The 144,179-nt window shown below is 42.8% G+C and overlaps 2 protein-coding genes across 3 annotated transcripts; one reads left to right on the top strand and one right to left on the bottom strand.

The window, feature by feature from the left end:
- Nucleotides 1–26,473: 26,473 nt before the first annotated feature.
- On the top strand, nucleotides 26,474–134,280 carry WDR33 (WD repeat domain 33). 2 transcript variants are annotated; one of them, XM_003278142.4, is made up of 22 exons: nucleotides 26,474–26,647; nucleotides 65,082–65,308; nucleotides 67,035–67,103; nucleotides 67,724–67,828; nucleotides 70,719–70,814; nucleotides 71,007–71,158; nucleotides 72,833–72,930; nucleotides 108,685–108,811; nucleotides 110,240–110,394; nucleotides 110,490–110,568; nucleotides 111,013–111,123; nucleotides 112,091–112,185; nucleotides 112,394–112,480; nucleotides 112,708–112,847; nucleotides 113,448–113,600; nucleotides 115,113–116,201; nucleotides 118,187–118,295; nucleotides 121,444–121,882; nucleotides 125,505–125,668; nucleotides 125,779–125,871; nucleotides 126,470–126,685; nucleotides 128,799–134,280. In XM_003278142.4, the coding sequence occupies exons 2-22, from the start codon at nucleotides 65,105–65,107 to the stop codon at nucleotides 129,026–129,028; spliced, it is 4,011 nt and encodes a 1,336-aa protein (XP_003278190.1). In that variant the 5' UTR covers nucleotides 26,474–26,647; nucleotides 65,082–65,104; the 3' UTR covers nucleotides 129,029–134,280. The 2 variants fall into 2 exon arrangements, with proteins under 2 accessions (XP_003278190.1, XP_030656775.1); XM_030800915.1 differs by lacking the exon at nucleotides 121,444–121,882 and having other exon boundaries at nucleotides 128,799–130,074.
- Nucleotides 131,497–133,792, bottom strand: SFT2D3 (SFT2 domain containing 3). Its single transcript, XM_004092949.3, has one exon. It carries the CDS (start codon nucleotides 133,765–133,767, stop codon nucleotides 133,120–133,122), a length of 648 nt encoding a protein of 215 aa, XP_004092997.2. The 5' UTR covers nucleotides 133,768–133,792; the 3' UTR covers nucleotides 131,497–133,119.
- Nucleotides 134,281–144,179: the final 9,899 nt, after the last annotated feature.

Here is a 144,179-nt window from a genome sequence, read left to right as displayed (position 1 = left end):
GTGGAAGTTGCAGTGAGCCGAGATTGTGCTATTGTACTCCAGCCTGGGCAACAGAGCGAGACTCCATCTCCAACAAAAAAAAAGATGTGGGCCGGGTGCAGTGGCTCACGCCTGTAATCCCAGCACTTTGGGAGGCCAAGGTGGGAGGATCACGATGTCAGGAGTTTGAGATCAGCCTGGCCAACGTAGTGAAACCCCGTCTGTACTAAAAATACAAAAAATTAGCCCTGCATGGTGGCCATGCCTGTAATCCCAGCTACTCGGGAGGCTGAGGCATGAAGGCAGAGGTTGCAGTGAGCCAAGATCACGCCATTGCACTCCAGCCCGGGCAACAGTGCCAAACTCCGTCTTAAAAAAAAAAAGAAAAAAAAGAAAGATGTGTGTATCAAGACCTTGGCTGGGTACAGTCGCTTATGCCTGTAATCCCAGCACTTCAGGAGGCCAAGGCCAGAGGATTGCTTGTGGCCAGGAGTTCAAGACCAGCCTGAGCAACATAGTAAGACCCCATCTCTACACACACACACACACACACACACACACACACAAAGAAAACTTAGCCAGGCATAGTGGTGCATGCTTTTGGTCCCAGCTACTTGGGAGGCTGAGGTGGGAGGATTTCTTGAGCCCAGAAAGTCAATGCTGCAGTGAGCTATGATTGCACCACTGCATTCCACATTGCAGCCTGGGTGACAGAGCAAGACCCTGTCTCAAAAACAAAAACAAAAAAAAAAAGGTCAATTTTTTTTTTGAGATGGAGTCTTGCTCTGTCACCAGGCTGGAGTGCAGCGGCACGATCTTGGCTCACTGCAATCTCTGACTCCCGGGTTCAAGCGATTCTCCTGCCTCAGCCTCCCAAGTAGCTGAGACCACAGGCGCCCGCCACCATGCCCAGCTAATTTTTGTATTTTTAGTAGAGATGGGGTTTCACCATGTTGGGCAGGCTGGTCTTGAACTCCGGGGCTCAAATGGTCTGTTCCACTCAGCCTCCCAAAGTGCTGGGATTACAAGCATGAGCCATGGTGGCCGGCATTTTTTTTTTTTTTTTTTTTTTTTTTTTTGAGATGGAGTCTGGGGTGGAGTGCAGTGGCACGATCTTGGCTCACTACAACCTCTGCCTCCCGTGTTCAAGTGATTCTCCTGCCTCAGCATCCCGATTAGGTGGGATTACAGGTGCGAGCCACCATGCCTGGCTAATTTTTTTGCATTTTTTGTAGATACAGGGTTTCACCATGTTGGCCTGGCTGGTCTCGAACTCCTGACCTCAAGTGATTCGCCCACCTCGGCCTCCCAAAATGCTGGGATTACAGGTGTGAGCCTCTGTGCCAGGCATGACCTCAATTTTTATTTATATTCTTTTTTTTTTTAAGCTGTATCTGCTGGAATGGGATTTTATTTTATTTTTTTGAGACAGGGTCTTGAAAGTTGCATTATAGAGAAAAATAGAACTCAGTAATATATAGAAAGTGACATACATGTTTAGATACCAGAATTTGGGGGGACAAAATTTTTTTTGACTCCAGTGTCTCCAGCTCAGGCTGGAGGGTAGTGTGTGATTGTTGCTCACTGCAGCCTCGAAGTCTTGGGCTCAGGTGATCTTTCCACCTCAGCTTCCCAGGTAGCTGTGACTACAGGCACGCGCCACCATGCCTGCTATTTTTTGTTTTTGTTTTTTTGTAAAGACAGAGTTTCCCCGTTACCCAGACTGGTCTCAAACTCCTTGGCTCAAGTGATCTTCCTGCCTCAGCCTCCCAAAGTGCTGGGATAACAGCCATGAGCCACTGCACTCGGCTAATGAGCAACTTCTTTGTATCAGGTGCTGTTGTATACACATGGGGATATAACAAGACAGGATGCCAGCTCTCAGAGTCTACAGCCTCAGTGTTGCAAGATACATATATATGTGTGTGTGTATATATATATATATATACACACACACACATATGTATGTATATATATACATACACATATATGTATGTGTATATATATTATATACACACACACATATGTATGTATATATATATTATATACACACACACATATGTATGTATATATATATATATACACATATATATGTATATAAAGAAAATGTGCTGTTTCCATGGTTTCCTGTGTTAACTGTTTTCCTTTTCCAATTTCCAGTAGAGTGTTATTTATTCCCTTGTCATTGAGACAGAGTCTGTCTCTGTCACTCAGGCTGGAGTGCAGTGGCAGGATCTCTGCTCATTGCAACCTCTGCCTCCCAGGTTCAAGTGATTCTCCTGCCTCAGCTTCCCAAGTAGCTGGGATTACAGGTGCCCACCACCATGCCCAGCTAATTTTTGTACTTTTAGTAGAGACAAGGTTTCACCATGTTGGCCATGCTGGTCTTGAACTCCTGACCTCAGGTGATCTGCCCGCCTCGGCTTCCCAAAGTGCTGGGATTACAGGCGTGAGCCACTGCGCCTGGCCATTTTCTTTCTTGTACCATTTTGGAAGTTTTATGCCTTCTATATATTTTTTTACCAGCTGTTGTTAAATTTTTAACACTCATTTTTTTTAATTTTGAGACAGGGTCTTACTCTGTTGCCCAGGCTGGAGTGCAGTGGCAAGATCTCGGCTCCTTGCAACTTCTGCCCCTGGGGCTAAGGCGATCCTCCTGCCTCAGCCTCCTGAGTAGCTGGGACCACAGGTGCACACAACCATACCTGGCTAATTTTTTTGTATTTTTTTGTAGAAATGGGGTTTTGCCATCTTGCCCGGGCTCGTCTCTAACTCCTAACCTCAGGTGATCCACCCGCCTCAGCCTCTCAAAGTCTTGGGATTATAGGTGTGAGCCTCAGCTCCTGGCCACCATTGTCTTTTGACCTCTATTGTTGCTGATAAATCTAACAGTCTAGGGCCGGGTGTGGTGGCTCACACCTGTAATCCCAGCACTTAGGGAGGCGAGGCGGGCGGATCACGAGGTCAGGAGTTGGAGACCAGCCTGACTAACATGGTGAAACTCTGTCTCTACTGAAAATACAAAAATTAGCTGGGCGTGGTGGTGGACGCCTGTAATTCCAGCTACTCAGGAGGCTGAGGCAGGAGAATCGCTTGAACCCATGAGGTGGAGGTTGCAGTGAGCCGAGATCGTGCCACTGCACTCCAGCCTGGGCGACAGAGTGAGATTACTTCTCAAAAAAAAAGAAAAAGAAATCTGACAGTCTCAGTATTATTCCTTCATAGATAATCTGTTGTTTCTAGTTGCTTTTATGGTTTTGTCCTTTTTTTGTGTGTTTTACAACCTCACTACAAGATGTCTGGGTATGGCTTTATTTTTGTTTCTCCTATTTGAGTGTTACTGTGCTTCTTCCATCTGTGGATTCATGGCTTATACTTTAGGACAGTTCTTAGCATTGTCATATTAACTGCAGCAATTTTTTCATTCTCCCTCTTCTCTCCTTTTTTTTTCTTTGAGACGAAGTCTGTCTCTGTCACCCAGGCTGGAGTGCAGTGGCATGATCTGGGCTCACTGCAATCCCTGCCTCCTGGGTTCAAGCGATTCTCCTGCCTCAGCCTCCTGAGTAGCTGGGATTACAGGTGGGCGCCACCATGCCCGGTTACGTTTTGCATTTTTAGTAGAGATGGGGTTTCACCATGTTGGCCAGGCTGGTCTCAAACTCCTGACCTCAGGTGATATGCCTGCCTCAGCCTCCAAAAGTTCTGGGGTTTCAGGTGTAAGCCACTATGCCTGGCCTCCCTCTTCTTTCCTTCTTGACTTTTATTCTATCTATACTGTATTTAACTTTCTTATTCTCTCTATATCTCAGCCTCTCTTACATATTTCGTATTTTTAAAAATCTCTTGGTGCTATATTTTGAGTGATTTCCCTGAATCTATCTTTTAAACCACTAAGTCTTTATTCAGCTATGACTAATCTCCTCTTTAATGTATCCACTGAGGGTTTTTATTTTTATTTTTAAAAATTTTTTTATTTTTTTTTGAGACAGAGTCTCCCTCTGTCGCCCAGGCTGGAGTGCAGTGGTGCAATCTCGACTCACCACAACCTCCGCCTCCCAGGTTCAAGTAATTCTCCTGCCTCAGCCTCCTGAGTAGCTGGGATTACAGGTGTGCACCACCATGCCAGGCTAATTTTTTTTTTTTTTTGTATTTTTAGTAGAGACAGGGTTTCACCATCTTGGCCAGGCTGGTCTCGAACTCTTGACCTTGTGATCGGCCCGTCTCAGCCTCCCATAGTGCTGGGATTACAGGTGTAAGCCACTGTGCTTGGCCTTTATTTTTATTTTTTAAACAGCTTTGATAGGAAACGGTGGCTCACACCTGTAATCTCAGCACTTTGGGAGGCTGAGGCAGGTGGATTACCTGAAGTCAGGAGTTTGAGACCAGCCTGGGCAACATGGTGAAATACTCTACTAAAAATGCAAAAATTAGCGGGGTGTGGTGGTGGGCGCCTGTAATCCTAGCTACATGAGGGGCTGAGGTGGAGGCTGCAGTGAGCCGAGATTGTGCCAATACACTCCAGCCTGGGCAACAGAGTGAGACTCTATCTCAAAAATAAATAAACAAAATAAACAGTTTTGTTGAAATATAATTTACATACCACAAAGTTCATTCATTTAAGGTACACTAATGATCTGTAGCATATTGACAGAGTTGTGCAACCATGATAAGTTACTATTTGTTCATTTTTATTTTTATTTTTTGAGACAAGAGTCTCACTCTGTTGCCCAGGCTGGTGTGTAGTGGCGTAATCTTGGCTCACTGCAACCTCTGCCTCCAAGGTTCAAGCAATTCTCTAATTTTTGTATTTTTAGTATAGGTGAGGTTTCACCATGTTGGCCAGGCTGGTCTTGAACTCCTGACCTCAGGTGATCCGCCCACCTCAGTGGGAACTCCAAAGTGCTGCAGTCCCAAATCTCAGCACTCCCAAAGTGCTGGGATTACAGGCGTGAGCCACTGCACCCAGCCACGTTTTTATATTTTGCTGTAGAAATGGGGATCTCACTTTTTTGCCCAGACTGGTCTCAAACTCCTGGGCCCAAGCAATCCTCCTGCTTTGGTCTCCCAGGTATGGCATTCCCCATACCTAGTCGGAGGAGGTCATCTTTCCTCCTGTAGGTCTTGCCACATGGCTTGGCCTTACATGGGCCGGTGACCAACTGGCCACTTCTGTAACTTCTAGGTGGTTAACCACAAGGTTAAGCCTCAATAAACTGCCCAGCTGTTGGTGCAGATTATCATAGGTGTCACCTCTTTGGTGTTCACCATCCACATGGCTTTGAGTTCAGCCCATTGGCTACTTTGTCCACACCTGATATCAAACCATATGGTGTCAGTACTAGGGTGGACTGTGACAGCAGCCCAGAGAGCAGTAGCACCCCAGCTAGACCCATCTGTATACCATGCCTCATCACCTTCCTTAAATGGTGAAGGCTCAGGGTCTGGGGGTGCCTCAGGCCCCATGGCCTTATCTTGCATTAGGACTACAGGTCCCAAGACCTCTTGCAACTCTGCTGCTAAGGCGCTTGTCCCCAGCATATTCCGCTGCTCTAAGTAGGCGCCCCCCTTTGCCAAAGTGGATGTCTGCGCTGTCCCAGTCCACGAGTTGTTACCCGTGAACGTATCCATCCCACTGCTGAGTAAATCATCTGCATGATGACTGTAGCCCGTCCTGCATGCTTTCATGAGCCTGAAGAACGACATATATGGCTGCTAGCTGTTTCTCTATCAAAGAATACTGGAGCTCAGCTCCCTTCCATAGTGGGACCAAAAGCCTCCTGGCATTCTCCAACGCTCCATGTGCTGCCACAGGCTCCAGCCGAAACCATCTGTGGTCACATGCACATCCAGCTCAAATGGGTGCCCATGGTCAACTACCTGTAGAGCTTGTGCCTGCTAAATAGCCTGCTTGGCTGCTAGGAAGGCGGTCTCAGCCACACCATACCAATCTCAGGCAAGAGGGGCATTGATGCCTCTAAATCTGCAAGTGAATCAGAGGTTAACATAATATTATCAACGAGACCATGACATATGGTGGGGCTACGCATATAGCCCTGAGCAACACTGAAATTTCATGGTCACCGTCCCATGAAGTCAAATGTTCTTGGCTCTCTGGAAAAGAATGGATTAGCCAAGTCCACCACATAGTGCTACTGTCCCAATTCTGTTGTCAGGTGATCCATCAAGTTTGTGATAGATGGCACAGCTGCCAAGCCAGGTAAAATATCCACCCCTAGAATGTACATAAGCGGCCAATGCTAAGGTGCAAAGATACAGGTTTCACTTTCATTGATCAGTTTTTCATAGCTGTCTATGAAGCCTTGCCTGGAAACTTATCCAGGTTCCCATAGAAAAGGGTACAACCTGCACTGGTACCTACCAGCGCAAGCACCCACTGTACAAATTAAACAGAAAAGGCTCTATACCCCTGCCTGGCTGCAGCATGTAGTCTTTGAGCTGAAGTGCCTGGGTGGGACTGGGTCACATATCAATGTCCTTCTCCCACTTGGGCATTTTCTGGAATTGCTGCTCCGGAGACAACTGTTCCCACAAAGTTAAGAGTACTTCATAGGGCTGCTTATAGATTGTTTTCTCGGTCAACACTGGCCAAAATCAAATCCACCCACACCTGTGAGCATGTCACTCTTTGGGTTCCCCTTTCTCCCATGGGGATGCCCCTTGTGCGTGGGGCATCTTCCCCTTCTTTACAGTGTGGACCCCTGGGTCCTGCTGACAGCCTTCTGATGGACCACTGGGCCGCTCCACAGCGGGGGTTCTTCCTCAGTATCACACCAAGTGGGGGTCTCTGGCCAAGACGATGGACCCAGGCCTGCATTCACAGCAGCTTCTAACTCATTTTCTGAGCTGTGTAGCTCGGCCTGCAGGTGCCCTGCCTGTACCTGGAGGGCCCTCACCTGCACTGCATCCCTCAGGGACTGAGTGTGTGCTTCTCCTAGCACAGTAAAAATGCCCACCAACTCTGCTGGCAGGAGCTTGCTCTTTCTCAGTACTCCGTGCTTCCAGCTGCCCCAGTGCCTTCTCCATGCTGGTGGGGGACCCATCCACTGCTGCTCAGTTTACTACTGGATCCCACTGGAGCAGCACAGCTGCCACCAGTTACCACAACCCATGTTGCAGCCACATGGCAGACCCAGAATCAGCGGAGACCAAAGGGTCATTTACCCCAGGATCCTGTTTGTGATGCCAATTGTCAGGTTTTAGCCCAAACTGAGGTCTGAAGGGAGTTGGTGAGGTGGTGAGTAGCTGGAAAAACACGCAAGGAAGCAGTTTGACATGGCTTTACTCTTCAAGTGTGAGCGAGCCTGAGCATGAGCCATATGTACAGTGTCAGCAGGGTAGTTATACCTTTCACAGACAATAGTAGCTCCAAGCCAAGCACGAGCCCACGTGGGTGATCACATAATGCGCCTCACGTGGCGTGGTTACATAATGAGCGGAGTTGTGCGCCTGTGCTCCAAACTCACTGAGTCATCCTGGACTGGATGTCTGCCTTGGCCTCTTCTTGACCACAGCACATCCTTTTTCCTTACACCACTGCACTCCAGCCTCAGCCTGGGCAACATACGAAGGCTTCATCTCAAAAAAAAAAAACAAAGGGAGCTAGTATAAATAATAATAGGTTGCCACCCTATATAAGATCCTACAGTTGGGCATGGTGGCTCACACCTGTATTCCTAGCACTTTGGAAGGCCAAGGTGGGTGGATCATTTGAGGCTGGGAGTTCGAGACCAGCCTGGCCAACATGGTGAAACTCCGTCTCTACTAAAAATATAAAAATTAGCTGGGCATGGTGGCATGTGCCTGTAATCCCAGCTACTCTGGAGGCTGAGGTGGAAGTTGCAGTGAGCTGAGATTGCACCACTGTACTCCAGCCTGGGTGACAGAGTGAGACTCCATCTCAAATAAATAAATAAATAAATAAATCCTATGGAGCAGCTGTTGGCAAAACTTGAGTTCTTCAGGGTCTAGTTCAAACTGACCTTTTCCGAAACTTGCTTCTGCCAGTAAACAAATTCTCAGAAAACAGAGGTGGTTTTCAAAATATTTAACAACCTAGGGGCTGCTGGCCTTAGTGAGGTCAGGCATTAGCCCTCCAATTGCTGGATGTGAGATCCTGAGATGGGGTGGTCAGAGGTTACTTATGGAAAGTTACAATAATTTTATGACTTTCATAGCCTCCGGGGAACTCCCTGGCTGAATCTCTCACAAAGACACAGAAGCCTTGTAACTCCCAGCTTCATTTGCATTGGAAATAGAGCAGGAGTAGGGCCCACGGCCATTGAGCCCAGGTGTTTGTGGTTAGCCACTGTTAAGTGTTTCATGTATCTGATTGAAACATCACTTGCAACCCTTGGGGAATTTTAAAAAAACCACTCTAAGACAGGCCTTCCTGCTCTTATGATCTAGTGCTCTTATAACCTTCTCATTATTTGATATTTCATGAATTAAACATAGTTTATTGTGTACCCACCATATAGACTGGGACAAAAATGGAGAACAAGGCTAGGCCAAGTGCAGTGGTGTTTACAACTGGTTGATTGATTATAACCACTTACAGATTTCTTTGTTCCTTCTCCATTCCCATTGCTTCACTTGACTAGCCTACAAAAAGGGAGAACAAGATGACAAGCTTCCAGATCTCCCACAGCCTATATTCTGGTGGGGAGAGACAGACCTAAAAAAAAAGCAGCTAATTAGAGTAGCCTGGGAATATGTATTACATTAGATATGGTGTGTATTAGCCTGTTTCGACGCTGCTGATACAGACATTCCCGAGACTCGGCAATTTACAAAATAAAGAGCTTTATTTGTTTTTTTTTGTTTTTTTTTTGAGACAGAGTCTCGCTCTGTCGCCGAGGCTGGAGTGCAGTGGCGCGATCTCGGCTCACTGCAAGCTCCGCCTCCCGGGTTCACGCCATTCTCCTGCCCCAGCCTCTCCGAGTAGCTGGGACTACAGGCGCCCGCCACCACGCCCGGCTAATTTTTTTTGTATTTTTAGTAGAGACGGGGTTTCACCGTGGTCTCGATCTCCTGACCTCGTGATCCACCCGCCTTGGCCTCCCAAAGTGCTGGGATTACAAGCGTGAGCCACCGGGCCCGGCCATAAAGAGCTTTATTTGACTTGCAGTTCCACATGGCTGGGGAGGCCTCACAAACATGGCAGAAGGTAAGGAGGATCAAGTCACATCTCACATGGATGGTGGCAGGCAAACAGAGATTATGCAGGGAAACTCCCATTTTTAAAACCATCAGATCTCGTGAGACTCATTCACTATCATGAGAACAGCACAAGAAAGACCCGCCCCCATAATTCAATCACCTCCCACCTGGTTTTGTTGTACCCAAGCGAGTTAAGTAAAAGACGCCACACTTTGAGACTAATTAAGAGTCCTTTATTAAGCCGGCAGCCAAAGAGATGGCTAACGCTCAAAATTCTCTCGGCCACGAGGAAGGGGCTCAATTAACTTTTATACCTAGGTTTAGGAAGGGGAGGGTGACTCAAAAGTAATAATTCTACAGAAGTAAAAACATGCAAGAATCAAAAGAATCAAAATGGTTACATAGTGATAAACAACTTAAAAGACAATGGTTACGAGAAGAGCAATGGTACCAGGTGCAAGGTTTTAAATCTTTCATTATACTTAGATATAGGGTCTATACCGGACACGAACTCAAGGTTTTATGTTGTTATCTCTTGGAGAAAATTCCTGGGAAACTTCATACATGGTTGGTGTTGGTACCTTATCAGTTAATTGGGCTCCTTTGAAATGCTGAGGATCTGTTTACCCAGGCCAACTCCTCACTAAAGGGGGTTGGGTGAGGAGCCCTAGTGTCTTGTCAATTAAGGGGTCAGTTGGAGTTTGTCCCGCTTTCTTAGCTAGAGAGAGTCTTATTTACATGAGAAGCAAGGCTAGGTGATTTAAAGAGACAAGCAGGACAAAATTCAAAGTAACAGGTCAAAGTAAAAGCACGGTTAGGCATTTCAGTTTCTCTTAAGACGTGAGAATTGTGGGAGTTATAATTCAAGATGAGAGTTGGGTGGGGACACAGGCAAACCATAACAATCCACCCTGACCCCTCCCAAATCTCATGTCCTCACATTTCAAAACCAATCATGCCTTCCCAAAAGCCCCTCTAAGTCTTCTCACAGCTCCTCTAGGTGGAGCCCAGTAGGAATTCTGTGTGGGGGCTCCAACCCCGTATTTCTCTCCCACACTGCCATAGCAGAGGTTCTCCACGAAGGCCCTGCCCCTGCAGCAAACTTCTGCCTGGGCATCCAGGCATTTCCATACATCCTCTGAAATCTAGACGGAGGTTCCCAAACCTCAATTTGTGACTTCTGTGCACCCGCAGGCTCAACACCACATGGCAGCTGCTAAGGCCTGAGGCTTCTGCCCTCTGAAACAACAGCTTGAACTGTACCTTAGCCCCTTTTAGTCATGAATGCAGTGGCTGGGATGCAGGGCACCAAGTCCCTAGACTACACACAGCAGAGGGACCCTGGGCCCAGTCCATGAAACCATTTTTTCCTCTTAAACCTCCGGGCCTGTGATGGAAGGGGCTGTAGCAGGGGTCTCTGATATGCCCTGGAGACATTTTCCTCGTTGTTTTGGTGATTAACATTTGGCTCCTCATTACTTGTGGATATTTCTGTAGCTGGCTTGAATTTCTCCTCAGAAAATGGGATTTTCTTTTCTATCACATGGTCAGTCTGCAAATTTTCCAAACCTTTATACTCTGTTTCCCTTTTAAAACTGAATGCTGCCAGGCGCGGTGGCTCACACCTGTAATCCCAGGACTTTGGGAGGCCGAGGCAGGCAGATCATCTGAGGTCGGGAGTTTGAGACCAGCCTGACCAACATGGAGAAACCCCATTTCTACTAAAAATACAAAAATTAACTGGGCATAGTGGTGCATGCCTGTAATCCCAGCTACTCTGGAAGGCTGAGGCAGGAGAATTGCTTGAACCTGGGGGGCAGAGGTTGCTGTGAGCTGAGATCACGCCATTGCACTCCAGCCTGGGCAACAAGAGTGAAACTCTGTCTCAAAAAACAAAAAAACAAAAAAAAAAACTGAATGCTTTTGGCCAGGCATGGTGGCTCACGCCTGTAATCCCAGCACTTTGGGAGGCTGAGGTGGGCGATCACCGGAGATCAGGAGTTCGAGACCAGCCTGGCCAACATGGTGAAACCCCATCTCTAGTAAAAATACAAAAATTAGCCAGGCATGGTGGTATGTGCCTGTAATCCCAGCTACCTAGGAGGCTGAGGCAGGAGAATCACTGGAACCCGGGAGGCAGAGGCTGCAGTGAGCTGAGATCGCACCATTGCACTCAAGCCTGGCTTGACAGAGACTGTCACAAAAACAAAAACAAAACAAAAACAAAACAAAAAAAACTGAATGCTTTTAACAGCATCTAAGTCACCTCTTGAATGCTTTGCTTCTTAGAAATTTCTTCTGCCAGATAATCTAAATAATTTTTCTCAAGTTAAAGTTCCATAAAACTCTAGGGCGGGGCCAAAATGCAACCAGTCTCTTTGCTAATGCAAAACGAGAGTCACCTTTGCTCCAGTTTCCAAGAAGCTCCACATCTCCAACTGAGACCACCACAGCCTGGATTTCATTGTCCATGTCATTATCAGCATTTTGCTCAAAGCTATTCAACAAGTCTCTAGGGAGTTCCAAACTTTCCCACATTTTCCTGTCTTCTTCCGAGCCCTCCAAACTGTTGCAACCTCTGCCTGTTCTCCATTTCCAAAGTGGCTTCCACATTTTGGGTATCTTTTCAGCAATGTCCCACGCTACTGGTATCAATTTACTGTATTAGTCTGTTTTCATGCTGTTGATAAAGTCATACCAGAGACTGGGTAACTTACAAAATAAAGAGGTTTATTGGACTTACAGTTCCACATGGCTGAAGAGGCCTCACAATCATGGCAGTAGGTAAGGAGGAGCAAGTCACATCTTATATAGATGGTGACAGGCAGAGAGAGCTTGTGCAGGGAAACTCCCGGGTTTTTTGTTTCTTTGTTTATTGTTGTTTTTCTTTGAGACAGAGTTTCACTCTGTTGCCGACGCTGGAGTGCAGTTGTGCAATCTTGGCTCACTGCAACCTCTGCCTCCCAGGTTCAAGCAATTCTCCTGCCTCAGCCTCCCAGTAGCTGGGATTACAGGTGTCCACCACCATGCCTGGCAGATTTTTCTGTATTTTTAGTAGAGACGGGGTTTCACCACGTTGGCCAGGTTGGTTTCGAACTCCTGACCTCAAGTTATCCACCTGCCTCGGCCTCCCAAAGTGCTAGGATTACAGGCATGAGCCACTGCACCCGGCCTGAAACTCCCATTTTTAAAACCATCAGATCTCATGAGACTTATTCACTATCATGAGAACAGTGCGGGAAAGACCCACCCCATAATTCAATAACCTCCCACTAGGTTCCTCCTATGACATGTGGGAATTGCGGGAGTTACAATTCAAGATGAGATTTGAGTGGGAACACAGCCAAACCATATCATGGCACTTGAGATTGCTCTCCTTACAGAGATGCTATCTGAGTTACCGGTGAAACAATATCATTGCCTTGGGTAAATACTCAAGGTTCCTCGTCTCAAGCCACAGAACACTAGGACACGGACATACAAAGAGTGAGGTTCAGAGCGGAAGTTTAATAGGTGAAAGAGAAGAGCTCTCTGCACAGAGAGAGGTCCTGGAGAAAATGGATTGGTGGCGAGGCGCAGTGGCTCACACCTGTAATCCCAGCACTTTCAGAAGCAGATGAGGGCAGATTACTTGAGGTAAGGAGTTCAAGACAAGCCTGGCCAACATGATGAAACCCTGTCTCTACTAAAAATACAAAAATTAGCTGGGCATGGTGGCACATGCCTGTAGTCCCAGCTACCTGTGAGGCCAAGGCAGGAGAATTACTTGAACTCAGGAGGTGGAGGTTGCAGTGAGCTGAGATCATGCCACTTCACTCCAGCATGGGTGACAAAGTGAGACTTCATCTAAAAAAAAAAAAAATGGGTTGCTGCCTCCACAGTGAAGTGCAGAAGGTTTTACAGGTGATCTTAAGGAGGTGGTGTTTGATTTACATAGGACACGAAAGACTGGTTGGAACAGGTGTGCCATTTGCATAGCATGCAGAGAAGCTGGCCACCTTCACCCTAATCTTTTATTATGAAAATAGGTGCTCTACCTGGCCGGCACCATGTTGCCTGTTCCTTTACTGTACATGTGGTGACAAAGAAAAGCAAGACGGAGCTTCCACGTTGAACATACCTGGCTTCCAGGTAGCGCTGTTCTATTGGCACAATTGCCGGCATTCACCTGTGCAAGCTTCTAGCTTGCTTATCAATGTCTGCAACTCGCTTTTTCAGGCTGCTCTTTGTTAGAAAAGAAATGATTTGGGGGGTGCTTTTTGTTAAAAGGAAAGCCTTTCCAAGGATTCCTTTCCCCTCACTATCTGCCTAAATAATTTCTTTCTAGATCCTGTATCATATCTCCCCACTCAGGAGTGGTGACCCTAACTGTTGTTAGGGATGACAACCTTTTTTTTTTTTTGGCTACTTTCTGCTGAAGAGGGGCATCTTATGGGGAACAGCATCTAGGGCTTTTCCTGGGGTTGATTTAAGGGTCCTCAGAAGAAGGGTGTGTCCATATGTGGTTCCATCTGCAGCACCATTTGGAGTTTAATTGCTTCTAGGCAATAAGAGAGAAATTTTACACTAAGGTTTAGAATATAGCATTTATTGTGGCTGGGCGCAGTGGCTCACGCCTGTAATCCCAGCACTTTGGGAGACTGAAGCAGGCAGATCAGGGGGTCGGGAGATCGAGACAATCCTGGCTAACACAGTGAAACCCCGTCTCTACTAAAAAATGCAAAAAAAATTAGCCGGGTGCGGTGGCAGGCACCTGTAGTCCCAGGTACTCAGGAGGCTGAGGCAGGAGAATGGCGTGAACCCGGGAGGCAGAGCTTGCAGTGAGCTGAGATCACACCACTGCACTCCAGCCTGGGTGACAGAGCGAGACTCTGTCAAAAAAAAAAAAAAAAAAAAGAATATAGCATTTATTTATTTTTATTTTTCATGTTTTTTTTTCTGTGTGTGTTTTGTTTTTTTTTCCAGGCAGAATCTTGCTCTGTCGCCCAGGCTGGAGTGCAGTGGCGCAATCTCGGCTCGCTGCAACCTCTGCCTCCCGGGTTCAAGCAATTCTCTGCCTCAGCCTCCTGAGTAGCTGGGATTACAGGCACCCACCACCATGCCCAGCTAATTTTTGTATTTTTAGTAGAGATGAGCTTTCACCATCTTGGCCAGTCTGGTCTTGAACTCGTGACCTCGTGATCTCCTTGCCTTGGCCTCCCCAAATGCTGGGATTACAGGCATGAACCACCGTGCCTGGCCCAGAATATAGCATTTAAATATGAGTATTGAAATTTCCACTATTCACCAGGTATGGTGGCTGACACCTGTAATCTCAGCACTTCAGGAGGTCGAGGTGGGTGGATCACCTGAGGTCAGGAGTTTGAGACCAGCCTGGCCAACATGGTGATAACCCGTCTCTACTAAAAATAAAAAAATTGGCTGGGCATGGTGGCGTGCACCTTTAATCCCAGCTACCCGGGAAGCTGAGGAAGGAGAATCGCTGGAACTCAGGAGGCAGAGTTTGCAGTGAGCCAAGATCACGCCAATGCACTCCAGCCTGGGTGACAGAGCAAGACTCCATCAAATTAAAAAAAAAAGTTACCACTATTATTGGGAGTATATAGACTATAACCATGACAGTCGAGTTTGTTTGATACCTGCTAGCCATTCTGATGGGTTATACTGCTGGTTTGCCTTCAGCAGGTGTTAACTGTACTTTATCAGAAGCATTAATATAAAAGTAACTTTTTTTTTTTTGAGACGGAGTCTTTCTCTGTCACCCAGGCTGGGGTGCAGTGGCATGATCTCAGCTCACAGCAACCTCTGCCTCCTGGGTTCAAGTGCCTCCCAAGTAGCTGGGACTACAGGCATGCACCACCATGCCCAGTTAATTTTTGTATTTTTAGTGGAGATGGAGTTTTACCATGTTGGCCAGGCTGATCTTGAACTCCTGACCTTGTGATCCACCCACGTCGGCCTCCCAAAGTGCTGGGATTACAGGCGTGAGCCACCGCGCCCGGCCTAAAAGTAACATTTTTTTAAATGGATAAGTGGCATTGGATTGGGTGGCTAGAGTAACTTTATTTTTATATTTTATTATTTTATTTTTATTATTATTCTTTGAGAGAGAGTCTTACTCTGTTGCGCAGACTGGAGTGCAGTGGCGTGATCTCAGTTCACTGCAACCTCCACCTCCCAGGTTCAATCTATTCTCCCGCCTCAGCCTCCTGAATAACTGGGATTACAGGTGTGTGCCACCATGCCTGGCTAATTTTTGTACTTTCAGTAGAGATGGTGTTTCACCATATAGACCAGGCTGGTCTCAAACTCCTGACCTCAGGTGATCCACCTGCCTTGGCCTCCCAAAGTGTTGGGATTGCACGTATGAGCCACTGTGCCTGGCCAAGGGGATTATTTTTAAGACAGACTTCACAAGCATTAACAACCTGTTTGACTGTTTTTATTAAGTTCTCTCTTGAAAAAAAAAAAATTCTGAGCACACTGGTAAGTTTTATCCTTTCCCAAGTGAAAAGCTTGGTGAAGGATTTTAAGGACTTTCCACCGGCTGGAGGCTGGCAAGTGGAGCTTGCTATCCTCTGACTGTAGCCATCCTGAGGGCTGAAAAGTTTACCCTGGAGAGATGGCCTATTCTATTTCTGCAGGGCAGTACTGAGGCTTAATTTCTCTTATGGAGCCTTCCCAGATGAGAGGGGCTTCAAGTGTGTTGATGCTCTGAGGCTTCCTTGCTGCTGACTTGGCTGCCTGATGAGCTAACTTGTTTCCTTTGGCTATTTAATTTGTTCCCTTCTGGTGTCCCTTACAACACATCACTGCTACCTCTCATGGAAGGAAAGCTGAGGATAATAACCTGTTAATTTCCTGGCAGTATTTTATAGGGGATCCATTAGCAGTAAGAAAGTGTCTTTCCTTCCAAATGGCAGCATGAGCATGAAGAACTAAGAAAGCATACTTGGAGTCTGTAAATGTTAGCTAGCATTCCCTTGCTTAATTCAAGTACTCTTGTAAGAGCTATCAGTTTCGCTAGTCGAGTGCTTGTACCTGGAGAGAGGGGTACACTTTTAATAACATCATTCAGAGTAACTACTGCATATCCTGCCTTCTGGACTCCCTGCTTCAGAACAGAACTTCCATCCGTGAAGAGGGTACAGTCTGGATGAATTGGGACTACAGCCTCATTAATGAGGTGGGGGTCATGAACTAACCTCCATTCCCCACTGGGTTTTTGCACTCCTAATATTGGGGTGCAGGACCTTAACAGTGCAGGACCTGTTACAGGGTTTCAAGGAGGTCCTGCATCTTTAGGTTCATAATGGCTTCTAGCACTTTCCTAGCTTCTGGCTTTAGGGGATCTTGTTTCTGGTTAGGAAAAGAAGTAGGATCCTTATGATGGATCCGGACTGGCCTAGTAGTTATAGCTCGACCTATTCTTCCTTGAGTTGCCCACACTTCTGGATTAATATTAGCTTCCACCAGGGGGAAGAGTTTGTCCGGGGCTGTAAGGATGCTGGCCCCCATGCAAGCTAAAATGTCTTTACCTGATAAAGGAGTGGGATTTTTCAGGCATGATTAAAAAGGCATGTGTAAATAATAGGTCCCCCCAACTACAACTAAGGGGTTGAGAAAAATATCAGGTTAGAACCTTGGCCGGGCGCGGTGGCTCACGCTTGTAATCCCAGCACTTTGGGAGGCCAAAGCGGGCAGATCACGAGGTCAGGAGATCGAGACCACGGTGAAACCCCGTCTCTACTAAAAATACGAAAAATTAGCCGGGCTGGGTGCAGTGGCTCATGCTTGTAATCCCAGCACTTTGGGAGGCCGAGGCGGGCGGATCACGAGGTCAGGAGATCGAGACCACTGTGAAACCCCGTCTCTACTAAAAATACAAACAATTAGCCGGGTGTGGTGGCGGGCGCCTGTAGTCCCAGCTACTCAGAGAGGCTGAGGCAGGAGAATGGCGTGAACCCGGGAGGCGGAGCTTGCAGTGAGCCGAGATCACGCCACTGCACTCCAGTCTGGGCGATAGAGCGAGACTCCGTCTCAAAAGAAAAAAAAAAAAAGAGTCCCAGTGCTTCAGTATGCACTCCGGAGCAGTGCAGGCCAAAGATGGTCTGTTACCCATTGAAAAAGAGAAGTAAGAAAAAGGTGTTCCTTTGTTCTCCTTCCTTTCCTTTGGAATGGCCCAGGGTGGATGAGAAGACAGTGGGGTTGTTCCCCCAACTGTTTTTCTTCCTTGGTTCCTGAGCCCCGGCATCCATTAAAGGTGCTGCCCGTGGATGCAGACGTGACCCTCAGCCATGGAACCGGAGGAACTAAGCGATTAATATTAGTCATGCTCACCCAGTCCTCCGGAGACTTGTGATTTTCCTTTGACTTCTTAGACTTGTGTGATCCATGTGATTCTCTGATAAATGGATCTTGGGAAAGACTATGTAACAGTTGCATTTGGGCAAGGCCCCTTAATAGAGGGAGTGTGCTGGTTTGAGCTCTATAAATAGCTATTATGTCCTGGACTAAAGTATTTATTCTTGCCGGGCATGGTGGCCCACGCCTGTAATCCCAGCACTTTGGGAGGCTGAGGTGGGTGGATCACCTGAGGTCAGGAGTTCGAGACCAGCCTGACCAATATGGTGAAACCCGTCTCTACTAAAAATACAAAAATTAGCCGAGTGTGGTGGTGGGTGCCTGTAGTCCCAGCTACTTGGGAGGTTGAGGCAGGAGAAACGCTTGAACCCAGGAGGTGGAGGTTACAGTGAGCCAAGATCGTGCCACTGCACTCCAGCCTGGGTGACAGAGTGAGACTCCATCTCAAAAAAAAAAAAAAAAGGTATTTATTCTTAGGCAGTGACTGTGGTTAACTTCTGGACATAAAATTCCCTTAATATTGAAGTACCATTTTGATTGGAGGCAGAGTAGGTGCTTTAAAAGAATGTAGGGACCAAATGGCAGTTTTTCTGCTGATAGGACAGTATCAAGATTAAAATTTGGTTTTGGAGGACATTTTTCTCCTTACTGTTGAAGGCAGAGTTTTCCTGTTCAGAGAAGGGGACATAAAGTCTGGTCTCTAGTAGAGGAGCACAAAAAGGGAAGAGAATTGGGAAGCTAGTGTTTTGGCAAAGGACACGCAATGTGCTTCATGGAGAGGATTCCTATTCCACTAGGTAGCTCTGTTGACCTTGAAATGCCATGTGCTCTCTGGGCCAAGGGTAAAGAAAGACACATTCAATGGGGGTGGGAGGGAACACTCTGTTCCTATAAAATCACAAAAATGGCAATCCCTTGATCTATATTCCCAGTTACTATGGCATTTGCTGATCTTGCGTAACAGAATTACTTCCCTGAACTGTAAAAGTTCCTGCAGCACTGCATACAGAGAGGGCTTAGGAGACCTGGCTGTCAAAAATAGGAAGGGAGGAAAATTGTTATAGAAAAAGCTGGAGATCCTGTTGCTGACACCCAACAGGCAGTCAGTGGCTGAAGTTAGTCCAGAAGCCTTTGGGTAACACCAGGGTGTTGCCCTGGACAGGAACTATGAGTTGCCTCTAGACCTCTTCCAGCCCCACATGATGGCTAGGCTCTCCTTGAAAGGAAACCAGTTTGAAACAAAGCCAACATTCACAGCACCCTGAGGGCACTGAAGGATTCATTAAATTCTCCCCAGAAAGCTTCCTGCCTGAGTCTTGAGATTGGTGGCATGCCCTAAAGGCATATAGATGGCCATCAGATGCCCAGCATTTTGTTTAATTTTAAAATAGAGAATGAGAGGCCTCGAAATAAAAGGAAAGGGTTGGGGTCTGCTCTTATACTCACCCTTCCAATGAATCTACCTTGGATCTTGGATGAGCCTCCACAATGAATGGCGTCGTTGGCTAGGGTAAATACCTGAGATTCATTGTCTCACAGCCACAGAACACTAGGACACGGACACACAATGAGTGAGGTTCAGAGCAGAAATTTAATAGGTGAAAGAAAGAAGAGCTGTCTTCACAGAGAGTTGTCCTGGAGAAAATGGGTTGCTGCTTCCGCAGTGAAGTGCAGGAGGTTTTATAGATGAACTTGAAGGGGTGGTGTTTGATTTACATAGGATATGAAAGATTGGTTGGACCAGGTGTGCCATTTGCATAGTGTGCAAAGAGGCTGGCCGCCCCACCCTAATCTTCTATTATGCAGATGGGTTCTCTATCTGGCTGGCACCATGTTGTCTGGTTCTTTACTGTACACATGGTGACAAAGAAAAGGGAGGGTGGAAAAAAAAAAAAAGAAAAGGGAGGATGGAGCTTCCATGTTGAACATACCTGGCTTCCAGGTAGCGCTTTTCTATTGGCACAGTTGCCGGCATTCACCTGTGCGAGCTTCTAGCTTGCTTATCAATGTCTGCAACTTCATTTTTCAGTCTGCTCTTTGTTAGAAAAGAAACTATTTTGGGGCTGCTTTTTGTTAAAAGAAAAGCCTTGCCAAAGACTCCTCTACCCTATCTGCCTAAATAAATTCTTTCTAGCTCCTGTATCACAAGGATCCAGTTATGAGAAAAGCTACTGGGGGGTAGAGTCGATGAGGGGGTAGAAGTATGAGTGCAGAAGAAACAAGCTGGAGTGGCTGGAGCTTCTTAAGTCAGGGAAAAATGAAAACACCTGTTTCAGGTGTAAACAGACCTGGATTATGGCTCATGAGGTTTGGATTTCACACCCAGCATATTGGTACATTGTTTGGAGGTCCTAAGCAAGGAGGAGAATGAGATCTGATTTTTCTTTTTTTTAGATTGAATCTCGCTCTGTCACCCAGGCTGGAGTGCAGTGGCATGATCTCGGCTCACTGCAACCTCCACCTCCCAGGTTGAAGCGATTCTCCTGCCTCAGCCTCCTGAATAGCTGGGATTACAGGCATGTGCCATGATGGCCGGCTAATTTTTGCATTTTTAGTAGAGATGGGTTTTTGCCATGTTGGCCAGCTGGTCTCAAACTCCTGACCTGAAGTGATCTACCTGCCTTGGCCTCCCAAAGTGTTAGGATTACAGGCATGAGCCACCACACCTGACCTGATTTTGTTTTAAACAGGTCATTCTGGCTGCAATATAGAAAGTGCATGCAGGAGGGGAAACAGATGAAAACGGAATCAGGGAGGATAGGTGACCATTACAGCAGTAAGCAAGAATGGATTGGATTAGAGCAGGGCTCAACATCCCTTTCTTTTGTAAAGGGTCAGAGAACATTTCAGGCTTTGTGGGCTACTTAGGGTTTCTGTCATATGCGCTTAGTCTTTTTTTTCTTTTCATTTACTTATTTTTAGGGATGGAGGTCTTTCTATGTCGCCCAGGCTGGCGTCAAACTTTTGGACCGAAGGGATCCCTGTGCCTCAAGTCTCTTGAGTAGCTAGGACTACAGGTGCAGATCACCGTGGCCACCTTCTTCTTCTTCTTTTTTTTTCTTTAAACAACCCTTCAAAAATGTAAAAGCCATTCTTAACTAGACTTCAGGCATAGTCTGTTGATATCCAGACCAGAATGATAGCAGTGTAGGTGAAATGTGGTCAGATTAACAATTTACTTTCTATTTTTTTTCTTTTGAGATGCCCAGGCTGGAGTGCAGTGGTGCAATCTCAGCTCACTGCAACCTCTGCCTCCTGGGTTCAAGCAATTCTCCTGCCTCAGTGTCCCGAGTAGCTGGGACTACAGGAGCGCATCACCACACTCGGCTAATTTTTGTATTTTTGTAGAGATAGGGTTTTGCCATGTTGGCCAGGCTGGTCTTGAACTCCTGACCTCAGGGGATCTGCCCACCTTGGCCTCCCAAAGTGCTGGGATTACAGGTGTGAGCCACTGTGCCTGGCCTTACTTTCAAGACTGAACCATGTTATTCAATTTTACCAAGGAGCAAGATAAAACTCAGAAAAATCAGTATTATGCAATCAGCAAGTTAGAGGTAAGATGAAAATTCCAGAAAAGATTTGAACTCAGGACTATAGGACTAATGGAATTCCTAGAGATAGAAAAGTATTTAACACATGAGGATGAGGCTTTACTGGCAGCATTCAAGTATTCCCAAAGCCTAGGGCAAACTCTGGGCTGGGTATTGGAATTTGCCAAGTGTTCTAGAATTTCTGTAACAGCATTGTAACGGAGTAAACAGAGGCCAACCTCAGTTTATTGGTGGCAAAACCAGGACTCTGACCTGAGCCTACTGACATGGGTCCAGTGTTCTTTTTCCCCCCTCATGCTTTGCAGTCTAGACATGCAGTTGTGTACGCAGTATTCTAATAGGCATTTTTTGTTTTCTTGAAGTATCTCTTCAAGAACAATGCATGTTTAAATAAACTCTATGTAATGTCTTCTTTGGTCTTTCATTCAGACTCTAGTTGATTTAGTTTGTTCTTTTTTTTTTTTTTTTTGAGACGGCGTCTCACTCTGTTGCCCAGGCTGGAGCGCAGTGGCACGATCTCTGCTCACTGCAAGCTCCACCTCCCGGGTTCATGCCATTCTCTTAAGAGCCTCAGCCTCCTGAGTAGCTGGGACTACAGGCGCCCACCACCACGCCTGGCTAATTTTTTGTATTTTCAGTAGAGATGGGGCTTCACTGTGTTAGCCAGGATGGTCTTGATCTCCTGACCTCATGATCTACCTGCCTTGGCCTCCCAAAGTGCTGGGATTACAGGCGTGAGCCACTGCGCCCGGCCTCTTTTTATTTTTTTTTAGGGACAGAGTCTTGCTCTGTTGCTCAGGCTGGAGTGCAGTGGTACGATCTCGGCTCACTGCAACCTCTGCCTTCCGGGTTCAAGCGATTCTTCTGCCTCAGCTTCCCAAGTAACTGGGACTACAGGCGTTCACCACCATGCCCAGCTAATTTTTGTATTTTTTAGTAGAGATAGGGTTTCACCACATGCTAGCCAGGCTGGTCTCGAACTCCTGATCTCAGTTGATCCGCCCGCTTCGGCCTTCCAAAGTGGTAGGATTACAGGCATGAGCCACCACACCTGGCCTAGTTTGTTTCTGATTTTTTTGTTAGCAGGCTTGCTTTCTCTGCTTCTAGAAAGGGGGGAGAAAGCTGTATTATGCAGAGATGATGAGAACAGGATTTGTAGAAATAGTCTATGCTAATCCAGCGGGAGGTGGCATATTCAGCTGTATTTACATATAAAGAATGCACAGGGATGGTGATTGCAGCATTATTTGTATTAGCTGGTTTTGATTTCCCGAGCTCAAGTGATCCTCCCACCTAGGCCTCCCAAAGTTCTGGGATTACAGACGTGAGCCACTGCTTCGGGCCTGAGAAGCTGTTACAAAGAACAAAGATATGTCTACATGTGAACTGAGAAGGAAAGGCACCAAGATATATTGCCAAAAGAGTACAGTTTGGATAGTATCCTGTTTGTGTAGGAAAAATGTACTTGTATACAATATTTTCATGTATGTGTAAAGACAATAGTGGCTGGGTGCTATGGCTAATGCCAGTAATACTAGTGTTTTGAGAGGCTGAGGTGGGAGGATTACTTAAGGATAGGAGTTCAAGATCAGCATAGGCGACATAGTGAGACCTCATCTCTACAAAAAATTGAGAAAATTAACCAGGTGTGGTGGTGCACCCCTATAGTCCCAGCTGTTTGAAAGGCTCAAATGGGAGGATCACTTGAGGCCAGGAGTTCAAAGTCAGCCTGAGTAACATAGGGGGACGCTATGTCCCTAAAAAAAGAAGTAAATAAATAAATCAGGATAGTGAACTGTCATTTACCTATCACCTAGCCAATCTTGTGTCTATGCCCCTCTCTCCTCCCTTATAACTTAGTGGAGATTTCACCACTTTTTTTTCTTGAATAAACAATCCTTATCTTGTTGAAAGACCTTGGTTAATTTCCAGCACTCTGAACACTGAAAAAATTGATTTTTGACAAAATTTTGCCAGTGTTTTGTGGCTTTTATGAAGGAGAAGATTTTAGATGTTCTTACTCAACCATTTCTGCTGATGTGCTTGGCTGGATTCATTTAAAGCCAATTCCAGACATCATATCATTTAACTTATACATACTTCAGGACATAACAGGTAAAGATTTTATTTATTTATTTTTGAGTCTTGCTTTGTTGCCCAGGCTGGAATGAAGTGACACAATCTTGGCTCACTGCAACTTCTGCCTCCGGGGTTCAAGCGATTCTCCTGCCTCAGCCTCCTGAGTAGCTGGGATTACAGGCGCCCACCACCATGCCCAGCAATTTTTTTTTTTTTTTGTATTTTTAGTAGAGATGGGGTTTCACCACATTGACCAGGTTGGTCTCGAAATCCTGACTTCATGTGATCCACCCACGTCACCCTCCCAAAGTGCTGGGATTACAGGTGTGAGCCACCGTGTCCAGCCAACAGGTAAAGATTTTAAAAAATTAATGAAAAGGCCGGGCGCAGTGGCTCACGCCTGTAATCCCAGCACTTTGGGAGGCCAAGGCGGGTGGATCACAAGGTGAGGAATTCAAGACCAGCCTGGCCAAGATAGTGAAACCCCGTCTCTACTAAAAATACAAAAATTAGCCGGGTGTGGTGGTGCAAGCCTGTAATTCCAACTACTTGAGAGGTTGAGGCAGAAGAATTGCTTGAACCTGGGAGGCGGAGGTTGCAGTGAGCTGAGATCGCGCCACTGCACTCCAGCCTGGGCGACAGATCAAGACTCCGTCTCAAAAAAAAAAAAAAAAAAAATTAATGAAAACACAGTTGTTACATATAACAAATTGAAAAATTCTTTAAAATGTCTTTTCCCCCTAGTTTGTTCAATTGGGACCCAAACAGGGAGTACACACTGCATTTGGTTGATAAGCCTGTTAAGTCTCTAACCTATAACAGATAATCTCTAACAGTTTCTTTCCTCGGTTTTTAAATTTTTATTGGAAGAAAATGTATCACATGTAACATTTTATAAAATATATAATATGGCTGACAGCATCCTTGCAGTATACTTAACAGATTCATTTGTCTCCTGGTCAATTTAAAAAACAATTTTCCAGGAAGGGGCCTGTGAGGTTACAGGTGTGAAGAATTTTTGCCCTTGATTATACTGCTCCTCCAATTTGGCACATTTAAAAAATTTTCAGGGATCAGAACACTGCCTGAATGCCTCCTCTACCACTCCCAGTATAATTTCTAGGAACTAACCTCTTGCTTGTCTTTTCTGCCTAACTTCAAAACCCAATCGACGAGTGGACTTCTTAGGGTTACCTTCCTGATCCCATTCCCTACCTTCAGCCCTTGAGAATCCTGCCTTCTATCCTGGCTTTCCTGCCTTGCACTCGGGGTGTCTATGGCTTCCTTCCAACCTATCCTAAACTCATCACACAGAACTGGAATTGTCTGGCTTCCTTACATATTTCTAGACACATATCAAAATAAGATTATAGGGGCTGGGCATGGTGGCGCATGGCCCGTAATCCCAGCACTTTGGGAGGCTGAGGCAGGAGGATTGCTTGAACCCAGGAGTTTGAGACCACCCTGGGCAACATAATCAGATCTTGTCTCTGTCTCACGTGTCCGTGTGAAGAGACCACCAAACAGGCTTTGTGTGAGCAACAAGGCTATTTATTTCACCTGGGTGCAGGTGGGCTGAGTCCGAAAAGAGAGTCAGCAAAGGGTGGTGGGATTATCATTAGTTCTTATAGGTTTTGGGATAGGCAGTGGAGTTTGGACCAATGTTTTGCAGGCAGGGGGTGGATCTCACCAAGTACATTCTCAAGGGGCAGAAACAAATTACAATGGTGGAATGTCATCAGTTAACACTGTTTTCACTTGTGGATCTTCAGTTGCTTCAGGCCATCTAGATGTATACGTGCAAGTCACTGGGGATATGATGGCTTAGCTTGGGCTCAGAGGCCTGACAGTCTCTACTAAAATTAGCTGGGTATGGGTGTCCTGGTACAGGCCATTAGTCTGAGCTACTAGGGAGGCTGAGGTGAGAGGATCACTTGAGCCTGGGAGGTTGAGGCTGCAGTGAGTTATGATCACCCTGGGTGACAGAGAGACCTTGTCTCTCAAAAAAGAAAAAATATAGAAGTTTATAAACATTTCTGATGTTATCATAAAAACTTTAGATACTGTGTAATGTCTGCATGATAGTCTATGTATGGATGTGCCATAATTTAATCATTGCCTGCTAGTTTTCTTTTTTTTTTTTTTTGCTATCATTAATACCTCAAAGATTAGTACACAAATCTTATTCACATTTCTGAGGCTATCCTTAGAATAGATTTTTGGAAGGGGATTATGGAGTCAAAAGTAAGACTTCTTTGAGACAGGGTCTTACTGTGTTGCCAAGACTGAAGTGCACTGGCGCGATCTTGGCTCACTGCACCCTCCAACTCCTGGGCTCAAGTGATCCTTCCACCTCAGTCTCCCAAGTACCCATCACAGAAAAGATCACAGGAACGCGGTCACAGGAACGCACCCCGACGCGTAAAGATGGGGTCTCGCCATGTTCCCCAGGCTGGTACGATTCTTGATTCATATTGGAGAACAACTTGCTGTGCAGTTATATTTTGATCCTCATCAAAATGGAATCATACGGCGTCCTCTTCTTTGTGCCTAAGTTAACAGTAGCTGCTATTCGTTCAGGCTGTTGCTTTTATCCATAACTTCCTATTTCTCTATAGAAATCCACTGTATGATATACCACAATTTAGCCACTCAACTGCTGATGGACATTTGGGTTACCAGTTTTTTATTGCTACGAATATACGTGCTATGGACATTCTTGCACATGCCTTTGGTGGACGTATGCACTCATTCCTTTTGAAGTGAAATTTCTGGGTCACAAGGTAAGCGTACACTTAGCTTTAGCAGAAACTGCAGCGGTTTTCCAAAGTGGTGGCACCGTAGCGCTGTTTTTCTATCTTGGTCGCTCGACTTTAAGCGAGGAGTAATCTAGAGGCACAACTGGCTCGGGTAAGGCGTGGAGCCTGACTGTGTGCCGGGATCTGCCAGGGCTGCCACCAGCTGCACGGGTGAACAGACTCAGCAAGGTGCCACGGTGGCTTCCCACAGATCCAGTCTCAGTGGACTCGGTCCAACGAACCGCTATCTCTGCCGTACCGGCCCCGTACAAATATACTCATTCACATACTGGAAAACGGGGTGTTTTTCAGAGCATCCAAGTTAGCTCACACTGTAAAAAAAGTCAGCACTGCGAAACGCAGTCGCTTCCTTCATCCAGGAGGCAGCGCGTCCTACTCGCTCCGCAACAAAGGAAGCGCTCCGCAGCGTCTCGCGGCCCGGCCCCTCACCTACGCACATGCGCAGATCGAGCCTCACGGAGGCCCGCGGTCCAGGCGCGCGTGACGTAGCGCCGTCCGCCGGTGCGTGATGACCCCAGAGCGTGCGTTCGGTGGCTCATAGGGGAAGATGGCGGCTGCTCCTTTGGAGCAGCGGGATTGAGAGAATCGGAGTAGGGAGACCAAACAGGAGAGACATTCCTGGCTCTGAAGACGAACGCTTTGCTGGCCGTTAGGAGCTCTGCTCAAAGCCAGACGGTGAGTGCGGCGGCGACACGGGACTGCTCGCCTGCAGCAGGCAGCGGCACTCTCCGCCATTTTCGGGCTCGGCCGTTGCGTGCTTTGAGGGCCTGGATGGGCGCCTGGGCACAGGTTGGAGGAACTGGGAGGATCGACCTCGGGGCGGCTCGTCGAGGCAGGTTCGAGCCTTATGGGAGGGGGCTGGAGGCTGGAGGCCAACCGGGAAAAGAGGCCATGGTAGAACTAAGGCCCTGACTGGGAGCGGTGGCGACGGGAAGACGTAAGTCAGGCCACAGTTAAGACGTGAAGTTTGGAGGGAAATGCATTTTAACTGAGGTTTGGGGCGGGAGTGGAAGGAGGTGGGCCGAGTTGAAGTGGTTGGTTGAAAGGGTCATGGGAAGTTAAGGTGAAATCTGCCAAACAGCTGAAGACTTAGCCGTGATGTTATCGTGGCTTGAAATCGGTGCTTATAATAAGGATGAGGCTACAGCTTGACAGGCAAAGCCCTGCTTTTTTGGAATAGTTGTATTAATATTTGGTTTGTGCTAGATCCCTGTTTCTAATTTTAAGTTGTCTTCTTGCAACTAAGTAGTGAGGATCTCAGCATGCCTTCTTAAAAGAAATGACAATGAATGTTTGTACTTGGTTGTAATAACCCTTGGGATTAGTGGCCCCTTCCGGAGTGAGGAGGCGGCGGTGGCGGCAGGTCGGTAGGGAATTCCGTAATTGGATCTATTTAAATCAAATCAGAAAAATACGGGCTACTCGTAGAAAGCCTGTCGAGAATGTTTTGAAGTAGTTTCTACACACATGATCTTAAGTTGACTGTTCAGGAATTTTGGAAGACATTAGAATATGAACAAAAAGCCTGCACTGAAAGGAACAACTCTGGGGAGCATAGAGTTTACTTTTTAAGTACACTCTGGAGAGCTAATGCATGCTATATATACATATATATGTGTATATATATGTGTGTACATATATAGCCTGTGAACGTGGTGCAGTGGTAAACCTACTTAATTCAAACCTTTTAGTGACAGTCATGCTAGTTGTACCTCTTGTGGCATTTTTCTTTTCTTCGCCGTAATTGCATTTGACCCATTTTTTATTACTGTAAGATACTTTTGCACTTTTTGTCTCCTTGACCAGAAGAAGATAAAATATTGTATAGATTTGAGTTTTTGCTGAGACTTGAAGTTCCATATTTAGACTATCTTCTTGAAGCTTGCGGAGAAATTTTAACTTGTCTTTCCTGTACTCCTGGGAAGAATTTTAGTAGAAAGTTGGCTTATGGCCGAGCGCGGTGGCTCACGCCTGTAATCCCAGCACTTTGGGAGGCCAAGGTGGGCAGATCACCCGAGGTCAGGAGTTCGAGACCAGCCTGACCAACATGGCGGAAGGGAACCCCGTCTCTACTAAAAATACAAAAATAAGCTGGGCGTGGTGGTGGGCGCCTGTAATCCCAGCTACTCGGGAGGCTGAGGCAAGAGAATCGCTTGAACCCCGGAGGCAGAAGTTGCAGTGAGCCAAGATGGCGCCATTGCACTCCAGCCTGGGCGACAGAGCGAGACTCCGTCTCAAAAAAAAAAAAAAAAAAGGAATTTGGCTTATATATATTACAATGCTTTAGACAAAAATAAATCTTTATCTGTGAAGCTGATGGCTTAACTTGGATAATTTTCTTTGGTTGGTGAAAAATACTAAACAGATTTTGCCATTACGGTTTTATATTGATGTAAGGCTTTAATTATATTTTTACTAAGCACTTAAGGTATTTATTCAGAGCTCTCTTTGCTAAGTTATAAGTTCATATACTTTTCCCATTACTTTGCGGGGGAATATTATTTGATTATGGCTGAAGTTTGAACTGCTTCATATTTCAGAATAGGATAGTAAGGTTACAGTAAAGCTTTATGATTACGACGTGAAAAATTTTCACTTAGAAATGTGTTTTTGTAATTCTTTTTTTTTTTTTTTTTGAGACAAGAGATTCACTCTGTGGCCCAGGTTGGAGTGCAGTGGCGCGATCTTTGGCTCACTGCAAGCTCCGCCTCCCGGGTTCACGCCGTTCTCCTGCCTCAGCCTCCCGACTAGCTGGGACTATAGGCGCCCGCCACCGCGTCTGGCTAATTTTTTGTATTTTTAGTAGAGACGGGGTTTCACCGTGTTAGCTAGGATGGTCTCCATCTCCTGACCTCGTGATCCGCCCACCTTGGCCTCCCAAAGTGCTGGGATTACAGGCGTGAGCCACCACCCCCGGCCGTGTTTCTGTAATTCTTTTGAGCTTGTTTAGCAAAAAGTTTGGAATTTTACAAGTGTTTTTAGGTAAAGTATTTAGTTGGAGCCTGTAAATTATCAAATTATGTTTAATTGTCATAAACTGGTAAGTTGTTAAGCATGGATTTCAGATTTCTACAGGTTTCTACAAAACATTATTCCAAAAATTTTATTTCTGTTGAAACTTGTTGGTAAGAGATGTTAACTGTTTTGTTGGGATGATGAAAGTTTCTCCGTTGCTACAATGTGTGACAAGCTAGCTGCCTGCCCCTAGGTTTTTTTGTTTGTTTTGCTTTTGAGGAAGGTCTAGCTCCATCACTCTTGCTGGAGAGCTATGACGCGATCTCGGCTCACTGACATCCCGACTTCCGGAGCTCAAGCAATTCTCCCGCCTCAGTCTCCTAGCGGCTGGGACTACCAGGCACGGACAACATGCCCGGCTAATATGGTATTTTTTTGTGGGGACTGGTCTCGAGCCCGAACTTTTGGGCTCAAGTGATCTGCCCACCTCTGCCTACCAAAAAGTATTGGGACTACAGGAGTGAGCCATCACGCCCGACCAACTGACCACAATTTTAATACTTAAAAATATTTTGTCTCTAGCAGTGATTTAGATTCAAAGCTTTTCTGTGTGAAAATGATCTTCTTTTTTTTTTTTTGAGACTGAGTCTCTCCTTCGTCCAGACTGGATACCGTGGTGCGATCTTGGCTCACAGCAACCTGCTTCAGGGGATTCGCCTGTCTCAGCCTCCCTAGTAGCTGGGACTACCGGCATGCGCAACCATGCCCGGATAATTTTTTTTGTTTTTGTTTTTTGAGACGGAGTCTTGCTCTGTCGCTAGGCTGGAGTGCAGTGGCGCGATCTCAGCTCACTGCAACCTCTGTCTCCCGGGTTCCAGCGATTCTCCTGCCCTAGCCTCCCGAATAGCTGGGACTACAGGCGCGGACCACCATGCCCAGCTGATTTTTTGTATTTTTAGTAGAGACGGGGTTTCACCATGTTGGCCCGGATGGTCTCGATCTCCTGACCTCGTGATCCGCCCTCCTCAGCCTCCCAAAGTGCTGGGATTACAGGCGTGAGCCACTGCACCTGGCCAATTTTTGTATTTTTTAGTAGAGACAGGGTTTCACCATGTTGGCTAGCTGGTCTCAAACTCCTGACCCCAAGTGATCCACCTGCCTGGGCCTCCCAAAGTGCTGGGATTACAGGCGTGAGCCACCACGCTCTGCTGAAAATGATTTTTCTTTGGTAACATTTATCTCCCCATTTCAAACCATTTACATTAGTCCTAGAGATTGAAGCTCTTCAGTGTATTGGAAAATCTGAGCGGTGCTACTCTCATCCTGTCTGGCCCTTAAACATTTTACTAATTTTCTGGTAGTGACTGACTTTCTAAAGTTGTGTTGTACCTTGTACTCATGATTTGCGTGCTTATAAATTCCCAGAGCTAGGTAGTATTGGAAAGGGCATGTATGGGTTTCAGCAGCAAACAGACCTAGGTTTGAATGCCAGGCTCACCATTAACTACCTTTTTTAAATTGGGTCAGTTAATTAAACTCTCTAAGCTTCAGTTTATTTGTATATAAGAATGTTAACTATAAAACCTAAAGGTAAAAAAGTGCCTCATATATAGTAGGCATTCCTTAAATGTTAACATTTTTTTTTTCTGTGATGAATTTAATTGGTGGGATCATTTTCAGTTTTAAACATTAACTCAAATATCTTTGTTGAAATTTACTGACAATCTCATTCCTCTGATAAATTAATTACTCCTTTCTCTGCTATTAAAGCATTTTGTATATATCTTTAATGTATTTTGACTATACCTTCTCCACTACTTTGTGAGTACTTTGGTTTTTAGTTTGTTTGTTTATTTTCTGAGACAGGGTCTCACTTTGTCACTCAGGCTGGAATACAGTGGCATGATCACAGCTCACTGTAGCCTCTAATTCCTAGACTCAAGCCATCCTCCCGCTTCAGCCTTTCAAAGTCTTGGGAGTCATGAGCCACTGCTGCCAGCTCTTTGTGAGCACGTTGAAGACGTGCTGTAGTACCTTATATTTTTGTATTCCTAAAACCTAGGCATTATACAAATTGAAGAATGAATTTTCTACAAAAATTCCCCTCATGACTCTACTGGGATCCGTATTTCAACACAGACTTGGTTTATTTCTGATCTTTGGCTGTTGCTTATTAACTCTTTAAAGGCCTGGATTGTATTCTCCTTCCTTTCACACTATTCCTATTCTGTTCAGTCCTCAAAATCCAGCTAAATCCAATTAATGAGGTCTTCAGTGACTCTCATTTATTCATAACTTGTTTAGTTAGTCTAGTGTCTGTATGACTGCCTTCTGTTACTTTGTATCCCATTAGTACCTGCCTCTATGCCTTATCATTTTGAGCAGATCCTTGAGTGGGATGATACATGCAAAACTGTGCTTTAGGCAGTTTGTTGTTATAGGCACCTGCTCTCTACTCTGTATTGCTCAACTTAGTAGGTGGAGGAGCAATTTTCCTTTTTTGGTATATGGAATATTCTGGTAACTTTTTTGCAACTTTAAGAAATTTCAAGCCAGGCGCAGTGGCTCACGTCTGTAATCCCAACACTTTGGGAGGCCGAGGCAGGTGGATCACCTGAGGTCAGGAGTTCAAGACCAGCCTGGCCAACATGGTGAAACCCCATCCCTACTAAATACAAAAAAATTAGCCGGGCGTGGGGGCACATGCCTGTAATCCCAGCTACTTGGAAGGCTGAGAGGCAAGAGAATCGCTTCAACCTTGGAGGTGGAGGTTGCAGTGAGCTGAGATTGCGCATTGCACTTCAGCCTGGGCAACAAGAGTGAAAACAACTAAAGAGAGGCTGGGTGCAGTGGTTCACGCCTATAATCCCAGCACTTGGGAGGCTGAGGCGGGCAGATCACCTGAGGTCAGGAGTTTGAGACCATCCTGGCCAACATTGTGTAACCTCGTCTCTACTAAAAATACAAAAATTAGCCGGGTGTGGTTGCGCATGCCTGTAGTCCCAGCTACTCGGGAGACTGAGGTATGAGAATCGCTTGAACCCAGGAGGTGGAGGTTGTAGTGAGCTGAAACTGCGCCACTGCACTGCAGCCTGGGCAACAGAGCGAGACTGTCTCAAAAAAAAAAAAAAAAAAAAAAAAGAAAAACAACTAAAGAGATGATGAGCCACTGTAAGCATTTTAATTTATTTTATTAATATTTTTTATTTAAAATTTTAAAATTTTGTTTATTTTGAGACAGGGTCTTACTCTGTCATCAGGTTGGAGTGCAGTGGCACAATCACAGCTCACTGTAGCCTCAACCTCCCAGCTCAAGCAATCTGCCCACCTTGGCCTCCCAAAGTGCTAGGGTTACAGGGATGAGCCACCATACCTGCCTTTTTAAAAAAAAAAAAAAAAAAGTTTATTCTTAAATGTGCAATAGACTCCAGCTTCAAGACGACACTTCATTCCAGCTATAGGTGGCAAAAGATATCATGGCAGGGAATACAGATGTTTAAATATGAATGAAATCAAGGGTCACCATCACTTCAGGCACAGGGCACAGCTTACTTTCAGCCAGATTTTTAAATTCCAGCTGTGGCCAGAGCCCCTTCCTGGAGGCTTTCGCTTTTAGCTCCTTGTGTTTCTTTTGTTCCTTTTCTTGTTTCTGCTTGAAAGCCTTATTCATCTTCTTGGCCTGCTTTTTGGGCAGTTTCAAGGGGTTCTTCTTGCCACCTTTGAGGCCGGACCTGGCACCTGCTGTCCCTTCCTGACTCTGTCACCACAAACAGCTAGCCTCATCTTTTTAAAGAATGTTCCATATTTTGGAATTTCTTGTTGTATGCTTAAAATGTCATGTATTTTGTTTCTCAATTCCCATTGTTTCTCTATTCCTTTTATTTCCTGTAAACTGGAAGTTATATCTAGAGAGGTTTGACTAAATTTGGGTCAAATATTTTTGGCAAAAATACTTCATAGAGGCCAGGTGCAGTGGCTCACGCCTGTAATCCCGGCACTTTGAGAGGCTGAGGCAGATGGATTGCTAGAGCCCAGGAGTTCAAGACCAGCCCAGACAATTTGGCAAAACCGTCTCTACTTTAAAAAAAAGAAAAAAATAACGCCGGGTTTGGTGACCTGCGCCTGTAGTCCCAGCTACTTGGGAGGTTGAGACAGGAGGATGGCTTGAGCCAGAGAGGTGGAGGTTGCAGTGAGCCAACATCCTGCTGCTGTACTCCAGCCTAGACGACAAGAGAACCCTGTCTCAAAAAAAAAAGAAAAAAAAAACTTCACAGGTGATGATATGTGATTTCTATTATGAGGATATACGTCTAGCTATGAGCCCTCAATAAGCTGGTAGGGACTGCCAGATGTTAGCTTGCGTTATTTACAATGCCAAATTTACTTGGTTAATGTGTCCATTGGATTTCTTCATCAAAGAGGTATATTTTTCCCTTTGCAGTTATACTTGATCTATGGGGCGATAACTTTAGCATCATGTGGGTACCTCACTTCTCAAAATATTTTTCACTTAATGATTGATGATTATTAGCTGAGTCATTTATTGGGGGTTTTCTAATTTTGTTATTTGTTTACATTCATTAACTTTTCTGTAATAAAGAGCTTTTGCTTTCCCCTTTCGTGTTTAAATGTTTAAATTTTGAAATAAATATGAACTAACAGAAGAGTTGGAAAAATAGTTCAAAGAACTCCTATGTACTTTTTATTCTGATTCACCCATTTTTAATATTTTGTCACATTTGCTTTATTCCTCCCTCCCTGCCTCCCAGCCCCTCATGTATTATTTTCTGAGCCATTTAGTGTTATTCACAGATACGCACTTCCCCGCCCAAGAACAAGTTTGTTAAGTACCCGCAGTATTAACTAATTCTGGACATTGAACATTTATATAGTATCAAAAATTCATACTCCAGTTTCTCTAGTTGTCTCAGTAACATCTCACAGAATTTTTCTTTCTCTAATCCAGTATCCAATCTAGATATTTCTTTTCTTTTTTTTTGAGACAGAGTCTCGCTCTGTCGTCCAGGCTAGGGTGCAGTGGCGCGATCTCGGCTCACTGCAAGCTCCACCTCCGGGGTTCACGCCATTCTCCTGCCTCAGCCTCCCGAGTAGCTGGGACTACAGGCGCCCGCCAACATGCCTGGCTAATTTTTTGTATTTTTAGTAGAGACGGGGTTTCACCGTGTTAGCCAGGATGGTCTCGATCTCCTGACCTTGTGATCCGCCCTCCTCGGCCTCCCAAAGTGCTGGGATTACAGGCGTGAGCCACCACACCCAGCCCCGATCTAGATATTTCATATCTCTTTAGTCTTTAAGCAGGAGCAGGTTTTTGGCCCTTTTTGCTTTTGGTCTTTTTTTTTTTTTTTTTGAGACAGGGTCTCACTTGGTTGCCCAGGCTGGAGTGCAGTGGCAAGATCATAGCTGCCTGCAGCCTGGAACTCCTGGGCTCAAGTGATTCTCCTTCCTCAGTCTCCCAAGCACCTGGGGCTAACCCCAGTTAATTTGAGGGCTCCTTTGCTTTTTTGGCAAAACAATAACCCAAGTCCTTCTTGTCTTTTCCTTTCCTTTTGTATCTTCCCATTTCTCCAAGGAGCCCCACTTCTTTTGGTAGAAAATATTATTTATAAACCAGGATTTGGATGCTTGGTGGTATATGCATTTGCTTGTAGGCCCTTTTCAGTGGACAGAGCTAGAAAACATGATTTTAAAAATCATCAGCTTACACTGGTATTTTATTTTATCTTATTTATTTTTTGAGACAGTCTCCCTCTGTCACCCAGGCTGGAGTGCAGTTGTGCAGTCTCGGCTCACTGCAACCTCTGCCTCCTGGGTTGAAGCGATTCTTGTGCCTCAGCCTCCCGAGCAGCTAGGATTACAGGCGTCTGACTAACTTTCATATTTTTAGTAGAGATGGGGTTTTACCATGTTGGCCAGACTGGTCTCGAACTCCTGGCCTTAAGTGATCCACTCACTTTGGCCTCTCAAAGTGTTGGGATTACAGACGTGAGCCACTGTGCCTGGCCTACATTGGTATTTTAAATTCCTAATCGAAGTTAACATTAGTGGCATTTCCTACACAGAAAACAGATTCAGATTTATAATGCCAATATTTTACTAACAATAACCCTACCAAGTGCAGTTTTTTTTCCAGTCCTCTTTTTTCTTAGCGTATACTGCATTAAAGATGAACTTTGTTCAAAAGTTACTTGAAATAACATTTTTCTGCTTGTTTGTTGAATTTGATTATCAAATTTAACAGTTTTTGTTTGTATTCATTATTAGGGTTTGCTTTTTCTCCCTCTTAATTTAGTTGTTTTGTTTGTTTGTTTTTGAGACAAGATCTCAATCTGTTACCTAGGCTGGAGTGGAGTGGTGCAGTTTTGGCTCCCTGTAGCCTCAACCTCCCGGGTTTAGGTGATCCTCCCACCTCAGCCTCCCAAGTAGCTGGAACTACAAGTGCGCATCACCATGCCTGGCTAATTTTTTGTATTTTTTGATATAGTCTGGGTTTTGCCATGTTGCCCAGTCTAGGCTCGAACTCCTGGGGTCATCGGATCCTCCCTCCTCAGGCTCCCAAAATACTAGGATTACAAGGCATGAGCCACTGCACCCAGCCATAATTTAGTTTTTTTAATACGTTATTTACATGGTTTAAAATTTACTGAAAAAAATTTCTTAAGTACCTGTGACCCAGAAGGAATAAAATTAAATACTATGTTGAAAAAGTACTGGCTGGGCATGGTGGCTCATGTCTGTAATCCCAGCACTTTGGGAAGCCGAAGGGGGGGCGGGGGGGCAGATCACCTGGGGTCAGGAGTTTGAGACCAGCCTGGCCAACATGGTGAAAACCCATCTCTACTAAAAATACAAAAACTAGCCAGGCATGGTGGCACATGCCTGTAATCTCAGCTACTTTGAAGGATGAGGCAGGAGAATTGCTTGCACCCGGGAGACGGAGGCTGAAGAAAAAATAGTTAAGTCTTGCTTCTGTCTCTGAGCTCTGGAGTTTATTCCAGTTTTTACTGTGTGTATTCTTATTTTCACATTCTTAGAAGAAAGTTGGCATGCTGTATATGCTTGTGACACTTGATTTTTTTTTTCTATAAATTGTGATAAATGCATAGCAAAATTTTAGTCTTAATTTTTTTTTTTTTTTTTTTTTTTTTGAGTTGGAGTCTTGCTCTCTCCCCCAGGCTGGAGTGCAGTGGCGTGATCTCAGCTCACTCCTGGGTTCAAGTGATTCTCTTGCCTCAGCCTCCTGAGTAGCTGGGACTACAGGTGCATGCCACCACACCTGGCTAATTTTTGTATTTTTAGTAGAGATGGGGTTTCACCATGTTGGTCAGGGTGGTCTGGAATTCCTGACCTCAAGTGATCTGCCTGCCTCAGCCTCCCAAAGTGCTGGGATTACAGGCAGGAGCCACTGTGCCTGGCCTTAACCATTTTTTTGAGATGGAGTTTCACTGTGTCGCCCAGGAAGGAGTGCGGTGGCACGATCTCGGCTCACTGCAGCGTCCGCCTCCTGGGTTCAAGCAGTTATCCTGCCTCAGCCTCCCGAGTAGCTGGCACTACAGGTGTGCATCACCACGCCCGGTTAATTTTTTGTATTTTTAGTAGAGATGGGATTTCACCGTCTTGGCTAGGCTGGTCTTGAACTCCTGACCTCAAGTGATCCACATGCCTCTGCCCCACAAAGTGCTGAGATAGGCATGAACCATTGCACCTGGCTCATAATGTAATTCTGTTTTTAACATTTTTGAAGAACCTCTATACTGTTTTTCATAGTGATTGTACTATTTTTGTTGTTGTTGTTGTTTTGTTTGTTTGTTTTTTAGAGACAGGGTCTCACTGTGTTGCTCAGGCTGGTCTTCGCCTCAAAGTGATCCTCCCACCATGGCCTCCCAAAGTGCTAGGATTACAGGTGTGAGCCACTGTGCCCAGCCTCATTGTACCATTTTACAGTCAGTACACAATGGTTCCAATTTCTTCATATTCTCACCAACAGTTATTATTTTCTGTGTGTGTGTGTGTTTTTCCTCTGAGAAAAGGTCTCCTGTTACCCCTGCTGGAGTACAGTGGTATAATCATAGCTCACTGTGCCTCAACCTCACGGGCTCAAGCAAACCTCCTGCCTTAGCCTCCCGAGCAGCTGGGACAACAGGTGTGTGTCACCATGCCTGGCTAATTTTGTTTTTCTTCTCTCTTTTTTTTTTTCCTAGAGACAGGGTCTCACTATGTTGTCTGTCCTGGCTGGTCTCAAACTCCTGGGCTCAATCTTCCCACTTTGGCCTCCTGAAGTGCTGAGATTACAATAGGCATGAGCCACCATGCCCATCCTAAAGTTTTACAACCCAATAATAGTAATATTCCATCACTACAGCTATCATTGAGTTTCAGAAGTTAGACTATTAAAAGTTTCAGTAAAGAGCTTTAACCAGTTTATTGTGGAAATACTGTGTACACAATTATTTTTTGTAAAAGGAAGGAGATTTCTGTCTTAGATAGCTTTAACAAAGTTTCAGTTTCATATACAGGAATAGATTTAAATTAAAACTCAGGGCCAAGTACAGTTTACAGAAATAGGCTTTGTAAGGTCTGTGGTTTTATTATTATTTTTTTCCCTCTGCAGTTCCTTCATAACATCTGAATTTTTTTGCTTGTTGGTTTTTTTTTTTTTTTTTTTTGAGACGGAGTCTCACTCTGTTGCCCAGGCTGGAGTGCAGTGGTGCTATCTCTGCTCACTGCAAGCTCCGCCTCCCGGGTTCATACCATTCTCCTGCCTCAGCTTCCTGAGTATATTTGGGACTACAGGTGCCCTCCACCACGCCCAGCTAATTTTTTTGAATTTTTTTTAGTAGAGACGGGGTTTCACCATGTTAGCCAGGATGGTCTCCATCTCCTGACCTCGTGATCGGCCTGCCTCAGCCTCCCAAAGTGCTGGGATTACAGGCGTGAGCCACCGCGCCCAGGCTTGCTTCTTGTTTTTAAGGAAAAAGATTATTGTTAAGTGTTGACTGTGATTTCGGATCAGAAGCTGTAATTTTTATGATTCCCATCTCAGTTGATGGGCATTAGGATTGTTTTCACTTTTTGATTAGGAATAACGCTTCTGTAAACATTCGTGTACAAATATTTGTGTGGACATAATGCTTTCAGTTCTCTTGGGAATTTACCTAGGAGTAGAATTGCTGGGTCACATGGTATTTCGACATTTAACATTTGAGGAAATTCTTGACTATTTTCCCACCTAACTTTCAGTTTATTTTATGCCTAACAACCACTATTCTTTTGTAATCCAGATAGACTTGTCATGAGGGTTACTGTTTCTCCACATTCTCACTAACACTTCTTATTTTCCCTCTTTTTGACCATCGCCATCCCAGTGGATGTGAAGTGTTATCTCATTGTGGTATTCATTTATTTACATATTTTAGAGATGGGGTCTCACTGTGTTGCCCAGGCAGGAGTGCAGGTGTGATCACAGTGCACTGCAGCCTCGAACTCTTGGGCTCAAGCAATCCTCCTGCCTGACCTCCAGCAGGAGGTGGTTCGAGTAGCTGGAACCACTGTTCCTGGTGCTCATTGTGGTTTTGTTTTGCATTTTTTTATCGATGCTGGAATCTTTTCCTGTGCTTATTGTCATTTGTATATCTTCCTTTTTTTTTTTTTTTTTTTTTTTTTGAGATAGAGTCTCACTCTGTTGCCCAGGCTGGAGTGCAGTGGTGCGATCTCACTGCAACCTCTGCCTCCCGGGTTCAAGCGATTCTCCTGCCTCAGCCTCCTGAGTAGCTGGGGTTACAGGTGCCTGCCACCATGCCCGGCTGATTTTTGTATTTTTAGTAGATACGGGGTTTCGCCATGTTGGCCAGGCTGGTCTTAAACTCCTGACACCAAGTGATCCACCTGCCTTGGCCTCCCAAAGTGCTGGGATTACAGGCGTGAGCCACCGTATCCAGCTTGTATATCTTCTTTGGAGAAATAACTATTCACATTCTTTGCCCATTTAAGAAATTGGGTTATTTCTTGTTATTATTGAGTTTTAAGAGTTCTTTGTATATTCTGGATGCAAGTCTCATCAGATACATGATTTGCAGAAATTTCCCCCCTTTTTATGGATTTGTTTTCCTTTTTTTAACTTTTTTTCCCAAGTCGTGTAGGAAGACAATGTTTTGATTTTTTTGTGGTGTCATTGAAGCAAAGAAGTTTCCAATTTTGATTATGTCCAATTTACCTACTTTTTCTTTTGTTTATTGTGCATTGGTGTCACATCTAAGGCAGCTTCGCCTAACCCAAGGTCCTGAATGTATTCTCTGTATTTAATGCAGTTGGCAATTGGTTAAGCAATTTATTTTTCTCATTGGAGAATGTAGATTCTCCTCCATTGGTATGAATGTGAATATGAGTTTGACTTTTTTATTAGAAAGCAGCTATAGTGAGTTTGACCTTGTGGTTAGAAAGCTATAAGCTTTTGGCTGGTCCGATGGTAGTGGGTTATCAGAACTTATTAACATTAGTGTCACTAAAGTTGATATACAACCCCCAACTGCTAAATTTGACTGGCTTAAAAAAAAAAAGAAAGCTGTAAGCTTTAGTTTTGGCTCTAATAAAAGCAGTTTTCAATAACCGTTAAATTTTACTTAGTAAAGGGAGGTTCAAGTACAAATTAACGAAGGACAGGTTTCACTGGTGAATTTTTTTTTCACGACTTTTTTAGATATTTGTTGAACTTTCAGTTCATCGTATCTCTAATAACACTGGTTTTTCTGAAATCCAAACTGACTTGTTTGGAGGGAAATATCAAACTGTTAAGATGGTATGTGTCATAAGGTAATTAAAAGGCATCATAAATTCCAAATATACTGAGGAACTAGTTAACTGGTTAGGCTTTTAGGTCTGTGTAGATGGTAGAACTAGAACCTGAGAACCACAGTTCTGAAATCAAGAGGCTCATAAAAGCTTAAGCTTATCATTTTATCTTGCTATTGACAGATTTGAAATATTCAGGGCCAGCCAGCTTTTTAGGATTGTTCCTTTGGGAATGATTGTGTTTTCCTATTTTGTTAAATGCTTTTAAATTCTTTTTTTTTTTTTTTTTTTTTTTTTTTTGTGACGGTGTTTCGCCCTGTTGCCTAGGCTGGAGTGCAGTGGCACGATCTTGGCTCACTGCAACCTCTGTTTCCCTGGTTCAAGTGATCCTCCTGCCTCAGCCCCCCAGTAGCTGGGATTACAGGCACGTGCCACCATGCCCGGCTAAATTTTGTATTTTTAGTAGAGATGGAGTTTCACCATGTTGGCCAGGCTGGTCTCGAACTCCTGATCTCAGGTGATCCACCCGCCTCTGCCTCCCAAAGTGCTGGGATTACAGGCATGAGCCACTGCGCCCGGCTTAAATTCATTTGTTAAGCCAGGTTTAAGAAAGGAATTTTGGAAATTTCTTACCTGCTTTCTATGTAATCTTTTGAGATGGTGTCTCACTCTGTCACCCAGGTTGAAGTGCAGTGGTGTCATCTTGGCTTACTGGAATCTCGACTTCCTGGGCTCAAGCAATCCTCCTGCTTCAGTCCCCTGAGTAGCTGGGACGCACAGTTGTGTACCACCATGCCTGGCTAAGTTTTTGTGTTTTTTGGTAGAGACAGGGTTTTGCCATGTTGCCCAGATTGGTCTCGAACTTCTGAGCTCGGGTGATCCACCTGCCTCAGCCTCCCGAAGTGTTGGGATTACAGGCTTGAGCCACTGTGCCTGGCCTGTTGGCCTGTAATCTTAAAATTATGAAATTATTTTGCCTCTAGAGATCATCAAATCTAGACCCTTTCATTTGAAGATAAGCAAACAACACTGGAGAGATTAAATTTGTTCATAGTTACATAGTGGCAGAATTCAGGTCACCTGAATGCCAGTTTAGTGTTCCCACTTTTACAAAAAAAGCCACTAAAACATTTCATAATATAGCTTGGAAGGGTTTTTTGGCTTAATGTCTTTTTTTGTGTGTGAAGTAGTCCTGTTCTGTTGCCCAGGGTGGAGTGCAGTGGTGTGATCTTGGCTGACTGCAACCTCCGCCTCCCAGGTTCAAGTGATTCTCCTGCCTCAGCCTCCTGAGTAGCTGGAATTACAGGTGTGCGCCACCACACCCAGCTAATTTTTGTATTTTTAGTAGAGACAGGGTTTCACCATGTTGGCCAGGCAAGTATCGAACTTCTGACCTCATGATCTGCCTACCTCAGCCTCCCAAAGTGCTGGGATTACAGACACGAGCCACCGCGCCGGGCTTGGTTTAATGTCTTTGAGAGAGAGCTAACATTTATCAGTTATATTGTGTAGCTAAAAGGGCTAAAATAGGAAAATCATCCATCAGGAATCAACTGGTTACATTAATTATTTTGTGATTTGCAAGAGTTGTCATATCTAACTTTGTTCAAAATTGATTTACCAACTAGGGCCTTATTCTGCTTTAATTCTAGTAACAGTTTTTAGCCTTTAAATCTGCCAGATAATCATGGGAATTGACAGAACTTTTCTTGGCAGATTTTAAATGTGTGTTCATATACATGTGTATATAATGTAATTGTATATACCAAGTGGGTAGCTCAGTGCCTCCCTCATATGTATCAGGCACTCAAATTGCAGTCAATATTATTAGGGGCTGGAATACAGTGGTGTGATCACGGCTCACTGCACATCAGCCTTCTTGCACTTGGGAATACTAGCCAGCACTTTAGCACTACCTGGGGGACCAGTTGAAATAGTGAAATCGCCAACAAAAAGTACAAATGTGAAAAATGCAACACTAGGTAGAGGGGAAAAAGACATTTGTTTACAGTATGAGAGCTGATGTAAGAAGGTAGAGTGTTGCCTTTTTTGACCTGAGGTGGTAACTTATGCTCTGAGCAGATGAAAATTTTCCCTGCCATGGTGATCATTCATGGACATTTCATGTGCTTTGTGTGGTGGAATGACTGGCGGTGCACTGTGAGTATTGATTTTGGGGCTACAGGTCAATTTTAGCAAGTAGGTAAATTCGCAAATGCAGAATCTGGGACTAATGAGGATTGATTATAGTTTGATCTTAGGGAAACAAACAGTTTTTCTGGTTAAATTATTTTTTGTTGTTAACTCCAAGGATATAAGTATGCTTTTTAATTCAAAATTCAAACAACCAAAATGTGTACTGAAACTTTTTCCCTGAACCTAGTCGTTTAGGAGACAAAAATACAAAGACATTAATGTAGATTGTTTTCCCTGAAGGCAGTATACAAAGGACATGAAGATAGTGTACATAAAAGGTGGGAATAAAACTGGTTAATAAAATGGAATAAAAAAGCATGTAATGAAGAAAACTAAAATTGAAACAGGAAAGAGGAAATGAGAGAGAGTATGTGTATGTATGCTGGGAAAGAGCCCAAGAAGTGATTTTTTTGTAGAGACAGGATCTCATTTTGTTGCTCAGGCTGGGCTTGAACTTGAACTCCTGAGCTCAAGCGATGGGATCTACCTTGGTATCCCAAAGTGCTAGGATTACAGGCGTGAGCCACTGTGCTCGCTGCAATAGAGATTTTCCTTAACCACAATAGTGCTATCTCTCACATACGAGAAAATTAACAGCCAGGTGTGGTGGTTTATACCCATAATCCCAGCACTTTGGGAGGCTGAGTCGGGCACATCCCTTGAGGCCAGGAGATTGAGACCAGCCTGGGCAACATGTTGAAACCCTGTCTCTAAAAAAATATACAAAAATTAGCCAGATGTGGTGGCACATGCTGTATAGTCCCAGCTACTCAGGAGGCTGAGGTGGGAGGATCACTTGAGCCCAGGAGGTCAAGGTTGCAGTGAGCTATGATGGTGCCACTGCACTCCAGTCTAGGTGACAGAGCAAGACTGTCTCAAAAAAAAAAAAAAAAAAAAAAAAAAAAAAAAAAAACATTTAACGTAATCACTTGTTCTATTTACGTAATTTACCTAGGTAAATCTATTCTGTATACCAAGTTTACCTAATTGCCCCAAAATATCTTAGGCAACTTTTTTTTTTTTTAAAATAACCAACATTCCATCAAGGTTGCTTTTATCTTTTAGTCCCATCTAGAATAGCTCTGCCCTCCCTATTTCTCCTTCTTGCATTAACTTCTGGAGGTTTCAAGACAGCTTTTTTTTTTTGGAGACAAAGCCTTGCTGTGTTGCCCAGGCTAGAGTGCCGTGGCTCCATCTCAGCTCACTGCAGCCTGGACCTCCTGTGCACAAGCGATCCTCTCCATCTCAGCCTCCTGAGTAGCTGTGACCACAGGCGCATGCCACCGCGCCTGGCTAACTTTTTTTTTTTTTTTATAGAGAGGAGGTTTTGCCATGTTGCTTATTAGGCTGTTATCTTTTAGAATTTCTTGTATGTTTGTGTATCCTATGGTTTGGTAACTTTTTTCCTCTGTATTTAAACTGGAGTATATAATTCTACAAATCTAACTAATTTGTCCACTGTTATGGACTAAAGAAATGTAATTCTGCCTGCCTGACAGGTGTAGCTGTGTTCTAGAGATTGGGACCCATCAGGGTATTAGGGCCTTCAGCATTAAAAGTTATTGTTTCAGGCAGGGCACGATGGCTTACACCTGTAATCCCAGCACTTTGGGAGGCCGAGGTGGGCAGATCACAAGGTCAGGAGTCCTAGACCATCCTGGCCAACATAGGGAAACCCTGTCTCTACTAAAAATACAAAAATTAGCCGGGCGTGGTGGCACACGCCTATAGTCCCAGCTACTCAGGAGGTTGAGGCAGGAGAATCGCTTGAACCCGAGAGGCAGAGGTTGCAGTGAGCCAAGATCGCACCATTGCACTCCAGCCTGGGCAACAGAGTGAGACTCCCTCTCAAAAAAAAAAAAAAAAAAAGTTATTGCTTCATAACTTACTTCCCTTGTACTGATTCCATGTTCACCATCAACCTACAGATTAGTAGCATGCAGCTTAAGAATAGAAAGTATTTTATTTTTATGTTTTGACACCAGGGTCTTATCATGTTGCTCAGGACTTGAACTACTGGGCTCAAGTGATCCTCCCGCCTCAGCCTCCCGGTAGCTAGGATTACAGGTGCGCACCATAACACCCAGCTTGAAAGTATTTTTCTTTTTTTTTTTTTTTGAGATGGAATCTCGCTCTGTTGCCCAGGCCAGAGTGCAGTGGCATGATCTTGGCTCACTGCGACCTCTGCCTCCTGGGTTCAAGCGACTCTCCTGCCTTAGCCTCCTGAGTAGCTGGAACTACAGGTGCCCGCCACTACACCTGGCAAATTTTTGTATTTTTAGTAGAAACAGGGTTTCACCATATTGGCCAGGTTAGTCTTGAACTCCTGATCTCAAGTGATATGCCCTCCTTGGCCTCCCAAAGTGCTGGGATTACAGGCATGAGCTACTGTGCTTGGCCTCTTTCGTCTTGTCTTTGTCTCTTTTCTTTTCCTATCCTTTCCTTTGACGAAGTCTCGCTCTTGTCCCCCAGGCTGGAGTGCGATGGTGCAATCTTGGCTCACTGCAACCTCTGCCCCCCGAGTTCAAGCGATTCTCCTGCCTCAGCCCCCCGAGTAGCTGGGATTACAGGTGCCTGCCACCACGCCCAGCTAATTTTTGTATTTTTAGTAGAGACGGGGTTTTACCATGTTGGCCAGGCTGGTCTAGAACTCCTGACCTCAGGTGATCCACCTGCCTCCGCCTCCCAAAGTGCTGGGATTACAGGCATGAGCCACTGTGCCTGGCCGGCTTTCTTTCTGGCTTGCCTGCTTTCTTTCTTGTCTCTGTCTGTCTGTCTGTCTTTCTTGACAAGATCTCACTCTGTCATCCAGGCTGGAGTGCAGTGGCACGATCTTGGCTCACTGCAGCCTCGACCACTGCAGCCTTGACCTCCTGGGCTCAAATGATTCTCCTGCCTCAGCCACCCGAGTAGCTGGGGCCACAGGGGTGCGTCACCACTCCTGGCTAATTTTTTGTATTTTGGTAGAGACAGGGTTTCACCATGTTGCCCGGGCTGGTCTCGAACTTCTGAGCTCAATCTTTCCTCCTGCCTTGGCCTCCCAAAGTTCAGGGATTACAGGCATGAGCCACTGTGCCTGCCTGAAAAATATAGTTTCTTAAAATGGAATTCTGGTTTCTATTTCCCAAGTTGAGTAAGATGGTGAAATTTCATGCCGTTTTACATTGAGTCTTTTTGTTTGTTTTCATTTTTTTGAGACAGGGTCTTGCTCTGTCACCCAGGCTGGAATATAATGGCATGATCATAACTCACTGCAGCCTCAAACACCTGGATTCAGGTGATTCTACTTCCTCAGCCTTCCAAATAGCTAGGACCACAAGTGCCTGCCACCATGCCCAGCTAATTTATTTTATTTTTGTAGAGATGGGGTCTCAGTATGTTGCTCAGGGTGGTCTTGAACTCCTGGCCTCAAGTGATCCTCCTGCCTTGGGCCTCCCAAAGTGCTGGGATTACAGGCTTGACCCACCTTGCCTGGACTAAATTGAGCTTTTTGTTTTTTTGCCTTGAGACAGAGTCTTGCTCTGTTGCCTAGGCTGGAGTGCCGTGGTATGATCTCAGCTCACTGCAACCTCCTCCTCCTGGGTTGAAGTGATTCTCCTGCCTCAGCCTCCCGAGTAGGTGGGATTACAGGCACCCGCCATCATGCTCGGCTAATTTTTATATTTTTAGTGGAGACGGGGTTTCACCATGTTGGCCAGGCTGGTCTCGAACTTCTGACCTCAGATGATCCACTCGCCTCGGCCTCCCAAAGTGCTGGGATTACAGGCATAAGCCACCGTGCCAGGCCCTAAATTGAGTTTTTGATGTACCAAATCATTAGATATTACCTGTGAAATAAATTTTAATTTATCTTGGGGGATAGTGGATACACATACATGTATGAAATTCAAAAGGTACACCTGAAATTTCTCCTCACATTTATGCTGACTCATCTAATTTTTTTTCCCCAGAGGCAATCAGTGGTAATGTTCCTTTTTTTTTTTTTTTTTTTTTTTGAGACGGTATCTTGCTCTGTCGCCCAGGCTGGAGTGCAGCGGTGCGATCTCGGCTCACTGCAAGCTCCACCTCCCAGGTTTACGCCATTCTCCTGCCTCAGCCTCCCAAGTAGCTGGGACTACAGGCGCCCACCACCACGTCCGGCTAATTTTTTGTGTTTTTAGTAGAGACGGGGTTTCACTGTGTTAGCCAGGATGGTCTCGATCTCGTGACTTTGTGATCCGCCCGCCTCGGCCTCCCGAAGTGCTGGGATTACAGGCGTGAACCACTGCGCCTGGCCTGTTTCTGATGTATCTCTCGATGAGTGTGTTTATAGTATACCACTGGCCTGCTTTGTTTGTTTCATCACAACCCAGGTACTCTAATCAAGGTAGTTTTAATTTTTTTCCTTTTTAGACCCCATGGAACTTTATATTTTCTCCTAAGATAATGGAGTCATCAAGTGAAAAGTATAACTTGATCATTTACCTAATTTGCTAATTTACCTAATAATCAAATTTGGAAAGTTTATGAATCGATCAAGTTTTACTATCTCTCATGATATATTTGTAATAATACCTTTTTTTTTCTTTTTGAGATGGGGTCTCACTCTTTTTTGCCCAGTCTGGAGTGCAGTGGCACAATCTTGGCTCACTGCAGCCTCTGCTTCCACCTCCCAGGTTCAAGCAATTCTCCTGCCTCAGCCTCCCGAGTAGCTGGGATTACAGGCGCACACTGCACACTACCACGCCCATCTAATTTTTGTATTTTTAGTAGAGACGGGGTTTCACCATGTTGGCCAAGCTGGTCTCGAACTTCTGACCTCAAGTGATCTGCCCACCTCAGCCTCCCAAAGTGCTGGGATTATAGGCGTGAGCCACCTGCCCTGCCAAGAATAGCTTAAATTGCGAATAAACATCTCAGTTTGGAAATTTTTTTTCCTTTGTTAGTTGAACTTAATTCTGTAAGGCAGTGGTGAGTTCTCAAAGTGAGGTCAGAACTGTTTTCATACCACTACTAAGATACTAAGACGGCTGGGTGCGGTGGCTCATGCTTGTAATCCCAGCACTTTGGGAGGCTGAGGCGGGTGGATCACCTGAGGTCAGGAGTTCGAGACCAGCCTGACCAACGTGGTGAAACCCTGTCTCTACTACAAATACAAAAATTAGCCGTGCGTGGTGGTGCACGCCTATAATCCCAGCTACTCAGGAGGCTGAGGCAGGAGAATCGCTTGAACTCGGGAGGCAGAGGTTGCAGTGAGCTGAGATCACACCACTGCACTCTAGCCTGGGTGACAGCATGAGACTCTGTCTCAAAAAAAAAAAAAAAAAAGATATTGAGACATTTTAAGGCCTTTTTACTGTTGATGTGTGCAATTATGTTATAAAAGCAGTAATGGATAAAACTGCTAGCTCCTTAGCATCATTCAAGGCAGTGCTACCAAACTGTAGTAGGTGTGTTACTTTTACCTCATGCTGGTAGTTGAAAAGAAAAAAGACAATTTCACTTAAGAATGCCATTGATGAAGTGGTCAATATAATTTTATTAAATGTCACCTCTTGAGCATATGATTTCTAATATAGGATGCTTTGGATTGAGTTGTATTCCCTTATATTTATATGCTGAAGTAGTAACCCCCAGTGTGATGACATCTGGAGATGGGGCCTCTGGGACATCACTAGGTTTAGCTGAGGTCATGAGGTTGGGGCCCTCATGATGGGAATAGTACCTTTAATAGCAGAAACACCAGAGAGTTTGCTGTTTCTCTTTCCGTCAAGCCAGAAAGAGAGCCCTCACTTGGACCTGGCTATGCTGGCACCTTGATCTTGGACTTCCAGCTTCTAGAACTGTGAAAAACTAAATTTCTGTGGTTTAAGCCACCCAGTCTATGGTATTTTTATGGCAGCCAAGCAGACTAATACATAGCACATGATGAAATGGGAAGTGTGGGCTGGCTGTGGTGGCTCATGTCTGTAATCACAGTACTTTGGGAGGCCGAGGGGGGAGGATTGCTTGAGCCCAGGAGTTTGAGGCTGCAGTGAGGTATGATTGTGCCACTGCCTTATAGCCTGGGTGACAGAGTGAGACCCAGTTGCTTGCGATGGGGAGAAGTTTTGATAAAGCATTTTTGTATTTATAGAAGTAGGGCAATTTTCTTGAGAGAAAGCACTTACATAATTGTACTATGTCCTTTTTCCATGGAGCCCAATTTTGACTTGAAAGAATGACATACTGTTGAGAGAGATGGGGAGAGGTTAAGGAGGGGGCCCAAGTGAACAATATCAGGAATGAAAGAGGGGGAATATTACTACAGATCTTACAGACATTAAAATGATAAGGGAATATCATGAACAATTCCATGCCCCCAAATTTGATGACTTAGGAGAAATTGATCAACTCCTTCAAAGACACAAACTACTAAAACTCACTCAAGAAGAAATATATAACTTGAATAGTCCCATATCTATTAAAGAAATCGAATTCAAGCCGGGTGTGGGTCATGTGTTTATTGTCCCAGCTACTTGGGAGGCTGAGGCAGGAGGATCGCTTGAGCCCAGGAGTTCGAGGCTGCAGTGAACTGTGGTCCTGTGGCCATGTGCTGTAGCCTGGGCAGTGGAGTGAGACCTGGTTTCAAAAATAAAATAAAATTGAATTAATAGTTAAATGAATTGAATTTATAGTTAAAAATCTTCCAAAGGAAAGTTGAGGTTGAGATGGTTTCACTGGCCACTTCTACCAAATATTTAAGAATAATATCAATTCTACATACTCTCATCCAGAAAGTATTAGAAGGCATACATACCTCTCAAATCATTTCACGAGACTTGATATAAAACCAGATACAGATATTACAAGAAAAGAAAACTACACCAGTATCCTTCATGAACATAGATTCAGAAGTCACAACAAAATATTAGTAACTCAAATCCAGCAATGTATAGTATAAAAAGGATAATACATTGTGATCAATGAGGTTTATTCTGGGAATACAAGGCTGGTTCAAAATTTGAAAATCAATCAGGATAATTTAGTCTATTAGTAGACTAAGGAAAACCATCTGATCATCTCTTTAGATGGAGAATAAGTATTTGACAAACTCCAGTATACTTTCATGATAATTTTTACAGGCCAAGCGTGGTGGCTCATGCCTATAATCCCATCACTTTAGGAGGCTGAGGCAGGAGTATCTCTTGAGCCTAGGAGATGGAGACCAGCCAGGGCAACATGTCGAAACCCTGTCTCTACTAAAAATACAAAAAATTAGCCAGGCGTGGTGGCATGCACCTGTAGTCTGAGCTATTCTGGAAGCTGAGGTGAAAGAATTGCTTGAGCCTGGGAGGCGGAGGCTGCAGTGAGCCAAGATCACACCACTGCACTCCAGCCTGGGTGACAGAGTGAGACCCTCTCTCAAAAAAATGTTTTTTTAACAAACCAGTAATAGAAAGGATTTACTTCAGTCTGATAAAGGGCATCTACAAAAAATCTGTAGTTATGTCATACTTAATAGTAAAGGAGAAATGCCTCCTCCCTAAAGTTTGGAACAGTACAATAAGGCAAGAAAAAGAAATGAAAAGGCTTTTAGAACAGAAAGGAAGAAATAAAATTATACCTCTTTGTAGATGATGTATTGTCTATGTAGAAAATCCCAAGAAATCTACAAGAAAGCTTCTAGAATAAGTTGAGTTTATCAAGGTTATAGGATATATGGACAACATATTTTTAAAAAATACATATGTATATTTTGAGACAGAGTCTTGCCCTCTTGCCCAGGCTGGAGTGCAGTGATGCAATCTTGGCTCGCTGAAATCTCTGACTTCCCAGGTTCAAGCAATTCTCATGCTGTAGCCTCCTGTGTAGCTGGGATCACAGGCGTGCACCACCATGCCCACCTAAAGTTTGTATTTTTAGTAGAGACAAGGTTTTGCCATGTTGACTGAGCTGGTCTTGAACTCCTGGCCTCAAGTGATCCTTCTGCCTCAGCCTCCGAAAGTGTTGAGAATACAGGCGTGAGTCACCGCATCCTACCAAAATACTGTATTTCTATATTGTAATAGTGAACATCTGGATATGGAAATAAGAGAAAAACAGTATTGGCTGGGCACTGTGGCTCATGCCTGTCATCACAGCACTTTGGAAAGCCAAAGCAGGAGGATCAATTGAGCCTAGGAGTTCCAGACTAGCCTGGACAACACAGTGAGACCCTGTCTCTACAAAAAAAAGAACAATTTAACCACTCATGGTGGCACATGCCTGTGGTCTTAGCTACTCAGGAGGCTGAGGTGAGAGGATTGTTTGAGCCTAGGAGGTTTAATCTGCAGTGAGCTGTTATTGTGCTACTGCACTTCAGGCTAGGTGACAGAGGGAGACTCTCTCAAAAAATAGAATAAAATAAATGAGATAATACCACAGACCTTTTAGAATGGCAAAAATTCAAAGCAGCTGCCACACCAAATGCTGTCAACGATACGGAGCAGCAAGAACTCTCACTTTGCCAGTTGGAATGCAGAATGGTACACCTACTTTGGAATATAGTTAGGCAGTTTCTTACAAAACCAAGCATACCCTTATCATGTGATCTAGCAACCTGGCTCCTTGATATTTACCCACATGAGTTGAAAATAACATCTACCCAAAAACTTGCACACAAATGTTTATAGTAGTTTTGTTCATAATTGCCAAAACTTGGAGGCAACCCAGATGTCTTTCAGTAGGGGAGTGGATAAACAAAGTTTGGTACATCCATAGAGTAATGAAAAGTAATAGTAGTAAAAACAAAAAAAAGCTATCAAGACCTGAAAAGACATGCGGGAACCTTAAATGCATATTGCTAAGTAAAAGAAGCCAGTCTCAAAATGCTCCACATGACATTCTGGAAAGGGCAAAACTGTGGAGACAGTAAAAAGATGAGTAAGTAGCCAGGAGTGTGGGGGAGGGAAGGATGAATAGGTAGAGCAGAGGATTTTTGGGGCAGCAGAAACTATTCTGTGTAGATACATGTCATTATACATTTGTCACAACTCAAGAGAATGCACAGCAAGAGTGAACCTATGTATACTAATACATACATATGTATACTATGGACTTTGGGTGATAATGATGCATCGGTGTTGGTTCATTGATTCTAACAAATGTTCCCTACTGATGTGGGATGTTAGGGGTGGGGAGGGCTGTGTGTGTTGAGAGAGAATGTATGGGAACTTTGTACTTTCTGTTCAATTTTGCTGTGAACCTAAAACTACTCTAAATAACAAAGACCATAGAAAAAAAATTAAAAGAATGACAAACTATGGCATTCATACCTGGGTACACGACAAATATTTTTCTTGAAAATGAATGGAGGCAACCTGTTGATTCAAGGAAAACAGTATTTGTTGCCAGTGATAAAAATCTGAGCTTTCAAGATAAGAAGTTTGGAAAGCTTGTATCTGCCATTGTGAAGTTGAAGTTCCCAATTATTAATACATTTTAAGATGAGAACAATGGTGATTTTAAGGAAAGTTATATTTTATAAGGAATGTGATAAAAATTAGATGATATTCGTAATTCTCTGGAACCAGTATTTTCCAGATGGTCAGTGCATGATGTTATAAAATCATGCATGAGTAAAAGTTCCATTCAAATTGCAGGACAAATCAATGGATTTTAATGTAACAGAGTTTAAAAAGCTTGTTGATACAATTTCAGGGCTAGGCACAGTGGCTCACACCTGTAGCCTCTGTACTTTGGGAGGTCAAGGTGAGTAGATAGATTGAGCCCAGGAGTTCGAGACCAGCTGGGGCAACATGGTGAAACCTCTTCTCTACAAAATACAAAAATTGGCCAGGCAAGGTGTCACGTACCTGTAGTCCCCACTACTCTGGAGGCTGAGGTGGAAGATGACCTGAGCCTATGTGGTCAAAGCTGCAGGGCGCCGTGATTGCACCACTGCACTCCAGCCTGGGTGACAGAGTGAGACTCTGTCTCGAAAAACAAAAAAATAAAAAATATGATTTCAGATGACACATTGCAGTTAGTATTTCATAAATTGGTGCTTGTTTTTGGGAAGGAGTATCATAGAATATCTACAGTTGTCTGAGAAGGCTACGAAAATACTCTTTGCTAGATGTATAAATGTGTGAATCCAGATTTTTTTTCATAATGTATTTCATATATGCCTGGCTATTTTTCATATACTTTAAATAACATATTGCAGCAGACTGAATGCAGAAGCAAACATGAGAAAGCAGCTATTTTCAATTAAGATAGATACTAAAAAGATAACCAGAAATGTGAAAAACAATGCTACTTTTCTCACTAATTGCTTTTGGGAAGGGAAAGGTAATGAGTTTATCATTATTTAAAAATGAGTTAATATTTTAAAAACATTTTGTTTTCATTTCTAATGTGGCCAGTATCCAATACCACAGTAAACAAAAATTTTGGGGACTCTTCAGTGTTTAAAAGAATAAGGAAGTGCTGGCCAGGTGCGGTGGCTCATACCTGTAATCCCAGCACTTTGGGAGACCGAGGCCGGAGGGTCATTTGAGGTCAGGAGTTCAAGACCAGCCTGACCAACATGCTGAAACCTTGTCTCTACTAAAAATACAAAAAATTAGCTGGGGGCGGTGGTGCACGCCCGTAATCTCATCTACTCGGGAGGGTGCACGCCCGTAATCTCATCTACTCGGGAGACTGAGGCAGGAGAATCACTTGAACCTGGGAGGCGGAGGTTACAATGGGCCGAGATCACACCACTGTACTCCAGCCTGGGCACTAGAGCAAGACTCTGTCTCCAGGAAAAAAAAAAAAAAAAAAGTCCTGAAATAAAATAGCTGAAGAACTTGCTTTTGTAAGGAAGCTGTCTCAGAAGTAGACTGTCCAAATTACTTAATCCAGTTGTTCCCAAATTTTGTTGCACTTTGAAATCACCTGGGTAGGAAAACCCCTTTGCTTTGTGTGCTGATGAAAGGCAGAAAACCACATCCAGTAACCCCTGGCATTAGTCTCCACTAAAAACTTGACAAAAAAGTGCTGGTTTCTCTATCCTAGTATCACACTTTTGAAATACTGAGTTATTACTTCTGATGAGGAAGACAGCCATGTTTGTGGTCATGTGCTTTATATGTTAAAGTTAGCTTTTGAAATGGCACAGAAAACTGAATGTAAATGCCCAGTATAGTATCAGGTAACATGGATTAAACATGTCTAAAGCAGTATTCACTAAAATACTTCAGTAATTTTATAGCTTAGTAGTCCCTTAGTATCCATGGGAGAATAGTACTAGGAATCCCCAACGATAACAAAATCCACAGAAGCTCAAGTCCTTTAAATAAAATGGTGTAGCACTTGCATATAACATACATGTATCCTGCTGTATACTTTACTTTATTATTATTAGTTTTTGAGACAGAGTCTCATTCTGTTGCCCAGGCTGGAGTGCAGTGGCATGATCTCAGCTCGCTGCAAGCTCTGTCTCCCGGGTTCCCGCCATTCTCCTGCCTCAGTCTCCCAAGTAGCTGGGACTACAGGCGCCTGCCACCATGCCCGGCTAATTTTTTGTATTTTTGGTAGAGACGGGTTTCACCATGTTAGCCAGGATGGTCTCGATATCCTGACCTCGTGATCCGCCTGTCTCAGCCTCCCAAAGTGTCGGGATTACAGACATGAGCCAATGCTCCCGGCTCCTGCTGTATACTTTAAATTTTCTTTAGATTGCTTATAATACCTAATACTGTGTGAATGCTGTGTAAATAGTTGTTATACTGTATTGTTTAGTACAGATGCAACCATCCGTTTATTCCCCTCTAATATTTTTCTTCCTCGGTTGAATCCATGGATGCAGAACGGATAGATATAGAGAGCCTACTGTACACAGTGGAAGCTGCTTCCCCCAAGTTATGAAAAATAACACAAGTTATGAAAAATTATGCAACTAAGGCCGTACCTGAAAGCTAGAAATCTAGAAAACTGCCACATTTGGTTAATGAGAATTGATCTTTTTTTTGAGACAGAGTCTTTTTTTTTTTTTTTTTTTTTTGAGACGGAGTCTCGCTCTGTTGCCCAGGCTGGAGTGCAGTGACGCAACCTCGACTCGCTGCAAGCTCCGCCTCCCGGGTTCACGCCATTCTCCTGCCTCAGCCTCTCCGAGTAGCTGGGACTACAGGCGCCCGCCGCCACGCCCGGCTAATTTTTTGTATTTTTAGTAGAGACGGGGTTTCACCGTGTTAGCCGGGATGGTCTCAATCTCCTGACCTCGTGATCCACCCGTCTCGGCCTCCCAAAGTGCTGGGATTACAGGCGTGAGCCACCGTGACCGGCGAGACAGAGTCTTGCTCTAGTGCCCAGGCTGGAGTGCAGTGGTGCAATCTTGGCTCACTGCAACCCCTGCCTCCCAGGTTCACGCGATTCTCCTGCCTCAGCCTCTCGAGTAGCTGAGATTACAGAAGTGCGCCACTATCCCTGACTAATTTTTTGTATTTTTAGTAGAGACAGGGTGTCACCATGTTGGTCAGGCTGGTCTTGAATTGCTGACCTCAAATGACCCTCCTGTCTTGGTCTCCCAAAGTGCTGGGATGACAGGCATGAGCCACTGTGCCTGGCTGAAAATTGATTTTTAATGTCAAGTTTAGTTAGTGATCAACAGATTTATAGCAGCAGTTGTAAAACACTTGACTTTGAATATTCCATATGTGTGTTCTCAGCACTGCTTTTTTTTTTTTTGAGAAAAAGAGTTTCGCGCTTGTTGCCCAGGCTGGAGTGCAATGGCGCAATCTTGGCTCACCGCAACCTCTGCCTCCCGGGTTCAAGCAATTCTCCTGCCTCAGCCTCCCGAGTAGTGAGATTACAGGCGTGTGCCACCACGCCTGGTTAATTTTGTGTTTTTAGTAGAGACGAGGTTTCTCCATGTTGGTCAGGCTAGTCTCGAACTCCTGACCTCAGGTGATCCGCCCACCTCGGCCTCCCGAAGTGCTGGGATTATAGGCATGAGCCACTGCATCCGGCCTCAGCATGGATTTTTTTTTTAACCAGCTAGTGAATTGCTCATGTTAACTTTTAAGGTAGAAATTTTTATTGAGATGATTGTAGATACACATGCATTTTTAAGAAATAATACAGAGAGATCCTTAATACAGAGATTCTATGTATGTTACCCATTTTCTCCGAATGATAACAAATTGTGAAACTGTAGTACATTGTCACAAGCAGAGCATTGATAGTGATATGGTCTGCAGATCTTACTTAGATTTCCTCCAGTATTACTGTACTTATTTGTGTGTATCTGTAGTTTTCTGCAATCTTATTATATGTTTATGTTCCTGTGTTCACCACCGTAATCAAGATATTAACAGTTTATCACTACAAGAGTTACCTTTTTTATAACCACGCCCATCCACCCTCTCCCACCCCCCTAACTCTTGGCAGTCATTTCTATTGTTTCGGCATTTTAAGAATGTCATATAAATGAAGTGTACAATATGTAATCTCTTGGATACGTTCGTGTATCTATTACCACAGTCAAGATAATAGAATCTCGAACTTTAAAAAGCTATTATTAATTGGGCCGGGCCTGGTGGCTCACACCTAAAATCCCAGTACTTTGGGAGGCTGAGGCAGGTGGATCACTTGAGGTTAGGAGTTTGCGACCAGCCTGGCCAACATGGTGAAACCCCGTCTCTATTAGAGATATGAAAAAAATTAGCCGGGTGTGGTGGGGCATGCTCGTAGTCCCAGCTACATGGGAGGCTGAGGTGGGAGAATTGCTTGAACCTGTGAGATGGAGGTTGTAGTGAGCTGAGATGGTGCCACTGCACTCCGGCCTGGGTAACAGAGTGAGACTGTCTCTCAAAAAGTAAAAAATAGAAAGCTATTAATAAATTAATTATTTTGAGATGGGGTCTCATTCTGCTGCCCAGGCTGGAGTGCAGTGGTGAGATCATGGCTCACTGCAGTCTCAAACTCCTGGGCTCAAGGGATCCTCCTGCTTCAGCCTTTTGAGTAGACGGGACTGCAGGTGAAAGTTTACTTTTGAAGGAGGAGGGTCTCACTGTGTTGGCTGGTCTCCAAATCCTGGCCTCAAGTGATCCTGCCACCTTGGCCACCCAAAGTGCTGGGGTTATAGGCATGAGCCTCTGTGCCTCGCCAAAACCTACTTGTTTAAACAGCTTCATTGATTATTCTTTAACAGATTGAATGGTCTCCATGTAATTTCTCCTGATTTTTCAGGATTCATATTAATTAAAGTTGGACAGTGAAGAGAAAGAGCATGTTGATCATTTTGTTACTGGTCTAGCCTACCGCTCATGAAGATCCCCTCAAAGTTCAATGACAGATTGGGTATCAAATTTCTTTTAGAGTAGATTGATTATCTTAGAACCTATTGGACTATACATAAATAATCTAGAACAGAGGTTTCCAGGCTGAGGTTTTGACCCTGGGGTCAGGAGTGTTAATGGAGGTGGGAATCTTAAAACTTTTCATTATTTTTAAAAGTCCTATATTAATTGCTGGCTAGTTAATGCATCAGTAATTTGCTTTTGGTTAGAATTCTGTTATCTCAGTTTGGGAAAACAAGCTTTCTTGTTCTGATCGGAAGCTCTGATTAGTGGCTGACATGGTAGGAATTGTTGGATTTGATAGTTGGATCAAATTCTGGTACCATAGCTACTGTGATCAGCCACAGTATTCATACTGGACAGATGCTATATGTGGTCTTCTTTGGCTATGGATATGCAGTGGCAGCAGACATTAGGTGATAATAAACAGAAAATACATGGGAAGGGAACACCTCATGGTGTTGTTAACAGCAAGCCCTTGACTTTCAATTGACAGATTCCTAGGAAGAAAATACCTTGTAAATTGTGATCCTGTATGCATGCATACACACAAACAATAGAAACAGAAGTTGCACAAAAACAGTTCTTTCAAATGTGCAGTTCTATCATATGTTCTATTTTTTTTAACTTTTTTTTGAAATGGAGTCTCGCTGTGTTGCCCAGGCTAGAGTGCAGTGTCGTGATCTTGGCTCACTGCAACCTCTGCCTCTGAGTTTCAAGCGATTCTCCTGCCCCAGCCTCCCAAGTAGCCGGGACTACAGGTGTGTGCCACCATACCTAACTAATTTTTGTATTTTTAGTAGAGATGGGGTTTCACCATATTAGGCAGGCTCGTCTCGAACTCCTGACCTCAAGTGATCCATCTGCCTTGGCCTCCCAGAGTGCTAGGATTACAGGCATGAGCCACCACCCTGGCCCTATTTTTTTTTTTTTTTTTTAATCATTAAAATAATGCTGCTTGTCAGCCACATTGATTTCAGGAACCATCAATAGGATGTGATTTATGGTTTAAAGAAAAAGCACTGCTTTAGGCTCATTCATGATATTTCATGTCAGCGTTTTTTTGATGCCAGAGCCTCACTCTACCCCCAGGAATCTTAGTTTAAAACTCTTTTTACTCATTTGTACGAAGCATTCAGTAAATTCATTTTGTATTGAAGCTGAGGAATTAGTTGAGTGCTAGTTAGGTCATTTTCCTGTGTGTTTTAGTTGGAGATCTATTATGGTAACATAATTCAAATGGTAGTCAGAAATTTGGTTGGTGAAAAGATTATTTTGGATTATGTTTGGTTGTGGAAAAATTATGCTGGCCTTGGTATGCTGAGTGAATTAGAGAGCTTTATTTACTTTTTTTTCTCAAGTGTCTCTCCCCTGACGCCCCCTGCCCCTGCCTCCCTCACTTCACTCAGAATTTAAGCTTCTTAAGGCTGATGGGTGCTGTAAGTTTCCTGTGCTATATCCCTTGTAATAGTGCCTGGCACACAGCATAGTAGTGTCTCAGTGTAGTAGTAACTTCTCACATTGTTCTTTTTGAGCTCTTCTGTACTGATAAACGGTCAGACTCTTGAGAACTCTGTGTGTGTGTGTGTGTGTGTGTGTGTGTGTGTGTGTGTTCATTTGTCTGGCAGGTAGTCAGGGCTCATCAGTTTTTTGTTTTTGTTTCTTCTTTTTTTTTTTTTTTTGAGATGGAGTCTTGCTCTGTTGCCCAGGCTAGAGTGCAGTGGCACGGTCTTGGCTCACTGCGGTCTCTGCCTCTTGGGGTCAAGCGATTTTCCTGCCTCAGCCCCCGAGTAGCTGGGATTACAGGCGCCAGCCACCATGCCCAGCTAATTTTTGTATTTTTAGTAGAGATGGGGTTTTGCCATGTTGGCCAGGCTGGTCTTGAACTCCTGACCTCAGGTGATCCCACCCACCTCGGCCTCCCAAAGTGCTGGGATTACAGGTGTGAGCCACTGCACCCAGCCAATAATTTTTTAATTTTTTTTTGCAGAGATGGGGGTCTTGCTATTTTGCCTAGGTTTGTCTCCAACTCCTGACCTCAAGAGATCCTCCTGCCTTGGCCTCTCAAAGTTTTGGGATTACAAGCATGAGCCACCACACCTGGCTCATTTTTAACTTTTATCTTCAAGTATAATTTCAGTATCATCACATGACTAAGATTATACAAGAAGTTATCTTGTGAGCATTTGGAACAAAAAGCAGAACTGACCAGGTGCAGCGGCTTATGCCTATAATCCCACCACTTTGAGAGGCTGAGATGGGAGGATCGCTTGAGCTCAGGAGTTCTGGACCAGCCTGGGCAACAAAGCAAGATCTGTCTCTACAAAAAATGAAAAAAATTAGCTGAGCCCAGGTGGCACACGTCTGTGGTCCCACCTACTTGGGAGGCTGAGATGGGAGAATCACTTGAGCTGCAGTGAGCTGTGGTAGTGCCACTGTATTCCATCCTGAGCAACACAGCAAGACCCTGTCGCAAAAAAAGCAGAATTATAACATTGGTATAGGCTTGTGCATACAAACATTGACACAGTAAGTCTGAGTGTTCCATTCTGTTCAATAGTATAGTCACCACATTGTTAAAAGATACAAATTTAATGCAAAATAATATTTTTGAGGCATGGAACTCATTTTACAGGTTGAGAAAATATGGAGAAATTGACTGGCCTTCCCAATTTTCTTGAGCCGATGAAAGCCTAAAGGCTAAGGATGCGATGCAAACTTTTGTGTACTCAGGATCTTTGTATTTGCTAAAAATAGAGAGGGGGACCAGGCACCACAAAGTCTGAAAACTACTGTTCTGTGAAATTAGGAGTGATATTTAGTGAATCAGAATTGTGTGCTGTACCTGAGGCAGTGTATGTATGTAAAGCAGGCTCTTGATAAAACTGTGCTGATTGCTTGAAACATTGAAGGTTTGTGTATAGGAGAAAGGCATGATGAATTCAGTGTTACAGATAGGTTCTTGTCCTTAGCAATTTGGTTGTATTGTTAGTATATATTGAATAACAGTAAGCAAATTATTTGTCTTTTCTTTACCTCAGTTCCTCTCTCTTGCACCCTCCTTTCCCAAACTCTTTGTCTCTCCTCCCTCTCCACCCTGGATGTAAGATGAATATGTTTTGGGGACTAAGTACTTTAAATTGTGTTGTCCTGTTAGCATACCTCAATTCAATACTGCAGTGAGTACAAATCACATTAATTACTTTTATAAAGGACAAAGCTCTTCTTTCTTTGCATTTGGTCATAAATCTAGATCTTTGGAGTATAATCCCAAGTAAAGCGTAGAGGATAGTTGTAATGACTTGTTTGAGGATTCGTTCTTTCTGTCGTGGTCAATAACTTTCAGTCTCACATGTCAAGTTTTCTGCTCTCAGAGAAAGCTATTGTATCATTTTTGCTCAAATATTTTTTCTTTTTTTGAGATGGGGTCTCACTGTGACACCCAGGCTGGAGTGCAGTGGTGCAACATTGGTTCACTGCAGCCTTGACCTCCCAGGCTGCCATCTCAGCCTCCTGAGTAGCTGGGACTACAGGTGTGCACCACCAGGCCCGGCTAATTTTTGTGTTTTTTGTAGACACAGGGTCTTACTGGGTGGTCTTGAACTCCTGGGCTCAAGCAATCCACCTGTATTGGCCTCCCAGAGTGCTAGGATTACAGGTGTGATTGCTCAATGTTTTTGGCAACCTCTGTTGAAGGAGAGTCAGGAGGTATTTTGCCTTGACTGCCACTCTCTTAGCTAGGGCTGCCATAACAAAGTACCATAGACTGGGGTGGGTGGGGGGGTTAAACAGTAGAAATGTATCTTCTCACAGTTCTGGAGGCTGAAAGTCTGAGATCAGGTTGTGAGCAGGGCTGGTTCCTGGAGAGCCTCTCCTCTTGGCTTGTAGATGGCTGTCTTCTCTCTCTGTCCTCACATGGTCATTCTTTTGTCTGTGTCCTAATCTTCATTTAAAAGGATACCAGTTAGATTGGATTAGGGCCCTAAATCTAAATAGAATCACATTGTGATGTACTGGAGGTTAGGACTTACACTTATGAATTTTTGAGGGGACACATTTCAGCCCATAACAGCCGCCAAGAGACTGTTGTGATTTTGGCCAAGTAACTTTATAGTTTGCAGGATCTGAAGCTGGAGTGTATAAGGTATAGATGAAGCCTGGTCACTGTATTGTGAAGAGATTTTTTGTTTTAATTTTATTTTAGGCTGGATGTTTGTTTCAAATATAATTGTACTTTTTTTTTTCTCGTTTTCTTCATTCTTGACCTTTATTTCTGAAACACCATTAGTACTTGACCATTCAAGGAAAAGTTAAAAGCCCCTTTTCAGAACCAGTTTTACTCAACAAATTTGTAAATGGAAAGATTATTTCCCCATCCTCTATGAGGTCTTAAATGAAGGATTGATATTTTTCTGTAGCTTTAACATATGAATTATTCCGAAGAATGTAAGTAACAATACTTTTTTTGCATTTGACTTCAGTCATTTTCCTCATATTTGTGGAGTAAATATCCTTGATGTGGCTCTTGATTAGTGCTTTGTATCCAGGTACTCTCCACCCAGCTTCAACAGTCATCAACTTTCTGTTGTTTCATCTGCTGTCCCTTACAAATTTTTTTGCAGTGGGCCAGGCACGATGGTTCACGCCTGTAATCCCAGCACCTTGGGAGGCCAAGGCCGGTGGATCACCTGAGGTCAGGAGTTTGAGACTAGCCTGACCAACATGGCAAAACCCCGGTTCTACTAAAAAGACAAAAATTAGCTGGATGTGGTGGAGTGCGCTTACAGTCCCAGCTACTTGGGAGGTTACAGTGAGCTGAGATTGCACCACTGCACTCCTGCCTGGGCAATACAGTGAGACTCTGTCTCAAAAAAAAAATTTTTTTTAAATAGATTAAGCCCATTATTCCTTTTTTTTTTTTTTTTTTTTTTTTTGAGACAGAGTCTCACTCTGTCGCCCAGGCTGGAGTGCAGTGGTGCGATCTTGGCTCACTGCAAACTCCGCCTCCTGGGTTCACGCCATTCTCCTGCCTCAGCCTCCCGAGTAGCCGGGACTACAGGCGCCCACCACCACACCCGGCTAATTTTTTTGTATTTTTAGTAGAGACGGGTTTCACCATGTTAGCTGGGATGGTCTCGATCTCCTGACCTTGTGATCCGCCAGCCTGGGCCTCGCAAAGTGCTGGGATTACAGGCGTGAGCCACTGCGCCTGGCAGCATAATGTTTTTGATATTCATGTTGTATTTATATCAACTTAATTTCTTTCTTGCAGCTGAATATTTAAATCCCTTTTGACTTGTGAAAAAATATTCTCATTTTATAGTAATAGAAACTATACTGTTAGAATAATTTTATTCTAATATAATTAGGTATTTGATTTGGAAGTCATAATTTTAAAATATGCTTTTGGGCCAGCATCTGTGAGTCACGCCTGTAATCCCAGCACTTTGGGAAACTGAGGCGGGCAGATCATCCGAGGCCAGAAGTTTGAGACCAGCCTGGCCAACATGGTGAAACCCCGTCTCTACTGAAAATACAAAAATTAGCCAGGCATGGTGGCAGATGCCTGTAATCCCACCTACTCGGGAGGCTGAGGCAGCAGAATTGCCTGGACCCGGGAGGCAGAGGTTGTGGTGAGCCAAGATCATGCCATTGCACTTTAGCCAGGGCAACAGAGTGAGACTCAGTCTCAAAAAAAAAAAAAAAAAAAAAAGCTTTTGGGCTGGGCGTGGTGGCTCATGCCTATAATCTCAGCACTTTTGGAGACCCAAGCAGGTGGATTGCTTGGGCTCAGGAGTTCAAGACCAGCCTACTAAAATACAAAATAATTACCTGGGCATGGTGGCATGCACCTAATGGTCCCAGCTACTCAGGAGGCTGAGGTGGGAGGGTTGCTTAAGCCTGAGAGGCAGAGATTGCAGTGAGCCGAGATTGCACCACTGCACTCCAGCCTGGGCAACAGAGCGAGACCCCATCTCAAATAAAAAAATGCTTTCCAAAACTGCTTTATTTTAGAATTACTGGCCCAGACATCTGAATTAAAGCTGGTAATTGAAATTGGGGTGCTGAAACTTAATTGGATTCTTGTAATAACTGAGTAAACAGAGTCTTCCACCAGCCTTATTGAATCAACTGCTTAGTGCTTTTCTGCTGTTTAATTCACACACAGCTCTAAGACATAGAATACTTTTCATCTTATTTCAAGTTAATGTTTGCCAGGGACCTTCTGGGATTGCTTCAGAGTTGGTGGAAATAACACAGGTTAAATGCATATTTTATTGCACTATTTATTTTTGGTGTCCAAAGTCAGGATTTCTTTTCCCTCTACCCCTCCTCCTCCTTGTTGTTATTATTATTCAAATTTAATGGTCTTAGGAGGGACCAACGTGACAAGGCTGAATGAAGTACTACTAAGAATATTTCATCAAAAGCAAATCATAAATTTTTTCAGTCTCATTATTTAGTGTCTAGAGAGTGAGATAAGGCAGTTTTAAGAATACAGACAAATAATAGTGACCACAATCTTTTCTGCTTTTGAAACAAAAGCAATTGTGGAAATGTTTCTAACTTCTCTCCTTTATTGTATTTGTAATAGTTTTTAATTTTATTCTTTAATTTTATTTTTAGAGACAGGGTCTTGTTCTGTCACCCAGGTTGGAGTGCAGTGGTGCTATCATGGTTCACTGCATCTTTGACTTCCCAGGCTCAAGTGATCCTCCCACCTCAGCCTCCTGAGTAGCTGAGACTACAGGTGCGCACCAGCACACTGGGCTAATTAAAACAATTTTTTTTTTTTTGGTAGAGATGGAGTCTCACTATGTGCACAGGCTGGTGTTGAACTTTTGGCCTCAAGTGCAATCCTCCTGCTTGGCCCCCCAAAGTGCTGGGATGACAGATGTGAGCCACCATGCCTGGCCTGCTTTTAAAATGTGCTTAAAATTTATTTTAAAATCATGCATATTTGTATTATTGGCATGTAAGTTTAAATGTAGAGCATTGAAGCTGAAAAACTATAAGGTCTTAACGTTTTCCTCTTCAGGTATAAACTTAGTGTTACCTTTGTAAATATGTAAATAACACATACTGAGAAAATAAGTTTCTGTGGTACTTTGCTCCTGAAATTTGGGCATACGTACTTTTTTTGTTCATTATAGTTATGAAATAAGGTAGTTTATTCCTCTTTCTACACTATTCCTGGGAAATTTAAAAGAACAAAAGTCAAATTTTAAAGAGCATTTAATGACTTGTATAAAATAGTCTTAATAAACATAAAAATAATTAGTTTTATCATCAAACATCTAAGTGGAATTTTTTTTTTTTTTTTTAGACAAAGTCTTGCCCTGTTGCCCAGGCTGGAGTGCAGTGAGGTGATTTTGGATCACTGCAGCCTCTCTCTCCCGGGTTCAAACGATTCTCCTGCCTCAGCCTCCCGAGTAGCTGGGATTACAGGAGCCCACCACCGCGCCCAGCTAATTTTTTTGTATTTTTAGTAGAGACGGGGTTTCACCATGTTGGCCAGGCTGGTCTCGAACTCCTGACCTCCGGTGGTCCGCCCACCTCGGCCTCCCAAAGTGTTGGGATTACAGGCATGAGCCACCGCGCCCGGCTGTGAAATTTTAATTTTAAAAATGTAAGGCCAGGCTTGGTGGCTCATGCCTGTAATCCCAGCACTTTAGGAGGCCAAAGTATGAGGATCTCTTGAGCCCAGGAGTCTGAGACCAGCCTGGGCAACACAGATCTTATCTCTAGGGGAAAAAAAAGAAAAAGTGAACAATTCCCAGTGATTCTACCTTCTTTTATTCCCTAAACATAAACACGTACCCATCCACTGACTCACACATACACACCCTGCCTCAAGCTGTTATGAATTGTGCTTTTTTTCTTCACAAGGCTGAATTTTACAACAAATGCCTATTAGCACTTACTCTGTGAATTAGTCTTCCCCTGCCCCCTCCCTCCCTCCCTCCCTCCTTCCTTCTTTCCAACAGGGTCTCTCCCTGTCAGGCTGGAGTGCGGTGGCACGATCATGGCTCACTGCAACCTCAAAAGTCTGGACTCAAGCGATCCTCCTGTCTCAGCCTCCAGAATAGCTAGAACTACAGGTGCATGCCATCATGCCCAGCTAATGTTTTTATTTTTTGTAGAGATGGGAATCTCAGTATGTTCCCCAGCCCAATCTTAAACTCCTGGCCTCAAGCGATCCTTCCACCTTGACCGTAGCCTTTTTCAGATGTGTAACTGGTCTCTGTCATTGATCTAATATAGTCATGCACCATAAAATGACATTGTGGTCAATGTTGGACCACATATATGATGGTGGTCTCAGATTATAATATAGTATTTTTATCATACTTTTCTATGGTGTCTTTTCTATGTTTAGACACATGAATATTTATTGTGTTATGGTTGCCACCAGCATTCAGTAAAGTAACATGCTGTGCAGGTTTGTAACCTAGGATTCTCCTGCCTCAGCCTCCCGAGTAGCTGGGATTACAGGAGCCCACCACCGCGCCCAGCTAATTTTTTTGTATTTTTAGTAGAGACGGGGTTTCACCATGTTGGCCTACGTGTGTAGGAGCATTAGGCTGTACCATGTAGCCTACATGTGTAGTAGGCTATATATACCATCTAGGTTTGTGTAAGTACAACTCTGTGAAGTCTGTACAATGATGAAATGCCTAAGGATGCATCTCTGAGAACATATGCCCGTTGTTAAGTGACTCATGACTGTAGTTCATTGTGTAAGTGGAAATGATGCACGTTAGATAAGGGAAAAGAATTGTAAAAAGTGTTCATTTAAAAATGTTTTCAGGCAGTGTTGTAGTGCTGATATTTTTAGTGAAAGTACTTTTTCCTTATCCTAGTATCCTAGAAGGAAAACATCACCATGGCTACAGAAATTGGTTCTCCTCCTCGTTTTTTCCATATGCCAAGGTTCCAGCACCAGGCACCTCGACAGCTGTTTTATAAGCGACCTGATTTTGCACAACAGCAAGCAATGCAACAGCTTACGTTTGATGGAAAACGAATGAGAAAAGCTGTGAACCGAAAAACCATAGACTACAATCCATCTGTAATTAAGTATTTGGAGGTAAGCCTAATTTATATGCTTCAGATGACCAAACTTTGGTTATTTATTTATTTATTTATTTATTTTGAGATGGAGTTTCTTTCTTGTTGCCCAGGCCAGAGTGCAATGGTGTGGTTTTGGCTCACTGCAACCTCTGCCTCCCAGGTTCAAGTGATTCTCTTGCCTCAGCTTCCCAAGTAGCTGGGATTATAGGCACCTGCCACCATGCCCCGCTAATTTTTGTAGTTTTAGTAGAGACGGAATTTCAACCATGTTGGCCAGGCTGGTCTTGAACTTCTAACCTCAGGTGATCCACCTGCCTCAGCCTCCCAAAGTGTTGGGATTACAGGCGTGAGCCACTGCGCCCGGCCTGGTTATTTAAAAGAAGATGATTTTCTAGATGTAGTGTAGTAAGTATGTATACCTGTGTTAGTTGAATTAGACAAGGTGAAATTTCAAATTGGCTAATTTAGAAAGAACCTCAAACCACTAATACTTTCTAAAATTCTGTGCCTGTATCATCTTCTAAAAAATTATTAAAGTTAGACTCCATTTTAGAAATAGGATTTGCTCTAAAAGTGCACAAATTAGAAGGGAGTACTTTAATCGCTAGGCCAGTCTTAAAACACTTGTTAAACCTGCAGTGTATATGAAATCATAAAAGACTACCAACACAGGAATATTTTTGTGAGACACTGGCTTGGAGAACATGGATTCTCCCACTTCCAAGCCCTGGTGGTAGGTATTTCTTAGAGTCAGGAAAAGGGCTTTACGTTCTTGAGGATTGAACGCCTACTGCAGTCCTACAGGGTAAAAGCAAGTTAGATAGTTAAGGCAAGGCAGGGTCTACCTACAGTTTCCCGTTAGAGTTCTTTATTTACTTGTGTTAATGTAGGAATTAGCCTTATTACTAATATTACCCTATTAGGTTCATTGGGTTTAGGTCTGGCTTCCTATGAAAATTTGTCTGTTTTTCATTACCTTAGACCTGTGGTTAAAGACCTATTTGCATATTGGGCCTAGTTAGTATATTGCAGGCATACAGGAGAAAGAGATTCAGAGATGAAGACAGATTTTGATTTTTCTGGGAATTTCAATTGGGAAAGTAGGCTAGGAGAGAGTTTGAGAGGAATTAAGACCAAGGGCAAGATACGAGGAATTGTTTTGTGCTGAGGGCTTTGAAGGAATTGGGGATGTCTTTCTACCCTGTCTGCTGTTTCCTTTTCTTAAGGTAGCATCAGGGAGACTGTGTTGGAGTCGACAGTATCTTGGATGAGTGGGTAGGGGCTAATATGATACAGTGAGGAGGGAAGGTTTTTTTTGTTTGTTTTTTTGAGATGGAATCTCGCTCTGTTGCGCAGGCTGGAGTTTAGTGGCACCATCTCAGCTCACTGCAACCTCCGCCTCCCTGGTTCAAGTGATTTCCGGCTTGCAGTTTTAGTAGAGACAGGATTTCACCATGTTGGCCAGGCTGGTCTTGAACTACTGACCTCAAGTGATCTGCCTGCCTCGGCCTTCCAAAGTGCTAGGATTACAGGCATGAGGCACAGCGAGGAGGGAAGTTCTAAGCAATGTTAGTAGGATCGGAAGGGAAAGCTCTCTAAGGCACCCACTATTTGTTTTAGAAAATAATATTTTTTAATTCTGTTTATCTATTTTTAGTATAGCTTACATTTTGTTAATTTCAAATTGAGTATAATCAGACCATATAGTCATTAATTGATCTATTTATTTATTTATTTAACAGAACAGAATATGGCAAAGAGACCAGAGAGATATGCGGGCAATTCAGCCTGATGCAGGTTATTACAATGATGTAAGTATATGATGTGTCATACTAGCTTAATAAACACTTCCTTGCTTGAATATTTTAGCCTTAACTGTGTGACTACAAGTCCAAAATGGTCTTTTCTTTTTACATTTTTATAATTAAAATATTCCCAAAGGGGTAATATAACACATCTGTGTAAACCGTGGATTATGTGTTGGTCTCAATTTAGATTTTCCTTTTAATCTAATGATGGGTGAATTTTTGATTTGGGGCTTAAAGCAATGTCCAAAAAGAAGTTGAGTAATCTAAAGTCTTGTAATTGGAAAGTTAATTTTAAATTTCTTAAAACTTAAATTTGAACTTAATTAGCTTTATGTGAATATGTTTAAATGTGTTGACTTTAGGTACTAACTTGTACTGGGTTAGTACTGGTACTTGATTTTCTTGTTTGTTTAGTAATAATGGCTATTTAACTTTCCTGTATTTCACTTGTTTCACTTAATTAATAGACTAATTGTAATAATCCTTTATAATAGTTTTTATGGGAAAGTTTTATATGGTCCCAAATTTGTCTTTAAATGTTGAAATAATTACCTTGCCGTGTTTCTGGTTTCTGCCTTGTATGTAATCAGGAGCTCTAAGAACCCAATTTTCCTTTTTTGTAGCTGGTCCCACCTATAGGAATGTTGAATAATCCTATGAATGCAGTAACAACAAAGTTTGTTCGGACATCAACAAATAAAGTAAAGTGTCCTGTATTTGTTGTTAGGGTAAGTAATCTGTTGGATATTTTGGGGGAAAATTAATCCTGAGTTATATAGCGAATGTATTTGACAGGGCAAAGAAAATTAAACAGTATTTTAAAAGTATATCTGGGCTTATAATTGGTTTATTGCTAGTAGTTTTATTTTGGAATATCCAGTTGTTTATCTACTTTATCACCATTGAGTGAGATATCACTTTTGGATTGTTTTTCTTCATGTGGCAATTTCTGTAGAATTCTCTCTGAATAGATGGATACATGTTGTAGCAGGCCTCAGAGTTGCGTTTGAGTAGGAATGCTTTTGTTACTATTTAGAAAGCAGCATCCCAAGGTAAATGAAAAATATTTAGGAGTTACTAGATGGGAAAACATCTGAGAGCTGAAGAACTGTGGTGTACCATAATTTTTAGCTCTATGAAGGTACCTAGTAGGCACTTAATACATTTAAACTGAAATTTTATTTTTATTTTTTTTAGACAGAGTCTCACTCTGTCACCCAGGCTGGAGTGCAGTGGCGCCATCTTGGCTCACTGCAAGCTCCGCCCACCAGGTTCACACCATTCTCCTGCCTCAGCCTCCCGAGTAGCTGGAACTACAGGCGCCCGCCACCACGCCCGGCTGCTTTTTTTTGTATTTTTAGTAGAGACGGGGTTTCACTGTGTTAGCCAGGATGGTCTCAATCTCTTGACCTTGTGATCCGCCCACCTCGGCCTCCGAAAGTGCTGGGATTACAGGCGTGAGCCACCGTGCGCAGCCTTAAACTGAAATTTAAAAAATATAATTTTTAGTTATAACCCTGATTTTCATAGATGATAATGTAATCATTTTCTTCTTTGTGTTTCGATTATTCCATTTCCTAGCTAATGCACTTGTTGGTTAACAGTCTTAAGTTGAGCAAATAACAGTTGAAAAAAAATGAGACCGGGAAAAGACGATTGTGGCAAACATTAGTGGCAGATGAGGAAAATAAGCAGATCTTCTGATATCAGAGGAGTATGATAGACAGCAGGGAGAACCAAGAGGTCCTGGGAGAGAGAGGTCAGTCTGAACTCCATAGAAATAGCTGCATTTAGTCTTAGGCCTCTTATTTGCCTGAGAGGCCTTAGGCAGTAGACACATCACTCATGCCCTGTAATCCCAGCACTTTGAGAGGCTGAGGTGGGTGGATCACCTGCCGTCGGGAGTTTGAGACCAGCGTGACCAATATGATGAAACCTCGTCTTTACTAAAAATACAAAAATTAGCCAGGCGTGGTGGCACGTGCCTGTAATCCCAGCTGAGAGAGGAGGCTGAGACAGGGGAATCACTTGAACCCAGGAGGTGGAGATTGCAGTGAGCCTAGATTGCGCCACTGCACTCCAGCCTGGGCGACAAAAGCAAAACACTGTTTCAAAAAAAAAAAAAGAAACATTGTTATGTGAGTAGAAGCAACCAGTGTATAGTATAATTTTTTTTTAATCAGGGAATTTGGTCAAAGGGATATGATGTGCAGCTAATTTTAATATCCTCTTAGCGTAACATGGAAAACCTTTTTGAAAAGAATAAAATCCAAGCACGCCATATCTTTCAAGGTGGGTAAATGTTCTCATTTGGGGATTATGCTAGAAGGTTTGAGGAAGAATTTGCACATAGTAGAGGCACAGTCAAAATCAAAAGGTATTAAGGTAGACTGTGGGCTCTGTGTCTACAGTTTGGTTGTCTGTAGTTTTGACTGGGTTAGGATCCATCCCAGATAACAGAAACTAGGAAGAGAGGAGGCTTTTAATCTGATAATCAAAACTGTGACTTACAGGTAAGCAATAAAAAGCCAAATTGTCACATATATTTGTGTAATTTAAGAAATAACCTTCATTTTATATATCCTTACTGTTTCTATAAGCACATATGTATTTGTATTTTTCAACTTTGTCAGAGTTTTTGGAAAATAGGATTGTTGTATTGACATTTTGTATATTTACATCTTTTAAGGAAAATGAGCGTGTGATCCATCATAGAAACTTGAAAATAAAAAGTAAAAACAAAAAGTTTGAGTGTTTCAAATTAACCAGCACAAATGCCACAGATTTCCTTTAGTATGCAAATTGTGACATTAAAATATTGATGTAAAAATATTTAAAGGGCCTTAAGTGCAAAAAGTAATAAAGGGCTTTAGGTTTAATTTAAAAGGAGAAAAGGTGCACTTAAAAGTGCAAAAAAATTATTGGCATAGTCATTCCCTGAAAATACATACATCTATGTGTATCCATAAAAATTAAAAATATTGGTGTAGTGTTAATTAGTCATGGCACTGTTATGGTTTTTTTTTGAGAGTAGATCAGCATAAGAGTTATCACTGCTTGGTACTTTGAATGGAGGAGAGCTTACAATTTTTTTTTTTTTAAAATATGTTTAGCTGCAGGAAGAGTTTGAAAGCCTCAGTGTCCTTAAATCAATACTTATTATTATCTTGTTTTTTTAATTAAACACTGGTAACTTTTCTTTCTGTATTTGTCCTCTCGTACTTGTAAGCACCAAATCCTTTATTCAGTCTTTGAGTTGTTCTGGTGACTGATCACCTTATTTATGTTAGTCTATCATATAGCCTAGGGAAATGAGGTCTTTGCATATTCTGTTTTGAAATGGTCTTTAGCATGCATAGGTGTGTGTAATTTAGTGAGTAGGTGCGTATACTCATAATGTACTTAGTATCTTTAATTTAGCTAATAAGCCAAAGGACTAGAGCTTTCCTTGCACTGTGTTGTTTTCTGACAAAGTACTGATAAAGCTGAGCTACATTTAAGTGAAAGTCAGTATCATTATTTAATGTCAGTTATTGCATGTTTTACAAATACCTTTAAAATGTTTTTCAAAATTAGTGAAGTTGGGGGTTGTATAACCTGTCTTTTTTTCTCCCTTAGTGGACTCCAGAAGGAAGACGCTTGGTCACTGGAGCTTCTAGTGGAGAGTTTACCTTGTGGAATGGACTCACTTTCAATTTTGAAACAATATTACAGGTAATAGTAATCACCAGATGGTATCATTATCCTGTGGTACTGCAAAGAACTTGAGATATAGCCACTTCATTGGCATTGTTAAACTTAGAATTGGACGAATTATTACCTCGAGTCAGTATTTGCTCTTGTAAGCCTTTAGTCATACATTCTTTGAAGCAGCACCTTACTAATTAATGTTTTCTGTTTTCACAGGCTCACGACAGCCCGGTGAGGGCCATGACGTGGTCACATAATGACATGTGGATGTTGACAGCAGACCACGGAGGATATGTGAAATACTGGCAGTCGAACATGAACAACGTCAAGATGTTCCAGGCACATAAGGAGGCGATTAGAGAGGCCAGGTTTATACACAATATACCATTTTCTGTAGTCCCTATTGTCATGGTTAAATTATTCTCTAAGTGTATTCTGGGTGCAGAGATGCATGGGCTCTGTCAGTTTCTGGGAAACTTTCTGCACCCTATAAACACAATATTTTTCTTTGTTTTCACACATTCACCATTTTGCTGGCACCTTTCTGAAGTAGTGTTGTCCCGGTATCAGCCTTTGCAATATGTTAGAGATGTACTGTCTGCCGCATTTTGCACTGGTTTTCTCCTTTCATTTATGATTAATAATGTGTATACGTTATTCCTTTTTATTATCTACTGTGTAAGACAAGAATATTTCATTCCAAATAAAGAATTCAGTCTTTAATTATGCAACTGAATAAAATCTAAAGCCTGCAGAAAACAACTTCAGAATTCACACAAAGTGGAAAAAGGCTTAAGTGAAGACCTGGTTGGCTTGGTTATGCCACGACTTCCAAAGGAAAGTATAGGACTAAAACCCTCACAGATAACTGGATGTGGCAAACGTTAACGGAGTAATGAATGGGTTCTTCAAGCTTTGCGGCTGTAAGCAGATCATTGTCAAGAAGACTCTAGGACTTTTCTTCTGATTCTCTGTTGATAACATCACTTATGCAAATGTATACAATAAGTGGAGTTTAAAATATTTTCAGTGAGTTGTATATTTTTACACATCAGTGAGGTATGAATAGTAAAACTGGGGGAAAAAGTTCCAAATACAAGCCTGAAGAATTGCTGCAGCCTCAGAATAAAGCTAAGCAGCATTCTTTAAGGTTGTGCCACCCATGTGTGGGAGGAGGTTGACATCTTTATAGAAACATCATCCACTGTAGTCGTTTGTTTATACTTGCAGAATCTTAACAGAAATTGTTGGATGAACATGCTTCTGCTTTGTAGATTTTGCCTTAGTGTCATGCCCATACATTGAGTTTACACAGCTGGTCCTTAGTCATAGGATTCCAAAGTTCAAGGGAGTTTTTAGAGTTCGTTGAGAAACTTGATGATCTTTCACTGCTGGGAAAAACTGACTCCTTCTTGCAGCAGATTCTTTGGCTTTAAACACAGGTCTGAATGTCCTTATTTTAAAGTTTTCCTCAAAAGGTGCAACATTCATGGAATAGCTTGCCAGGAAGATGTGAAACTTTTCTACAGACCTTTGGAATGGATGAGAAACATCGTATGTAGGGATGTTTAGCAATCAGTCTTTTAATAGACAGCCCACATTGTTTCAGCTTATTTCATGAAGTGTCTGAGGCAGAAGCTGATGATGATTTTGGGAGCAGTATTCGTGTGCAATTTAAAAGACTGCAGGAATACTGCAAAAATAGAATCCATTTAGTTTCACCACTTAAGGCAGCTTCATGTGATTTCCTGGTGTCATAGAAGATAGAGGAGGAACATGGATAGCATTAGCACTAATAATACACACTTGAAGTTCTCAGAATACTGATGATTGAAAACTCAGAAACAACTGCTCTGTTGAAGTCTTCTTTTGATGAGATGCCTATGTTAGCTGATGACATTCGCTTTAAGGGCTTCTTCACTGGATTCTTCCCTCTCCTGTTTATAATGCAGCACAGTGTTTTTATTTTTCCCTGTCTGAGAAGCACAGATTATCTGTTAAATGCTGACTTCTTTCCCCTGCTGTGTGTCTTCATGTAACAGTTTCTCACCCACGGATAATAAATTTGCTACATGCTCTGATGACGGCACTGTTAGAATCTGGGACTTTCTTCGTTGCCATGAGGAAAGAATTCTCCGAGGTACGTGTACTAACAGTACTGATTGGAATATTTAAATAGGGAAGACATTTGTGGTTAAATCATCACAAAACCACAATACTGGCTTACATCTCCATTCAATTTTTTTTACATATACACACCGTCTCAGGCTCTTCAAAAAAACCCAGCACTTTCTCTGACTCACAGTCGTTTTGTAGGTTTTTACTACCAGTGTTATCTTTGAATTTTTCAGCTATAAATTAAATACAAGAGTGCTCCCCCCTTACTTGCTTATCTGTATGCATCTTAGGGCTGTATTCCTTTTCCTTTCTTGTAGCCAGGGTACTTGTTCCCAACATATTGACACTGTGGTTTGATTTAGATAGCTGTCATTCTCCTGGTGGTCCTTTTACAATATGAATTAACCGAGAAGATAGAGGTATCAAAGCTACACTTCTTAGTGTTACTATTTCTGAAAGCAGTTGGTTTTTCAGTACACCACATTAGTACTGTGTGGCCGGCTTGTTAACTAATTTCGGGTGGCATTGCTACTTGTTTACTTTTGTTGATTTTATAATTAATAAACCTCTATGAATTACTTCATTCCGTAACTGAAGTCCATATTCTCACTTCTATTATTTTAGATTATGCATTAGAATATTGGACTCTATAAAGTGGGACTGTTGAAATATTAACAGTACATCAACGTGAGTTACGTGAATTCAGTGGTGGTAGAGTTAAGGAATTTGTTGTATATATGCAATACAAACATCACAACAAAGGCACTTCTAACTGGATCCTGTTAGTTTATTAAGTAGGAAGGTAGTTTTCTCAAGTGCTTAATTTGAACCTGTTGAATGTACTGTTTAACAAACAGTACCTTCTACTCCATACCCTTGATTCCAGGATGCCACAAAAGTACCATCTTTCTCTGACACATAAATATGGGGTGGGAGGATGGGTGCTACAGGTGTTGGGTGTCAAATTATTATTCAGAGCTTTTCCCTTATGTTCAAGAGTCAGCAGAGAGAGTTGTCTTGGTTGAATCGTTAAGTTTCTCACAATTTTTCAGAGCTTTAGCTGTAGCATATAATGTTGATGTTTTGTAGACAGGAAAGAGTCCTGAGATACTTTAACCTGTATTTCAGCCCATATTTCAAGCCAGTATCTTCCATCACATTTGCTTCAACACTCCTGACTTGGCACACTTTGTTTGGGTTTATCCACAGTACTGTATGACTGTAGCTTTCATAAGGATAGGGAACCTGTCACATTGAGGGAGTTTACTCACTGTAAAGGTCATAATGTTGTATAACTTCAGAATGAGACAGAGACTTTGAGATGATCATGTCTGAGTTATTTTATGGATGAGCTCCATGATCCCAAGGGTGGAACTGACATGTTAAAAGCAAAATAGGTTCAGAGCCAGGATTAGAATCTTATCATTTGACTCCCAGCCTAATGCCACACTTATGTTGAATCTTTCCTCACTATTAGTCTTAGCTGTTAAACAGAAATAAGTTAAACATTTTCTAAGTTTTTAAAATCCTGGAAACTTAGAGAAAATGAAATAATTTTATTTATTAAAAGTAATTCTAGAGTAGCCGGGCACGGTGGCTTACACCTGTAATCCCAGCACACTGGGAGGCCGAGGTGGGTGGATCATGAGGTCAGGAGATCGAGACCATCCTGGCTAACACCATGAAACTCCGTCTCTACTGAAAATACAAAAAATTAGCCGGGTGTCCTGGTGGGCGCCTGTAGTCCCAGTTACTTGGGAGGCTGAGGCAGGAGAGTGGTGTGAATCCAGGTGGCGGAGCTTGCAGTGAGTGGAGTTTGCGCCACTGCACTCCAGCCTGGGCGACAGAGCAAGACTCTGCCTCAAAAAAAAAAAAAAAAAGTAATTCTAGAGTATTAAAACAACTAATTTTACAGTGGACTGTACTAACTGAAGTCTGATCTAAAACCACTTTGCAGCTTGGATTTTAAAAAGAAGGAAATCTATGTGATAATGTTTTTGAGTCCCATGATCCAGTGAAGCATTATTCAATTTTGGTAATGAAAGTGTTTCATTGAGAACTTTCCTCTGAAATTTAGAGTGTGCAGGGGATATTAACTAGCAGTTAAATATTTTCAGATAAGTCCAGGTAAATTTAGATGAAGTTAAGTAGATGGTGAATCATAAATGAGAGTTGAGATTTTTGTATGAGGGCTCTTTATTTTAGGTTTCTACTATGGAAATTTCAAAAATGTACAACGGTATAATGAGCCTTCATGTACTTTTAGGGTTTACATTCTAGCTTTTTAATATCTTTTGATTCTTTTAAAAAAATTCTACTTACTTTAACAATATTTTTAGTACCCCAAGACACTTCAGTATATGAGGCAGATACGAATATATTGAATTAAGTTGATTATACCACCCAAGCAGTAATTCTGATAGCAAGTCTGCTGTAGGAGAAGAGTTACTAGATTCCAGTTGTCCGTTTTCTGTCATTTCTCACTTTTCCAAATTTTATGCATCTAAGAGCTTCCCATCCTCCCCTTAGTGAGTTGTAGGGTCAGAGGGATGGTGGATCGGCAGTTGTTTGAAGGGATGATGAGAGTTCTTTAAATAAAATGTGAAGTGAACTTACTTAGCTCTACTCAGAGAAAATTGGATCACAAAGTCAAACAATTAGGGACAGGATATTCTAACCTCTAAAATATCAGTTGCCCTTTATTAAGGATGATGTTCATGTAATGCACATAGACTCTATGGCATCAGGTAGATAAGCATACTCCTTTGCATTGTTAGTGTTGTGTATCAAGTCATTACTTTTGGAGTTAAGTATTCAGAAATCCAAAATAATTCTATTTAAGGGGAGTTTGTGATCATACAGTCAAACTATCAAATACTTTTCTACAACATTCCTAAAAACTAGCCTTCTACTCACATTCTCAGTGATGTAATATTCTGTACTTCACATGAATTCCTTTCTTAATTTTAGACAGCTCTAATTTTCAGGGAATTCTTTATATCAGAAACCTGCTTCCTTACAACTTGTCTTGCCTACGGGAATACCAAAAATTAAGTCTGCACTTAATTCACATGGCAGGCCATTAGGTATGAAGAGACAGCTGTAGGGTCTTCTTCACTGAGTTTTTCAGCTTTAAGCATACAGTGTGTCTGTGCATAACAGAAGTCATGATACTATACTTTTTAATTTTTAATTTTTTTAAAAAATAGAGACAGGCTCTCCCTGTGTTGCCCAGGTGGTCTCAAACTCCTGGGCTCAAGGGATCCTCCTGCCTCGGCCTCCCAAAGTGCTAGGATTATACTGTGAGCCACCACACTGGACTTGTACTTTCGAATGCAGAATTTATAGTTGCTTTTTATTTTTATTTTCTTACTATTTTAAAAATATTTTTGAGACCAAGTCTTCCTCTGTTGCCCAGGCTGGAGTGCAGTGGTGTGATCTTGGCTCACTGCAACCTCCGCCTCTCGGGTTCAAGTGATTCTCCTGCCTCAGCCTCCTGAGTAACTGGGATTACAGGCGTGTGTCACCATGCCCGGCTAATTTTTGTATTTTTAATAGAGACAGGGTTTCACCATGTTGGCCAGGCTGGTCTTGAGCTCCTGACCTCACGTGATCCACGCTCCTCGGCCTCCCAAAGTGCTGTTATTACAGGTGTGAGCCACTGTGCCTAGCCTGTAGTTGCTTTTTATAATAGTATTTCTGAGATTGTTCTTATGCTTAGAAAAGGATGAAGTTACAGAAGAGAAAAATAATCAGTATTTTCTAAGGTGTAAAATGAGCATAGATCTGTTGGCGGTGGATTTGTTATACAAAAGTCCTTGTTGGTACTTAAGTTGAAAAAACAGACATTTATGAAATAGAATATACTGCAGCATTGAAAAGCACTATGTATATGTCCACCATGACAAAGGATGTGTAAGTCACCGTAGTTCCATTTCTCCTTTTTTTCTAGTATTAATTATGGCAATTTATGGACTTGGATTAAAGTAACATTTTTTAAAGTTTTTATTAAAAATTAAAAAGAAATCTCCTCTAGCTTCCCAAGCTTATGATAAAATAACATTGTACACACCAGAAATATGTGACACTAAATGAGCCTATAGGTTATGTTTACACATTTGACTCCAACTGAAATAGTACCATTAAAATCTATTTAATAAACAATGAGTATCCTATATGGAAGTTACCTAGGAGACTGTTTTATAAGGTATAACCCCTATCCTCATGTTTAATAGGGAAGGTGAGAATTTTCACAATCGCTAAAGACGTTTGATAATAAGGGAGGAGAGCCGTGTGAGTGCTAGAAGTGTAGTTTTATGGGCATATGGAAGCAGATCACTTAACTACTGGCAGGTTGAAAATACGGAATCAGTAAGGATATGGAAATAAATTTTACTGAGAGGCATCATATTATTTTATTTTTAATTTTCTCCCACAGCCTTACCCCTCCCCATTATACTCATAAAGAGAATCGGTTAACAAGTTTCAGCATGCTTTAATTTTGTTTTACCTTCTTGATTTTAACAATAATAACAGCTGACACATTATACTTACTGTGTATCAGGCATGTTGTAAGTACTTTATTTAATCTTCCCAGTAGCCCTACCAGAACAGTACTGATTGTTTCCCATTTTACAAATGAGTAAACCAAGGCACCAAAAAGTTAAACCTGTCAAAGGTCATATAATTTATACTCTTAGGCTAGGATTTGAAGCCTGTTTGTTTGGCTCCAATATTCATGCTTTTAACTACTATGTTAAACTGCCTCTTTTATGTTTTAAAAGGAATGTCAGCAACAGTACCTTCCTAAGCTGTAATTGACAGAATTGTGAAGTAAAGATTTGTAAGGGGGAGAAGGGTGTGGGTAGAGGAAACTAGGTATTCAAGTTCATTTTAACATTCTTTAAAACTGTAGAGGTTATAGTGAATGTATAATATATTTAACAAAAATATTAAACCACAGCTATTGGTTCACACTACACATGGGTTATAAGGTGTATTAAATAGAACATGGACATAAGCAGTCATATTGAGACTTACACAGGAGTTTTTAGTTTTCACATATAATACTAATGGAATGGAAATGAACATTTATGTACTCACCACACAGATTAAGAAAAGCAATATTATTACTAATACTTTTGTTAAGTCTCTGTGTGCTCCTTCATGATTGCATTTGTGGTTTATACTACATGAGATGACTCCTGTCTACACAAAGATCTTTTCGTTTGGCAGTGTGTTTTTGAGGTGTGTGAAAACACGTTTACAGAGTTTGAGTGTTCCAAAAAATGGGTGCTTTTTATTGGAAATAACTTTATTACTAAAGTAAAATTGGTAAACCATGTAGTTTATGATAATGAATCTAATTTATTTCTATAAGGTTTTACAAAACACTCCCCAGAATTCTGTTTTCCCCCAAGACAAAAAACCCAGCTTCCTTTAAAGTAGTCCATAGCAGAATAATTCCTTACATTGACTTAGCATGCTTTTAGTATTAAAAGCACTTCAAGCATATATCCAGACAACCACCTGGACCCATTTTACATACAGCTGCCTGTATTCTGTATCCAGTTTCTTACTTTGAGGAAGTGTTTCTTTAAGGCTCTGTGCTATCCTGAAAAGACTATATCATGGTAGGTTCTCTTATTATGTAAATAATTATTTCATAAGAGAGAAAAAGACTTCATATTTAACATCTAAAGCACATTATTTTAAAAAGTTTGTGTAGTAGGGTCCTGAAATACTCATTTTACGTGATGTGTTCATATTTTTACAGGAACTGTTTAAAATTTTTATGATGGGCTTTGTTCTTTTAATCGCTATGCTTATTTAAAATATTGTACATAATACGACCAAAACTTATTGAATATAAATCTGTACCTTTCTTGGGGTGCAGAGTTGCATGCTGCTGCTATTATACTTAGTGTCTTAAGAGTCAAGAGCCACTCCCAGGCACTCTTTTGTATATGAAGATTCGATTTTTTTTTTTTTGGAGACAGGGTCTCGGTCTGTCACCCAGGCTGGAGCGCAGTGGTGCAATACTGGCCCACTGCAACCTCCACCTTCCAGGTTCAAGCAATTCTCCCACCTCAACCTCCCCGGTAGCTGGGACTACAGGCGTGCACCACCACATCTGGCTAATTTTTTTATTTTTTGGTAGAGATGGGCTTTCACCATGTTGGACAGGCTGGTCTCTTGATCTCAGGTGATCTGCCCACCTGGGCCTCCCAAAGTGCTGGGATTACAGGCATAAGCCACCATGCCTGGCCGAAGATTCAGATTTCTTAGCAGTGACAAATCCCTATGATTAATAATTTAGGCAGTCAGTTTTCAGAAAGAACCTTTATATCTTTACATTTATTAAAGATATAAATTTTATTCTGTAGTTGTCTGTTCTATAATTGTATGCTTCAGTTCGAGTGAGGTTTAAATTTTTGTTCTGATGAATTAGTTACCCTGGTTACCCTGTTCTTTTATAAATCTCAGCTTATCAGGTCTTTGATAGTTTTTGAAGTTAAAATTCTGAGCTTTGGAAAGGTTGATACAGTTAGATAAATGTATAATATGTCTTGGCTTTTTCATTTTCGGTGAGTAGATTCTTTGATAAAGTATATGATTAAAATGTGATATAGTAAGTTTTGTCAACGAGGGAAGTATCAGAACAAATACTGGGTTTTGTTTTGTTTTTTTTTTCATAGTAATTTTTTTCCCCTTTAATTACTTTTTTTTTTTTTTGAGTTGGAGTCTTGCTCTGTTGCCCAGGCTGGAGTGCAGTGGCATGATCTCAGCTCATTGCAACCTCTGCCTCCCGGGTTCGAGCAAGTCTTGTGTCTCAGCCTCCTGAGTAGCTGGGACTACAGGCATGCACCACAAGACACAGCTAATTTTTGTATTTTTAGTGGAGACAGGGTTTCACCATGTCGGCCAGGCTGGTCTCGAACTCATGACCTCAAGTGATCCGCTCATCTTGGCCTCCCAAAGTGGTGTCATTATGGGTGTGAGCCACTGTGCCTGACCACTTTTTTATGGTATACCAGAAAACTGTATCTCAGCAATTTCTGAGAAGCACCTATAGTGCTGTGATCTCTTTAGTTGTAAAGAGACCAGAGTGAGGATTTCTGTTTAAAGGAATAAATGGTAGTTTCTGGGTCAGTTAATTCTTTTTTACAGGTTGTTTCATAAAATAAGACTAATTTCTCCACATGCACATTAAAACCCTCACAGCTAATCTGCCAAGGCCTCTGTTTTTTGCCTTTGAATGTATTTTGATATTTAGTAGAGCTCTCTTTGAGAGAACAGAGTTAATATTGAGGATAGCCTCCTTAGTCTGGCCATCTCCCTATGCTTGTTGAAGACTGTGAGAGTCTTCTCAGTGTCCATGTTTGTTTTGTCACAAATGGAAATTATAAGTATTCTACCATATTGAAACATTAGAAAATACTGAAGGAAGTCAGCATGAATACAGAAACAAGGAGTAAAAGGGTGGGTTCTAGGAACTCCTTGTCAGGAAGCTGAATATTTTATCTCCAACAGACATTTTTAATGTTATTAAACAAAAGTAGTTTGTGATGCCATGAGTCATCAAAGGTTAGATTAGTACTTAATCCCATCAGGCCAGATAACTGCTTTTTCGAATAAATAATTTGTAGTCTGTACACTTCTGAAGTGAACTTCATTGATTACTGCCACACGTAAATTTCTAAAAAAGGCACCACCAGAGCTACGCACACATGCATGCATGCGCAGGCTTGGAGAAAGAAAGCCTTACTGCTTCCATTGAGAAATAGTGGTCTGGAATAAATCATGCTAAAATAATCCGATTTTTTAATAGGATTGCTGGAGGGGTCAAGGACATTGTAGCCAGAACAACATAGGCAATCTTTTGAGCTAATTTGTGGATCATGGTAGAGGAATGTGGCTTTTTAGCTGCATGAGTGAAAGATCATTCCTAAAGTAAATTTTGCCTGGATGTTTGTTACCTGTGAGACAGGTATGCAGAGAGTGCTGTAAGATTCTTTACTTGGCCCCTGTCCTACTTAACATTTTATATTAATGTAGATGGTCTTGCTTTGTAATTTATAGCTGATTCAAAACTACAAGTAGAGGTTCACTAGATTTCAGGATTTGAGAAGATATTGTGATGTTAAACTTAACAGAAACTTAAACTGTAAAAGTTAAATAAAGATAAATAGGAAGTTCTGTACGTTGCTTACCAACCTCAATTCCAGGGTTTGTTAGATTGGTTAATTAGAGCTCATCAACAATCCTGTGTTTTAGATGATTGGTGTGAACTCTTGAGGTGTCATGTTCTTCCCCACGTAATAGAATACTTAATAGATGTTTAGAGTGGTGGAGCTTCATTTTTGAGGGGAGTTTACTAGAAGGGAGAACGGTCTGGAAATCATGAAGAACAGTAAAGGGAAGATTAGTATTTAGCTGGGTTAAAAGAGACTTGCGATTATAGTTATTTTCAGATATTTAAAGAATATTTTTTGGAAGTAGGATTTGATTTATTTTATATAGGCCTAGAATATAGGGGATGAGAAGGATATAGGACATCATATTTGGATTTCATTGTGGAAATTTTTTTCCTGTGGAAAGATAAGAGAATGTGGCCAGGCACAATAGCTCACACCTGTAATCTCAGCTCTTTGGGAGGCTAAGGTGGGAAGGTTGCTTAAAGCCAGGAGTTTGAGACCAGCCTGGGCAACAAAGTGAGACCCTGTTTCTATAAAAAAATGAAAAACGTGGTGGCATGCACACGTAGTCCCAGCTACTCAGAAGGCTGAGGCAGGAGGATTGCTCGAGTCTAGGAATCCGAGGCTGCAGTGAGCCGAGATTGCGCCACTGCACTCCATCCTGGACGACAGAGGGAGACCCTGTGTTTTTCCCCCATGAAAGAAAAGAGAACGGACTGTTGTGTGAGCTATTGGACTTCCCTTTCATGAAATTTTGCCACATTTAGCTTGCCACCTACCTATCAGGGAAGTTACAGAAAGCATTTCCTTTTCAGACAGATGGTCAGATTTGATAATATTAACGTTAGTGTTATGTTTCAGGGCAGACCTAAAGTCTGAAAGTCAAGCATTGCAAAGAGTTAAGTGACTAGGTTGTATCCCATAAGGAGATGTTGGCAACCTCTGTTGAGACTTTGGATAATGTCATTAACACTGTTGTTTGAAGTAGTGAATGGAGTCTCAAAATTCACCTAATCTTCCAAAAATTGTTTGAAGTATTTATACTTTTTAATTGTATATATACAGTAAATGCACAAATCTTAAATGTACAGTATAATGGATTTTTCGTATTTATACACTTGCCTGACTACCTCTAGATAAGACAGAATAATTTTAGGAGTCAAAGATTTCTTCATGCCCCTTTCCCACCTTAGCTTTTTACTAGGTAGGTTAGGCTTTGAAAGATATTTTCATTAAGTTATTTTTCTTTTTCTTTACTGTTCTTTACGTTTTGTGATTTTTGTGGTTTTTATCTCACCTGCCACTGTGTAGAGTTGTCTTAATTACCTTTCATTGATTTGAGTCTATATTCTTTTTTAAAAAATAGATGCAGTCCTGAATCTAGATGCCTCCATATTCTTTTAAAAATGCTGTTTTATTACTTTTTCTGATCAGCTTCATCTGCTAGTCTCCTGCTACTAAAACCAATTCATCGGAAGTATATAAAGAGACACTATTGCATATGATTACAATCACAAGCTCTAGAAGCTGAATGTTAGTCACAGTTTCAGCTCTTAGCAGCCATGTGACACTGGGGCAAGTTACAATATTTTGTGTCCTCATCTGTAAAGTGAGGTATTGACCTCAGTGATATGTCATTGCCAAAGTGAATTTCAGAGCCTGCTTCCAAATGTCTGGACTATTTTAGGATAAAAGTGGTTATTTCAGAACTTTTTTCATTTGAATATTTTTCAGCCATTGTTATGACAGTAGTATATATAGGCTTTTATATTTACAAGCAGTCTATAAATATGACTACTTGTTTAAACAAAGCTGTCATAATTTTTTAGTGTTTTTAGATGTAAAAAATTCAACAGATATGAACTTAGAATTGGTCTTTTTGAAGTCCTTTAAAAGGGCTGTGCGTGGTGGCTCATGCCTGTAATCCCAGCACTTTGGGAGGCCAAGGCAGGTGGATCACTTGAGGTCAGGCACTTGAGACCAGCCTGGCCAACATGGTGAAACCCCGTCTCTACTAAAAATACAAAAATTAGCTGGGCATGGTGGCACGTGCCTGTAATCCCAGCTTCTCGGGAGGCTGAGGCAAGAGAATTGCTTGAACCCGGGAGGCAGAGGAGGTTGCAATGAACCGACAGTGTGCCATTGCACTCCAGCCTGGGCAACAAGAGCAAAACTCCATCTCATAAATAAATAAATAAATAAATAAATAAATAAATAAATAAAGTCTTATAAAAGTATTTAAATAGTTTATCTTATTTGTTAGATGTATCAGATAATTAATGATGACACGCTGTGGCCAATGTGCTATCATTGTTTCTTTTGCTGATAAAAATTTAGAAGACATGGCCTCTTCCCTTTAGCACCATGTCCAACATTTTCCTAGTTATCTTATTTCTTCAAAAATGTTTTGTGGATTGATGAAGTACCTTATCAAGCAGGAATGCTGTTTTACATTGACAGTGAGGAGTCTTCACAGCTCATAGCAGCAGGCTGCTGTCATTGGTGCCCAGACTGTTTCATCAGGACAGCATTTAGTTTTTTAGGGGGTAAGAACAGGTTTTTTCCTGCTGACCAACCTTAAGCACAAGAATTAATCCCTAACTCCATTTAGTGATAAGGAAGTTGGATGAACAAGTGATAGCTCTGCTAAAATGTTATTTCTTTTTGCCATCTTGGATGAGTAATGTGTCAGCAGTAAGGTGGGAGTCTTGGGGAAAATGTACTATACATATATTTTTGTTGGAGTAGACAAGATTCAAATATAGAAATCTAAGGTCTTGTTTGGACTCTCCTTGTTACCCTCTGCGTCCACCCCGTGAAACTTGTCAGTTTGACCAAACGGACTAGCTGACTTTGGGGACTTGACTTTGGGGACTTAGTCTGTCCTCAGAGTCTTCAGTATAGTTTGTTGCAGGGTAGGAGCTGAAACCTTACCTGTGACATAGCAGATGTGGGTCTGATTCAGTGACTCTAAGATCAGAGAGGTGACATCTGGAATAAAAAGAGCATTTTAAGTTTAGTGATTTCTGAACTAAAATCCTGCTCCTTTCTTGAGGTCATATAGTACAGCACTCAGTTTTAATGTTCTTTCTGTAGAACCTGAATATTAAATACCTCAAAAATTTGGTGGTGGTAATATTAAAAAAATTTTTTTGCAATAGTTAAATCAGATAATTTTGTTTCCTGAAATCTATGCACATTATTCCATTTGTATCTTTTTTAAGTGTATTCTGATTTTAAAATTTATTATTATTTTTCAGAGACAGGATTTTGCTCTGTTGCCCAGGTTGGAGTACACTGGCATGATCATAGCTCACCATAACCTCAAACTCCTGGCCTTAAGCCATCCTCCTGCCCAACTTCTTTTTTTTTTTATAGATATATATTTTTTATTTTATTGATAATATCAATATTATTATTATTATTATTATTTTGAGATAAGGTCTTGCTCTGTCACTCAGGCTGGAGTGCAGTGGCATGATCTTGGCTTACCACAGCCTCCACCTGCCAGGCTCAAGTGATCCTCCCACCTCAGCCTCCTGAGAAGCTGGGGCTATAGGTGCGTGCCACCATGTGTGGCTAACTTTTGTATTTTTAGTAGAGACAGGGTTTCACCATGTTGCCTAGGCTGGTCTTGAACTCCTGGGCTCAAGTGATCCGCCCCCTCTGCCTTCCAAAGTACTGAGATTACAGGCATGAGCACCGTGCCTTTCCATCAATCTGATTTTTTAGAACATTTTTAGTTTTACAGTTTTTAGGTTTTAATGTGCCATGCAAATGTAAGTTCCCAAGGGTCTTCTGGGTGGAAATGTTTATTAAAACAAAAATTTGTCAAGGGTATTCACTAGACATTTTGTTTAGTTTTTTAAATGCTAGCAGGTAAATCATTAAAGCAATTACTGTAAAATACCTTCAGTTTTTGAATTAGCTGTTTTACTTATTTTTACATTTTAACCTCTGAAAGAAATATAATTAGCTGTTTTAAAGATAGTTTTTTCCATATATATATATAAAGATGGAGATTCACTCTTGTTGCCCAGGCTGGAGTGCAATGATACAATCTCGACTCACTGCAACTTCCGCCTCTTGGGTTCAAACAATTCTCGTGCCTCAGTCTCTTGGGTAGCTGGGATTATAGGCACATGCCACCATGCCTGGCTAATTTTTGTATTTTAAGTAGAGATGGGGTTTCACCATGTTGTCCAGGCTGGTCTCGAACTCCTGACCTCAAGTGATTCATCTGCCTCAGTCTCCCAAAGTGCTGGGATTACAGGCATGAGCTACTGCGCCCGGCCTTCCCTTATATTTTTGACTCAAAAAAAGTCTGTTCTCAGCTGGGTGCGGTGGCTCATACCAGCAATCCCAGCACTTTGGGAGGCTAAGGCAGGCAGATCACTTGAGCCCAGGAGTTTGAGACCAGCCTTGGCAACATGGCAAAACCCCATTTGTACAAATCAAATACAAAAAGTTAACTGGATGTGGTGGCGTGTGCCTGTGGTTCCTGCTACCAGGGAGACTGAGGTAGGAGGACCTCTTGAACCTGGGAAATCCGAGGCTGCAGTGAGCCAAGATTTCGCCACTGTACTCAAGCCTGGGTGACAGAATGAGACCCTGTCCCTCCCTCCCCCCAAACGCCTGTTCTCCTACGATGAGAAATAAGCTGATACATTTTTGACTTAAGAAGAAGCAGATATTAGAAATTACAGCCTGTGAGAGAATGGTGTGAACCCGAGAGGCGGAGCTTGCAGTGAGCTGAGATTGGGCCACTGTAGTCCAGCCTGGGTGGCAGAGTGAGACTCCATCTCAAAAAAAAAAAAACCAAAACAAAACTGTGAAATGAAAGGTATTTGAAAGACTCAGTATGATGGAGAGTTTCAGTTCTTGCTGAGGAGAAACACTGAGGACTATGATAATTGTAAAGGTTAAGGTTTGGCACAGTTGCTGAGGGCTTGTCTTGAAAGAGAAAGTAGTCAACACTATGGCGTTTCTTTTTTTTGAGGTGGAGTCCTGCTCTTTTGCCCAGGCTGGAGTACAGTGGCACAATCTCAGCTCACTGCAATCTCCGCCTCCCTGGCTCAAGTGATTCTCCTGCCTCACCCTCCCGAATAGCTAGGAATACAGGCGTCCGCCACCATGCCCGGTTAATTTTTTGTATTTTTAGTAGAAATGGGGTTTCACCACGTTGTCCAGGCTGGTCTCAAACCCCTGACCTCGGGTGATCCACCTGCCTCGGCCTCCCAAAGTGCTGGGATTAGAGGCATGAGCCACCATGCCTGCCCTTACAATGTTTCTTCATCATCATTTTATTTATTTTGTTTTGTTTTATTGAGACCGTTTCACTCGGTCACCCAGGTTGGAGTGCAGTGGCACGATCACAACTCACTGGAGCCTCAACTGCCTGGGCTTACGCGGTCCACCTGAGCTTTCTGAGTAGCTGGGACTGCAGGTGCATGCCACTATGCCTGTCTAACTTTATTTTATTGTTAATAGATACAAGATGTCACTATGTTGCTTAAGCTGGTCTCAAACTCCTGGGCTAAGAGATTTTCCCATCTTGGCCTCCCAAAGTACTGGGATTACAGGCGTGAGCCACTAAGCCCAGCCACATTTTTGGTTTTGTGCTTGTAGATATGATTAATACTTATAGAAACTTAAAAAATCTTTCATCAAAAGAGTGCATATGAAAATCTTGCTTTATTTTCTTCTCACAGCTAACATACTATCCAGATAATTCCAGTAGTTAAGGTGAGCACTTTTTTTTTTTTTTTTTTTTTTTTTTTTTAAGTTTCAGCTACCTAGGAGGCCCTGTTAGGAGGATCACTTGAGCCCGGAAGATCAAGACAGCAATGAGCCATGCACCACTGCACCCAGGCCTGGGTGACACAATGAGACCCTGTCTCAGGAAAAAATATTACTCACTTTCATGTTTTCCTTATAGCTTAAGCTTTATTATTGATGAGGATTTTCCTGCATCCCTTGTTTTAAAGTACCTCTAAACCTAGACATAACCCAGATACTTGGACGTGCTGCCACCAATTGAAATGATCCTTGATTAACTCCTGCTTATTCTCTTGATCAACTTGGCTGTAAAAGCTTCTCCTCTGCTTTAACAGTTTTTAATGCTTTTTACTTTACCTGAGCCATTTAAAACATTTTACCATGGTCTTGACATTAAAAGCAAAACTGAAGAAATCTTATACCAGCATCATCCAAAGCTGTCCTCCCTGTGAATTATAGTTTTAGAGTCATTTTCTAAGCCTAGAACATTTAGTCTATTTTCGTTTCACTGTTAGTATTCACAAATGTGAATACCTTTCAGCTAAGGACCACTAGGAGTACACCTGTCATAGAGCAAGTTGGGTTTATTGCTTATTGCAACAAAGAACACAGACCACAGGGAACCATGGGGGTGTCGTAGTAACAGGGTGTTATAATGTATTATAGGATTTGGGCTTCAGATAATTTTGGAGGGAAGGTCTAAGGACGTGAGGTCTTACTCTATATAGGGTGCTGTTGGAAAAAAGGCAATTCTATGATTGGGTATCAACAGATCTTATAGAGGGGGTCAAGTAGATTGAGGATAAAGCTGTAATTGGTGAAGAAATAGCTGTCACTCATTCGGCAAGAAAGATAATTTTGTATTTTGTGGATTGTACAGTGACCTAGTTTTTTCTCACTTTGCCACGGTCTTGGAGTGACTACTTTTGATATTGACGTTCAGGGAGATTGTCCAACAGGAGCATGGAATGTTTAAGCTGTAAATGTCAGAACAGTTTGTAGTAACACCAAGGCTTAGCTTGAACATCAGATTAGTTCTCAGAGGTCAGGGGCTGCTGCTTTTTACTTTCTCAAAAATATTCAAATCCAGACAGACTTGAGGTCAGGATTTAGTAGCAGTGACATGCTCGGCAGGCACAGGTTGGAACAAGCTGAAATGATGCCAGCAGTATGTTTTTACAAAACGGAGCAATTGGGGAGAATTTGGTGGCATGTTAACCAGTTAGACAAGCAGGATACATTATAGGCAAAAGCAGCCTCTTCAGATAGTACCACTAGTTTTGCCACTGGCGTATAGAATTTTCCCATAGAAATAAAGAATGTCATCATGTATCATCATTGAAATCTTCATAGCTGCTTTTATGCTAACATGGAGTGCTCATGGGAACCTCAAAATCTTTAAATAAAGGTTTTAGATTGTAAAAGCTTTTACTTGTTTTTTTTTTTTTCAGTAGAGCAGCAGTAGCCCTAAAATATTGTTGACTTGGACCAAACTGAGGATAAAATGTTTTCAGAATAAGATTTTTCTCCTAAAGACTTTTTCACACAGAAATATTTGTTCATTTTAGGTTTTAAACACTGTATGTTAAACTATTGTTTATATTTTATTAGGTACACCACATAATTTCATATGGAAAAAACAGCATATTCCAGCGTTACCACAGATTTCAGGATTGGTAGATAAATACCATTTGTGCCTGTGTCTAAATTGTGTAGATGCCAGAATTAATTTTCATATAATTTAGACACATAGATTTGTGGTGTATTCTCTTGGTTAAAGTGCCCTGATAATAAGGCTTTGTATTTTGAAACTAAATCTGTTTGGGCAGAAACCCACTTTGGTGATCTCCACAAAATTCACTGGTTTTAATCATCTTCTATAATCATATATTTACATTTTTTTATAACATCCGTTTACCAGGATTGATGCTGAATAGTACCAGTTACTGTGTCTTTTCATAGGCAATGATGAGTGCAAGTCTATTTGTAGTAAGTATTTTTTCTATAAAAAGAGAAGGGTAACTTTTGTGTATTGTTAACTTTAAAATGTAATGATAGAAGAATATAGTGTAATTACTGTTTACAGTGGTTAAGTGACAAAGAAGAAATTATTAATGTTGTTAAACCTCCTCCTTAACTGCTCCAAAATTCTAGGTACAATGGTAGTTTCTACTTGGCACAATCTCTGTATTTCCTCTGGGGAACGTTAAACATCACTCAGCTGAGAGTCAGCAAGTTTGGCTTTGAATCCCTGCTTTGCCGCTGGGCAAGTCAAGTCTTTCTCAGCTTGCTTCTCCTTGTCTGTAAAGGAGAGCTAATGATACCTACCTCACAGGGCTGTTGTGAGGACCACAGACGTACTCTACACAGTGCAGGATGAAGCAAATGTTTGTTGCTGACGTCATAAATGTCAAGGAAAGATGCTAAAAGACAAGATAGGAGTAAAGAAAATATCATATTTTACTTAATTTGATTTAAGAGGAGATTGGAATTGATTAGGAAAGGTATTAAAAGAGATATTAAAGGTATTAAGGAAAGGTATTTATGGGAGGAGATTATTGGATCAAAAATTAGTATTGGAATATGATTGTCTTATTTTCAGTAGTGATTTTCAGGTTTGGAAGTGTCATTGATAAAATTGTAAACCACATTTAAATAGATAACATTATATTGAAATAGAACTATGACTTCTTTTTAAAGCTTTATTTATGTAAGTCCTCATATTTTATTTCCACTATCATCTCAGAACCACAGGAGTGCCAGAAGGCAATCCTTCACACCCTGCATTCCCCTTGCACTGGCCCCAGAGTTGTTCTCTTCGTTGCCTTTGCTTGCTTACCTTTTTTTTTTTTTTTAAATTATTTTATGTTTTAGAGACAGGGTCTTGCTCTGTCTCCCAGGCTGGTGTGCAATGGCATGATCATAGTTCACTGCAACCTTGAACTCCAGGGCTCAAGTAATTCTCCTGCCTCAGCCTCCTGAGTAGCTGGGACTACAGGAGCTTGCCACCATGCCCAGCTGCAGATTGTTTTTTGAATAGATAATATATTTGAATCTTTCTGGAGAACGACATGCTGTTTTTTGAGTTCTAGTTAGGTAAATTCATGTTGGATGAGTGTAAGACATACCGAGTTACTCTATAGATTTGGAGCATTCTTTCCACTGGTACTTTTTGGTAGGTTTACAATATCTTGAAAAAATATGAAGCCCATAAAGTGGTATGTCTGTGGTATGAGCTGTTTATTTGGACATTTTTAATAGTCATTTTAAGTTGGATCAAAATCAGATACTTCATTGTTAGAAATATTTATATAACCAGCACTTTGGTTGCTTCACAAGTCCTCATTTAATCTGTTTTTCTTCAGTCTTTGATTTTCTTCGTTGCTGTTTCTATAAAGGAATCATGAAAGAAAAACCATTCTTTAAGTACAGTTAAGGGTGAGAAACCTTCACTCCGCCATATTTCTTTGATTTTGTGTTCAGTATGTTGGTTGAAGATGAGCAGTATGGACCAGACACTGGGAACTTCGTGGTCCCATGTATTCCATCATCACACTGGTCCCAAAGAGCACAGAGGCAGCAATGCTGCTGCAGATATCTGATTAACCAGAATTCTCTCTGGGAAGGATCGATAGCACAGTTATGTGATTTTTGTATGCTTGACTGGGTTGAACAAATAAACTCTGGGTCATACATTTACACAAATGTGTTCTTCAGAATACAACAACTATGCCACTGAAGCCTGCTCTCAGTATGTATTTTAAAGAAGTGTTTCCACTAGTTAAAATGGATTTACTTTGATCCTTCTATATCTGGTCCTGTGATCAGGAAGATGATAAGTACAAAGGCAAGCTGACTGCATAACAATAACTGATGTATATGGGGATCTCGCAACCTGGCTTCGTTAGCAGTGCCATTCTCTAACCAATCAAGCCGAAGACCAAATGCAACACTGAGATGCATTTTTTTCATCAGTCATGCATGGTGAAAGGTATATTCTATGAATTGCATGGAAGTAAGAATTGGAGACAGTTTTAAGGTGGATTCACACCTACACAATATGCCATATGGAAGGCTGAGATCTGTGGTGAAAGAGTACTGGGGGAATGGAAGGGTGGAAAGGTAAGGAAAGAATTGGGTGGGATTAAGAGTTTTTCTTGAGAATTCTGCCTTTTACAAAGGTAATAAACATTCATAAAAGGTTCAATTAGAAGTAAAAAGTCAACGTCTTTCCCCTCTTATTTCCCAATTTCACATCCAGAGGTAAGCACTGTTCTGTTAAAGCTTGGTATATATCTTTTTAGAACTCCTATACATATACAGAAAGATACTTTTAAAAATCACTACATGAAAGGAGATTATACTACATATATTCTTTTGCTATTTGCTTTTCTCACTACACTGTATATTAAGGTCATTCTTCTGTATCACTACTACCCCAGTCTTTTTGACTGCATGTATCTACTGTAATTTATTTAACTGTTCCTCACTAATAGGCCATTGGGATTTGCAAGAAGCTTTTGCCAAGACACAGTTGTGCACTAAGCTTCCTAATACCTTTATATTTGTGTCACTTACGTAAATTTTCCATTAGGGTAGACTCCTAAGAATAAACTCAATGGAGCAAAGGATATGAACATTTAAACTTTTGGAAGATGAGTTGTTTTCACTGTCCAGGAAGTCATTAACGATGAAGTTTAAGAAAGTTGTTGCCATCTAGCCAAACTGAAAATAACACAGGATTAACATTTTAGGAAATTGTCACCACCTAAATATTTAACCTTATTTTTAAAAATTACTAATAATAAGCACACATGGTAAAAAGTCTTTCCTCCCATAGAGGGATGGAATATGAAATTTAAAAATCTGCCAATCCTTTACCTCTCCCCAGGGGTAGTTTCTTAAAACTAATTGTTTCTATTCTTGTGGTCATCAGAATTTCACATAATATGTATTTTGGTATATCTGTCTGACGCAGTGTCTCTGTCATCAAAGGTGAGGAATTGAGTGTTATTCACACCACCAACCATGCCTCCTACCTCCTCGTTTTTGTCATAATGAACTGTAGTTTCAGTGGTTTCCTTTATAGCTTTAAATGTTCTTAAACCTTTATTTTTAAGGGGACTACTAATTTTAGCCAATATTCCTTGGCTCACCACTAGGTTACAGAAGGAAATCTGTGCCTCTCAATGTGTTTCCACTTCTGCCGTTTGTCTTCCTTTACTTCTGAATTGTCAAGGATTTCAAGCCAATTTTATTCTGTTCTTGAATTACGGCTACTTTTGTTTTCTTCATATTTTAAAATTCTAAACAATGAGAACAAAAAAGATAGCATTTTTGCTATGAATGATACTATTGATAACAGAACCAAGCAGTATAATGGGGCCTTGCAGAAAGAGTGATAATCTTGTGGGAGTTAATGAAAAGTAGTTCTGCTTGGACAGTGTCAAGATCAAGTATGCTGCTTTTGTATTAAGTCTGTCATGCTGTCAACTGTTGAAAATAATGCCATAGTTTAATTCACTTTTGTCTTGCAATTTCTTAATTACCTTTCCTGTTTTTAAAAATTAATGTCACTAAAACCTTTATCATAGCAAATTTTTAGGTTTTTAATTTTTCTATTTGAGTAAATGGTTTTTGTTTTCGAAGGCATTCTTTTAAGTCCACTCTTTTTTTTTTTTTTTCCCAGTTCAGTTGAAAATCCTCAAACATTTTTCTCAGAAACAGCACTTAGGAGGTAAATCAAAATTATTGAGTCTGGAAAGGTATTTAATTACCATCATACTTGACTCATAGTTTGGGTTTGAAATACTTTGCCCTCTGAATTTTTACATCCTTCATTATCTTCCATCAGTTTTACTGATAAATATAATCCTGAGTCTCATTATTTTATATATATCTTGACTTTCTGCATGTTTTCTGAATGATCTCTTTTCTCTGAGGGGTGTTTTTTGTTTTTTTTTTTTTTAACTGTGAGTATAGGTATAAATATTTTAAACTTCATCTTTCTTGGCATACTGTCATCTGCAGTCTTATCTTTTTTCCATTTAAAGGATTTTTCTTTCTTTGATGATTGTTTCCGTTGCCTTTGCTTGTCTTAGGAATTCTTAGGAGATGACTGTTGGGCTGTTTGGAGCTGTCTATCTAGTATTATTTTTTCTTACATGTTTTGTGTTCCTGCCCTTTCTCTAAGTATTGGGAGATTTCTCTTTGTCTCCCGGAATACTAATTTACTTTTCAGTCATGCCCAGTCTGGTTTTCAGCCCTTCTGGTGATTTTTTTCTTCCTTTTTTTTTTTTGAGACAGGGTCTCTGTCTCCTGGGCTGGAGTGCAGCGGTGCAATCATGGCTCACTGTAGCCATGACCTCCTGGGCTGAAGTGATCCTCCCACCTCAGTTTCCTTGGTAGCTGCAACTACAGGCGTGAGCCACCATGCATAGCTAATTTTATTTTTATTTTTATTTAGTTTTAATTTTTTGTTGCCTAGGCTGTTCTCAAACTCCTGAGCTCAAGCAATCCACCTACCTTGGCCTCCCAAAGTCCTGGGATTACAGGCTTGAGCCACTGTGCCCAGCCGAAATTTTTATTTTTATTTATTTTTATTTATTGAGACGGAGTTTCGCTCTTGTTGCCCAGGCTGGAGTGCAATGGCACGATGTCAGCTCACTGCAACCTCTGCCTCCCGAGTTCATCCTGGGTTCAAGTGTTTCTCCTGCCTCAGCCTCTGGAGTAGCTGGGATTACAGGTGTGAGCCACCGCGCCCAGCCCGAAAGTTTTATTTTTATCAACTGCATGTTTACTTTTCAAGAATTTCTAGTGGTTCTCTAATCTTTTCATTTTTCAAGGAAGCCTGTTTTGTAGTTGGTTTGTTTTTAAGTAATATACCCCTTAAAACCTTTAACATAGTAATTGGGGTGTTTGTGTGGATGTCTGGTTTGATCTGTTGTTCCTGTTTGTTTTCCCTAAAGTCATATAATCTGTATTTTTCTCTTTCCTGGTACTTGCTTTTTCTCAAATAACCCAGTGACCCTTGGTTGTCCAGAGATTTGAATGGTGGTTTGTATTGGTTAGTATAAGTAGCTATCTTGCAATTTTTTGCAGTTAAGTTCGCTTACCTACAAAGGTCCTCTCTTGGATGAAGATCTCACTGTGGATTCATGTGTCTGTGTGTGTGCTTGTACATGTGTACACACGTGCATGTTTGTGTGTGTTTAATGAAGTGAATGGAGAAGCACAGGCCATTGCCACATTTATCAAGTAAGTGGGTTGTGGGTTGTACTCTGAGGTGGAGTGCTTAAGTTTGTTCCACTCTGAAGTGGAACTGCCCTCTTTCTCTCCTCCCTCCCTTCTCTTTTCTCTTTTTCTCCTCCTCTCCCATTCTCTCTTTGCCCTCTACTTCTTTCCATTTTCAGTGTCATCCGTGGCATTTCTGCACACTTTGTGCTGCTTTACTCTTCAGCCTCAAATCCTGCTCTAGGGTTTCTTCCCAGACTGAAATGTGCTTTGTGTAACAAATGTGCTTTGTATAATTTGCTTTGTCTGACTGAGAGCATCTGTTCTACAGAAACAGGAAGTCAGGAGGGACAACCTGGACAAGTCTCCCTATAATTACCCTCATTACTTCATCACAGCCCTTGTCACTGAGCCTTTGCCACAACCTTTGTCACTGACAACTACAGTCATCTATGTATTTTGGGTTTCATTTTTCTCTACTCTGGTTTATTCATAGGTAGGGCCCATCTGTTTTTAGAGAATGGCCACGTTTTGGTTGAAGTTTTTTCAAAATTTCCTAAAATTTGTGGCCAACATATATCAGTCTTGGGAAATAAGTTCATCCTCTGCAAACCTTTGAAAGTAATTTAGGAAGAGGCTTGCATATTTCATTTTACGTAGTATTAAATCATGATTTCATTCCAAAGCACAATTCCCTTTTCACATTAGTGACCTTGAAATAATCTTCCTTACCTCTTTCCTGATATTCTCCCAACTTCGATCATTTTTCCATTTCTTAAGATATCTCTCATAGTTAAATTTTAGTTGTATACTTGAAGCTTAAGGTAATCCATGGCATTGGGGGATTTAGAGATGAGTAATCAATTAAAATAATTGAAAGATTGTGTTGAACCCAGCTCTTTTCTTTTTTAGAGACAGGGTCTCACTCTGTCACCCAGGCTGGAAGTGCGGTGGTGTGATCTCAGCTCACTGCAGCCTTGACCTCCCGGGCTCAAGCCCATCTCAGCCACTGCCCATGTCCCCCTGGGCACTATGACACCCAGCTAATTTGTGTGTGTGTGTGTGTGTGTGTGTGTGTGTGTGTGTGTGTGTGTGTGTGTGTAGAGAAATACACATCCCTCCCAAAGTGCTGGGATTATAGGTGTGTGCCAACGCCACTGGCCCAGCATTTTTCCTGTAGATTTTTTGTCCTCCTAGAAATGAGTTAGCATTCTTTAACAGTAGAGAAAATGTAGACGGAACCATCAGACATTCACACCACAAGTAAAAAGGAAGTGATTGGTGTCATCTTCTCAGTGTTGGAGGTGGCATTGTAGTCTAGTGGAATCAATAGTTACATTAAAAGTATTTCTTAAGTACTCAGGACTTAAATGCTAAGTTTTTCTTGGTAGTATCTGTCTTTCTTAAAAAAACATAATCAACATAGTGAATGTCATGCTGGTCTCTCATTTTGGGTTTTCTAGTTCTGAGAGGTAAATGGCATTACATCAAGTGTATTACTTGGGGTGAATGTTCATAATCAGAATTCAGTGTTATTTTTTTCTTTAGTCATTTGAAAACTGAAATTTAGCAGTCTTACAAAAGTTGCACTTTGGGAACATGCTGTCACATCGAGCCATTTTCTGCTTCCCCATACTCTGTTCATAGTAGTAACAGCTCTTGCTGGATAACTAAGTCTATATGGAAGTAGCTGTCCCCATGGTGAACTTTTTCAGGGCAGAGATTGGATCACAATGAAAGCTTTTATTCATTGAGTGTTCAAAATATATGCTAGGCATGGTGCTAAGTGCTTCATGTATTTAATTCCTGAAACAACCCAATAATTGGGTAATAATCTCCATTTTGTACAGGTAAATATTAAGGCTAGGCAAAGGTTAGGTAGATTACTTAAGAACATTAAGTAGTAAGTGACATCTGAGATTTAAACACATCTAGTTTACTGGAAATTTTTTACTATTAGCCATTATGTAGCATATGAGCACTGAACCTAATTGAATTACATTTAACATACTCTTTTCTCGATTCCGTATGTAACTGATTTGACACTGTACTTCTGCTTTTATTGGACAAAGCTACTTTCATCTCTTGGTTATTCTCTTCTTATGGGGGGGAAATCATAGTCGACTGTAAGTGGAAATGAGAATTTTCGTGATTTACTCTTGGTCCTGGCTCAGAGATGAAAGTGGAATAAACCCTTAATCTATTTTCCTGAAGAACTTATTTTTGGATTTTAAACAATGTGTATATAGGTTTATTTTTTGCTCTCTCATCATTTCCTCATTCATTCAATAAAGAAAAAGAACATGGCAGATTTTAAACACCTGAACAAGGAGATACTGGTGTTGTTTGTAGTATGTTTAATTTGAACTGGTTTGGATTTTCCTACTAAGTATTCCTTGGTTTTCACATCTCTGGAATGGTAAGATCTTTTTTCTGAGATCTGTGGGCAAAAATTTTTAAGGTTCATGTTTACATTTATAATGGGACTGGTTGGATATTGAATGCTAGATTCAAAACTTTTCCCCCTATTTCAGCACTTTCAAGATTTTGTTCCATTCTCCTCCTCCTCTTCATTTTAATCAAGAAAATTATTTACAGAGTGACTGCTTGCGGAGCAGGACTAACCCATAGGCAGTGTGCCCTGAGTAGCCCCACTCTCTTCTTGCAGCTAGTGTGTTGACGAGAAGTTGTATAGTATATTGCAGAATGTCCCTCAGTTGGGATTTATCTACTATTTTTCTCATGATTAGACAGAGGATTGTCTGTTTTTGAGAGGAAGATCACACAGGTAAAGTGCCATTTTCATCATACCATGTCATGGGTGTATGCTATCAATATGACTTGATGTTGATCTTGATCATCTGCTTGAGGTAGAGTTTGTCAAGTTTCTTCAACAACAGCTAATCTTATTTCCCACTTTTCATACTGTACTCTTTGGAATGAAGTCATAATAATAATATATAGCCCACACTTAAGGAGTGGAGCATTACACCTCACCTCTTTTCAGGTGGAATAACTGTGTAAATTATATGGATTTCTTAGGCATGGGAGACTTGACTCTTCTCCACTTATTTACTCAGTTATTTGCTTATATCAGTATGGACTAAATGGATATTTTATGGGAATATGTTTTTAATATGGTGGAAATTAATAATATAACCAGCTCCCAGTTGAAGTTTTCTCAGATTACATTTTTCTTTGAAACAGAAATGGAGATGTTTGTTAAGATCCAGTTGAAGCATGTGTTATCTCAGATTACTCATTAATAGAAAAAAATCTCAGTCGCAACTGGAAATTATGCAATCTGCCAGGGCTCATGTGATAGATACCTGCCTCCACAGTATTTAAGAGTTCATGCACTCTTCTTGTTTTGATAAATATATGTTTTCATCACTGCTGTTGTTACTTCCCTTTCTCTCAAGAGGTGAATAGCAGTAGGTGCACAAAGTTTAGGGAGCCACATTTACCAACTTCTGTGAATATACCCAAGAAGATTCTGGCAAAACAGATTCAAAGTACAGTTGATGCTGTGGATGGCTGTGGGTTAACTACTCTTCTAATTTCACACGGATTATTTGTTGCTTTTATGTTTCTGAACTCTCAATTAAAAAGAAATGTATCAATCTGGCCAACTGAAAGTGAACTTGTTCACCTCTTTACCTTGCTTTCAAAAGGACTGCTTACCATGGAAGTGCTCCAGAAGAATCATTTAAAACATCTTTTGTTTTCCTTCTTGGTTCTGCGTTTTCTTCCTTACTAGGGGCTTCAGTCATGGCTTCTCTTTATTCTTGGCCTGGGTTGTCAGCTGGCACTAATACATCTATTATTAATGTAGTATAGGTACTGGCCTTTCTAATAGTCTTGGTATTTAGTGCCAGACTCCCATCAATCTTTTGAATGTCTTTTTCTTTTTGCACTTTTCTAGTTTTTCAAGTGATGACTATATGCTGCTTTTCTTGACTGTATGTATTGTTACTGAATTATGAATATCTGCAGAAATGTTTACTAGAGAACCTGTGACTGTTGAATAACATGTGCCCGAACATACACACACACATATGTACACACACACCCCAGAGTACTCTTTCTTACAGTGGACTTTGCTGCTGCTTTCTGCATGTGTGGGACACTGGTATCTCCCATCTCAGACAAATGGCTGATGTTCTCCATGATATTGGTGTTAACATCAAAGAATTGAACAAATACAACAGAAATGAGGTTGAAAAATATTTGGATGCTACATTCCTTTAAGCATCTTTGATGAATACTCTGCAAAGTAGCCTTTAAAAAAATGTAAATTTTAAAAAAAGTCCACAGAGGAGAATTTGCTGGTTAGCACAAAACATACTGCAAAATTGCTTCTTTTTGGTTATTATAACTGAAGAATATAAAAGATTGACACACATTTTATACACCCTCGGCAGTGTTTTGGAAAAATACTGTACCTTTTCAAATTGTTATCAATTAACTGTTTTTCTCCATTTCATAATTCTCAAGATTTTTCTAAATACAGCCTTTAAACTTGACTCAAATGGAAATTGTGCACTTTCCTGTTTATACCCTTCCCCACGTTATTGTAAAAGAGTTTAACAGCAGCCTGATATGTAAGTTTCAGCAAAACTTATACCTGTATATGTTTTTATTTGACTCAAAAATTAGATATTTTACCATATAGTTATAAGAATTTGCTCACTTTGATGCCAGAAGTACTTAAGAAGTTACACGGCACTAATCTTATGAGTTGTATGCCTAATTTCAATTTCTAACCGACTTGACAGTTTCTTTTAGGTCAGCCTTTGTTGGTCTTCCATGTAAATACAAGTTGGTACAAATCAATAGAACCCATTTTACCTACATATGCAAAGTAAATGTGTGACTTAAATAGAGACTGCCAGATTTATGGTGCATCTACCTTTTTATCCATTTGAGCTTGCTGTTTTATGTTTGTGTATTGGTTGCTCCTGACACTATACATTTCAAAATTTTTTATAACTTGAAAACCACTTCTGTGCTACCACTCAGTTCTGATCAAATCCTCACATTTTGCCACACTCACTTCTGAATTTTCAATAAAGAAATACACATTACAGATGAAAGGTTAAAGGCCCCTTTACATGCCCTTCCCCAGTCTCCTCTTCCTCCCCTGGAAGTGTCCACTCTGCTGAATTCAGGTTCATCATTGCCAGACAAACGTAGTAAGCTAGTGTTTCACATTTCCAAAATCAGCCTTCTGGCAGACTTGGAAGTACTCTTGAGAAAAGAAGACTCGTGACCAAATTCTCTCACAGATTTGTAATAATGTACATATTGAAAGGACTGAAGGCTCTCAGACTGGGAAAGAAACTTACCCATTTGAAAATTCAGCATTGCTCAACTTATTTGACTGCCGAACCCCTTCACCCATGATTCTATGCACTGTTGTTTCTTGGAACATACATTGTGAAAACACTGCCCTGCCTAGGCATACCCCCTTTCCAGAGTTAACTTTCCATTTAATTCTATAGTTTTTCACTGATGTAACTTTCTAGACTGGACAACAAAGATGACTAATAGTAATCACTCCAAGTTGATGTTGACTGTTGGGTTGTGGTGAAATCATTTTGCATTAAAGGAAGGTAAAATGCTAATAAATTGCATATTCCTTGACCAGAGCACAGATTACTTATGCTTCTTAATTTTTTAAAATCTTAAATCCTCTGTCCAACTGGAGTATCTGGCTATGGGCCATGGGTACTCATATACCCTTTGTCTTAAACTGATCTGTTACATTTTATGTTCTTGTGGCTAGAAGTAGCCTGAGTTTGCTGTTAATGTTTAACACATTTTCTTGAGTAACAGTTCTGTTAATATTGTACAAGATGGTACTTGAATTCTTTGTTTGCCTTTTTTCTTCCTGTATTAGAAAATCTTGGTGCTTTTTGTAAGTTTTGTATAAAAGAATTTTTTCTTAAGATTTGTTCATAAAATGGTCTGATCCAGGAAAAATAAAATGGGAACATGGACACCATTTCTGACCTTCAAATAAAACTTATTATATATTGGTTTTCAGACTGTTCACCGAGCTTTGGGATCCTATGGACTGTCTCAAGACAGGTTATTTAGGGGCTTGGGGTAACAGGTTCCTTAGGATCTGATGAGGTGGAGGAGGGGTGATCAGGTGGAGGAGGGGTGAGGGCCTGAGAAAAATGCACAGGGCACAAAGTTTACATCCAGTTTCACAGAAGCCAGGGAACCTCCTCCTTTAAGGGAATAGTCAAAAAGCAGACCTTCTGCCCTTACTGGTTCTAGCCTTCACTGCACTACACTTTATGGTTCTGGGACAGGGAATAATGAACAAGAAGGCTTCACTATCTACAAAGCAAGTCTAGAATGTCTGTTCACCAAATATCTAATGCCTAATCCATTTATCATGTTATTCTTAGAACTTTAAGGTTTATTAAGGAGTCTCTGCATTTTATTTCTAGAATCTCCTTTTTAACACATTAGGCATTTTTTCATTAGGAAAATTATCTTGTTTGCATTCTGCACTTTACTATTTCAAGCGTGGTTACATAGCATATTTTAAAAGGGAGAGAGAATTTTCTGTTTATTTTGTGGAGAAAGGTCTTTAAAAGTGCATTCGTGTTTTTTTAAAGCTTAATTTCAATCTTGATCGAGAAGACTTTTATTCTAAGTATTAACTTTCTTAAAAAGCTGCTGTTCTAGCACTATGTAACCCTACAAATATTCCCCAGTATTCAGGCCTTGTTTTGTTTGGTGACCACATATTTGAGAGGTTGAGCACCAATAATAGGAGAGCTCAATAAATGTTGGCATCATGCACATTTATTTTGAATTAATGAGCGGAAGTGGAAGAGTACATAAATGAATATGTGAAAGAACGAGTAGAATAAGTGAAATCGTTTACTTCCTGTTTGCTGTACATTTTAATACTATTAATGGTCGCTTTCTGCAAATAATTATTACAAAGTAGTCAAACATATCTGGCATATTAGACACAGGTTAATCTACAAAGCAGCATCACCTGTCTCCAGGAGATGCTAATTCTGTCACTGTTCATTTAGCTAGGACCCTGAAGGAATGTTTAGCTGGATAGCTAGCTAAGGAATGATGCAAACTCACTGTTCTCAATGCTTAATATCTAAAAATAACTCACTGTGATTAATTTGGAATTTCTTTTGGTGGAGTTAGGTTATGGTTGTCACATTCCTTCATTCTGAACAAGACTCTGTCTTCAGAATCAATATGTTTACTTATTAAATAGTCAAAAGAATTATGTATTTATCCCTAAGTTATTTTGTTGTATAGTTCTGAGAGGTGGAAAGGAGTACAGAAGTTGTCATATACAAGCTCTTCAGTTACAGTTGAGAAAGTGAAAGTTGATTTGTAATTGGAACAGAAGGGACTATCCACTTCATCTGGATGTTATATTTAGTGAGATGAAGACAGGATTGGATGAGGAGGAAGAAAATCTGGGCCCCCTCCCACCACTGCCCTAACCCTTTCAGGCTTCCGTGTTCTTATCTGCAGTTAGAGGGCTGGATAGTTCTGCAGGTCTTCTCAAGCTCTGGTGTCATTGAAAGATAATTTTTTGTTGTTGCTGTTCATTGTACAACTGAGATAAATAAAAATAAGATTGTGGAAATTTAAAGGGACACTTTCTTTAAGGCCAGTTATTGTCCAATAGGGTTGGCTTTTTTGTGTGTGTGTGATGACGGAAGTATTCTATATCTCTCCTGTCTGATATTCTTAGCCACTAGTCACATGTGACTATTAAGCACTTGAAATGTCACTAATATGACTGAGAAACTAAAATTTTAACTCTAAAACAAATTTAAACAGCCGCATATGGCTAATAGGTGCTATATGGGACAGTGCAGGTTAAATTCTTAAGTATTTGTGTTCAGAGAGAATTCCACACAGATTATAATGGTCTTTATATAATGATCTACAACTAGAATATCTTAATTTTAGAATTTTGCAATTGTGCCTCCAAGTCCAAGTCGTACTGCTGAATCTTTCATGTGCCCATATCACTGGCTTCTTTAAGCTCTGCCATCCTACTGAGGATTCTGCATGTCCACCCAGTCTACCTATAGACTCCTGTCAGTCCCCTGCAGGGCCACACTTTGTGCCTGTGGTGGACTTTGTAGTGTCTGGAGCAGATTTGGTGCTGTTCGGAATTTTATCTTCCTTTTTTTTTTGTTGTCAGGGGCTTGATTCTGAGAAGTTTAATTACTTGAAAAAATGCCTGGTCTTTCATCAGCAAGAAATTTTCAGTACTAAAATCTTTAGCCTTTAGGGAGATGTTTTTAGTACTATAACGTCTAGTCACCAGGCTACAAAAACTCTCGTTACCTGGGTGAATTTTCCATTAAGTCTGTATTAATTCTTTCAGTATTACAAACACTACATTCTTGGAATTTTCACATTTGGGGAATCACAAAGAGCCTGGAATGATTGTATCCTGAAATTCTGTACCTCAGAAATGAAATGATCAAATTTAGTATAGAGGCATTCTTTAGGCTTAATGTTTGAAATTAATAAACCATGTGTTTGGTACTTAATCATTTTTTTCTATGAAATAATAATTTATATAAGATTAAGTTTTTATGTACGGTTTGCCTCTTCATGAAACCCACAGTATCTAGAAACTTAATGCACCCATACCATCTCTGAGAGCTATCAGTGAAAAGCTGCATCCCTGCTGAGTATCTGAGGCACATCTTCCTGGGACCACAGGCACTGGTTTTTTCTATTGGCAAATGAAAGCATTAATTGATATCAGCCATTCACTTGAGTTTTGAATAGAGGGACACCGAAAGTAGTTGCCATTAAACAAAGTAATAAAAGCACATGTTAAGAAGTGTTTGACCAGCCTGTGCAACATAGGGAGACTCCATCTCTACAAAAAATAAAAAAATTAGCCAGATGTGATAGTGCACGCCTGTAGTCCCAGCTACTGGGGAGGCTGAGGTAGGAGGATTATTTGAGCCCAGGAGACAGAAGCTGCGATCAGCTCACTGCAGCCTCCGCCTCCTGTGCAATAAAGTGCAACCCTGTCTCAAAAAAAAAAAAAAAAGTTCAAGAGTATAGAAGGGTAAATGCCACCCTTATTCCCACACCATTTCTTCTCCCTGAAAAACAGTTACTAGCTTAAGTATCATTTTATACAAATGGATGCTTTTCTACTTATATTTTTAAAAAGGCAGGCTTATTGGGGTGTCCGTATGTGTGTGTGTGTGTGTTGTATGTTGTTTATATGTATTTTGTTTTATTTTTGAGACAAGCTCTCCATCACTCAGGCTGGAATGTAATGGCAAAATCACAACTCACTGAAGCCTTGACCTCCCAGGCTCAAGCAGTCCTCCCACATCAGCCTCCTGAGAAGTTGGGAGCATGGGTGTGCACCACCGTATTTGGCTAATTTTTAAGTTTTTCTTCTAGAGACAGGGTCTCACTATGTTGCCCGGGCTGGTCTCTACCTCCTGGGCTCAAGGAATTCTTCGGCCTCAGCCTCTCAAAGTACTGGAATTACAGGTGTGAGCCACAGTGCCTGGCCCTGTGGTATAATTTAAATAAGGTAACATTTACCCTTTTTAGGTCTACGGTCCTATAAAATTTGACAAATAAATACATTATAATCTAGATATAGAACATTTCCAAAGCCCCCCAAAAGGTCCTTATTTCTGCCTCAGTTTTATGAGCTGGTTTGTATTCAATTATATGTCTTTACCTTAATTTTCTTAAATAACCTCTGATTCATGTTTATGTTATTTCCAGTTTTGGCAATTCAAACAAGGTGCAGTAAATATCTTTGTACATAAATCTTAGTGTGCTTTTGCAGTCATAGGGTAAATTCCTGGTAGATTGATAGAATCAATGGTTATATGCCTTTAAGATTGTGATAGGTAATGGCCGTATGGTCTCGCCCAAAAGTTGTCCTAATTACTTCCCAACCAATTACAGATGAGGGTGCCTATTACTCTCTTTCTTGTTAACATTGAGTGCCACCAAATTTAATTTCTGCTTTTCTGTTTTTTTTTTGTTTTTTTGTTTTTTTTTGAGGCAGGGTCTTGCTCTGTTGCCCAGGCTGGATTGCAGTGGTGGGATCTTGGCTCACTGCAACCTGCGCCTCCCTGGGCTCAGGCGATCCTCCACCTTTGCCTCCTGAGCAACTGGGACTACTGGCATGCACCACCATGCCCAGCTAATTTTTGTGTTTTTTATAAAAATGGCATCTCGCTATGTTTCCCAGGCTGGTCTCAAACTTCTGGATTCAAGCAATCCACCCACCTTGGCCTCCCAAAGTGCTGGGATTACAGGCATGCGCTACCGTGCCTTATCAATTTTTGTTAATTTGATGGGAAAATATTACCTAGCAAAGTAACTTGCATTCAGTGGTGTTTTTTTTCCTTCATATTAAAAACATACCTAAACAAACAAAAAACAAAAAAGTATCGAGAGTTCACACACACACAGAGTATAATCCATGTTGTTTATTCTTAAAACCACAATATTATACTAGAGGAAATATGGATAGAAGTTCATCTTTGTTTCCATTATTCTCAATGTGATTTTCATCTTCTGCCTATCCGTATCTGCATTTTGGTAACCATACCAAAATGTACACACATATGTTAGGATGATTATAAAAATGTGTATGTGTATGTATAGTTTGTGTGTTTTGCTTGCTTTTTAATTCACATTATTTCATGAGCTTTTTTTGTTTCAAAAATCTTCATTTTAATAGTTTTTGGCTGTGGCAAAGTTTGTTTAATAATTCCACTTCCAGAATTTGTTTCCATTTTTTTGCTATTATTAATAAGACTTCAACTGCCATCTTTTACATATCAAAGGTTTTTTTAAAATCCACTTAAATTATTAGGATGAATTTCTTCTGGTCTTATTCCTCTGGATCTAAATATATCAACATTCACATGTGAGGGCAGAATTTTATCATTTGAAAAATTTTTTTCACTTCACTGAAAATTCAGTCACTTCTTCCTGAAGAAGGAAGCAATTGCATATCAATTGTCTTCTATTCCAGCTTAATCTATTTATTTTTCTCTTTTACATTAAAACATTCTTTTAATGATATATGCTGCCTGTAAATATTTCCCACCCACTTTCCAGAGGTAATCCACTGTTATCTAGTAAGTTTAGTAAATTTTTTTAAATTGAATTTTCTCAATAGGTCATTAATGTGTTTCAAAGTTGAAAAATTACAAAACAATGTGTCGTGAAAAGTCTCCTTCTTTCCCTTGTGTCCCAAACTACCTAGTTCTTGGAGCCAGTTGATGTTATCAGATTCTTTTGTATTCTTTCAGACACACATGGTATGCATTTTTGAGCAAAGGGGTGTGGGTGTGTGTCCTTCTGTTTTTAAGTTATAAATGTTAGCATGCTACACATACTTTTTTCTTATATTTTCTTAAGTAACTTTATTTCATTTATTTGTATTTAGTTTTGAAAAATTAGATACTACATGCACGTGGCTCAAAAGTAAAATGATGTAAAGGCTAAAAAATGAATAGTCGGTTGAGTGCAGTGGCTCACGCCTGTAATCTCAACACTTTGGGAGGCCGAGGTGGGCAGATCACGAGGCCAGGAGATTGAGACCATCCTGGCTAACACGGTGAAACCCTGTCTCTACCAAAAATACAAACAATTAGCCGGGCGTGGTGGTGGGTGCCTGTAGTCCCAGCTACTTGGGAGGCTGAGGCAGGAGAATTGCTTGAACCTGGGAGGCGGAGCTTGCAGTGAGCCGAGATCGCGCCACTGCACTCCAGCCTGGGCGACAGGGAGACTCTGTCTCAAAAAAAAAAAAAAAAAAAAAAAGAATAGTCTCTCCCTGTTCCAATTCACTGTCTGCTAGGTACCATCCTTCACTGAGTCTTTATGTATAGAGAAGCAAATAGGAAGTGACACAGTTTTGTTTTTTCTGCTCTTGTAACTCTTAAACTAACCTTTTCATATCTAAGAAAGCAGTATCACATAGTCCTTAAGAGGAGAGGCCCTGGGGCCAGCTCCCTGCATTCCAGATCTCTGCTCTGCCCCATATCATCAGTATGGTCCCAAGCAAGTTCTTTAATCTGTCTGTGCTTTACAGTCTTCAGATGTAAAATGAGTCGCTACACATACTTCGCTTAGAATAACGCTATGCATAAGTATATGTGCTTGCTACTATTCGTTTTATTAAGAACAGTGATGAATAAAATTATATTCAAGAATCAGGACCAATCAGTTTGATTTATATTTGTGATGCCTATGAATATGGGTAAATTCATGAGATTCCTCACTTGCTTGAATTTTACTTTAATAAATTTTAGAGAACATTAGAAAATGAAATTAAAGCAGCTGAAATTTATTTTGTGGTTCCTTTTTCGGTTCATAGTTTTTTTGTTTTTACGTGTGCTTCTTTAAACATATCTTAAAACTAAACAGACATACGTTCTTTATGTAATAAACGTGTCCCAGAGAAGATGAGGGTAGATAGAGACGGCTGTTAAGAATATGAACTTTTCGTATAGTACATTGTAATTTGAAACTGCTTTCTCAGGCATTTCTCATAATCCCAAATTTGATTGATTAATGCATACATAGCTATACATAATATTTATTTTTAGGTGACAATGGCCCATAGAGTTTTAAAATTCCCTACCTTTTCAGGGGCAAATCATTAATTAAAGTTTCTTAAGGCAAACAAGGGGCAAGGGGGACTGAAGTGTATTTATATTTCAATTATTCCATCTTCAGTTTTTTTTCTTTTTAAAAGACAAAGCAACAGCAAAACCTTTCTTCCCCCTTCCCACCCTCAGATCCCAGTTACAAAATATGTTCATTGTAGAAAATATAAAAATATAGAATAAACATGGGGAGAGAGAATCAATACCACCTTCCAGCTTAATATTATTTCTGTTAACAATTTGGTGTCTAGACTTCTTGGCTTTTTTCTTTTTTTTAGATAAGCTCTCATAGTCACTCATGTTATTGACTGTTTGCCTTTTACAGTGATGGTATACACTGGTGTATTTTTTTTAAGTAAATTATGAACACTTTAATCATGCCATTAAATCATCTATAGGGTCATTTATAATAGGTGCATCACATTAAGTACATATGCCACAGTGCAATTTATTTTGTAATGTATTTGTGTTCTATTAAAAATAAATTGTGTCAGTAAATGTCCTTGCAGATAAATCCCTTTGCACATCCATTATTTCCTAATGATAAAATCTAAGACATGAGATTATTGGGTTGTAGGAGATGTACTTTCTCATGCTTTTGACACATACAGCCAAACTGTTCTCCAGATTGTTGTCACCTCCCTACATGCCTGTCAGTATGGGGTATTGTGTTGGGATAAACCTATGTCCATTTGAGACCCAAATGTCTCCCCTTATGAATGGGTACAAATCACTGTCGGTGCCTCTACCCCGTCTCTTCTTTCCCACTTCATTTCCCTTTGTCTCTATTCTTCTGTATCCTTCCTTGTTTCCACCTCAGAACTTCACAGAAGCTGGATTTGATCCAGGGTAGAGAAGGAAGCTCTGAATGTTCTTCCTCACTCCTCACCTGCTTCTTAGTTCATTTGTTATGTAAAATACCCTTGGGGCTTTCTACAGCATCCAGTTTTTCAAAAATCGTGTCCATCTTTTTCAGATTTACAAATTGACTTTCATGTTTGTGACTTTTAGTAAGTTAATCTATTACACTTGTGAAGTGAGCTCATGCTCTAGCACGGTGGTTACTGAGGTAACCATCCTTGGAATCCCATGGACCAGGCTCAGGGACTCACTCCTATTCTTGCTGACTGGCTTTGGGATCTAGGATGTGTTATTTAACTCTTCCAGCCCTTCTGTTTCTTCACTTGTAAAATGGAGGTAATGCTAATACTTTCCTCAGGATGTTGTGAAGATTTAAAAAGATGATGCTTATAAGTGCTCATTACACTGCCTAAAATACAGCAAGCCTGCAGTAGGATAGCTGTTATTATTACCTCATCTAACTGTCACAACATGTGCAAATCAAGCAAAGAGTGTATTTCTCCTGCATTTCAGTAAACAGGAGCTGAAAGCTGACTTTTCCTGTCATTCCATCTAGAAAGTGGTGTCCTAAATTCCTAAATGGTGGTCCCAAAGTCCCAAATTCAGGTTGAATCAAGTTCGTCTGTAAGAACTGTCACAAAGTGGGACAACTGAAGTGAGTGACAGGGATCGTGCCCTATAATCAGGGTAATCGGGAACAACATGAGACGCTTCAAAAGCTTTACATAATGGGGTCTTGAGAGTTGCAGCCTCCAAAACCCTCGACTGACCTCCCGGCAAGTAGGTGAGAAGATGCACTTGGGTCCAGGAGAAGAGGACTGGCTTCTGTGTGTCTTGACATAGGAGGAGAGGATACTGTATCTGAAAAATTTCTAGACACAGAGGCCAAAGAGTCTTCACAAAATTAAGTTGACTGAGCACTGAGAGCAAAACATTTACTAGGTTTCTCTACTTTGGTTTAAATTGCTTTAAATGCATATAACTAATTAGGTTTTAATCCTAACTTGTTTCCGACAGGGCATGGTGCTGATGTGAAATGTGTAGACTGGCATCCAACCAAAGGGTTAGTTGTTTCAGGAAGTAAAGATAGTCAACAGCCAATCAAGTTCTGGGATCCCAAGACTGGGCAGAGTCTTGCAACACTGTAAGTGATAGGAACCCCACCTTGGCCCCTGAACAAAGGGGAGCAAAGCAGTGTGTCCTTTAACTTTTAGCTTTGTTTTCTCTTATGTATTTCTGGAAAAGTCATTTAGGCAACAGATGGACTTGTATCTATAGACTTATTAATCAAATATGATTCATCTCTGACCTCTTAATGAAGTAAGGCTTGTTTTTGTCCTGCCACATAGACCCAAGTTTAATTTGGTTGTTATATGGGGATGGGGAGGAGGATGAGGAGGGGAGGTGGTTACTATTCTAGCCTATTGCCTGTCATCAGAATACCTTGTGGCACTGTGAGGAGTTGACATGTGTGCCCCGTACTAGACACGGCCCAGCCTTCTCCATCTCACAACATCTGTTTCGAGAGGGTTTTCCTCTGGTTTTGAACCAGTTCTCATTTTTTGTCTGACGGGCTTACTTTTGATGCAGCTATGTAATCTAGTTTTCTCTTTCAATTATTTGTGAACATTCACAGCTACATGCATATGTTAACATTGTTTTGACCAAGCATCCATTTCCTGGTCTTTCTGATTGGGAAGAGAACCATATTCAGAGTGAATTGGTTGGAGCAAGGCTGCTTTGTTGTACAACCCCAATGGCCATGCCAACCTGGAATGCCTTGTGAATGCTCCCTTGGAGATGTCCATTGTGCAGGCCAGGGGTTGTTGCATTGTCTTTAGTTCAAATTAACTTTCAGACTTTCCAGTCCATTTTTATGCTTTGTCTTAATTAGAGAAACTTTATGGAATTTTTGAAATGTAATGAGCTTTATTGAATATTAATTGCTGTGTTCATGTGCTTCCCCTACTTCACGGATAAATTTTACTGTTCAGTGGAAGCTCTGCTACTGTATTATTATTATTATTATTATTATTATTATTATTATTATTATTTTGAGACAGAGTCTCGCTCTGTCACCCAGACTAGAGTCCATTGGCGCAATCTCGGCTCACTGCAACCTCTACCTCCTGGTTTCAAGCGATTCTCCTACCTCAGCCTCCTGAGTAGCTGGGACTACAGGCATGCGCCATCACACCCGGCTAATTTTTGTATTTTTAGGAGAGTCTGGGTTTCACCATGTTGGCCAGGCTGGTCTTGAACTGACCTCAGGTGATCCACCTGCCTAGGCTTCCCAAAGTGCTGGGATTACAGGTGTGAGCCACCGTGCCCAGCCTCTGCTGCTATTTTAACTGGTTGATGAGAGCTGTCTTTGTCTGGGCAGTGTATATTATTTCTGTCATTGACTTGTTTCTTTCAAGTGTGTTTATGACTGTGAACCTTTAATGTTACCGGCTTTATTGCTTCTTGGCCAAACCTCTTGCCATCTTGATTAATTCGCTTTTCAACAAAAACAGCCATTATATTTATACTTGTTTTGAATTCTGACTTTTGTTTGATACTTTGTTTCTAGTCATGCCCATAAAAACACAGTAATGGAAGTGAAATTAAACCTCAATGGCAATTGGCTACTCACAGCATCACGTGATCATCTCTGTAAACTTTTTGATATCAGAAACCTGAAAGAAGAGCTTCAAGTCTTCCGAGGTCATAAGAAAGAAGCCACAGGTCAGTGGCTGTGATATGCTTCTCATTGACAACTATTACCTGTAACATTCTCAGATCCTGATAATTGTGTCTTTTCCCATGTTTTTGTTTTGCAGCGGTGGCCTGGCATCCTGTTCATGAAGGACTTTTTGCCAGTGGAGGGTCTGATGGTTCTTTGTTATTCTGGCATGTTGGGTATGTAAGATTTATTATGTGAAAAAGTAGTGTATTTTGTGAAGAGAGCACCTCAGTGTGTGCAGACATGATAGTTTTGTAACTTTTTTAAGTGTTCATGTATCCTTTATCAGAGACTGCTTGCAGTTTTCAATTCTGTAAATCCAGCTTGGAATAGAAAATGTACCTCTGTTTGTGGATATGGAAGTCATTAAGGAGGAATAAAATAGATTTTCTAGTTTCTAAATGCTTGCAGCCTTTTCCCCTGTGAAGTGCTCTTTGGATGAAAGGGTAACTGTCCTCTGGCAATGACAAGCCAATACCCCTGAGACATGTGGAATTCACCAGAGTCCAAGTCCAGGCTTTGGTAGCTTCGTTTTAAGAGTAACAGAAAATGTCTTTTGAGGGGAGGGAGGAGCTGGGTAACTTTTGTGAAAAAATCTTCTCCCTTTGGTGCTGTTGCAGGGTAGAGAAGGAAGTGGGTGGGATGGAGATGGCCCACGAAGGGATGATCTGGAGTCTGGCTTGGCATCCTCTTGGGCATATTCTCTGCTCGGGCTCAAATGACCATACTAGGTAAGCTTTATATTGAAATAGCAAAGCTTTATATGGAGCAACAGGAAATAAATACTGTCTGTGTTTATTTTTGTTGGTTGATTGATAATTTATATTCCACCTTATTCTTGGGAACATTTTTGTAGTGGTTTACAAATACTTACATTGCAGTAAAGACATTGGGTATTGAATATGGTTTTGGCTATTCAAATTTTGTTTTCCCTTCTGACTTAAAACAAAATTTTTCCACTTTTATGTATTTATTTTTTTGAGACAGGGTCTCTGTCCAGGCTGGCGTGCAGTGGTGCGGTCTCAGCTCACTACAGCCTCAACCTCTCTGGGCTCAGGTGATCCTCCTACCTGAGCCTCCTGAGTAGCTGGGACTATAGGAGCACACCACCACACCTGGCTAATTTTTGCATTTTTTGTAGAGATGGGGTTTCACCATGTTGCCCAGGCTGATGTCGAGCTCTTGGGCTTAAGCAATCCTCCTGCCTCAGCCTCCCAAGGTGCTGGGATTACAGGCGTGAGCCACCTTGCCCGGCCCCACATTTAATTTTTATTTTTATTATTATTTTAAGAGACAGTCTCACTCTGTCACCCAGACTGGAGTTCTGTGGTGAGATCACAGCTCACTGTAGCCTCAAACTCCTGGGCTCAAGCCATCTTCCCGCCTTAGCCTCGTGAGTCGCTGAGACTACAGGTGTGTGCCACCACACCCAGCTAACTTTTTAATTTTTATTTTGTAGAGACAGGGTTTTGCTATGTTGCCCAGGCTGGTCTTGGACTCCTGGACTTAATCCTCCTGCCACAACCTCACAAAGTGCTGGGATTACAGATGTGAGCCAAAGTGTACGACCTCACGTTTTAAATTCATAGAAGAAACAAATTGTAAAAATTTGTCGTGTTTACCAAGGGTCTGCCTAGTACTGTTAAGTGCCCAGAAAAATACTGAAGCCATGCTTCCCTTCTCTAATTATTTTTACAGCAAATTCTGGACTCGAAACCGACCAGGTGATAAAATGCGAGATCGATATAATCTAAACCTTTTACCCGGAATGTCTGAAGATGGAGTAGAATATGGTGAGACTCTTGCACATCTGTCCTTCTTTGAAATCTGGTATTCTGTTATAGAAGTGTTAGATGTTGGGAAGATTATACAAAATGAATTTTAATTTTATAGTAGATTTATTTATAAATCATCAGTGACATTCATTTTTATAAAGCATTAATTTTATCAGTCACTACTTTTGTAAATTCTCTATTGACAATGGTGTATTACTATTTATAGATGACCTTGAACCTAATAGTCTGGCAGTAATTCCAGGAATGGGAATACCAGAACAACTAAAATTAGCTATGGAACAAGAACAGATGGGTAAGAGAAGTTACACAGATACATTTAATTTTTATAAATTTTTTCTTGACCTGTTTATGTTCCTGATAAATATATTGAAATACCAAAATGATTTATGTTGAGAAATGTTGATAAAAATTATATAAATGGCATAATACTTAAAATCTATTCTTCCAATAATGTGTTCATTGATCAAGTGGCTGATTTCTTTTATTTAAGAGGCAAACCACTTTTCTTTACGGTTACAGGGAAAGATGAATCAAATGAAATTGAAATGACAATTCCAGGTTTAGATTGGGGAATGGAGGAAGTGATGCAAAAGGATCAGAAAAAAGTACCTCAGAAGAAAGTTCCTTATGCAAAACCCATTCCTGCTCAGTTCCAGCAGGTAAGTAAAAGTGACTCCATCTCATCCACGCAGAGAGGTTTTGGTTGGTTAGTTTGACGGTTCTCTTGGATTATCTCACTGTTGAAGGTATTTCTGTACTGGAGCATTTTTCCCATGTTCACCCACTCTTAGACATGGTTCTCATCTACTGCTTTGCAGTTGTATTGAGTTTGTTATCAGTCTTCTCTGTTCTGTCCTCACCTGCTTATTATCATCCATGCTATGAGAGGAAATAGAAGAAAGAGGCACGGAGCAGAGGGAGTATGGGAGTATGTTGATTCTCTTCTCCATTGTTTATCTATCTTCTGCTTTAATTGTCCCCTCAAAACAAAGTGCATGTACCCTGTGAAGAGGCTGGCAAGCTTTGCATTCTTAATAACATGCAGTATCTTGCAGCTTTTATCACCATAGTAATTTCTGCCTAGTAATATGTCAGTAAGAATTAGCATGAGTCATGTACTTGAGTCATGGAGAAAAGGTAAAAAGAAATAAAGACGGTTCGGAGGAGATTGAGCAGATGACATTGTAGAGTGGTTTTCTCATTCTGTCATTGTAATTTTCATACTTAGGGTATGTTTTAATATTCTCTTCTTTCCCAAGGCTTGGATGCAAAATAAAGTTCCAATTCCTGCTCCAAATGAGGTGCTGAATGACAGAAAAGAAGACATTAAATTGGAAGAGAAGAAAAAAACACAAGCAGAAATTGAGCAAGAAATGGCTACATTACAGTATACTAACCCGCAACTTCTGGAGGTGTGTGAAGCTCTTTAGGGGGGAATTCAAGATGATCTAAGAGGGTAGTGGTGACATTTTTATTGATATGCTCTTAAGGAAAAGGGAAAGGACTCTCCAATGGTCTGACAAACACCGCCACTTCCTGTTGCTATGCTAGAAGACTAGTTTCCAAAAGAATCCTGTTTCTTAAAATTTTTAAAAATGTGTTATTTATGTATTTTGTTTTATTTATTTTATTTTAGAGAGAGAGTCATGCCCTGTTGCCCAGGCTGGAATGCAGTGGTGCGATCATGGCTCGCTACAACCTCTGCCTCCCAGGCTCAAGTGATCCTCCCACGTTAAGCCTCTTGAGTGGCAGAGACTACAGGCACGCACCATCACGCCTGAGTAATTTTTTTTTTAAGTGACTTCCTTAAATCATATCTTGGACGTTTAAAACCCAATTAGGGTCAGGCGTGGTGGCTTACACCTGTAATCCTAGCACTTTGGGAGGCCGAGGCAGGCAGGTCACCTGAGATCAGGAGTTTGAGACCAGCCTGGTCAACTTGGTGAAACCCTACCTCTACTGAAAATACAAAAATTAGCTGGGCATGGAGGTGCATGCCTGTAGTCTCAGTGACATGGGAGGCTGAAGCAGGAAAATGGCTTGAACTCCAGAGGCAGAGGTTGCAGTGAGCTGAGATCATACCACTGCACTCCAGCCTGCGCCACAAAGTGAGACTCTGTCTCAAAAACAACAACAACAACAACAACAACAACAACAACAACAACGTCAAAAAACTGAATTAATGGGGCAGTGTGTAGATCTAAGTTAAATATACATTTTTAATAGAAAAGATAAAGCCAACATAGTTTTAATTTGAATTCACCTGTTTATGAAAGAGTTTTTCCTTTTTGTCAGCTCATATAGCAGGTAGCTTGTTCTTATTTTTCTTATCTATGTTAGTTACCAAGAATGATGAATTAGTGGTGAATTACTGGGCTTTCCCTGATCAAGATGGACATAAATAATCCTGACTAGGCCAGGCACAGTGGCTCACACCTGTAATCCCAGCACTTTGGGAGGCGAGGCGGGAGGATCAGCTGAACCCAGGAGTTTGAGATCAGCCTGGGCAATATAGCAAGACCCTATCTCTACAAATAATAATTAGCTGGGTGTGGTGGCACGTGCCTGTAGACCTAGCTACTCCGGAGGCTGAGGTGGGAGGATCACTTGAGCCCAGGAGGGTGAGGCTGTAGTGAACCATGATCATACCACTGCACTCCAGCTTGGGGGACAGAAAAAAAAATAAGGAAAAAAAAAATCCTTACCACTGTGTCCCAGGACTTAAAAAGAATGAGCAAGAAACTAAAACTCCATACAGTGCTTGAGTGTTGCATGGACTCTAATTACCACTGGAGCATGAAGAGTTTGAGCAGTTTTTATGTTTATTTTGAGAGTCCCCTAACAGAATACATGATAGCAATATTGTCATCTTCAAGGACTCTGGCCTGTTTATTCAACATGCTTTTTTCTTTCTGTCTTTCCAGCAACTTAAAATTGAAAGACTTGCACAGAAACAAGTTGAGCAAATTCAGCCTCCTCCCTCATCTGGCACCCCTCTCCTCGGACCCCAGCCTTTTCCAGGACAAGGTCCAATGTCTCAGATTCCTCAAGGTTTTCAACAGCCCCATCCATCTCAGCAGATGCCAATGAACATGGCTCAGATGGGGCCTCCAGGTCCACAGGGACAGTTTAGGCCTCCTGGACCCCAGGGACAAATGGGACCACAAGGTCCTCCACTGCATCAGGGAGGTGGGGGGCCACAAGGATTCATGGGACCACAGGGACCCCAGGGCCCGCCCCAGGGGTTGCCACGGCCTCAGGACATGCATGGGCCCCAAGGAATGCAGAGGCATCCTGGACCTCATGGCCCTTTGGGACCTCAAGGGCCACCTGGACCACAAGGTAGTTCTGGTCCTCAAGGTCATATGGGTCCTCAGGGTCCACCTGGCCCACAGGGGCACATAGGCCCCCAAGGTCCGCCTGGCCCTCAGGGTCACTTGGGCCCACAGGGGCCTCCGGGTACTCAAGGTATGCAGGGACCACCTGGTCCCAGAGGAATGCAAGGGCCTCCTCATCCTCATGGGATCCAAGGCGGACCAGGGTCTCAAGGGATCCAAGGTCCTGTGTCTCAGGGACCTCTGATGGGATTGAATCCAAGAGGAATGCAGGGGCCTCCAGGCCCCCGGGAGAGCCAGGGTCCTGCTCCCCAAGGGATGATGATGGGCCACCCGCCTCAAGAGATGAGAGGACCTCACCCTCCAGGTGGACTACTGGGACATGGCCCTCAGGAAATGAGAGGTCCTCAGGAGATCCGAGGCATGCAGGGGCCTCCACCCCAAGGATCAATGCTGGGACCTCCCCAGGAATTGCGAGGGCCTCCAGGCTCACAAAGTCAGCAGGGGCCACCCCAGGGCTCTTTAGGACCTCCACCCCAGGGTGGCATGCAAGGACCCCCTGGACCTCAGGGACAGCAGAACCCAGCAAGAGGGCCACATCCATCTCAAGGGCCAATACCATTCCAGCAACAGAAAACGCCTCTGCTAGGTGATGGGCCCCGGGCCCCCTTCAACCAGGTATTATTCATTTCTAACTTCCGGGCATTAACACATTGGGAAAATACACTCTGCACAGAAGCGGTACTGCTGAGTACTGCTGAGAAAATGGTCACAGCTGGATATAAATACTTATCAAGTAGTGGCAGTAGCTTAATGAAATCATAAGAATGTTGAGTTAGGTTATACTCCCATTAAGTACATCTCAGTATTCATTTTTACTTCTCACCTTTTTTCTTCTTTTGGTAATAGAGTTTCTTCCAGGAAAGGTCAACTCTCACTGGAGTACAGTTGATAATTGTCCCAGGGCTCCAGGAGAGCTGTGGCTCTGAGGAGGAAGCATGTTTTACATGGTGGTCAGCTCTGAGGCTGTCATGCCTCTTTTTCTGGGCCGTTTACATTGCAGCCTGGTGTTCCATGGGCCTGCCAGCCACAGAATCACCTCCTGTCTGCCAACTCTACTTTTAAAAGATAGGATGGGATATTTAACTCATGAGTATACTATAGACTCTGTACCTCACTCTGTTTATTACAGTGAATAGGAATAAAGAGACTGTTATTCCAGAATTGAGCATTCTGGAAATGGTGACCCTTTGGATGAAACTCTGCTCAAGCTGTTTTCAGCTCACATATAAAAGTATTTGCAGGAAGGAGCATTTCTGTAGAAATTCTCCTTCTTTGAGGACTCTGTTTTTGTTAGCCAATTTTTATTGCTCATTCGCTGAGCTTGTGCTTGAGAGATGGTGTGAGGAAAGTTCAGGTTTCTTGGGGGAGTGAATTACAAAAAGAATTGCATGAGCATAAATAGATATACTACTACTCAGCTATGTGCGTTTTATGCTTTTCTCAAGTTCTTAGTCTGGAGGCATTATTTGGGTATGAATAACTGAGTTTTGTCCCTGAAAACTCACTTTTGGTCCAGTGTGGACCAAAAGTGAGCGAGTTGGCTAACGTTGACTCCCTGAGACACTCGGAGAAAGGGGATGCTACAGATGTAGAAAGCACAGTCTGTTTTGGTTTTTCAAATACCACCACGATTCCCTAATGTAAAGATGACCATTGGGTTTCCTGAACTCAACTATCAAGCTAAAACAAATAAATTATCTACTATTCTAAAGTAGATCTTCCAGAACCTTAAAGTATCATAGCCACGGAGAATCTGATGATATCTGAGTTATTTCCGGATTTTTATTCAGCACTTCTCAGAAGTTAGGATGAATTAAATATAGGATTGCCATTATAAATTGCCCTAAAACTTGAAGTATTACATATTTTATTAATGTACTGCTCAGTTGTATGTGTATATAATATTATTTATTATAAGTTATTTTCCTAACTTTCTGGTAGTAAATTAACAGTTTTCATTTTGGAGGATTAAAAAAACATGAACTTTAGCTACTGTGTTATAACTGAAATATTTATAAACATGTCAGAGTCACAAGGACATGCCTGAGTTTCTGGGACAATTCAATGAGATTTTTTATTGTACCATGTAGTAAAAGATTTTATACATGGAAAGCATGATTCTGAAATTTTAATTGACCTATAGAAATACTGGTAGAATGAGTCTGAAGATCTGATACTTTGTAGGGCATTTCAGATCTCAGAAGTTGCCAATGAAAATCTGTGCTCTTATGTCTTACATGCTGAAATCTAAGTTGCTTCACTTTAACCAGACCAGTTACTTAAACCAGTTGTTTTAATTGGTTTAATTTAGTGTTACTGTGTTAGAATTTCTGACTTTGCATTGATGTTCTTTTTTGGCATTACGAGTAAAGGTCTAATTTTACATAACAGTTGTCAACAGGTTTAAAATACAGGTGCTTTAAAAAAATTATTATGGTAAGACAAGTATCTCCTTTCTCCTGATTTAAGGACAATATTACTGTAATCTTACTAGCTAAATATTTAGTGGGTATTTTTATCTTGTCATTTTATAATACAATCACTATTTATGTAGCACAAGCCTGTGATTTCATACCCTTACTTTAAAAACATATTTTCAGGAAGGACAGAGCACAGGCCCCCCACCCCTGATACCAGGCCTAGGGCAGCAGGGAGCACAAGGTCGCATTCCCCCTCTGAACCCGGGACAAGGACCTGGCCCCAACAAAGGTAAATATCTGCTCAGCTGAATAAAAGATTATATTCTACCACCTTTGTGCACATTTTACAGTGAATAGTTTTGTTGGTCAGTCATTGATAGACTGGTATTTGAACCTCTGGGCAAAATAAGGGTGTGGTCATTCAGGTAGGAGCTTTGTCTTTGGTTGTGTTCTTAGATCTGTTTAGTTGGGCAGCAACGCTGGCCAGAGGAAGTAAGCCCCTTACCCCAGAAGCTGACAGTGAAGGCACCCGGACAGGCTCCAGCAGTCGTGCCTGTGTGGCAGGCTGGCCTTGCCCATCTGTTGGCAATGCAGGTGGTTCCTGTGCTCACTGAGTGCAAGTGTATGTTTCTATCATCCTCAAGAGATGAATTGTTTCTGCTTAAATTTTTTGACAGTGTTTTTATTATCACACCCTTGTCTTCCCAAATCCTGTCATATATTTAATTCTTTAGCTGGTTATGTAGTTGTGCACCATTTGAAAAGAAGAAAGCACTCTACCCATATGTGGTTCCTCAGGTTGTTGATATGAAAAGGAAAGAGATGAGAATGATTAGTATTTACATGTGGGGCTATTTGGAAGTTTAGAGTTAATCCTAAGGGTTGAAGGAGAGCACGCAGGGGACCATGGCCCCTGAGATGGGTGGGACCCCCATCTTACAGAGTTGGAGCAGGAGCGTGGTGGGCAGCACGCCGTTGGGGAGAGTTGCAGGGGGCAACTTGGAGTGGATGGAGGGGAGTGAGGAAACACTGTGTTATGTTAAACACACACTTTCATAGCGGGGAGAAACCACAACTCTGGAGAATCAGGAGGACCGCAGAGATTGCCCTTCACAGAACTTTACTCTCTTAGTTTTAATTGGCTAAGCCCATAGCACTGTGTGGTGCATGTTAAGATTTTTGCCCCCATTTTATCCAATTAAGAAAAGTCCTTGTCAGCATTACAGCCCTAGGACTTTGTGAATTTACTCTCAATCTTGAATTTATGTGTGATATTAGAGGTAAGAAAGAGATAAGGGAACTAGAGAGTGTTATTTCTGTCCCATTGTGTGGAAGTGGTAGCAGAGGCTATACAGAAGGAAGGTGGCCCACAGCGAACTAGAGAAACAAAAGGAGAGTCTTTTACCCCCCCAAGTTATCACCATCAGCAAACTGAGAGCTGCCTCTCTTCCTCTCCCTGCCCTGTGTCTGTCTCCACCTCCTTCCCTCTCATCCTTGCTCTTTCCCTTTTCTCTTTATCCCCCGCCCCCTTTCTTTCTCTTCCTCCTTTCTCCTCCCAGGGACCAAAGGGAGAAGGGAGAGCCGAGAAAGTGGCCCTGCCATCCCCTACTGGAATAACCGCCGCCGCCGCCCCATCACTGGTGGCCACATCCCTTCTAATTTGTAGTGGTGGGTTTCTTTCCTTGAAGAGCAGGGTACTTTTAAACAGATAGAGGTGATGGGAGTATTAATATTCATAGGTAAGTCCAAACGGAAAATGTTTAGCTTCCTTACGCCAAAGGTCTGCTGTGTCTGAGATTACACTAAGTTCAAGCAACATCATGTCAGTGAAGAAGCCATTAGCTGCAGGAACACACTGAGAAGTGAGGGAGCCTGTCTACCAGAAGGAAATGGAGCTAGGATCTTTGCAAACTGCTGAATAGAGAGGAGAGGACGGGTAAATGAGACAGATGGAAAAGAGCTGGAAGAGAGAGACTCCTTTACGGCACATTTTTATCCTGAGATTTCCAAGCGTTTTATATATATATTGCATGGTAAGGAGGAATTGAAATAGCCAATAGAAATGAACGAAAATGAAAAGGGAGGGGCCAGGTGCAGTGGTGCATGCCTGTAATCCCAGCACTTTGGGAGGCTGACTGGGTGTATCACTTGAGGTCAGGAGTTCAAGACTAGCCTGGCCAACATGGTGAAACCCCATCTCTACTGAAAATACAAAAATTAGCCAGGCGTGGTACCTGTAATCCCAGCTACTCAGGAGGCTGAAGCAGGAGAATCGCTTGAATCCGTAAGGTGGAGGTTTCAGTGAGCTGAGATCACGCCACTTCATTCCAGCCTGGTGACAGAGTAAGCCTCTGTCTCAAAAAAGAAAAAAAAGAAAGAAAGAAAAGAAAGAGGAGGGATGCTGTTGCAGGGGAGGTGAGAATTATGGCTGGCTGGGGTACAGGAGGGGTTTGTCTTTATAGACAGGGAAAAGCAGTAAAAGGCATGAACTGGGCTATTGGAGGAATTTCACTTTAAAAACACAGTTTTTGTTTTTAGAATCAAGAGTATCCTTTCACTACCTACTTTTAAAAAGTGCTTGAATTAAATTTGTATGTTGACCAAAAATAGGTAAACATTTACAAAAGCTGCAGTAGTTCAGTAGCTGGGAAAACAGTCCCTTCCAAGTTAGGAGGTGAACTGAGTTAACCATCACACATTTAACTGGCATCTTTCCATCTTTATTCAGTACTTCCATTACGGTACATATTTTCACATATTTTAGAAACCTTTAATGGGATTCCAAACACTGTCTTCAAAGAATGGTGAGAATATTGTAGATGAGGAACAACATTCATAGAGAGGTGCAGAAAACCCCGACACTGAAGCCCAGCAGGGCTGTTTGGTCATCAGGCAGGTATTTGAGAGGCCGGTGATTGCATGTACCTTACAGAGGAATCAAGTGCAACAAGCTGGGGTTAGAGGAGGGATGTCATGGGTGGCAGTGGCGCCCTGTTGATGGGGGCAGAGGTGAATTCTTGGCGTGCTTCCTGGCCTGCAGCATTAATTTCCTCTGTTGTGTCCTCCTTGGATGTGGAGCAGGTGGCCCTAATGAAATGCCTGAAAGAATAGGGGCAGACAAAGGAAGCTCCTTCTGAAGCCCAGGAGGCTCTCTCATTTTTCCAGTGTATACTAAGAGATGGACAGATGCTGCTGATCTCATTTGAGATGAGTAATTTGCCCTAGCTAGTGGGTGATGAAGTTGAAATCTGCACCCCAAAGCTCCTGTTCTATTACCCAATGCTTCAGGGACATTTGTCTTCTAACTAAGCTGAGAACCAAGGAGGGAAAACATTCTCAATAAAGAACGTGTTCTGAAATGTAGAGATGCTACAGATCAGACCTATGTTGGCAGGTTTCCTGGAAGACATGGTAAAAGTCAGCTTTGTTTCCTTTAGGTGACTCCCGCGGCCCTCCAAACCATCACATGGGCCCGATGTCAGAGAGGCGACATGAGCAGAGCGGCGGGCCTGAGCATGGGCCCGAGAGGGGGCCTTTCCGGGGTGGCCAGGACTGCAGGGGTCCCCCTGATAGGCGTGGCCCTCACCCAGACTTCCCCGATGACTTCAGCAGACCAGATGACTTCCACCCTGACAAGCGCTTTGGCCACCGGTTACGTGAATTTGAGGGGCGAGGAGGACCTTTACCGCAAGAAGAGAAGTGGAGGCGAGGGGGCCCTGGGCCTCCGTTTCCCCCTGATCACAGGGAATTCAGTGAGGGGGATGGCCGGGGTGCAGCCCGAGGCCCTCCGGGGGCATGGGAAGGCCGCAGGCCCGGAGATGAACGTTTCCCCCGGGATCCCGAGGACCCACGTTTTCGAGGGCGCAGAGAAGAAAGGTGGGACAGATACTTTGTGGGCCCGTTCCATCTTCAGTGGAGCTTTTTATCTGCTCTCTCCACAAAGGTCTCTTTCTTCTTTTTCTTGAGGAAAGAGAATTATATCAATTACTAGCCCTACACTCTATAGATTTTGCATTTGGACGTTTAAAAAAAGTGTGCTTTTTAACCTTAGTCTTGTTTTAATCTTTGCTGTCTAGAAGTCTTTTTTGTTTTGTTTATTTTTTTATATTTTGGTCCTTTTAAAGAGATGGGAGGATCAGTATACTATAAGACTTGCTGGGATCTGACTTAAAATTTCCAGGTTCTTCTTGTTAGAATAATGAAATATGAGGCAGCTACCTAGATTGGAAATAAAGGGGTTGTGAAATAGATACAATTTTTGTGTAATTGCCCAATAATCTTAACAAACTTAAACTGAAAAACAATCTTCCTGTTAAACTTAGATCAGGCTTGAACACTCATCTCAGCATTCTTGGGGAGTTTAAGGAACAGAAGAATTGTGGAGAAAGAAACAGGAATTAGCCGAGGACCAGTGGCTCATGCCTGTAATCCCAGCACTTTGTGTGGCTGAGGCAGGAAGATCGCTTGAGGCCAGGAATTGAAGAACAGCCTGAGCAACATAGTGTAACTCCATCTTTACAAAAAAAATTTAAAAATTAGCTGGGTTTGGTGGTGCATGCCTGTAGTCCTAGCTACTCAGGAAGCTGAGGTGGGAGGATCAGCTGAGGCCAGGAGGCTGCAGTGAGTTATGATTATGCCATTGCACTTCAGCCTGGGCTACAGAGCAAGACCCTGTCTCTTAAAAACAAAACAAAGCAAAAAAACACCAAGAAATAGTAAAATCTCAAGTGAGACTCAGAATAAAGATGATGATAATTGAGTCTTTATTTTGTGTCAGATGTTGTTACCTCATTTAAATCGAGGAATTTGTTTTAATTTAGGAAATTAATGAACTCATTTAAAGAATTTGTGAGATAAGTACGACTGTCAGCATCTTATGCTGATTCAGACAGAATAAGAGCAGTGTCTTGACTTTCCGAGGTCTGGCAGGTGGTAGGTGTTGGAGCTGGGCTTCAGGCCCATGCTCTTCAGCACTTCAGCTTTTACTGTAGTCTCTGACTACTCCTTAGCCATCCATGTCCTTTCATCCCATTTCTTTTTTTTTTTTTTTTTTTCTTGAGACGGAATCTTGCTCTGTTGCCAGGCTGGAGTGCAGTGGCACGATCTCGGCTCACTGCAGCCTCCACCTTCCGGGTTCAAGTGATTCTCCTGCCTCAGCCTCCTGAGGAGCTGGGATATAGGCTCACGCCACCTCGCCTGGCTAATTTTTGTATTTTTAGTAGAGATGAGGTTTCACCATGTTGGCCAGGCTGGTCTTGAACTCCTGACCTCAAGTGATCCATGTTCTTCAGCCCCCCAGAGTGCTGGGATTATAGGCGTGAGCCACTGTGCCTGGTCCTTTCATTCCATTTCTTACTCTTCTTGTGAATAGATGGTTAAGGCCGGGCACAGTGGCTCACGCTTGTAAACCCAGTGCTTTGGGAGGCCGAGGTGGGCGTATCGCGAGGTCAGGAGTTCGAGACCAGCCTGGCCAACATGGTGAAACCCTGTCTCTACTAAAGATACAAAAAATTAGCCAGGCACGGTGGCACGTGCCTGTAATCCCAGCTACTCGGGAGGCTGAGGCTGAGTGAACCCGGGAGGCAGAGGTAGCAGTGAGCCAAGATTGCACCACTGCACTCCAGCCTGGGTGACAAGGTGAGACTCACCACCTCAGGGGTGGTGAGAAAAGCATGGCTGATGACAGGCTCAGAAGGATGACATAGTGGGGGCTAAGGAAGCAATTCTTTTGGGGAGGGGAGATAGGGAGGTTAAAAATAAAGACGTAAGGGCTCCCAGTGTTTTTAAGACCCTTGCTTAATGATATCCAAGCATTACCTTTGACATGGCTTTTTATGACTAGAAGAGCTTTACATCTATGTAATGTTCACTGGCTTATTGAATCGCTGCATCTTGTGCAAAATGTTACATTTTACCTTGTCTTTTTTTTTTGAGAGGGAGTCTTGCTTTGTCGCTCAGGCTGGAGTGCAGTGGCGTGATCTCAGCTCACTGCAGCCTCCGCCTCCTGAGTTCAAGCGATTCTTGTGCTTCAGCCTCCCGAGTAGCTGGGATTACAGGCACGTGCCACCATGCCCAGCTAATTTTTGTATTTTTAGTAAAGATGGGGTTTAGCCATGTTGGCCAGGCTGGTCTTGAACTCCTGGCCTCAAGTGATCTGCCTGCCTCGGCCTCCCAAAGTGCTGGGATTGCAGGCGTGAGCCACTGTGCCCGGCCACCCTGTCTTGATTTGTATTGTGTTTCATCTGTCAGTGCAGACCCACAGCCTAGGCTGGTGTGTGACAGTGTAAAGGTATTGTGGTTATATAGGAGAAAGTTCTTGTTCTTAGAAGAAATGTACTGAAGCATTTAGGGGTGAAGCTCGTGTTGGCAACTGATTTTCAAATGGTTTAGAAAACATGTTTGTGAGTAGCTGGACGGAGAAGATAAAGCACGCATGGCAAAATATTAAGAAGGGATTGATCTGGGTGGAGGATCTGGGATGTTCATTGTACTGTTCTTTCAGCTTTCCTGTAAGTTTGAAAATCTTCCAAGTAGAAGATTAGGGTAAAGGCAATGGAATGGAAACCCGAGGAAGAACAGAGGCCTGGCCTGGGAGGAGGCCACGCAGCTCATGCAGAGGGGCCCTGCAGGGTGGCACCACTGCCTCTCAGTGAGCACTGCCAGAGGGTCACTTTCTCTTCTTTCGCACAGACCTCCTGGTACCCTCTCTGCCTCAGTAATACTCCCAGTCACTGTAGTCTCCTAGCTCCAAAATTCCTGAGAGAAGGGGAAGCTGTTCACTAAGCAGGGCTCCAGACTGCCAGCTAGCCAGTGGATCGCTGCCTGTAAGCCAGATGCTGACCTGTGTGCCCATCAGCTGTGGACTGGGGCCATGAGTGCCGCTCGTGGCCATGGAGGCCTGCCTCTGGGTCGAGGCTGTGGGCTGGGGCAGATGGCAGAGCCCCTACCTACAAACAGGTCCAGTATGGTTGGCAGACACGGTCTTGCCCCCATTTTTCTGATTATATGTCATAAATGTTCATCATACAAATGTAGATGATAATGACAAGTATTTGTGAGGCAGTGAGACAGAACCTGGGCCGAGGGTCAAGACTGGCTGAGTTCAGATCACCAGCACTTACTCTGTGTCCTTGAATAAATGACGTCAGCAATCTGGGCCTCACTGTTCTCATCAATGGAGCTGCTGCTAATACCAGCTTCATGTGGTGGCTGTGAGAATGAAATGAATGAAATGAAGTAATACTTGTATATACCTAAAAGCCTAAAAGAAGCTTAAAGTAACTCCACACTCTGGTGTGTTTCCTTCTGGTCTGTTTTTGCCTCTGATAGTATTAATAGGATTATATAATGTATCCTTTCAAAACTACATAGTTTTATTTTGTTTTCCTCCCAATTAACATTGTATCATGCTTTCTCATATCATGTACTTCTTTGAAACATGAACTTAGAGTGGCAAGGTGTTCCCTGAGATGGACATTCTGCTGTTTTCTCTTTACAGTTTCAGAAGAGGAGCCCCACCGAGGCATGAGGGCCGTGCTCCTCCCAGAGGAAGGGATGGTTTTCCTGGTCCTGAAGACTTTGGTCCAGAGGAGAATTTTGATGCTTCTGAGGAAGCGGCCCGAGGACGAGATCTCAGAGGTCGAGGTCGGGGTACCCCACGAGGTGAGCGAGTTACTAAAGACACCTGGTCTGGAAGGATAGGGTGCAGAATACAGTGGTTGTGAATATACTGGGAACAGTCTGAGTGCAGCATTGTTTGCTCTGTTGTGTAGGAGGAAGGAAGGGTTTACTTCCCACTCCTGACGAGTTCCCTCGCTTTGAAGGAGGGCGGAAGCCAGATTCCTGGGATGGAAACAGAGAGCCTGGTAAGGAAAAGAACCGCTTGTTGGGTAACTCTAGACTGCAGTTCACAAAGTGAGTTCTGAGGGCCCTCTCTGGGGTGCACTGGGTCCCCTCTTTCCAGCTCATGTCTCCCAGGGGGCTAGGCTGTCTCCTGTCCTGCAGCCACAGCACTTGATCTCAGCAGGTGGAATGCAGAGCAGAGGAATCCGCCAGACATTACAGGGATCTATCTGAGTATAAAACAGGACTGCTCTTTCCACTAAATTATTTTTGGAGAATAAAGTTAAGTGAATTAAAATTTTCCCAGTCTCAATTGCTAATATGGTAAATATTCGTAGTTACAACTCTCATTAACAAAATCTCTTAGGAGTCCTCAGTAATTTGAGACTGTAAAGGCGTCTGGATACTACATCGCCTGAGAACAAGTTCTCTGGATCTTACCTGCCCCTCTTACATGAGGAGGCACCCTGATGTCTAGGTGGCTTACCCCTTGGCCTGTGGCGGGCATTCAGCATGAGTGAACGGTGGCTCTCGAGTTGCTCCCTACTCTCAACAGTGTCATTCCCATCTGCTTTTGGTCGCACTGTGCTTTCCTGTAAGGAGATGTGTTTCTTGTTTCAGGGCCAGGTCATGAACATTTTCGTGATGCTCCCCGCCCTGATCATCCCCCTCACGACGGTCATTCCCCAGCCAGCAGAGAACGCTCCTCTTCTCTCCAAGGCATGGACATGGCATCCCTACCTCCCCGAAAGCGCCCCTGGCATGATGGCCCAGGCACTTCTGAGCACAGAGAGATGGAGGCCCCAGGAGGCCCTTCTGAAGACCGAGGAGGCAAAGGTAAGAGCAGGCCAGTGGTTATGGTTCCAGGAGCTGCAGGGGCCGATGGAGGCCTTGCCTGCATCTGCTGCACATGCCCTTGCAGCCTGGGCTGTGCAGAGGCACATGCTCCTAAATGTGGTGCCAGTGCCACACGAGCTGTCATCTGGTGGACTGCAACTCGGCCCCACACAGGACTCCACTTGCCTCCAGGAATGCCTGTTCGCTTGAGGTTTGCACTTCAGCCCTCTGCCAAGATGCCCCAATACTCTGCTCGGCTTGCTGTCTGGGAGCCCTGCTCTCATTGGCAGTCTGCCCTCCACAAGGCTGCTTGGAACCCTCAAGGGCTCTCAGTGGGAGGGGAAGAGTTGTCCTCTCCTGGGTGGTCTGTTGGTTTTTTTAGCCTGGGTCTAGAGGAACACTGCTTGTGCTCAAAGTCACAAAGACTTTGGGAAACATGGTCTATGGGCAGTGTTTCCAGGGGCACAGCAGATTATCTCCTCAACTGGGAACTGTGGAGCTTTATTTTATAGGCAGCACTAACTTTAGTCAGGAGTAGTCGCCTCTGAAGGCTGACTACAACTCTGGTTGCAAGGCAGCGGCGGGGGGTGCATAGGTGGTGTGGCTCGGAGGCTTCTGGGAAGGCTGCTCCCCGCATGCCCCAGCTTGTGCTCTGCTCCTGAAGTTGGCCTGTCTGTGTGGATGGTCCTTCCAGTACAGAGTTCTGCCATTTGGTCTTTTTGGGTTTTTTCTGTCGCCCAGGCTGGAGTGCAGTGATGTGATCTTGGCTCACTGCAAGCAACCCCTGCCTCCCAGGTTCAAGCGATTCTTGTGCCTCAGTCTCCCCAGTAGCTGGAACTACAGGTGTGCGCCACCACGCTTTTGTGTTTTTAGAGAAATGGGCTTTTGCTACATTGGCTAGGCTGGTCTCGAACTCCTGGCCTCAAGTGATCCACCTGCCTTGGCCTCTCAAAGTGCTGGCGTTGCAGGCATGAGCCACCATACCTGGCCTGCCATTTGGTCTTGATAGTTGTTTGTCTCAACAAAACCCTCAGAAATTACCTTATGTATCATCAATAGTTCATCCTCCATAAACACATTGTACTACTAACCAGCGTGCTGTGACCTTGGCTGACTTTCTGGGGCACTCGGCACACCATTATTAGGTCCCTCTGGTCAAGGACATGCAGTTAGCATGGGAGTGACGTAGTAGCTGACACTCTGCCCAGGTGCCTCAGGTGGGTTGAAGCTGCACTTTCTAAGAAAAGAAGCCAAGATTGTTCCTTTGGCTGGCTCTCCTCATTTCATCTCAGCTAGATTCATATTCTATTACAAAATATAAGACAGCAGAGAGTTTGCAGTCATCTTCCGAGAGTGCATTATGGGAGATGTGACCAAACCCTGTCGTTTCCTGAGGAAAAAAATCTTACAAGATAGAATTTTTTTTCCTTTTTTTTTTTAAAATATATTCTCAAGCTGCAACAGAATGAAAGAATTTTAATGGTACCTAAACATTTGTGTGTATTAGTCTGAAGCAGGTTAAGCTGTGCCTCGGTGATAGAACCTAAAAGCCAGTGTTTTGTGGGGTTTTGGGGTTTTTGTGCTTTTCTTTTGTTTTTTTTCAAGAAATACTTTTACTAATTATGAAAAGGAAGCCAAAAGTGCCACATGTCATGGGACAATCCCAGTGAACACTTATCCTAGTTGGAGCACTTTTTATTAACATTAGCAGTGTGTACTTCCAAAGTTAAGTCAGTGTATTCAAACCTTCCCTCAACATACCCTGGTGGCTGGGAGCGGGTAGATACACTTCCCATGGTCTGGGACATGGCCCACTGTGGCACGGGTCTCCCTGAAGGTGCACTGTGCTCATCTCTTGGCTTCCCGTCGTCTGTCACACAGCCCTGGGGACATGGAGCTGGCTGATGCTGAGGCCCATGGCCATGAGCCAGGAAGGGGGAGGCAGGGTCAGCAAAGGGTAGAGGCACACCTCTCAGTACTCTGAATACCACTGCCAGTCTCCCTGGCACCCAGCAGAACTGGTCCATTGTCATCAGAGAGTAAAGTTTGTACTGGGAGTTACTGACAAACAGTTGCTAATACGAAGTCCCATGTGAAATTTTCTTTGTTTCAGGCCGAGGGGGCCCAGGACCTGCCCAGAGAGTGCCCAAATCTGGACGTTCCAGCTCCTTAGACGGAGAGCACCACGATGGATACCACAGAGATGAGCCTTTTGGGGGCCCTCCAGGCAGTGGCACCCCTTCTCGAGGGGGCCGGAGTGGCAGTAACTGGGGTAGAGGGAGTAACATGAACTCTGGCCCGCCGAGGCGAGGAGCTTCACGGGGTGGTGGAAGGGGTCGGTAGAAGCTGGAACTGAGTACCCTGAGGCCTCTCTGGACAGTATTTAAGAACTTCTTGTGGACTTACCAAGAGAAACAAAAGGAAGCCTGCACCGTTGTAGCCCTGAACTCTTTTCTGGGCACCTGAACCCCAGGAACCCTCAATGAGGTCTTCAAGATGAAGAGACTGCTGCCAGCTACCAGCCTGGCTGGCCCTGTCCTGTCCACCCTCATTGCCCCAACTCCCATGTTGTTTTGTGAAGATAAAACCTGGGATCTTTTTTTTTTTTTTTTTTTTAAGTCTCACCAGACACGGGGCGTCTCCACAAATTTAAGTTCCTGGCCATTTGGAAATTTGTTTCTATGTGTACAGTTTGTCAGAGAAAAACATAAAGTTTTTGTATGAATACAGAATGTGATTTACGCAAGAATTAACAGAAAACTAGTTGTGAAGTGCTTGCCTTAAGGAAACCTTTGGTTTCCATCGCATCCCATCTGCCAAGGAATGCACGGTTGTTGCTGATGTTTCTGAGCATATTAACCACTAGGTCATCTCAGTTAATCTCCGCTGTGAACTTTGTGTTTTTCAACACACTCCTGTCACACCATTTTTGTGATAGTGTGAGAAATACTTGAAATTTATTCTAACGTAGTTTGTAGTAGGTTCAAATTTTTACTCAGACATGCTGTGACAGATGGAAAATTGTACTCTGAAGAGAAAATGCAATCTCCTGGCTGTCCAACGAGGGAGCTTCCCCTTGGAAGCATCTCCTAAAAATCAGTTTAGATTTGAATCGCCTTGTTATGATGAGGAGAGGAACTTGATGTTAGTCAGAAATAAAGTCACATGCCCTTTAGGTAACTTGAAATCACACATGGAGTTGATAAGGAATGGACCAAAATAGGTCCTAAAACAATTTTGCAACACTTAAGTTTTCATCTCTTCCTCTTCCATACTAACTATGTGGAAATACCAGTGTGACGGCAGGGCATACTTCCAACTCACAGGAAGCCAGATAGATCTTCTCCATGGCAAATTCCTTGTTTGAAATAAACATACCATTTAGCCCAGTTTGGATTGGAAGCCAAAAATTCAGTTTGTTACACCCCATGATACTTTCTGTACTGACCTTTATTTTGGTTTTACATGGAAGCTTTTATTAAAAGGACTGTCCTATGGCCACCTTAACGTTTCATTACATTGGCAGCTTCAGTTTTGGCATCAGAGTCAAATTTATTTGGCAAATTTAGTGGTGCTGGAAGTTTCTTTTTTTCTTTTTTGACAGAATCTTTCTTGCTCTGTCACCCAGCCAGGAGTGCAGTGGTGCAATCACGGCTCACTTCAGCTTCGACCCTGCCTCAGCCTCCCTAGTAGCTAGGACTACAGGCACATGCCACCATGCCCAGCTAATTTTTTTTTTTTTTTGTATTTTTTGTAGAGATGGAGTGTCACCACTTTGTCTATGTTGGTCTCAAACTCCTGGGCTCAAGTGGTCCACCCACTGTGGCCTCCCAAAGTGCTGGGATTGCAGATGTGAGCCACAGTACCTGGCCGCTGGTGCTGGAAGTTTCAATGGTTTCTTAGAAAAGGCATACTGATACAGTTTAACAGTATATGAAAATCTAACTGGTTCTCTATGAATGTAAAAAAACAGCAAAAGCTAACTGATTTCTGTGGAGTGAGAAAATGTCAGCCATATACACTGCTTTTCAGTGTTAGAATCTAGAGACTATTTTTTTTTGTAACTTTGAAATTACAGCTTATTTAATCAGCGCTCCACTGTAAACATGCTATTAGGAGGCTCAAGATTGCTTTAGGTTATGGATATTTCTTCACTCACCCCCAACTGGTATAGCTTAAAGAAACGGTAATCAAATTTCATGAAGCTAAAACCGGATCCAGAGACCAAACCCATATCAAGATTAGACTTTTTTCCCCTGAGATTCTAGTGGAAAAATTTTCATTATTTTGGGCTTTAACTTTAGAAACATGGTATCTCAGTAAGCAGATAACCAGATCACATTTAACAATTTTCATTTTACATTTAAGCTCTACTGGACTTGACAGATCATTTAAACAATAAACCTCTACATTATATTAAATATATATAGCATTTAAAAACATCACCGTCAGCATACATACTAGATGTTGTGATTTGAAGCTTATAGAAACTAGATTTTCAACGTTTGATTTGAGAAAAAATTTTTGAGACAGGGTCTCGCTGTTGCCCAGGCTGTGGTGCAGTGTTGCAATCACAGCTCACTGCAGCCTCAACCTCCCGAGCTCAAGTGATCTTCCCACCTCAGCCCCACCCCGAGTAGTTGGGATCACAGTTGTGTGCCACCACATCTGGCGAATTTCTTAAAGATTTTCTGTGGAGATGGGGTTTATTAACTATGTTGCCCAGGCTGGTCTTCAACTGGCCTCAAGCGATCCTCCTGCCTTGGCCTCCCAAAAATGCTGGGATTACAGGTGTGAGCCACCAGCTGAGAAATGTTGAATTTTAAAGTTTTTATTTAAGAAATAAACATTGTAAAACCCCCAACTATTGCAAGTTCTAGAGAAATTTAAAACTAGAACAGAAATTTAGGGGACTAGAAAGAGCAAGCAATGGCACAAGTCTTTACAATTAAAAAAATCATTCTGAAAATACTGCATTTGCTCTCTCACAAGCAGCCTCCTGAGGTAGGTAACCTTGTTTACTGATGGGGAGGGAACAAGGCAGCGTTCTTTACCAAATCTCAGGGCGGGTGGCCTGCAAGCCTACAGTGTGGATGTTGGCCACTTGTGTCACTTCTTGGGACAGGGCTTAGGGACCTGACTTAGCAACATAAATTTTGGGGTTGGAGGAAGCAGCAGTGCTCCACTGCGGCACGACAGACACCCTGTTAAGGCAACACTGGGATCCAGCTCAGGAAAAGGATTATTTTCAAATTGTGCAAGCCAATGCACAGAAAAGTGGTCCTCAACCTTGGGGAACGTAGAATCACCTGGGGAGCTTTAAAAAGGTCCTATGTCTGGGACCTACTTCCCAGGTTCTGACTGCATTGATCTGAGGTGTGGCTCTTCAAGGCAGGCGCGAGAACCACTGGCACACGTTTAAATTCTAAATATATTTTACTTCCTAGTGTATTGCTACTGACAAAACGTAGTTTTCTGGACTCATCAGAATGTTAGGCTCATACTTTCTGGCAATAAATTAAGGTAGGTAAAAGTAACTGCTGAACCTAAAATGAAGGAAGCAGCAATTAGACATATAAAACATCTTAAGATCAGCCTGCAAACTGTAAACTAGTTTACAAAGCAGACTATACAATGAGGAATAATTCGAGCTTGTAGAAATCCATGGTTTCCATCAGATACAGGTATTCCGGATCTAGAATTATCTTCCTACTTGCAGGATTTCCGCACAGACCATTAAGCATGTACGCGCCCCTTCCTGGATCCCATGCTTCTTGGGGCAGGAAATTTCTTTTGGTCCGTCGCTTTCGTCGTGAAATACACAACTAATTTTCCTTTCATGTTATAAGGCACCATATTTATGATTCTGTTAACTGAAGAAAAAACCCGAGATAAACCATCTTAAATAAGTACTTTTAAAAGTCCAGTGGCTGAATTCGGTGTTTAATCTGATACCCGTCTGGATTCGCAGACTGAAGAGAATAACTTCCAAGTCTTAGTACAGCCAAAACAGAAAACTACCGTCGCTACGCTACATCTACCACTGGATTTTAAAACGACAAAACAGCCTGAGAAAAATCACAAGAGCAGCTAATTCGAAGAAAAGTCCTTTTTCTTTACTCAGCCGAACCTAAGACCACAGTTACCTCGAAAGCAACTTCTAATAACCGTCTCCCATCCTGTCACCAGTTCAATGACAAAATCTGTTTTCAGAGCATGTGCCAAGTCCAGCACAAAACGCTGACATCGAGGAGCTCCCAACGCTGCTGTCGCCTCCGCTGGCAGCAGCCGCTCCCGGCTTAGACTCGCAGGCTGTCGCGGCAGGGCCTTCGCCACGGACGTCCGGGCACCGCCGTGCAGTCCTCGGCTCGGCCGGCGCGGTCTCCGACGGCGCTGGCTCCGCGTACTTGACCCGAGGCGAGGGCGCGAGGTCCTCACACGGGCAGCACCTTGGCGAGGCCGGCGCTGCGGCCCAAACGACCCAGCGCGAGGCGCAGGGCGGTGCCGCCGCCCCAGGGCAGCAGCCCAACCAGCGCAGCCAGCAGCGCGGCCACCTGCGCGCCCGCGCCCAGCACCGTGAGCAGCGTACTGCGCAGGCCCAGCGCGGCGAACAGAGTGGCGCCCAGCGCTGCTGTGTAGAGCAGCGCGGGCCGGGACGGCGCTTCTTCGCAGCGCAGCAGGCGCCCGCACGCGGCGCCGCCCCGCAGCAGCGCGCCTCCCGCCAGCGCCAGCGCCGATCCCAGCGACCAGAGCAGCGCGAACTTGCGCGCGCGCAGCAGCAACACCGGCGCGTAGAGCGCGGCCAGGCCGAAACACAGTGCAGCCAGCAGCAGGCACCCGCCACCCGCCGCCAGCCGCTGCCCGCGCGTCACACTCGGGAGGCACGCCAGGCCCGTCGCTGCCGACTCCGCGGGGCTCCGCGCCCACGTCCAGCGCAGGCCCGCGCGGCCCAACCACGCCCCCGCCGGCCCGTCACCGGGCTCCTCCGCCTCCTCCGCGGCGAGCAGCGGCTCCGCGGCCGCCGGGCCGCCGCCTTTTCCCTGCGCCAGGTACTCCTGCAGCTGGCGGCGGAGGTCCGCCATCTTGGGCAAGGCGCGGCAGGAGGGAAAAGCTGCCGCTCACTTCCGGCCCTCCCCGGCCGCGGGCGGAAGCGGCTCGGCCTTCGGGCGGCAATTGGTCGGCCACGGCTAAAGGGGTAGGGCCTGCGGCGCTCGCGAAAGTGCCGCGGTGCCTCCCCGCGGACTTTTGTGGTGTCCCCAAGTACCGTGGGCGCAGGTGCTGCCTGTCCGCCTGCAGTCGCCCTCCCAGTGCCTGACCCTCTTCCTTGTTCGGAGTAGGCGCCATTACGGTCTGGCTAAGTCCTGCCAGCATTAATAGTTGGAAGGCAAGGGTGGGTGTGGATCTAAAGGGGCACAAGAGGGGACCCTTTTGCTGATGGAAATGCCCTGTGGCCTCACTGTCTGCGTCTACCTTGGCGGTGATATTGTGCTAGTTTGGCAACATGGAGGAATGGGTAAAGGGTACACAGGATCTCTCTTGTTCTTACAACTGAACACAAACAGTGATCTCAAAATAAAAATTTAATTTTTAAAAAAGTTCAGACCTGTGTGACTCAGGTGGTTTTTCTGGGGAAAGTTGCGTTCTGATTAGTTACCTCACTTGTAGTAATAGTGACCATCCTGATCACTTCCCATGGGGTTGATAAAGGAAGGGTTGACACCCAGCACCCTCAACCTGCTTGTCTATTCTGTTCTCAGTTTTGGCCATAGGCCTGGCAACATCCTTGACTCCTTCGCGCACCTTGTTCAAGACTCGGTGCTGCTGTCCCATGAGTTTGGTGTCACTCTCGTGCTCTGGACAGCGCCACGCACAGGTGTCCTGACTCATCGTCACATCACTCTGACAAGCTGGCCCGCACGCAGGTCAATCTTGATCTATTCCCAGGCCGCACCCACTTGCCCTGCTCTTTCTCAGAGCCTCCTAGAGGGTGTTCCTCTCACAGGTCAGATTCCTCCGGATTCTTCCAGCTGCCTCTCCAGCTCCCCTCACCACTTTGGCTTCTCCTGGGTGGCCCCGTGTCCTTTGTCCTCTGCCCTAGGTGGATGTAAGGTTAACGGCTTCCTGCTGTTTGCCTTCTCAGCTTTTCCATCCCCTGTGTAACTAAAATCCCTCATTAAGTTCCTTTTAATGCTTTCTGTTTTCTTGTTTGGATCCTGACAGATATAATTCTTTTTCAAAATACATTCTGATTTTTTATCTCACTTGATGATAATAGTGACCAGCCTGATCACTTAGTATGGGCTAAACCATTAGGATGGCTATGATCAAAACAAAAAAAAAACACACCAGAAAGTGACAAGTGCTGTCAAGGACGTGGAGAAACTAGAAGCCTTGTGCACTGTTGGTGGGAATGTAAAATGCTACAGCCGCTGTGGAAAACAGTACGAAAGTTCCTAGAGAAAAAAAAAAAAATATATATATATATATATACACACACACACATAAACATATATACACACATATTTGTATACAGTTATGTGTGTATGTGTGTATATAATTACAATCCGATCCAGCAATTCCACTCTGGATATATACCCCCAAAGAATTGAAAGCAGGGTCTCAGAGACTTGTTTAACTCTTCACAGCAGAACTATTCATGTTAGTCAAGAGATGGAAGCAACTCAAGTGTCTACCAGCAGATAAATAAAATGTGATATATGCATACAACGGACTGTTATGCAGCCTTAAAAAGGAAGGAGATTCTGACACATGCTACAACATGGATGAACCTTGAGGACATTATGCTGAGTGAAATAAGCCAGTCACAAAAAGGACCAATACTGCATGGTTCCACTTCTGTGAGGCACTTAGAGTAGTCAAATACACAGAGCTAGAAAGTGGACTGGGTACATAAATGCCCATCAGTGATGTTACCTAATCATTTATGCAGTTACCATATAGAAAAGGCAGGACGGTGCTGCTCGTTTTATAGGTGAGGGAAGCTAAGAAATACCAAGGAGTGAAGTAACCTACTCAAGGTCACCTACAAAACTGACGATAGGGCAGCGTTAGCTTGTGATTCCTGGTTTCTAACCTTGTGGGCTTCCCATTGCAGAAAAAGGCCTTCGCTGGGGGTCCCTCTGTGTGAGCCCTGGATGCGCTTTCCGCTGTGGTTTGGTTGCAGGGAGTGAATGTCATTAACAAAACCCACTCTCCTCCAGCACTGCAGCAAAACTCATCCCAACAATCATTTTCACTTGCTTTCCCGTCTCCCTTGAAGCCCTTCAACCAGGCCTTCATTCCACCGTGTCAGCAAAATTGTTCATCACAAAATCGCCAGACGCTGTCGGCTAGTGCAGTGAGTTTCAGCCCTCAGCCCCAGCACCACACCGCGGGCTCCTCTCTTGGCTGTTCGTCCTCCTGAGCCCTCAGTGTTGTTGCGCCTGGGGCGTCTCCTCTTTTCTCTCTCTGCACCCTCTGGCCCCGCCCGTGTTGTTAAAACCCTCTGCGTGCAGAGCCTTCCCCACTTCTCCACCGGGCATCTAATAGACACCCTGGAGGTGACATGCAGAACCAAACACTTCACTCCTGACTTCCCCTCCTCATCCCCCAAAACCTGTAGCTACCTCCTCCTTCCGCACCTCAAGAAATCGCACCCCATCAGCAAGTCCCACCAGCTCCACCTTGGAAACAAATCCAGTACCAGCCTATTCTCTCCTCCACCACTAACCCCACATCTGGGCGCCCGCCTGCACCCCACCATGGTGCCCCTGTTTTGGTCCATGCTTTCCTCACGGTTGTTCACACATCGGCCTGAGAGACCTTTGTCCACTGAGTCAGATGATGTCACTGCCCCAGTGCTCCCCACCTCACACTCACAGAAGCAACTTCCTCACCTCGCCCACGCTGCCCTGTGGGATGGCCGGGACCTGTCTGCCTCTACTCCCCTGCTTTCTCCCCACTCCATGCCGGTCTATGTCTGGTGGCCTTTGGGTTGTTTCTGGATCTGTCAAACATGTTCCCACTTCAGTGCCTTTGTCCTTGCTGTTCTCGGCCTAGAGCATTCCTCCTCACCCCGAATATCTTCACAGCACCCTCCCTCATTCCTTCAGGTCTCTACTTCAATGTCACTTTTCAAAATGTCTTTCCCTGACTTCCCCAAAGCAGTAGCTCCCATCACCCTCCACCCTTTTCACTCACAAGCATAATGGACGGTAGCACACTCATTTCCTGGGTGGTCTAAGAACACGCAAATGCCTTTCCGATCCCTCCCTCCCTCCCCATCCTTCATTTTGAGCCTGTCCTTCCTTCTGGGCTCCATTCACAGTGGACGTTGATGTGGATGGAGATGAAAGGACCCAGACTCACACACATGCAGCAGGGCCCTGAAAGGATTTTTTTTTTTAATTTCTTGTTCTGAAACCCTATTTCTCTGTGGTACTCGATGGCCTTGTCCCCACGGGAAGAAGCCTGGCTTTTCAGGAGCTTTAGATTTCACCATGTCAGCACCAGGCAGGGCCTGGCCTCAGCTCTCGCAGCCACCGCATCTGCAAATCCTGGGCAGGGGCTCCTCAGATGCCCGCGTCCTGCCTTCCACTATTGTTGGACTTTAGCATAAGGTCAGGCAGGTCCCAGCTCCCACCTCCCCAAGGGGAAGGGGCCAGAGCCAGCCTTTTCTTCTGCGGAGGTCTTTCACCTTGACCTAAGGAAGCAGCACCCTTCGCACCAAATCTTCTCTCACTTGCAGGAAACTATATTTTCTCCCAGAGCCCAGCAAGTGCTATCCATGCTTCTTTTGAGGGCTTTCCAGAGTGGCGTCTCCCTCCCTTCCCTGTCTGCCATGGCCCTCTCTGTTCAGCTGGGTTTACTTGTCCCCTGCTGGGCCTCAACCTGAACTACGTTCTCCCTTCCTTCAGTGTGGCGGATCAGCTAGCGCCAACCACCCCCTCATTTTTGAGACAGGATCTTGCTCTGCCGCCCAGGCTGGAATGCAACGGTGCGATCTTGGCTCACTGCAACCTCCGCCTCCCGGGTTCAAGCGATTGTCCCACCTCAGCCTCCAGAGTAGTGAGATTACAGGCACATGCCTGTAGACGGGGTTTCCACAGGTGGCTCAGGTGGTCTCCAACTTCAGAGCTCAAGTGATCCACCCACCTCAGCCTCCCAAAGTGCTGGGATTACAGGCATGAGCCACGGCAACAGGCCCACCAGTGCCCCTTTTCAAAACTGAAATCTAGTAATGTCCTCTTTATCTACTATTCTTCAGTGGCTCCTTATTTCCTACAGATTAAATTCTAATTCCCCGCCTGCCACCCAGCCTTCTAGGCCCTGCCTTATGCCCCAGTGGCTCTCCCCGATGCTCTGTGGGGTCCCTCTGGACCTAGCAGTTTGGAGACTCCCTTCTGTGGCTTCGCTGAGCCCGGGCTCTCTGCTGAGTGGACCTCTGTCTACTGCTCCTTCCCCTCCCTCTCCCAAGCATCCCCTTCCTCCAAGTTACTCCTCATGGCCCACACAGCCCTGTCACTGACTGGTGACATTGCCAATGCCTTGAGGAGTTTTGTTATCAAGTACACGGGCTCACTGCTCAATGCACAGCGAAGCCAGTAACACTGGCAGCAGCTTTTGAGAAAAAAAAGGCTTTATTGCAAAACTGACCAGCAAGGAGGCAGGAGTGGGACTCAAATCTGTCTCCCCAGTTTGAGGTCTGGGGCAAGCTATAAGGGATCAGAGGGCAAGGGAAGTGATTTAGCAGTGTTGGCTTGGCAGGGTCTGATTGGGGGTGGGGGGGTGGGGGCTTCAAATTTAACCATTTATGGAAAGGTTTGTCAAGGCAGATTTGGGCTCCAGTCTCCCAGGCCGACGGATCCCTGCTTCTGAAAGATTTCCATGTTCAGGTTCCAGTCCTGTCCTGGTCTTCTTTGTTCTGAGGGGAGGAGTCATTGGTTCTGGGTATTGTTAGAGGTCAAAGCTTGTTCCATTGTGCATGCCTGGGCAACATGGCTTGCAGTTTTGGCTCTGTTGTACCTACAAAGCAACGCGACATTCTGTCATCAACAAGGTAACTAGGCCTCCAGTATGCGCTGGTCTTGCAGTTATAGTTTCTTCTTTTATTTACTAATTTTTAAAAGAATACCTAACTGCTTGCGTGGTGATGGTCTTCTCAAGTCTCATTTCTTTAAGTCCTGCTTCCCAGCCCCTGTCACTGTCTTCATTGCCTTGGCTTTTCCGGGTGACCTTGAATTGGGTGGCTCAGGCTTTGTGGCAAATGTTGGCTCACCAGGGCTGATTCATCATGGCTCAGTCACTGTCTGGGTTGGTCGCCTGGCCCTGGTGATCTTCCCTAGGCACAGTGCCAAAGCACTTGCCACAAAATGATGCCTCCCGTCCCCCCGACCTTGGGGCAGCCGAGCCTCTCCGTGGCCACTGGCCCATACAGCTTCTGCACTGAGGGAGATGCTCCGGCCAAGGCAGTGACCAGCAGCCACACGTAGCCTCTGCACCTGCAGGGCAGCTGAGGAACTGAATTTTAAATTTTAATTAACTTTAGTTAATTCATTATTTATATTGAATTATATTTAAAACATCATAATGTACCCACATTATTATAGGTAACATACATAATATACTATTAATATATATTTATCATAGCCACATGTAGCTACTGTATTCCCACTGCCCCTCTGGAGCGTGTTGGAGATAGGGGGCACAGTTGGCGTTGTCACCACGCTGCCTGCACTTGAGTGCGAGCGGGTGCCCCGGGAGCGCTGGCGGCGTGCGCGTGCGGCTGGGGATGGGCAGACTCCGCCAGGGGCGCGGGCGAACGGTCGGGCTCCCGGACGCGGTGGGCAGCGGCGTGCGGGCCCTCCCCCGGCTGTCTCCTTACGCGTCCTGGGGAAACTGAGGACTCAGACGCCCTCCCACAGGAGCGTCTGAGCCAGGGCGCCTCCCAGGATGCCTCGCTGTCCCTCAGGCCTTCGGCTTGCCCAGCTGGCACCGCCCGTCCCGCTCTCCGGGGGCCCTGGCATCTCGGCCCCGCGCGGGCCTGTCCCGGGACCCCGCCAGCCACGGGCCGCTCGCAGGCGCTTTTGGCTGCAGCCCTCCCTGGCCAGATTAGATTTAAAATCCCTAAAGGGGCCCTGTTCTGATAGCCTTAGAGATAAATAAGCACCTTATATAAATGGAATAGTCCCGAATTTTTCAGAAGTTGGGGAAATGTAACTTCTAATACTGTTAATGGTCAAAAAGGAAAAGAAAATTATTTTCATAAAAACTAACTCAGAAATGTTTTAAGAATTCAAAATCTTGTTATTTAGACAAATGTGACTGGGTTAATATTTTTGGTTTAATAAAAACAGCTATGGGCCGGGAGCAGTGACTCACGCCTGTAATCCCAGCACTTTGGGAGGCTGAAGCCAGCGGATCATGAGCCCAGGAGTTCGAGACCAGCCTGGCCAACATGATGAAACCCCATCTCTACAAAAATAGAAGAAATTAGCCAGGCACGGTGGCGCCTGCCTGTGGTCCCAGCTTCTGCAGAGGCTGAGGCGGGAGCGCTGCTTGAGCTGGGGAGGTCAAGGCTGCAGTGAGCCTAGATCTTAACCACTGCACTCCAGCCTGGGCGACAGAGTGAGACCCTAAATAAAAAAATAAAAAAAAAAAAAAACTCATTTAGAAAGGGCTAATTTCTTTACAATTATTTTCCTTCTCTGTTGATTTTAAACAAACATTTAAATACCCTATTGTCATGGCCAGGTGCAGTCGCTCACGCCTGTAATCCCAGCACTTTGGGAGGCTGAGGTGGGCGGATCATGAGGTCAAGAGATCAAGACCATCCTGCCCAACATGGGGAAACCCTGTCTCTACCAAAAATACAAAAAATAGCTGGGCGTGGTGGCACGCGCCTGTAGTCCCAGCTACTCGGGAAGCTGAGGCAGAAGAATCCCTTGAACCAAGGAGGTGGAGGTTGCAGTGAGCTGAGATTGCGCCACTGCACTATAGCCTGGTGACAGAGTGAGACTAGGTCTCAAAAAAAAAAAAAAAAAAGTTTATTGTCAGTTTGAAATGAATAGCCAAATAGTTTCTCATGATTTGACTTCTATTTTAAGTGGTTAAATCTCTTGATAACTTTGCTTTTTGCCTTCCCAATATTGAGTCCTAATGTAAAATAAAATAAGATAAAATTCCCCAGGTTTTGCCTGGAACGTCATTTTTGAGAATGGCATTCATTTGGGATAGCTTTGATATCTAAACACTCTTTGAATTTCCCAGAGGCCCTGAAAGCACTTGTTGTCTTGTTGTCTATTCTTTGAAAATGAGGTTAATAAGGGCCAGGCGCAGTTACTCACACCTGTAGTCCCAGCACTTTCGGGAGGCTGAGGTGGGCAGATCACAAGGTCAGGATTTCGAGACCAGCCTGGCAAATATGGTGATAATCCCGTCTCTACTAAAAATACAAAAAAAATTACCTGGGGGTTGTGGCAAGCGCCTGCAATCCCAGCTACTTGGGAGGCTGAGGCAGGAGAATTGCTTGAACCCAGGAGGCAGAGGCTGCAGTGAGCTGAGATTGCACCACTGCACTCCAGCCTGGGCGACAGAGCGAGACTCCATCTCAAAAAAAAAAAATGGGTTAATCATGTTTATAATTATTTTGTCAAAAAATTTTGACTATTATCTCATTTTGCAGGATGCAGAAACAACCATATTTCATTGTCAGTTGCACTATTGTTGTAATGAACTGTCATCTAGTCTTTTGCATTTGAAAATTATCTGGCTAGATAAGGAATTCCCCCTTTCTATTTTTCTCATAAGTTATCTATAATTCATAACAATTTAGTAGACTATACTTTTGTAAACAGAAATGAACTGTTTGTAAAATGATTTCTTCCTGCCTGACCCCTCTAGAATTCAAAACGCTTACTGAGTATTCTTATTTTCATGGAAATGTAAGTTATTGTCATAAATTCAGTAAGAATATGTCCTTCTTGTTAATGGGAAATAGTTGGAAACATTAGTGATACAACCAAAGCCTTGTCTGGAATGTCATATTTGAGGATGATGCTCATTTAATCAGATATGACCAGACACTTTTAAGGAGCTAAGGTTGACTTTATGGAGCCAACACTTACAAAGCCCTCTTGGAAAAACCAGCCTGGTGTCTGGCTTACAGTGTTCCCAGAATTATAAGTGAGTAAAGAAAGTCGACCTTCTTTACTTTCCTCTCCTGGCCCACCCAGGAAACTTAGGATATTTTGGGAACCCTTCTAAGAGAGGAATTTGCTCAAATCTATAGGTACTGCCAGTGAGATCTGGTGGTGAGTTCTTAAGTTGGCTTCTTGGCCTCAGTGGTTTTTCAAAGTTCACTCCTTATGCAAAATTCTAATAAAGCAAACTCAGAAGGCCTATGGTAAATGGCCATTCTTGCTGTACCTATAAAAATAACCAGGCCAAATCTAATCAGACCAACTTTGTCTGATGTGGTGTGTGTATGCTGGTAGGGGACCGGGGATGGGGGGTCGATAAGCTTTCTTTGAGGTTATTCTTATCAAAATGAGGGAGATTGAAGAAAAATACTTGTGTTTCAGTGGAAAGCTATGCACACTTCATAGCACATTTTTCTAGGTTACAGGTGCACAGAATGCAAGAGTTTAGGCTTGGGAGCCTCTGCCTAGATTTCAGAGAATGTATGGAAATGCCTGGATGTCCAGGCAGAAACCTGCTGCAGGGGCAAAGCCCTCATACAGAACCTCTACTAGGGCAGTGTGGAAATGTGGGGTTGGAGCCCCCACACAGAGTCCCCACTGGGGGACTACCTAGTGGAGCTGTGAGATGAGGACCTCTGTCCTCCAGACCTCAGAATGGTAGATCCACTGGCTGCTTGCATCCTGCATCTGGAAAAGCCACAGGCACTCAAGATCATCCCTTGAGAGCAGCTATGGGGGGAACCATGCAAAGCCACAGGGGAAGAGCTTCCCAAGGCCTTGGGAGCCCAGCTCTCACACCAGTGTCCCCTGGATGTGGGGCATGGTGTCAAATGAGATTATTTTGTACCTTTAAGATCGAACAACTACCCTGCTGGGTTTTGAACTTGCATGGGGCCTGAAGCCCCTTTCTTTTGGCTGATTTCTCCCTTTTGGAATGGGAGTATTTAACCAATACCTGTACCCCCATTGGAAGTAACTAACATGTTTTTGATTTCACAGGCTCATAGGTGGAAGGAACTTGCCTTGTCTTAGATGAGACTTTGGACTTTTGAGTTAATGCTGGAATAAGTTAACACTTTGTGGGACTGCATAATTATATTTTGAAATATCAGGACATGAGATTTGGGAGGGGCCAGGGGCAAAATGATATGGTTTGTGTCCCCACCCAAATCTCATGTTAAATTATAATTCCCAGTGTTAGAGGTGGGGCCTCGTGGGAGGTGACTGGATCATGGGGGCAGTTTCTCATGGTTTAGCACCATCCTCCTTAGTCATAATAGTGAGTTCTCATAAAATCTGGTCATTTACAAGTCTGGGCCGGGCGCAGTGACTCACGCCTGTAATCCCAGCACTTTGGGAGGCCAAAGGGGGGCAGATCACCTGAGGTCAGGAGTTCATGACCAGCCTGGCCAACATGGTGAAACCCTGTCTCTACTAAAAACACAAAAATTAGTTGAATGTGGTGGTGGGTGCTTGTAATCCCAGCTACTTGGAGGGCTGAGGCAGGAGAATTACTTGAACCTGGGAGGCGGAGGTTGCAGTAAGCAAATATACAAAAAAGTCTGTAGCACCTCCCTGCTCCCTCCCTTTTCCTTCTGCTCTGGCCATGTAAGATGTGCCTGTTTCTCCTTCATCTTCTGCCATGAGTATAAGTTTCCTAAGGCGTCCCAAGAAGCCAAGCAGATGCTGCCATGCTTCCTGTACAGCCTGCAGAACTGTGAGCCAATTAAATCTCTTTTCTTTATAAATTACCCAGTCTCAGGTATTTCTTTATAGCAATACAAAAATGGACTAATACACATAAGAATAATGGAGAGAAGTGAGAGAAAGGGACATAAAAATTATTAGAAGGCACAATGGCTGAAAATTTCCCCAAATTTATTTGCTTATTTATTTAAAATTTAGTAATAGTATTATTTTTATGGAAAAAGTCTTGCTCTGTCACCCAGCTTGGAAGGCAGTGGCACAAGCATAGCTCACTGTAACTTTGACTCCCTGGGCTCAAGCATTCTTCCTGCCTCAACCTCCGAAGTAGCTAGGACTACAGGCATGCACCCCAATGCTCAGCTAATTTTCAAGTTTTTTGTAAAGACAGGGTCTCGCTGTATTTCCTAGGCTGGTCTTGAACGTCTAGCCTCTAATGATCATCCCACCTCAGCCTCCTAAAGTGCTGAGCTTACTCATCACCTAAAGGCAAGAGCCACTGTGCCTGACCAATTTCCCCAATTTTGATGAAAAACATTATTCTAACCTCTGAGAAACAATGAATTTCAAGTAGGATAAACACAAAGACA

Source organism: Nomascus leucogenys, chromosome 20 (assembly GCF_006542625.1).
Source record: "Nomascus leucogenys isolate Asia chromosome 20, Asia_NLE_v1, whole genome shotgun sequence".
Taxonomy (NCBI): domain Eukaryota; kingdom Metazoa; phylum Chordata; class Mammalia; order Primates; family Hylobatidae; genus Nomascus; species Nomascus leucogenys.
This window is presented reverse-complemented; position numbering and strand designations above follow the sequence as displayed.

Coding starts and splice junctions, on each gene's coding strand:
- WDR33 (XM_003278142.4), top strand. CDS start 65,105: ATGGCTACAGAAATTGGTTCTCCTCCTCGTTTTTTCCATATGCCAAGG. Junction 71,159..72,832: donor GAGGCGATTAGAGAGGCCAG/GTTTATACACAA, acceptor TTCATGTAACAG/TTTCTCACCCACGGATAATA. Junction 118,296..121,443: donor AGGACCTGGCCCCAACAAAG/GTAAATATCTGC, acceptor TGTTTCCTTTAG/GTGACTCCCGCGGCCCTCCA.
- SFT2D3 (XM_004092949.3), bottom strand. CDS start 133,767: ATGGCGGACCTCCGCCGCCAGCTGCAGGAGTACCTGGCGCAGGGAAAA.